At 39.4% G+C, this 144,179-nt stretch overlaps 1 long non-coding RNA gene across 1 annotated transcript; it reads left to right on the forward strand.

The window, feature by feature from the left end:
- Positions 1-26,854: 26,854 nt before the first annotated feature.
- Positions 26,855-87,856, forward strand: LOC122160130. Its single transcript, XR_006168738.1, has 4 exons — positions 26,855-26,919; positions 79,542-79,626; positions 81,390-81,503; positions 87,448-87,856. It is a non-coding gene; the product is annotated as an uncharacterized LOC122160130 (long non-coding RNA).
- The last annotated feature ends 56,323 nt before the right edge of the window (positions 87,857-144,179 follow it).

Here is a 144,179-nt window from a genome sequence, read left to right on the forward strand (position 1 = left end):
TGACTGAATTTTTATAGATTTGGGAAAGGACACAAATGTCATGTTTGGGCAATCAGATCAAGCTGCTGTCAATGGTTTACGGGCTGGTTGGGCCCGGTTCCGTGACGAGTGGGGCGGAGGGATCCGCAGATCCGCGCCTCCGGAAAAAAAGGGAACAGGGGACCCCAAAATAATTAAAACAGTGGCAACGATCTGAGGAGAAACAAACTAATTTACTAAGTATATTATCAGAATGCAAGATAACACTATAATACAATATAATCAGAATTGAAGCTAATAAATATAATGAGAGAGAGAATGTCTAGAAGGTGGATAGGCCTCACCACAACGCTGAGGTGAGATGCGCAGTCCAGTTGAGCAGCAGGGAGACGGGAGCAGCGCCCACGACGAAGGGCAGGCGAAAAAGAGCAATCAGGTGACCTTGCCAGGAGTTAAACCTCTTCTCCCTGACCGCAAGGTCCCCTGGGGAATGCAGTTCTTCTTCTCTTCAGGGCAGGTACCCAGGACTTGAGCATTGACAGTTAAAGTCCCAGTGCCCCACATGATGTTATGATGTGGAGTACCGAAAGCCAAAAATCACAAAACCATGACAGCTGCTTTGTCAGAAAATAGTCTGCAATAATCCATGGTGACTACTGAGTCTGCTGCGTAGTGAGAGCAGTGTCTTTAGAGAATCCTGTGTATTTCTGTAGCCAGAGGCTGATACTACATTAGATATTGTTAGCCAATTTTGTTTGTGAACTGAGTTGGGGTAAAGGGGTCAGAAGGTGAGAAGAGCCTAAGTGACCCTTCTGCATATCACTGTTAAATTGCACTCTTTTATACTGTATAGGATCTAGTAAATAGTGTTTTCTAAATTGTAATTCACAGTTCTGCCAAGGAAGGGTGTAAATATGTGGAGGATCTTCCACCTCTGGGATACTTTGATCACCCTTTGGGCTTTTGCATCTGCGATGTTGGAATTGGGAAGAAGGTGCTGCTTTTGTGCAAAAGGCATAGGAAGGTGATCTTTTAAAATCCCTCAGGATGGATGGGCCTGAGTTTGCTTAAGCACAGAAGTTGTTTTGGCACTTGACTCTTCTGGCATGTGGATATTACCTCTGTTCTTTTGAGTGGGAGGTGGGATGGTGTTCCATGTTCAATGTGAGGCCTTCCCTTTGTGTGGTTGTACCATTTGCTGTGTTCCGCTGCTTAACAGCTGTCCTAAAAGATACTAGAACAAAATAGGGGCTGGAAAAAAATAAAAGTTGCATTTTTTCTTCCAAAGTAGTGTTATATTTATTTGTTGTCGTTGTTGCATTCTTTTCATTTGTGTAGATTTTTTTTTCTTTGGACTGAGGTTGGTGTGGATTTATTTATTAAACTGTTATTACTGCCTACCCGGAGCCATAGAATGCCAGGTGTGGTATGGGCATATGTTAAGAATCAGTCCTTGCTCTAAAGGTTTGCCATCTGGTTAGGCAGGCAAAAGCAAGGTGTGGTGGGTGCTATCACTGCTCTTCAGAGATGAGGAAATTGATTTGACAGATACAGAAGTAACAGAGCCTGACTTAAAAATGGTTAAATGACTGACAAGGCCTCCCAGGAATAAGTCTAGGTTCTAGGTTAGGATCTTAGATGTGAATCTGCTCTTTTGAACAAGAAAATACATGAACTGAAGATGCAAGAGCTGCAGAAACTCATTTTTGAGTAGTGCTACTATCCTTGAAATCTAAAATTTTAAATACAGAGGCAGCTGAAGAAAATTATATAAGCGGCTGAACTATCTCGACAAGTCAAAATTATTGTTCTTATTCTGACTCTGATTTGTATAACATGAAACCAGACTCTATAAGTATACTATTAACATTTCAGTTTATCACAAAGTAGTTTATGCATAACATTTCTGTATGTAGTTACTTAAGAACTTTTCTTTTGTGTTTTGAGCAAGTGATTTCTGATTTTCTTGGGCTTTAGGACAAGATCATCCCCAAGCTTATCAATGTGCACCTCTTAATAATACTACAAGGAGTAGATTTCACTGTATTGAGTCTGTATCCATCAGATAAAATATACTATCTCCAGTATATTAGTCATCCTGGACAATATGGGAAAAGTAACTTTTGCAGAACTATCAGAAGATTAATATTTTTCTCTTGTGAAATTCATCAGATCAGTTTCCCTCATGCTGTATCCTTTTTCCAATTAAGTAGGACAGTAGGGCTCCAGCACATCAGGCCCAGAAGGAGCATTAACTCCAGAGTGAGGTTGTGTGATTAATGGTGTATTCTGAATGACACATAAGAATGTTTGTCTGTTAGCTTCTGAATTGGATGTTTTGTTTATTGAAACAATCCTATTAAGAAATGGTGATGTAGTTAACAGTAATACCTTGGTAACTGAAATTAAACAAAATGTCATCTTAGTTGCTGAATGTAATAATTCCTATAGCTGCAGGAAGGACCTTGCTGTATCTGCAGTGATCTTTAAAACCTAACTGCTAAATTTAAGATACTAGCCTTTGAGGCCAGTTATCTGGATTCTGTAATCAGGATCTAACTGTATTTGTTCTGACTTTTACCTCTGGTTTTAAATACAAGATTGCACTAAGATCTATGTCCAAGGATCTCTATGAACCTCAGGCTGAGTTGCTTTGAAGCCATACTTCAAGCTCCATATTTCTAGCTGATATTTCTAAATAATTGCAGATGGTCAGATGAAATAATCTAAGCTCAAGTTTCTCTCTGTAACCTGTTTTTTTGAGATAGGAGTTAAAAATCTGTATGGACCTAATCCAAACTGGTTGACTCTAGTTTATTTTTGAGCAGCTAGCCACAGCATCTTCCTGAGATATCTGAATGCAACTCATTTCTAATGAATGAGGTAGGTACTTGCTTTGACTACTAGTGCTAGAGATGGGTTTGCCTGAGGCAAACCTACAGGCTACAGATATTTCAGCTGGTAGAGTACAGTTCCAGAGCTGACTTGAAGGCATTCAAGATGATAGATCTTGGTCTCTAAATAGATAGTTGCAAATGCTGCTGAAGTGAGTGTTAAAAATAAAGGAGCCAGACAATGCATTATATTGATAATATAATGGTTAATAGTTGAGAGGGTCACTGAGGGGAGTGGGAAAGGATGTTGTCCACTGTATCTTTTGCATACATAGTCTATATAAGGCGTGATGCTTTTTCAGACTACTTAATTTCAGAGATACTGAGCATACATGAGAAGCAATCTCAGATTACATAGCAAAAGAAATATTACAAGAAAATAGCGCGACAGGAGATGGATCAAATTGTGTGATAATTAGAGTGGATGATGCAGGCTAGATGTGTGTGGATCCTGTTGAAGGCAGTGATTGAGGACTGATAGCAGCAGCTTTTAAACCATGCCCAAAGAAATCAGTGCTGGGCAGGATTCCTGGTGGGATTATTTTCTGGAACTGAAGAGGACTTATGGGCAAGAGATTGGGAAGAGAATAACAAATTATACTATCAAAGCAAATAGGAAAGGGAAAGCAAAAAGAAAAAATTAGCAGCTTATTTTCCCTTCTTGAAATGTGCAGGCAGGATTGACTTTGGCTTTCCTTTGTTCTTGTTTTTCTTTTTCAATACCTGTAATGCCAGTTGGAAGAAGGTGAAAATGCTCTGACCTCGTTTAATAGAGATCTGTCTGATGAAGCTGCAGGAGAAGCTAGAGAGTTCTAATGGACAAAGGCCTGGTTAGAGAAAGCCTAAATCTTATACCTCTCCACTGGGGAAGAATAATGGGATGCCTCTGCAAAATTCCACCCCAGAAATCTTAGTTTTAATTTCTTATTTCATTATTATTTTTAACTGTTTGTTTTATGTTCACAGATACAAACATTGGTACTAGACAATGAGGCTTTGGTCAGTGTTGTCTTGACCTTAGCTGTACTATGTTGACAAGTTGCTGTCTCATGGTGGTTCTTGTCATGGAGATCCTCTGTCTGGTCAACTGAGATAACTGCTCATATAATGTGACATGGTTAAAATCAGTTAATGTAGAAAGAGCATGTAAGCCAGACAGATCACTTTTTTGAAGTGGCTTAGGAAATGATTTCAGAAGCAATTATGCCAGTATATCTGAGAGAAAGTGTCTGTGTGGGTGAGGATATATTGGTGATAGACACCTGGGATGGGCTAAAAGTGGTGACCTCAGAACAGGACTCTTGGAAGGCTTGAGTAGAGGGCGCAATCATAAAAGTGCTTTATGGAAACTGAAAAGTGCTTTATGGAAACTGAAACATAAAGTTTGTAGGGAAGCTTTCTGGAGTGTGAGAAACTATCACACATTTAAAATTCAAGATCCAATCAGTTGCATCTCTGAGCAATATTGATTTTTTTTTTTTTTTCCAAGTGGAATGTGTCTTCCTTTGGGATTTCTTCACCAATTTAGGTTTCAATTGGTGTAATCTCAGAAGAAAAGTCTTGCTTCCCCTTATGAACTGTTCCCACTGAATATCTTATAAATCTTTTCCCTTTATTCTTTTGAAATGACTGGGCTTTGACCTTAGCTTTTTAAATGTTATTTAGCCTGCATGGAATATCTATAAAAATAAGAGCTACAAACTCTATTGAGAAAAGTACGTATGACCTCTGCTTGTAATAACAGAATGCAATTAATGTTGGGCCCTTTTTGATGATAAATTGGGGGTAACAAATAGATTTTTTTCTTTTTCAAACAAACCAATATGAAGGAAGAAAGGAAAATGAGCTTTCAACTACTTATAAAGATTTCAAAATATCTTCTCCACCCCCAATCTGAAAAATAATCAATACAGCTGAGGCTTTTACCAAATTTGCAGATTCTTGAAAAAAAAACAACAACAAACAAACCCTAAGAAAAAGCAAATAACAAAAAACAAACAAAAAAAGCCTTCTACAGACAAATTAAATGCAGGAGTGTAATTGAAGGTAGGGATGTTCCTGTGTTGCAAAAAAAAAAAAAAAAAAAAAAAAAAAAAAAAAAACCAAAAAAAACGGGGGGGAGGGGAGGGGAACAGTACCATGTTTGAAGACCCTTAGTAATTGTTTATAGGAGCTGTCACAGCAGTTGCCAGGGGATGGTTTGAAGGTCTTGTTGGTCTTCAGGGGTGCATAGAAAAGCACTTCTGCTCCTTCAAGCATTTTGCTACTTTAATGTGTATAGCATCTTACACTCACTTGATGCTGTGTAGATGTTATGGCTTGTCTGTGTTTATACGCAAAGGTGCTGGCAGCCACCAGCTGAATAAGTCTTGCTGTAGCTCCAGCTGTAAGATTGTGTTTTTGAAGGCAGTGAAGAGAGCTTTGTTTCAGCTGTGCTATTGCTCAAGGTATCAACTTGTGTTGTTGTTTAATAAAGTGTTTCAGAAAATCTAGGTGACGTAATCTGAAAAGCACAGACCAAGTTTGGTCCATAAGAGATGAAAGGTGTCCAAAGAAAGATGTAGTGCAAGGGACACAGATAAAGGGGTATCAGTTGCCCAGGTAACTGTGACCTCACTTATGTGCCTGCCTTCTAGATTTCTCTACTCCTTATTCTCATGGTTCAGGCCTGTAGGAAAGATTTACTTTTGCAAATCAAATTACGTTGAGTCAGGTGGAGAGCTGTTTGTGGTGGGGTTTGGAGCTAATAGCCAAATATCAATAATTCCCTGCTCAAGTAACCTGTTCTCTCCTCCTTGCCCTGTCTCACTCACAATTAGAAGACTATAATCTGTGGCACTCTGGTGTAAGTCTTAGGACTGGTTTGTACAAGGGCCTTGTATTTTCTCATCCAAAGTGTAGGTGGAGAGGGGCACTGCCATGTGTTTCTAGTGTGTGGGCTGCCTATGGCAGAGCAGTGCTCAGCAACTCTGCATGTGCAAGTGACTGGTGGGAATGGTGCTCATTTCTTGCTTAGGGCAGTGAGTTCCTGAGACTCAGATAAAGAAGTGGGGAGGGCAATCCATTTCTATGTTTGATGTAGTGACATTGAAAATTTCTCTGGTAAAGCAAAGAGGGGAGTTGCAGTGAGAGATGCAGATTGTATTTGAGCATAGAATAATTTTTTAAGTGAGGAGAGACTCCGAGGTGCTGCTGTAGTCAATGAAAGTAGTATGTATCTTGGAGGGAATGCAGAACACTGTTCTAGCCGTCACTGAAATATTTTGTTAGTATGTCAGAGTTAGGTTTTATATTTTGTTTCTTGACAAGAATCCCTGCACGAGGCAGAAATGAGCTCTAAGGATAAAGATTTAGCCTGTAAAATTGTTCATGTGGGAGTTGGCATCAAAGGCCATCTGATGGCATAGCTCAATGTCAGTCTCATGTCTCTTGCCAGAACACTATTCGGCTGAGTATTGTGAGGTGACATTTTTCCGTATTCCTAACTTTGTAGAAGTTTGACAGAGCCATACATTGGGTATAGTGGATGGTGAAGTTATTTCTTTCTCACGGAGACTACAGTTCAGCATAGCTCTATATCTACATCAACCTTACTGACACAGGAAGCTTTGATTTTTCTTGGAACTTGTTTCCGTTCTGTAATGCAACTCAAAATCATAAGGAATAAATCAGTAAGATACAAACTTAATCATTTAAAAGATTGAGAACCTCATGTATTTTGGTATGAGAAGGGGAGGTTTCTCTTTCTGTTGCTAAATGAAGAATTTGAAGGTGTCAATCCTGATGTTTTGGAACATGGAGTTGCATTGTAGACCACTGCTGCCACCAAGTGGAATGGTTTCCTCTCTTTATGGAGTCTTAAAGAAGCTTGCACTTGCCTTCACACCACCTGCTAACTCATGAAATAGCAGTAGCTGTGATTTTTTTTTTTAATTATGAGTAATAAAATGGGCTGTTGACTATACTTCTGAGCTGTTGGCTTAAGATAATGTCATTAATGGCTGGAAGACCCCTGCATAGTGCAAAGTGGATCTGGGGAAGATCTGGGGCAAAAGGAATTTCAGGCAGTCTGTCTGTAGTGACACATGAGCTTCAGGAGAAGCAGAAGCAATTGACTAATTTTAATACAAGAACCTTGAAAATACAAAATAATGTACTTTGGCTTGAGACAGTTGATTCAATTGCTCATAGTGTATTTTTTCAGTTGCTTCTCTTTGACTTGTTATTGTAGGTGATGTTTATCCTTTGCATTTTTGTAAAGACACTTGTGCCAAGAAAGTGGCTGCTTTTCCAGGTCAGTAACACCTGAAGCTTTCTTGTGAAGTTGGGGGCTGCTAAATGAAGGTGTGTATTAATCAAAGGTAGCATCAGCATCCACATAAAGATGTGTGGTGTGGATTTCTTGAGAAATGATTTGTTTATCCCTTGACAGCTTGGTTTGCTATCTGACTGATCATGAATCTAAGGGAGTTTCTTCACTAGACAGTGATGGTCTTACTGTCTCCCACAGCCTATGCCACTGTGTCCCCAGGAAGGTGATTCACAGTCCTGTGGACCAGGGGAAGTATCATCAATGCCATCAATATTCTGTAGCTGACAGCATCGAGATTGAATTTCTATTTTCATAAAATGCACATTAGCTGGCAACTGGACAGTGCATTTTCCTTTCTCAAGAGTTGTCTGCAACTGTATCTGAATATACATTTCGTTAGCAGGAGCCTCTCAGTAAGTTTTGATGAAAGCTTATTTTCACTTGACTTTGAAAATGAGCAAGCCAGAGATATTCAGTCACCTGAAATAGTCATTTATCTGCCTCCTCACAAGAACGTGTTAGTTGAGCTCTCAGTTTCTTGGAGTCTTGGCTTCATAAGGCTATGAAATAAGAGTGAGGTTGAGAATTTTTTTTCCTGGCGATTCCTAACTTCACCATATGCATCTCTACCTCTCATTCAAATGTGTTTTTGAGCTGTGCTTTTGAGCCTTAATGGCAAATTTGTGTTACTGTGTCAAAGGCTGTCTTTGCTGAGGGTTGGAAGTTGTATGCTGGCCACTGACTTTGACAAAAGCATGGTGAAGATCTTTAATTTCCTCAGTTGACAAAATTGTAACTGCTGCTTTGAATGTGTTGGCTCTCGACATGTTTCGTCTGCAAAGGCCATTTCTTCCCTTGTGCTCTTTAAAGCAGAGTTTGCTGTTGGAGAAAGTTGCTGAAGGCAAAAATCCTCTTTAGTCACAGAACACATCCTAAGTGACCCAGATAAATCATAATACTTCAGACTGGAAAGAAGTAGAACGTCACTTCATTTTCAGGTCCCTGATTCAGGAATTTGTGACGAGGGCATTGGGTATGTGGTATGCTTTTTGTCTTTGTTGTGTTGTGGATGCCTGTGTATCAGGAGGTAGCAAGCTAATGCAGTCAGACTGCTCTTTGTGAGTATATGTAGTTGAGAAATGTATTTGCTGTCCTTGTGGGGAAGATGTGATGTTTTGAATTTTATTTCATCTTTCCTCGTTGGTCATGAAATTAAACACAGCATAAAAAGTCAGAAATACTTCATTTTGAAGATGTCAGAATGCTTTTATCTTGGAACATTCCAATATTGCATAACATGATATATGCCGATATTATAATAAAAATGCAATACAAAATTAAAAGTCAGAATGAAATGCAGCCAGAGAGCCAAAACCAAGGATGTTAAATATTCCATTTAAACATTCCATCATTTAATTCAATATTTCAAAAGGTTGCAGTGTTGGCAAAATTATATTTGCCACCTGAAAACATTTTTTTTCTCTTTGGTTGAATTGGGTCTAATTGTGAATTACTGAATTTTTTAGTCAAGAGAGTGAACACGTTTCAAGAAAAGCCACTTGATGAATCTTCATTGGTAATATACTGAACTGGATTTGAAATTCTGATTTGGAAGATTTTTTTTGTACCTTATATCACAGTTCTAACTTAAATCTGCTCTGGCTGAAGTTGTATTCTTCACTAGGACAGGGAAGTATAAATATCTTCAGGCTGTAGTAGAGAATAGAATTGTTTCTATTTTTCTAATTTTGTACAGTTTTGTACACTTGCTAATTAGTGAAAGAAGCAGAGTCTTCAACTTGGAAGACAAGAAACAACAAAACGACAGCCATGAGGCTGAGGTCTGCCACACTGTCTTTGGGCAAGCTTGTCTCTGAGTTGAGCTCTTGTTTGTACTTTGCTCCTTGTGCACAATTGGTAGGGCTCTAAACAAAAATTTTGGTGAAGATCGAGTACTGTTAAGAGCAGACATGGCTGTGTGGTTTGCATAGTGACCAGTTTGTTGTGTTCTGCAACAATCATGTTGCAGATTGCTTCCGTTCAATTTGAGAGTGGCTTCTATTTTAGTCAGCTCAGAAGTTAAATGGCATTGAGAACTTACAAGACCAGAGGAGCAAAGCAGTCATGGAATCTCATACCTGTTCCCCAGCTCCATTTTTGAGAAATTCTTGCCAGTTCTTAAAGGTCCCAAGAGAACAGTGTTAAAGTTTTAAACTCCAAGTCCATGTAAAAGGTGTGTGGAGGGGAGGTAATGTTAAAATAGTACCAGTTTCTGCTAATGGCACTCCAAAATATTTTGATGAACAGAATTACTTGGGAATTTGGCACCTTGGAGAACATCCATTCCCTGTTGACACGTGAAAAAGATCTTGACTTCTTTGTTAGGGTTTAGCTATACTTTACTGAAAGTTGTCAAATCAATGTTACTCTTTTTTTCCCTCTAACTCTGATCATGAGCTCCTGAGTTTCTCTAGCAGTAATGTGTAGTGTGTCATGTTTGGAGTCATTTCCAGTTAATTTCTTTTCTTCAGAGATAGTGTTTCAAAGACAGTAAAGTGGACTGCATATCTGGCTTCCAACTGCCTTTGTACTTTGGAAACCTTCCTTTAATGTTCTTTGAAATTTTCCTTTGTTTTCTCTGCTAGTTCCTTTTACTGTAATATTGTATGTTTCTTCCCGCAGTCTTTACTCAAGCCCATTTTCCACTGGACTCAAATAGACCATTCAGTAGCTGATATTTCATTCCCTGTGTGAGGGTTTTTAATAGCTGTTGCAAAAATAATGGTAGTGACACTTAGCAGAATTTCTTGCTTGCCTATATGTGAGGTGAGGCATGTTACTCTAGGTCACAGAAACCACTATCAGTGTTCCAGTCATTATGGTGTAGCTGATTATTTTGATACTTTTCAGTTCACTGGATAGTGTGAAGCATCTTTCTTTCAACTAGTTTTTGGTTAATTTGGTTGGAACTCCCCATGACTGCATGGCTTTTAACCAAAAGTAATGTTTTTCCTGGGTCTCAGTTCTGAATCCAATTCATTTAGATGACTGGTCTCATTAGAATCTTCCAATGCAAACAGTAGTTTTGGGTTTCATTCAAATAGTAATGTCCTGAAGTTGAATTTATTATAGGACCAGCATTCTGTACAAAGTTGGTCCTGAGAATAAAAATATTTATTCTTGGCAAAATTACCAAAACTTGTTTGCTTTACCTTGTCATGTAGTTTTAGGTCAGTCACCATTTATTTTACAGCATTGCACCAGCATACATTGTTTAATGAAAGGAAAACATTAACCTCTCAGGAACATTCAGCAATACTGGCTTCTTGCCTTAATAGAAAGAATGAGAACCCATTATTAATGAACATTTTACTGAACTGTCTAGTATAATGACACACAACTGTCTGCACATTTGAAATAATACCTTAGATGCTTTTGTAGGACCTACGTTAGCATCTGTGAAAGAACGACTAGTTCTATTGTTAAATTTCCCTATCAGCCCCTGCTGCAGAGAAATTCATAGTCTGTTTGGATGTCAGCTTGTCTGGGATAATTAGGCCTAAGAGTCTGTGCTTAGCTGTATTTCACTTCCAAATATTTTGGGTGAGAACCAGTAATGTTTGTCTGCTGGGAAATATTTATACTCATCATGAGATAAAGCCACCTTTTAGGTTTTTATTTGAAGTTTCTCATTGATGTTTCTAACTGCATCTCTGCTGTCATTCAGGTGGGCACAAATTATACTATATGCCTCATTGCTCAAGCGTTCATGTTTACGTCATGCAAGTAAAGACCTCTTAGTCTTCTGTATGCTTGAGAGTGTTTCAATCCCTCATCACTGCTAGTTGTAATATCATACTACTCAGAAGCTAGGATGCGAATCTAATCAGCTACAAACAAGGTCCACTGTCCAGTCATATACATGAATTGCCATACTGAGGAGAATTATGAAGTCCAAGGCTGGAAGAAAAATTCTAAGTAGCTTTTGATCCATGAAAGTTATTTCTCACTACTGATAAGTTCCATGTTCAATAAGCTATGTACTTTTATATCCCTTTTCTGTACTCTTACCCTTCTGCTGCTATTTATATTGACACCATTTTGCAAATGTAATTAGTTATGTTTTAATGTTAAATCTGAATTGCCAAATTTAAATTTTTTTAAAATTGTCTCTCACACTACAAGAGATTTTTGTTACAGGAAGGTGCAATAGAGCTGTGTCAAACTAAGCTATCACTTACAGTTCTCTCATCTGTAAATTTATTAAAACAGTCTTTTCTACTTGGTTCCAGCACCATGAAGATATACCAGAAATCACATTGAGTAGTCAGTCTGGTTTTCTGCTCAAACTGGCAAGTGGAGCAGTTGTCTGGCAGTGGCATACGTTAAGGGATTTTGAACTATAAACTAATGGGGTATGAGTAGAGATGGTAGCTCAGCTGGGTTGCTTGTGTACACTCAGAACAGGTTAGTGTCCCAGTTGAGGATTTTTTCATCTGTGTCATCCAATGAAGAACAATGAAAATATGGTGGAGCTTTATTGGAGAGACATAGCTCAGTCTGTGAGACCATTCTTAGTGAACAGGAGGACTGGATGAGGGATGGGGAAAAGACTGAGTCAATCTGGGCTAAATTTAGAGAGCTGGTGGCTAGGAAAAATTGTTTTTCTTGTCTTTGTGAAGTCATTACATATAATCTAATGTTAGTGAAAGAAATTACGTATGGAACTTCAGTAACTTTGCAGAGCAGGCCCATGTGGCAAATTGTTAAAAGAAGCAGTGTTGCTCATATCCTATATAGAACTTTAAAAATACACCAGTGGTAATAAGTGGTTTCCTGAAGATAAATATTTTTCTGTTAAGATGGATTTATGGCTGAACAGCCAATATACTGAATGGTGAATTCTAATCTAAGCTTCACTAATGTAAATCCAGAGTAACACTTGAAATTGTGAGATTTCCTTCTGATGGCTCTTACATCTTTATCTGACTTTTAAATCATGTGTTTATGTTGTCTTGGTCATTTTTGAAGGAGAATTTAATGACTTTGCTATTTACCCTGTTTTTACCACATGTATTGAATTGATTAGGACAAGTTTAATTTGTAGTCTTAAATTGCTTGATGGATCAATTTCTTCCTTAGTCATCTTATGCTGTAAGTGGGGTTTTAGGTGGAAGGAAAGTACTTAAGGTTATTATTCATGTTTAAAAAAAAAAAAGAAAAACTTGTTTAAATGTAGCTGCTACTCCCTACTCCTACGTGATATGCTCTACTCTAGTGACCTGGAAGGGCTGCTGAAATGAGGAATAAACAATAAATGATGCATTAAAAATCCCATTAGCATGACATTTTAATTTACTACCCTACTGCAGTCTGTCTTTTTTTTTTTTTTCCTCTATTTCTGTTGTTTGGAACATCTTTCCCATATGTGTATGCTTTGTGATGGTGGTTTTTTCATTTGTTTTTGTTGGTTCCATGTGATAAATTCTTATGAAATCTGTGGATTTCTATGTATTCCAGTAGCATATTTTTCACCTAAAGCTGTTGGCATCTTTATCTGTAATCGTTAAGAAAAAGTTATTTTGGGAGACTTAGTAGAATTCATTTGTTTTTCTAATTTCTTCATGGCTGCTTGCAATGGTTTCACTATTTGTCATGATAAGCTATTTTATGTAAAGCTGATATGCCTTGTATCAGTTTTTTTCCGTTTACAGTTTCTACTTCAGATAGAGTGGATAGCTGGGCAAATGGAGGAGTATGAAATATTAATTGTGCTCATTCACAAATACCTCCTAAGCTCAGGTTATTTTAGAGCCCCTCAGAGACATAGGGACTATTGGGGAACTGAATTTTTCAAGTCAAACTTACCAGTTCATCTCATCAAAACAAGGGAAGAATTGCTATAAATGAGATCAATATCCCTTTGACAGATGTGACTCCTAGGTATATTTGGTTCTCTACATGCTGGAAGTGAGACCCTTCTTTGAACAGCTGATGACACAGCACAGCTTCACAGCTTCACCTTCTGGAAAAATTTTGCTTTTGCTTTAGACAACAGCACAGTATAGTTAAGAATGGTTCTCTTTATTGAAAAGGCAGCTGTATTAATCTACAATTGTTTTTTTTAATATTTACCTTGAATCTTTTTTATGCATTTGTATAACGGATCAAGATTCTTTTTTTTCCTAAATCTTCTAATGGGCAGAAATTCTTTGAGTTTTGAAATTCTGCACTAAATTCCTCTTTTATGCCAAACTGAAAAGAGTCAAATTTTACTGCAGCCTCTTCCTGCACCCTGAATCCTCTTATCATTGTCTGTCTTCTATACTGAATCCTTTGAGTACTTTTTATGAAGTTGCCATCCCCTTTCAAATGTGCTGAGAGCAACAGTGAATGAAATCCAAATCCTTTGAATGAGGTCAATCATTGTGTTCAGCTCTGATGTCCAGAAACTTGATTTGATACAATGTTTACATTTAGCCATCTTACTCATCATCTAATGCTTTCTTGGGAAATAGGAAAATCAATTGACTTTACTGGGATCATTCATCTAGGGTTATGTCAACTTGAAAGCAGCTTGCTACTTATTTCTCTTTGCTACAGTAAAAATCCAAGAGGTTTCTGACAGGATTAAGGATGACAACACTACTAAATATAATGCAATTTGAATACTCAAAGCTTCAGAAAATATTACACAATTCTTACTTTGATAGCAAATAATGGTTCTGAGGTGCTCAAAGGGAACAGTTGAACTGTCCAATAGATACCCCAGATAGCAACACTGATGCTCGGGAGAGCCTATGTAGTGATAATGATGTCTTTCCTTGACAGTTTCTCTCAGGCTGGGAGAGATGAATCCCTATTTCTCTTGATGTTGCAAAACCTGACTCTTAAGGGAAAAACAGTGAACATGATCCTCTGTAAGAGGAACTCTAATATAGTCAGAGATGTTTTCTAGGACCTGATTTTCTGTTAATATTTTCTTCCCTCTAGGTTTCTCATTTGTCTATTTTATATTTTATATACCATCCTATGAGTGAAGACTTTCCCCCCAACATCTAATCTAAATCTCCCCTCTTTTGGTTTGAAACAGTTCCTCCTTGTCCAGTAATGATCAGAGCATGTAAAAAGTTGATCTCCTGTTTATACGCTCCTTTCAAGTATTGGAAGGCTGCAGTGAGGTCTTCCCAGAGCCTTCCCTTCTCCATGCTGAGTAAGGACAACTCACTAAGCCATTTTTTGTAGGTGAGATGCCCTCTGAGCATCTCTGTGGCCCTCTTCTGTGGACCTGCTCCAACATGGCTGTACTAATTCCAGGAGCCAATTTAAACTGAAAACTACATAGAGAATTTGTGCTGTTTTGCAATACAAACATGACCTATTTGCTGATGGAAAAGCTAAATATCTGTGCTGATGGAGACCATAGGTGTATATGTGGTATTGGTGCTTTGACATGTATCAAGAGGAAGAAACCTGAATGGATGATGTCCTGAAAAAACTGAGCCCTGAAAAGTAAAGTTGTTGCAAAGTAGGCACTTAAGATTTTCAGAAATCATGCATTAATTCGAACTACTAGAATTTGTGTTGGCAAACAAATTTTATTAATGAGAAAGTGATAATGTGAATTTATTTGTATTAAGGCGTGCACATGTATTTATCAGAAGAATGGTTAGTTCACCAGTATACAATCTTTACAGCTGCTTGTCATTTTTTTTCTAGCATTGATTATTCTCAGCTCATCAGTTACTCTTTACCTTTTATATTACTTGTCATAAATTGAGAATGGAGACATATTTCAGTGAAAGAAGAGGAGATTATTACAAACGGATTGTGAGATTTACTGATCTACAATGTGAAAAACTGCTCCAGTCTGATCCTTCAATAAATCTGACCAGATTTATATGTATGTCTATGTATGTGCATATAATGTTTAACAGCTAAATTATGTGTTTTTAATAATTTTCTAAGAAACTTAAACTATTTAAGGTCACTTTCAATACTTGTTGCTTTTTAATTTTTTTCTGTGATTCACCTACTTCTGTCACTTCCTTATAGCCTGATATTTTTTTCTTCCACTCCGATCTTCATTTTTCTTTATCAGGCTTTTGTGGTTATCTAGTATGAATATTTTTATTTTTGTTAATCTTTGTTTCTTGCTTCTCAGGATCATTGCAGGAAAAAGTTATGAGTGAATTTAGCTACTAGTAACTAGTAGCTGGAGTTCAGGCTAATTTTTACACTGTTTCATACTACTGCTAAAGCTTTTTTTGAAAGCCTTCTTGCTGTGGTTGGACTTGGTAGGATTCCCCACAGGGCTCAGGCACTCAGTGCACAGTGGATGGCAGTTTGGATGATGACCCCTAGTCAGTGCCTTTAATATTCTCTATCTGCCTGCTGTTAATCCTATGCAACTGGGAAGTTGCAAGCCATTTTCTGTAGTGAACTCTGAAGTCAGTTGGGTGCTAGTGTAAGAAAATCAATTCACGGAACAAAGGAATATGATGGTACTCAGGACAGAGAGAGTGTGGTGGGGTTGTGGGCTTTTCGTAGCAGGACTGCTATATGCCTCTCTAGTTGCACTGAGTCATGTGTCTTTGGAGTCCGTATCAGCGTGCTGTGAGTCCTGTCACAGAGGATTAGGAAAAAACCTTTCCAGGAGGGATTACAAGAATTCCTGAGCCACTGCACAGAGGAGTTAATTAGAGATTGGGGGAGAGAGGCGGGAATGAGACAAAGGCTGTATTAGCCATCTAATTTGGAAGAAAACTGTTCTATCAAATCATGATTATTGCGATCATTGCACCCTTGATGGACCTTCAGTAAGAGCCAAGTATTCATCGTAGACTGCGTGAATTAGAGAAATGAAAAAAAAATCCTGTGAGGTCATCTAATCTGTCCCCTGGGGCCAGTCCCCTGCAGTACAGTTTCTAATGCTTGTCCAATCTAGTTCTAAACACCTCACATGATAAGGCTTGCTTCTCCTTGGGTAGCTAGCTGCGAATAATGTGGGAGTGACTGGGTGAATAAGGCACTGTAGCGTTGTTATAAAAGTGGCTGTTTGTGCCTGTGTAAAGTGCTTGAGCTTGCCTTTTATAAACCTGAACAGACTGAGGACAGTACTGTACATCCACGTACAGCATGCAGCCTTCTCTGATTCCAGCTTCCTTGTTGCTTTGTGGGTTGCAAAATGTTGCAGCTACTAGTCTTCTGTGTGAGGCTGTACTGCAGCCAGTTTCTGGCTCTGGAAACTTGTCCATGGTGTTTATGTGAAGTGTTCTTGGTTTCTTCTCATCACTTTGTTACACTCAGACTTTCAGGTTTGGGAAATCTCACTCCTTGGCATTTTATTTTTTGCGTTTTTTCTTGATTTAGTGAGTTTACAGCTCCCTTATGTCCTATATTTAATTTAATTTTTTTTTTGCCTGATATATAGTGATCCCTCCCCCTTGATATGTTCTGATTATCTTGAATTATACTGACATAGCCAAATCTTCTCTTTTAATTAACTACATACATGGCACTGTATCCATAAAATCTCTCATTTGTCTATTTGCTGTTCGAGAGCGCTATGTTTCAAAAGACATTTAAGATTCTAAAAGCGTTGAAGATGTGAATTTCAGTTCTGTACAAAGAAAATCTTGTTCCTGTTTTATTACTGCTGAAGGCTAAATATTCTGTCAGCTGTTCTTGAAACACAGGTGAATTTCACATGAGTAGGAGTGTTTTGATGGCTATAATTTTGCTCTTAGCTTTAATAGTAAAGTTGAGACAATCTTAATGTTTTGGCTTGCTTGAAAAAGCAGGCTCATCAATGCGAGAAGACTGAGAAACTTTGCTTGTCTTCCTCGTTTCTACCTCTTTGTATTTTAAATCATTTAAATTCATTCCTTTGAATGCTACGTTGCCCTTTAGGAAATATGCATGTTGTGGCTGGAACGCTGAATCACTGTGCTGTGTCACGTGAAACCAATGTGACTTCTGCTGCTGCTCTAGCAGGTATACCATCAGGTGATGCTGCACAGAAATGATGGGCAGCTGATCCAGGGCTGCGGAGTTGAAACCTTTTCTAACAATTGGAGCCAAAAGAGTAAGGCTATGAAACATGTAAAGGATTATTATTATTTTTGTCAGACATGACGTGAATGCCTAAATAATGAAAGGCAGAGAGTTTGCTGTTTCTGAGCATAAAATAATTAAATGATACAAATGCTTTAAATACACATCTTCACAGCCAAACCACAATCACCTATGGAGAAGACTAGGGCTGAGAGTTTTCTCACTGCCCATGTGATTGTCAGTTCTTTGCAGTGAGGAATTCTTTATCACTGGCAATTCTATCCTTGCAGTACTATTGCAGAGATTGTTGTAACTCAGCAACTTCCTTGTAGGGTGTTTCACATGAAGCTTAAGAAGTGGTGGGGCTGGAGAACAGCAGCCAAGGTGTCCAGAGGATCTGTCAACATTTCAGACTCTGAAGTCTTACTGGCAACTAAGAAAAGACTCAAAGGACAAGAAATCATTCATAAGTTTTCTGTTAAATCGTCAGGTCTTCTGGCTCACACAACCAAATCTTTTTCATAAATGATACTTACACTGCTCTTTTTTTATACCAAAAGCCATTCAGCATAAGGTCCTGTGTTACATTTTTGGCTTTCTTTCCCTGTGCCATCTGTTATTATGGTGTATTGTTGAAAGGTTGGTGTTGCTATTGCACATGTGAGAGTAAAACAGAACAGGGCATACCGTGTCAATTCATGGTGCCAAAACATGGGCTGCATTTTAAATTAATTTTCAGGAGGTTGGAGCTAATGGTCTTTATAAGGTTTCCAGATTTGAGCAGGCTGACAATATGACATGTAATGACTGCCTTGCTGAGCAGAGTTGGCTTCTGAATGTCATTCAGGAATTGGAGCAGCCTCTCACTATTTGTTCCTTTTCCTTCCATCCTCAGCTCCATCTTGCATTTCTGAGGAGGTTGAAATTGCCTATCTCATGTTTTCATTGTGTCTTCTCACCCAGCCCTTGCCCTATTTTTTTCTCTATGCTCGTGTAGTTTTGAGGTTCCTTAGTTCTGGATGTCCAACATTGGCCCATAGAACATAAGCACTGCAGGAGGTTCAGGCTTGTATAGTGTACTGCTGTATAGCATAATGTAGTTGACCTTTCTTTGTAATTCATGACTTGGGTTTCTTTAAGTTGTTTTTAATTCTGTTTCTTTCTATCCAAGTAGTTTTGGCTGCTCTTCACTTTTTCTCTTAAACCACCTAATGAAGTTTTACTTAAAACCTGCTTAGTTTTTGTTCTTGCCTGTTCAATTTGCCTGCAGAAAGAATTAATGATGTCATATGGGATGAGTGAGGCTATACATAATAGAAGTGTACACATTTGTTATATAAAAACTAATACATATATAGGAGGTGCTACATAAATGTAGAGGTATGCTGAGAATTGCTTGCTGTTTTGATGCAGTAGGATGCCTGTCTAGAATATGTTGTGCAATTTTACAATTTCCAGATACCTGAATGTCGATGGAAAGATGGAATTTAATCCATATTGCTAATGGACTAGATGCTGAAGTATAGACCATAATACTCCAAAAGATGCTGAGGAAGGATAGTTTGTTGTCTGCATTTGAAACTGGGAGCAGAGAATTGATGTATTGGAGGTATAATTTTTGAAGAGAAGCTGAGGTTTGTCTTAAAGGTTCTAGCTATCTTTTTTTTTTTCTCCTCCATGTTCTCCCCTTCTCTTCCCCTTCCTTCCCAGCACACATGTATTGTTGTTCAATTCACCTTCATCTTTTCTCTTGATTGCTGATTATGCCATTTTTCTCCATAAATTCCAAAATTCTTTTCAGAGTCAACCCACATAACTGCTACTGCTAACCTATTCTCACCAATGTAAGAGAAAAAGCAGTCCTCTTTGGCAATCTAGAGGCCAAGTCCTTTTCCTGCAGAAATTGGTGGTTTCAGTGAATCCAGCAGAGGAACACGTGCATTCCTTCCTGCTGTCTTTTTTATTGGGGTATCAGGTATGTGTGGCTGGACAGGCTGAACTCTGGGGGGAATGGCCTCTGGCCTCAAGGCAAATTACTGCTGCTTCACTGGGCTTCTTGGCTGTCTCTGCTCCTATGCAAAGAATGTGTCCTGCATATACAACATCTGAAGTGTCTTTAAACTCTATCTTAGAATAAAATAGGTTTTCAGGAAGATGGGGGAAACACCTGAGGCTATAATTCAGAGGAATCTTCATTCTGATTTCATTGCCTAGCTCTGTCACTGGCTCTGCATGAGATGGGACACTTGCTTTAGTGATATACAGGCAAAAGGAGAATGAAATATGAGATTGGAGTACTCACGTTGAATCCTAATTTGGAGTAACTTCAGTTAGTTATAAATATGGTAAGTCAACAGACTTTACTGCAAGGATCTTCTGTTATCTTTTTGCTGTCCTTTGTCTTTCTTTTTGCCAGTATGTGGTAAAGACTTCAGAACAGAGATTAGGATTCATGGCCAGGAACTGCATTGGATATCATTGTGCAAATAGTAATCCTCTTGATATATGTATGTGTGTGCATGTGTGTATATATATCTTGTATAGTGGTATATATCATATATACTGAGACTTATTCAGAGAAATACAAAACAATTGAGATTGGAAGGGATCTCTCTGCTCAGACCTGGGACTGCTAAGGCAGATTTAATCATCTTCCTCTATATGCTCATTATTGTTTTCTGAATGCAGCCCAGGGTGCTCCTGACCTTACTTGCTGCAAACATACGTTTCTGGTTCATGGTTGGTTTGCTAGCTGGACAATCTAGGGGTTGTCCTCTGGAAAGCTGCTCTTCATCCAGCTTGACTCCCAGGCTATGCTGGTGCGTGGAGTTATTCTTTCTGAGATTCAGAATTCCCTATTTCCCTTTGCTGAACATGGTGGAATTCCCACTGACCCATTTTTTTCAGCCTGTAAATGTCCCCCTGAATGGGACACAGTGAGCTCATGTGTCAACTACTCTTTTCATTCTGTTAACATCTACAAGAAATGCTAAGGATACATTCTGTGTTGTCATCAGACCATTAATGAGGATATTACAGTCTGGCATAAGTACTAACCTCTAGGGTAAACCAGTGGTGACTCGTTGCCAGCTGGGTTTCATATGCTGATCACAACTCTTTGAACCTACCAATTCAGCCTGATTTCAGTTTACCTCACTGTCCATTGGTTACAACGTCAAAAGTCTGGTGAAAGTCAAGAAACAACATCCAATGACCTTTCCTCATCCACCAAGCCAATCATCTCCTTGTGAAAAGCTACTAGGCTGGTCAAGCATTTCAATACCTTTTTATCTAATCAACTTCTCATATTATCTTGATAAATACATTTTCTTATACTTTATTTTAGCATCTTATTGTGAAAATACGCATTATTTTTAAAGACTGTTGTAAACAAAATATCTAACACCAGGAATGTTTTACAACTGGAAGACTGGTTGTCCAGACTCTAATCTCATGGCTGTTTTTCTGATGTAACAGATGGCTCAGGGTACCATCTGCGTGTGTGTGTGTATATGTGTATGTTCATAGTAAATCTTATGAACATAGCAACTTTTAAACACTTTGTTTTATTTTCAGCCGAAGAAAATGCAAGCTAAGTACAAAGTATTTTCTCTCCTTACAGGTTTTTCTTGTTAAAGCACAGGAACTACAAGAGAAGACATTGTATGTTTAATGTCCATTGTGAGCTGTAGATACTTGCTGTCTGTCTCTTTATTATTGCTAATCAGAGCCGCATGGTTAATTTCCTCAAGTCACAATGAATATTTACCCTGGAATGTGTCATTGTCCTAAGTGAATTTAAGGCTGCTGTCTCTTGCCAACAGGACATGTTTCAAGAGCCATCTGTTTATCCTCAGAGTCTGGACAGTGGAAAAGAGAGTCCAAAGAAACTGTCCTGTGCTTATCCATTCTCATGCTGTATGCAAGCCTTATTAAGTTTTTACTACAGCCAGTTGCACTTTTTGTTTTTTGCTACAACCTGGTTCTTCAGGTTTTATTTTCTTTAAGGCTAGGTATCTCGGCTGTGTAAGTGCCAGTGGCCTGACTTCTAGTGCTACCGTTAATAGAGCTGCACAGTGTGAGGTAGTGATCAAAACTGTCAGAGTGTACTATGGACAAAGTTTCTCTGTCTTGTCAGAGCTGGACAAATATGTGGCAGCATTCTTATCTTTCTGATCTTAATTTTTTAAATTTATTTTTATTGTGGGTCATATTCACGGTAATTCTGTGCATACTTTGTATTCAAACAGCAAAACAGTATTTGGAAGCATTTAAATTCTGACAGAATTGAGGATTTAATGTCATTTCAATTCTTATGCTTATCTATTTATGATTGAAAAGTAAATTGAATGATTGGCACAATTTATTTTGCTCTGAACTCTCAGCGCTTGTGATGCACTTGCAATGATGATCATCTACAAATAATTTTGAGTCATTAACACTTACAGAAATACTTGTAACACTTTATGAACAGAGTAGTCGCATTTAATTTAAGCCAGTTTTCCTGGCTCTACTTTCACCTCTTGCTTGATGAGGCTGCAGTTAGGATGTGACAGTGTGAATTAATTCTCCCTGACTCTCTGCTTCAGTGTGCAGTGTCTCCCATGAGGTGGCATAATGGTGGTATAAGTGAGTACCACACTACTCAGGAAACTACACCTGCCTGAATTCTGCCTCAAATTTCTGTTGTGCAGTGCTCTTCTCTTGTTGGTCAGAATTGTTGGAGACTAGCATCTTGTAATGAGAAATGGGTGCTGCATTCAACTATTTTAATGAGTATATTATCGTTACATCTGGCTTTCAGACTCAGGAAACTGCACCTTGGGACCCCTTCAGATGAGAGGAATTCCATATGGACAATTATGATGACAGAATATGGCTATCTCACACTGAAACTACTAAAGTGTTTGGCTTTTAAAGATCAAGAAACAGTAGTCAGGACAGATCTACTCAGTGTGGAGATGTAGGGAGAGATTCTTGCTACAGTAATACTGATGATAGTTGATGACCTCGGCAGTTAAACTTGTGCCCTCCATTGTCCTCTGGATATAAATATGCTTTTTGCATGCATATGAGTGATACATTCATAGAAAATGGGTGTTAGATAAACTAACTGCATAAGGCAGAGTTCTGCTATCATAGTAATTGAAAAGAAAACTGATGCCTCAAAAGCGATGAATGCTTTTTGCAGGAAGTTTTTTCTGTCCTTCCCAGCTTGGAATATTTTTCCTAAATGGAGCAACTATTTCTTTTAATCTGCAAAGCCTGTCTTACAGTATTAGGTCTTGCCTAGTTGCTCCCTCTCTCTTTCTTTCATCTACCCTCACATCAACATGTTATTTAACTGTTTGAAGGATCCGTGAAAAGGATACATCCATGCCTATTTATCCTGCCTTGCAGGAAAAAGCAATGAATGCATAAATGATGTTACTCTATCTGCAAGTGCCATAAAGAATTGAAAAACCACTTTTCAAGTTGAATGCACTGAAATTTGATTTAAAAATCTGTAAAAATAGAATTAACCAAAGGTCTAATTCAAACCTGAGCTTAGTCTTTTTAATGATCATCTGATCATCAGAGTGGCCATGATTTCATCCACATGTTGGAAAGTTTTGAGCTAGTAGGCCTTAATTGTATTGCTGTTGCTTTCAAGTCTCTTTAAAGACTTCTCATAAAGTGTGAGAATTCAGTAATAATTTAAAAACTACCACACATCATGTGATAGAGGAATGTAGAAGTGGTCTCTCAGAGGTTTTTTTACACAAAGGATAAAAAGTATTTAGACAAGTAGGAAAAAGGGAACAGGTTACTATTTTTTTTCATTCACTTTGAAGGTTTCTCTAGTTACATCCAGTGGTAATTCAAGAAAATTATGTAATTTAAGTAAAATTAGAGAGTAAAGCTGAGCAAATGAGAGGGAGAGATTTATCTTAAAAAAAAAAAAAAAAAAAAAAAAAAAAAAGTGGTGTCAAAATAATTTCTGTGTATCACTACAAACTCTGAGGATGAACACTCATTCTAGGTAATAGGTAGCCAGAAAATATCCCATTCCTGGGTTTTCAATTCACATGTAGCAATCTGTATTGTGCTTTTTAAGATGGCCACCAGGAAGAGTGGGGAAACGTTCACCACAAGAAGAATAATTCTGAGGGATGTTATGGATATTGAAAGTGTAAAACAAGAACTTGTGGAATTCTTAGGGCTTTACTGCATACAAAACTTGGAAGCTGTAAGACAACATTGGCAGATCACTTGAAATAATAATAATAAAAGAAAATAACAAAAGTGAATTTCTGTGAACATGGACAGGCAACACAGTTTCAAAGCCTAATGATATATCCTGAAGAGTAGACTGTCATTTCAGGCAGCCTTGTACAAGCTTGTTTGGGGGCCTTGTATTTTGTCTTAATCCTAGCATGTGAAGTCTTTTTCTTAAACAGTATCTGGGATGTGAACTTTGAACATGTTTTTCTTGATTACTGTAGGACAGGTGTACAGATAAGGTTGAATAAATGCCGTGAAAATGTTGTAGTCACAAAACGGCTATAGATGTCCTAATTCCAGACACTCAGCATTATATATTAGACAGCAGCTCTGCTCAAACAGTAAAAGAACACGTCACTATATATCCCCGTCAGATTAAAAAACTAATTTGAAAAGATTAATGTATTCCATTCCTGTTAGCCTGAATCAGATACCGCTGTGCCTACAGCAGCACTGCCTCCTGATTATTGAATTTTTATGGCCTTGTAATTAATTGCAGATTCCCTGTTTTGTTCTATTTCTTTTTCTCTGACATTTTAATTTCAACAAAAAGCAGCGGTCTCCATGCAGCCTCTCTCAGGAGATCCTAATGGCCTATAAAACAAAATGACTTATAGATATGGCACCCACTTCAGTTGGCTAGCGATTGTTCGAAACCTTGCTGATCATGCGGAATTTAATTTTTTCCCTTCCTCTACTGTACTTATTTCTTGTCTATTAAATTGCAGCTCCAGTGTCCTGACTAACAAATGGATGTAACAGAGTGCCACCCTTCCATAATACATTACTGTTGCCACATGCAAATTTTTTCTTAAAAAATTGCAGTTCATTTTATCTAATTATAAATGAATAAATGACTCCTGCATATGAATAGAATATTGTCCTTGACTCTGCATGTGAGAATTTTACGTTCTGGTAAATCACTTGGATTTATTATAAATTTAAAGAATCAAATGTGTTTTAGATTCATTTTGCATTTCCTCCCTCCTTTTCCATCTCCCAAAAATACTGGAATGTGCAAAAGTGATTTATTTCTGTGCTGTGGAAAGGCATGCTAGCATGACTCACCATCTCCCAGTGAAACTCCTGGAGCTACTGAAGGCAAGTAGTAGTGAATTATTATTATTTATATTACAGCAGTGTCTTGAGATCAGAACCCCATTTTTCTAGGCACTGTACCAACACATAATAAAAGATCATCTTTGCCTGAAAGAGTTTATAATCAGATGAAAGCATCATCAAAGAGAGGGCAGAGTGTGGACTGTATCTGGAAGGGTGGAAAGGATGGTGAAGAGCAGCAGTGTTGGGGTGTAAGAAGACCATGGACGAGGCTGAGGCTGGGCTGGGGTTGCTCTGGCCTTGGGGAAGGGCAGGGATGGCAGGAACCCATGATTGCCAGACTGCATTCCACAAATAGTGCCACAGGCTGCTGCAAGCATTTTCTGTAGTCTGTTCTGTCTGCATCTTGCCTGCGTGGAGCTGGGTCAGTAGGTCTTAGTCTTCTACCTTCTGGGTTATCATAGCTGTCCAGGAACACACCAATGAGAAGACAACATCCTCTCTGCAGAGAAGTGGCTGTCAAAATGAGGGGGAGGGAGGGAAGGTGAGATGGCTGCTGCAGTGGGAGGGCTGAGAGCTATTGATGAAGAGATAGTATTTCAGCCAGCAAATGCAACTGGTAGTTGAACCGCAGCAACTCCAACCTTGACACTGGATGTGAAACCAGCATGCAAATCACACTGCAGTAGCCATGCACTGCTAAAAGCAAGTTTGATTTTAGATTAGTTTAACTCTCTTTCTGCAGACACACCTGCCTTGTGACTACACCCAAGCATTGCAGTGGGGCAGCAACCTCTGAGATTGCTGCTTGGGGTAAAGGGCTGATGTATCCAGGCAGGTGTATAGCACCTTCCTAGGCTTGGAAGCCAAAGGCAAGACCATGGAGGGCAACAAGCAGAGTGATGAGGAGTGACTGATACAATTCACTGTGCATTGTCTTGCATGCTTATCTAAATGGTAGCTCTTTAGATGTTGGATGATGCTGGCTGTGCGCTCCTGGTTCCTTTCCCACACTAGAAATACCTACAGGATGCAATAATAAAAATGAATAGGTTTGGAGTCCTATTTGCTCTTTCTTTGAGCTTCCTAACTGTAAAATGCAGGCAGTAATCCTCTCATAGCTATTGTAAAACTATGAAGAGCATTATTGGCAAGGCTGGAAGCTTTATGTATTTCTAAGAGCAACTAGGTGTTCTCAGCCATGTTTTCTTTCTTACAGTGTGAGAATAAACAAAATCCCCAACCAAGAAGTCCCCAACTTCTAAAATGGACAATCAAGACAAATCAGTCTTTGCAAACAGTACAATAATCTTTGCACTACTGCTGTGATTGCTTTTCACAATTGGCACGAAATACCTGAGTTGCAGGTACCATTCATCTTGTCAAGAAGAAATGCCTGTTGCATCCTCCTCTTACCCTGACCACACCTGCTTGTCCTGGTGTCCTTTATCAGGTGTGTCTCACCTGGGTTGCATAGATGCTGAGCAGTGTCAGGAGCTTTGCTGTTTGAGATGTCCCCCACTGGGGTGTGATATTAATGTGCATGAGAAAAATATATTCAAGAGATTGCCTGATCTGTCTCAGCAAGAACCCAAAGAAGCTGTTCTGTTTTGAATTTCGTTGTAACCTAGGGTAATATCTTGTCCAAATAAATGTTTTCTTACTTGAGGGCTAGGGAGATGGAAGCTACTTTCATGGTATGCTTAAATGGATTCTAACAAGGGAACTAGAAAATGTGCTTGTACCAGCTGGAATATCCTTACTGTGTGCTGGCAGTCACTTGCCAGTGGGGACAGCACTTGTGGAGGGGGAGTCAGGCAGCTTTTGTTTTCAGGCTGGTATAGTGAAAAGTTGAAATCTGCTCCAGTGATGTCAGTGGGGGTAGTTTTTCAGTGCAAGTTTTGTCCTTTTCTCTTTATGACTGATTAATTACAGGAGGTTTTAGTGTCTGAAACTCCGGGTAGAACTTCATAGCGTGGTGTGGCCTCTAAGTAGCCTGGACTGTAGGGGACATCCTGGCAGTCTTTTTCTGTCTTGTACTGAGGGAGGAACAGTGTTCGAGAAGACTTCTACTCTGTTACTCATATCCTGTTTAGCTTTGTGTTTCATTTTATCAACCTCTGTGGTATTGTAGTTCTTGTCTGTGTCATGTCATCTTCACCTTTCTTTTTCTAGGCCCCAAACTTCTGATTTCCTGTGGTTAGTCAGCTGAGCCTTTAGGGCTGAGTGAAGGCATCACCAGTGTCTGTGTGCATGCAACTCTGTGCATTTACCCACTGAAGTTGCTTACAGAGCTGGATCTGGAGCAGTTATGTTAAGAGGCACCCAGTCTATGAGGAGAGGCAGCGCTACATGGTATGAGTCACCAGACAAATGCATGGCATCTGAGCCTTGATATTTTCTACTTATTTTTTTTAGCGCAAAGGATACACATAAAGTACTTGTTTTGAGTTTGTAGAGGTTCTTTCTGTACTGAAAAGATTACCCTTAGAAGACAGTTTGCTTGGGCTTGGATACCAAGCTCAACTGAATAGTTTAAATGAGATACTTCTCTATTTATGTATTGCCTCACAGCCAGAGGCATAGAAATACTGTAGTTATGTTTGCTTCTGGCTGTTTGGATTTTAAGAAATGCTTTATCTTCTGTTGTCATTTTATCAGGCTTTGGTTTTGCTGTTTGGTACTAAGCGTGTGCAGAATAGATTATAGCATCTGCAGAAAAGGAAAAATACAAAGGCAGGCTGGTGGATTGGGAGCTCCCTGGCTGTGGCCGCGTGAGATGTTGCCAGAAGGCCTAAAGTAGGAATGTGCTGCAGAACTGAGCAGATGAAAAATGTTTCTGGATCTATAAAGCTTTCATCCCAGGGTGCACTTAAACATCAGTTATTTATCTGTGCGGTTCACAGTAGAAGTTTTAGCATACCGAGCTGTTTTAACCAGACCAGAACAGATATCTAAAGGATTGCATTGCATGGAAGACAACATAACCACTGGTTATACTTGTGACTAGTAAAATCTAGGTTTTAGTGTTGACTACTTCATATTTTTTTCTATTGAAGATAGGAATTTTTTTCAGTTGTTTTGATATTTCCTTCTCACGCTCTTTGCTTTTCAATCAAGTTCAACAACCATCATAATCATCACAGTTAGGAAGTACTTTGGTGTCTGCTGATTTGTCTCATTTTACCAAGAGTAATTGCTCCTCCTTTACTTTTCTCTTTAAAAATAAATATGTTTTAAATCCATCATTTTAGTTCAAGATTTGGTATATTTTTAATCAGTTTTAAGTAACTCAGCTAACCTTTGCTTATGAAAGCAAGAAATCCCAGTGCAGTTTCTGCAGTAAAGGTAATGGTGCGATTAAGTTCAGGAGAAAAGTGAGGCTAAAAAGTGTAAAAAAGAGCAATTTGGGGAAAATGAGGCATAACTTCGCTTAGCTGTTAATATCTGGACCAAATGCTTGGTGGCTCTGGATTTAGGTATTCTGAGAACACATGCATTTTGTTTTGTTTTGTTTTGTCATGGTATCCTACAGGATGTGCAGAATGCTTTCGTTTACCGAAAAACTGACATGTGGAAGCCTTTAGAAGATGTTTCAATGTAGACTTACTGAGAGCAGAGTATTTCAAACACAGGAGACAGGCTGAAAGGAAGTGAAGTAGCAGTAGGACAGGTTTTCGTGTGGGTTCTCAGCTGGTCTAAGAGCTGTAGCCCTACCTGAGTTGTTAAAGTTGTGGATCTGCTCTGTAAATATGAAGGAGAGAACACAATATGTGACACATGATAAAAGATTGGACTGTGTAAGAAAGAACAGGGTGATGGCTAAGGGAAGAACACAGGAATCAAAACTTCAGCCTTCAGATTTATTGCCTAAATGAAAAATTGAAATATATCTAAATTAAGGGTGAGAAAGCTTATGAAGTGTTTCCTCCTAAATGCTGTAACTGAAAAGTGTACGGTTCTAAGTAGTTGACTTTGTATTTACTGGTAACGAACAAGTGTGTTGTGTAAGTTCCTTCCAAGAGGACACATACTGGAGATGAGCTACAGAATTAGAAACAGTTATTACAGTGAGTATGTCCTAAAGTTCACAGATTCCTAATGCCTGAGCAGGTGTTTCCTTTCTGCAGCATGTTATGCTGTTGTTTAGATTCATGCAGATCTAGAACAGTAATTTCCAGGTCACGGCTGTTAACCTGGTATAAGCAAAAGCAGACTGGGTGCTCCCTGTGAGAGTAGTTCTTAGTTTTCAAGCTAACCAGACTTGCCTTTGCATTGTTTTCTAAATGTGGAGAGTTTAAACTTGGGAAGTTGTTTCTAGCTTATGGTGCGGGTTAATGATGCTGAAAAAGACTGACCTTGTTTAATTTGAGTATGTTACCTTAACACTTCATATACAGCCTTTCATCTGACTGATTTTATTTCTGTATAAATTCTGGATGGTGCTATTTTTCCTAGTGTAAAGGGTATGCAAGTAAATTTCAAAAGATAAATGAGCCTTTGTACTCCAATATAATTTCTCTACAATCCTATGTCTTATTTATAAGTCTGGAAAATAGACAAAATGGTGATGTTTTGGCTCGCAGAGACTTCAGAGTGTATAAATAACATATATTATTGCATATAAATTATTTTGGAGTGCAGATGCTCATTCATCTTTTGAAATTTATCTGCATAGTTTAGCGTTTTCATCCACAAATGCCTGAAACCAATCTGGCACCCAGAAGAAATGCCATGTCTCTGTGCCATGCAAATGGCTCTAAAGGAAATGCCCCTTTGGGAGTTGACTAGAACATACGCTGCTTGCCACCACACCCACAAATGTGAATTTTTTCTGTCGAGAGACTGAGTGTAGGTTCTCTTGATATTTATTAATCTCCGCATTACCTACCTACTTTCCATTCATCAGAATCCCTTCAGGCAGAAGACGCAAGCATCCTTTGTGCTCCCTGGTGGCTGAAAGGTGCAAGTTTGTGAACAACCCCTGTGGTATTTTCTGCTATTACTTTGCTGCTTGGGTTTGTTGGTTCGCTCTCCAGATAAGAGCTGGAGACTTGCTAAAAGAAGATTGAAGTCTTATAGTAGCTTTGCTGTGCCAAAATGTAGAAAGTGTGTTTGTGAATGCTTTGCACAGGGGTGGCACTGGGAGGTCCAGTAGGAAAAATGAGGATGGATGCAAGAAGCATAGACAGTGAGTGGTACCCTCCCTTCTGTTGATGGTTAGGAGCCCCTGGTATGCATTAACTGCTGTAAAGACCAGTTCTGGCCTTATCGATACAGGTGGAGCATAAATATTGGGAAATCCCTCTAGGTAACAGGAATAGGACCAAAGTAATGTCTCATGTGGAAGATGAGAAAAATGTAGAGTTGATGAGAGCAGTGGGTTCCCAAATCCTACTCTCCACCTAGATATGCCCATCCCTGCTGACCCTACACAAGTTGCCTAAGAATCATGTTCTGCCCTCTCTCATGGAGTTTGAGGGTGAGGCTCTTTCAGGAATCCCAAGGTACTGTCTTTAGGCCCTTCACTTTTCTTAGAAGTCTGGCTTGAAGTGACTTTCCAAGATCACGTAGCTTATAAATAATGAGGATGGAACTTGAGGTCTTCACTTTCAGCCTTAGTGTTTTCCAGCACAGAAAACACTGCCTTATGATTTCTGCTGTTTTTGCTAGTGCAGTCCATCAATACTAGTGATCCAAAACCCCCACACGAGGCAGAACAATGTAATTGCTCAGGAAATGCATCTCCCCAAGTAAACCCTGTGGACTATGTATGCTCTATCTTGTTCTTGAATACTATAAGTGCAGATGTGAGAGAGTTTTATTGATTCTTATGCACTCCCCAGTACACAGCTCTATTAATAACAAATGCAACAGTATGTTATAAATACTCAGAACACCAATGCGTTAGCATAAAAACAGCAATAAATTCTCATCCTTCGTAAAAATGAAAAATCCCTAATAGCACGTTCTGCAATTTGCCCACACAGAGAGCAATCAAGAACCATACCTAATATAAAGGTGCTACTGCGAGTAGCCAGAACATACAGGATAATTTCAATTTGCTTTTTGAGGAGCTGATCTTTGAAGAGGTCCCTAATGAGACTCTGCTTGGCTCAGAAAAACCTAAAAAATTGCAACCGCTTGGCACTGCACTTCACCTGTACTGTTAGCGTACCAAGTAGGAACCAGTGGTTAGGGCTATCTTAATAGGCTTATTCTGTTCTCCTTTCATGTTAAGATCTGGAAGTTTTCTTGTAGCCACATAATGAGATGTCCGTTAAAAAAGATAGACATTTGCCTGAACGTGAAATGTGCAGTTTAACACTAATTTCTGTAAGAGACTGGTTTTGGACAGGGGACATGAAATATACTTTAATGTAATGACCAAGTGACAAACAGGTTGGGAGGTTTTGCACACTTTTGTCTGTATATCTGTTTCATCATGTGCTCAATGTTTTCCAGTCTGAAGTGCCAAGCTTTTCCTGTGTCTCTGTGTGTCTGAGCATGACGCTGCTCTCACTCAGGTCTGAAGTACAGCATTTTGGCTTTGATATGTACAGTAGATTCATCCAGGCAGAGCAGTCTAAGAGCTGAACCAAGCACATCTGCTGTGTGTCTCAGGATAATGTTCCCTGGGATGCTTGCTGGCAGAGTGGACACCGTACAGTGACAATGGTACCTGACTGATTCTCCTGGTGTTTCTGGAGTACTGCTTTCCGTACCTGTTCTTCTGAAGATGTGAAATGTGTTAACTTTGGTCATTGGGTGCTATCTGGTTTTCTTTGTGTATCCCGGCCTGCGACTGAGACCTTGGGGGATGGCCATTACACAATTAAAAAACAGTTACATGTAGTTATTTGGGCTCAGACTTACTTAGTTCCTTTGAAATTGATGACATGGAGATGACAGCAGTGCTAGGGATACTGGTCTGATGTGTATTTATTTTCTGTGTACTCTGAATTTAGCTTTCTCGGTGCCATACACATACATTCTCCATCAAGATGTGTCCTCACCAAGGAGAGATTTTGGGATCTTTGGTATTCTTTATTGATTTATTAAACCCTTTTTCTATTTGTTAGATTAACTTATTTACAAGGAAAAAAAATCTGTTTATTAGAAGCTGTGTAAATGGATGATAACATTATACCTTCACACTATGTCATGCCACTGTACCTAAAAACGCTGGAGATGCACAGCCAATTTCTGCAATTACATGTCAAGGTGCAAGTACTAATGGAGCAGTTTTAATAAAAAAAACTGGGAACAGACCCTGTCTGAGGTCCTCTGAATAAGCATTTAGATCAAAGAAGCAGGGAGGCAATTTTCTCCATTTTCTGGGTTTACTAAACAAGTGGAACAGATAGACTCATGAGCTGTTCTTTAACCAATGAGAAGTTGCACCAAATGAGTCAAGGAAGGGCTTTATTACTACTTTGCTGGCAATAGCACTCTATGTACTTAAAGTTATGTGAGTGGAAACCTAATTCCCACAGGGAAGTAATGTACTCTAAACTATAGTGTGTACTTGAATTGCTGTTGTATAAAAATGTTGCGCTAGGATTACAGGAGCTAAGGATCCCTTGTGCCATGAATGAAACCCAAGAGGAAATACGTAAATACAAATAATTCCAGCTGCAAGCATACTATTTAAATGGAAATCTGGGTTTAGTTTTATTTTGCGTCTTACTGACCACAATTACTACTACAGTAGTTTCTACAGCTCAAACAGTTGCATTTCTGGTACAACACGCATTAGTCCTTAGTATGAAGTTCTTTAAAGGGGAGTAATAATTTCTTTTTTAATAAGTATTTTAATGTAGAAATAGAATGATCAATATTTGTGTCAAGCCAATTTCTTTAGCACAGGTGTTAGCTTAAATCAGCATTTGACTTACACTATATCTGATGGCATTCTGTGACAGAAAAAGCACTCTGCTCAGGTTGAAACTATTACTTGGTAGTTTTTGAGAGATACCATGGCGGACGTTGTAGATGCAAACAGGCAGTGTTGTGGAGGCATTCCTGGACATGCTTAATGTACACCAGCAGTGTTTAGTATGGTACCATGCAGAATTGTCCATGGATACTTCAGTTTCAAGAGTTAATGTCCTGCTTACTATAAGTCCACATTCCAAATTAATCAAAGTTTTCAAAAAGGACTTATAAATAAAGGGTGTTAGAACTCAGCTAAGGATATTGTAAAGCACAATCCTTTATTGTGTGTGATAAAACACTTTTAAAAACAGCTCACAATTCACTGTTGTATTTCTAAGAAATTTTGCATGTTTCAAAAACCAGAATATGTGAGACTAAAATTCACCAGTGACACAAATTGTGGGATTTTTCTGGATGTGTTACCAACCATGTAATACGGATGATAGCTAGGGGCAAGTCTCACATCCGTATTTCTATGTATCAGTTGCATTTGTAAGTTTGACAGTGGATAGAAAGGGGAAACCAGGTGTGAAATGACTAAAGGCATTGATTCCTATTTGTAAAATATTGGCTACCCGTAAGTAATTTCTGTATTTGTGAATGCAAAATAAAAGATTTTGCAGAAGAGGTAAAAAGGTTTTTGTCTGTAGCTAAAAAAATCTTTGCCTTTCCCTTTGTCTTCTCAGACCTTCCTGAGATTTTCATAGAGACTTTTACCACCCACTATCCAGCCTTTTATCAAGCTGACTTCAACAGTCGTGTGGGTGCCTAACTTGCTGCATTATGTTGATAGTGCTTTGCTGTCTTGCTACAGTTAGGTGAACGTTTTCTGTGGACCTACTTGAATGTGTTAGAGATAGCAATCTTAAGTACAGCAGTTCATCTGCATGCGCTGTGCTGCCCTATAAAGCAGGCTTTATACATGGCTTTATCAAGAGAAGACTGCACGCAGACTGATCCAGCTGGCCCAGTGTACTCAAATGGGGTGGGAGGAAAAGTTGGTCTGTACTTTTATTTATTTTTCAGCCTGTGTGTTCTGGAAGTTGTTGCCTAGTAGGGCTTTACTGAAAAAAAGTCATCGTGTAATTAATAACATGTGAGAGAAGGTTGGATCACTTGGGTGTCTCTGGAGATAGGGGAAATTATTCTGAGCTGGATCTCCACATGCCATTCATGGGGTTGTACTGCACTGCTGTCACTAGTAAGTTTGTCATCTTTGTTTTTTCTCTTTACCTCCCAGTTTCTGTCATCTTTATTTGATAACATGAGTCTTTTATACATCCTGATAGAGGAAATATTTCTTTGTATTTCCAACAGTAGAAGAGAAAGTGGCTTGCTGGCACATTGACTGTGCAGTCTCTCACATCCTGGTTTATAACGTACCTTTTGTCAGTTTGCTAGTCTTTGATTCTGCATCTGGGCAGAATCAGCATTCATTTTGCACTTCTGAATGAGGTGAGATAGTCTTTTTGGGTATGGCAGTGCTGTCAAAGGATCTGCAGCAAAGGGCCTTGGATTATCAGTCTTTAATTTGTTCTTATCAACCTGTTAGAGTGTCTTGGTGATAGTTATCGATGATTTTGACAAGCTAGCATCCATGACTCTTCAGGCTGCTTTTTGGGCACTGTAGAAAAGCAATGAAATGTATATTTTTACCTTCCCTAGTCTAATTCAAATATCACTGCAAAATGTATATCGCAGTAAACTTTAGCCTATCAGACAGTCATTGCAGTGTTAAAGCCCTCTGGGTGAGTAAAAGAAATTGCAACAAAAGAGATTGAAACTCAGCAATAATATGTGACAATGGTTATGATGACTTTGCAATACAAATACTTTCCTCTTTTAAGGAGCTATAAACTGTATCAATATAATGACTGTGTTGTCTCCCTACTCGTCTTCTTGCACAGCTCAGATTAAAGGCCACACAAAAAAGCAGCACAGGATTAAAGCCAAAATACTGTTTATAAAAAATAATCCTTCTCAAGTTTGCCTGAGTCCATGTTCTATTAATTTAACAGTCCTAAAATGTTTTGTGGTATGCACCATGCTTCTAAACCGTGTAAAGGGAGATGCTCCCTCAGGCTTTCATGGAAATTATGTTTATAGTACATGCTCCTGTTTTCTTCTCATTCCCTTAAGCAGAAAGGTCCGCACTGGTACATTTTCACTGGCAAAAACGTATACATCATTTAAGTCATTACAGGTCGACTGCTCATTTGTTACAATAAACTATATCATCCTCACTAGGAGGCCAAAGAGAGCCTGTAGCCATGAATATACATCTTCCGAGGGTAACTCAATTCAAAGCAGCAGCGTGCCATGGTAAAGTATTACTTAATTTATACTGCTAATGTTTAACATTGATTCTGTGTGGGAAAATAAAGCCCAACGCATTTTGAGAACCTACATCATTAAGGTTTAATAATTTAGACCTAGTTCGTGTGATAATGAATTTACTGACAACTAAAGTGCAGTTTCAGTACTTACATTTCTAGAAATACTGACTCCAAGACTAGGTTCTCTAGGCAGGAATTGTATATTATAGAATTGTTTGTATAATTTACCAGTCCTCACTCTCTTAAACCACCATGAAAAATATATCCTTAAATATGTTTACTAACTGGCACAATGTGATGCTGCTTTTACTCCATACATCTGGTAAGCTATATGCTTCTAATAAGATCTGATAGGGTATTTGTATTTCAAAAAGCTTATTAATTGATGGAAGCTGCTTAGCATTTTTAAATTGCAGCGAAAAGCAAGACCTTGTTGTGGTCCCAAGCACTGTACTCGGCTGCCATGAGCTAAGCAGCAGTGTATTGGGAGGAGCCAGCTGTTAAGCATCTGCTCCCTATCCTGCTCAGGGCTGCTATACAACTATTGTGTCTGCTGGTATCACTGCAGAAACTATTTGACAAATGGCATGCAGGTCATTTCCGAAGCTCTAGGAGGGGGAGGGGTTATTTATTTTTTAAATCTGACATAGCAGGCAGTCCCTCTGCCTCCCTCTGACCTTCCTGTGTCACTGCTCAGGCTGCAGCCATCTTCTACTGCCCCTGTGGGTGCCTTATATCAATCAGGCTTCCTTTCAAATGGCTAAAATAATGGGTGTCCTCCACGCGTCCGAATGTGTCAAGGCTTCTGCAGTATAACTTGAGGCAGGAGTCAGGGGCATGCTGCACCTTGTGGGAGGTACTTACTCAGCAGCTTGCTGGATTTGGCCTCATTGCAGGATGTCTCTGAATACCCTTTGTGTATTCTCCTTAATTGCTTTGTATGGTGCTGTTGTTTGAGAAATGAAGGGGGCCTGGCCATTCTGTAGCAGAGCTTTCCTAAACTTCCCTCTATTCTGGGTGTACATGTCTGGGGGTGTGCGAGGGGATTGCTGCTGTTTCAAGCTTCAGTAAGGCTTGGATCTGTGGTAGTCCATCACCTCCTTGGAAGTTTATAGCTCAAAACCCATTATAGCCTGCAACCGTGAACTGGCGGCTATTGCCTGACAGTGTTTTGAATCAGATTGGAGAGAGAGTGCTGACACTGGGTTCCACAGAGGGGTAGTTATAATCTTCCATGCTATTCAGAGAATTCAGTGTCTAATGCCTAAGAATTTCCAGATGCTTAAAAAAGTTAGCATTCTTGTTTTCTGAGTTAACAAAGTACCTGACTGTTCCGGTGCTGTCCAGGAGAGGGCAGTTTGCAATTATACAGAATGGACAATTATTCTCAGTTCCTTTAGTTATCTCTATTAATATTAGCTAGCTGATCCATATTAGGAAAAATTCAAGTAATTTCATTGCGCAGTTCTGCATTTCTTCAAAGATATTCCTGACTTCTGCTTAGGAATAGTAGAAGGTAGGGCAGGTATGTAGGTTTGTAGGCTGTACAATTGTTTCTCTGCTTCTTCCTTTTATCTGGGCCCAGTGCAAGTTAATTCATCTCCTAACACATAAATTTCATCACAGTTTTCTTTTTATTTCTTGTGTAATTGCAGTATTAGAGTTTTCAGCTCTTGGCTAGAACACCGTCCCAGCATGTGTTTAGCTTGATGGGATTTGAGCCGTGGTTCTAACAGCAATGTAAATTATTAAAATAGGAGTTTAAAAGAACATCTCACAGTCTTGGAAAAAAAAAAAAAAAAAAAAAAAAAAAGAAGCCTGTTCACAGGAATCTTCTGTTCTTCATTTGTGGGTCGATCAATTCTTGATTCAATTCTTGATTCTTGATCACTCAAAGAATCTTGAGACAAATGTTACCAAAGGTGAAATGCTGCCCTCCGTGGCTTGCATGCCATTCATGCTAAAATGCCAGCTAATTGTATTCTAGCATTACTGTCCCATTAGAAATTAGAAAAAATGGGCATTACTTTGCCCGTTAGAAAATGAGATGCTGTTACAGGAAACATATTTTTAATGCTAATAGATGCCCACAGATGAATTACTATATCTGTTGTTGTTTACTGAGTTCTGGTTCTTTAGCAGACAGTACAGTCATTGCTGTTTAAGGTGAAGCAGTAGTGTTCCGGTAGCCTGGAAAAAAGACATTTTCCAAACCAAACACCGTATGCTTTTCTCTGCTCTCCATGTGATGCAAGGTGTCAGTTATACACTGTTGTCCTGATCATTCAGGTTCTCTCTCTCTTTCTAAAAACAGGTTTTGTGCAACATCTTTCACCTTGTAGAATTTTCTTTCCTTTTAAATTTTGTTGAAATTCCCTTCCTCACTCCCACACTATTACAATTTGTATTTTCTACTTAAATCTAAACTCTCTTAGAGCTTTTGTTTCATTCTCCTGACTCGCCTGTTCCCATTCCCTTTGTAATGCAGTTTCTTAAGTCTAATATATGCCTAGCATCAATGTAATGAAGGGTAGGTACCCTTGTGACTTTAACTGCCTGCAGTACCATGGCTGTACTTTCACTGCTAGGAGCTAGTGATTCAGGTAAGCCTTTTGTCCATATTAGCTTGCACAACAGTCATATGTACTTTCTGCCTTCCACCACTAATTATTGTTAGGTAAGTGATTAATATCTACTTTGCTTCATTTCCTAACACAAACTTGGCAATTCTAGTGTATCAGCTGTCTAGAAGAAGTGTATTTCTTTCTGTGAGCCCAAAAGACAAAATGACGTTGGAGCTGACTAGAAGCTGTGGTTGGATGAATGTTGCTGAATTTCCTTGGAATGCTTGAAAAGATTACTCTTTCCGCAGTACATAAGCCCTTAAATGCAATGGGGATTTCCAAGTGTCTGGGCCTCAGCTGCTGTCACTTATGGTTTGGTCCTTGTTGTAGAACATCAGGCTATCAGCACTGTTGGGTGAAAAAGTAACAATGCATTTGCTTCTCCCATTTGGACTGTTCTGGGTAGGGTGGTGCTCCTTGCTGGTACTTAGATCACTAATGTGCTTAGTCTGCTGCTGAAGGCACAGACCGTATTAATGTCTCATTTTTAGTATGTACTGGAAGCTGGTCCTCTGAATGTTAAGATAATTCATCTTTGGAGAAAGGTAGTGTGGGAGATGTGAGCTGTTAGGTTTCTCACTGAGTACCAGTGATTGTAACAGATGTTGCTGATGTGGGGATAAATGTTTTACCTTTCTTGCAGCATTTGCTTCCTGATACTACTGGCAGCTGCTTTGTGACTAGTTAACAAGTGAGCCCTAGACATCTTGTTAGAACTGATCAAGTATCATTACTAAGTACAGGATTTCAAAAGAGAAAAATCATACATTTATTTCAGCTAATCTTATACATGAAATGAATGTGCTTTCATAATGTTACACAATGTAACCATAATAACACAGCCAAGATGGTAAATTCATTTTAATTCCACAAAATTCATAATTGGTGACATTGCCAGTGGGAGCAATTGATCTCTGCTTTGCATTTGTTCTTGACTGTTTCCACTTCAGTGAATTAAAAGAATTGGGCTGTTGGGACCCCACCCTCTTCATGTTCATACAGCATATTATGCAAGAGCATCGCCTTCAGAAAATTGCTTGTAATAGACAATGCCTGCATTAAATAAAAAAGGCAATAGTCCCTGGCCTGACTTGGTATTTTAATCCTTTTCATGTTTTTATTATACCTTATGCCTTTCTGTTATGTGTTAGAACTAAGGAACAGGTGTAATTCAGTGCAGCTAAATTACATTATTTGAAATTAATGAGTTCTGTGTTTATTCTTGTAAATTAATACAGTTCCTAATAAATCAAAAGTGAATGTGCACGTCTGTGTGTTTGCCTGCGTATTGCCTCTGTGGGGATAATTAACATCTTGTGACAGTGAAGTCATATGTCAGATCTGAGATCTCATTGCCAGCCTAGCGCAAATGATGTTGCTAGTGACCTATATCATGACTTTATTGATGCAGTACAAGTTCACTCGTTCAAGATATTCAAATCACAGTCTCGACACTTTACTAAAGAAACCTCAGAGGTAGTTAATAGCTTAGGATGTAACATAATATGTTTTGGAGTATGTATGGCTACTGTCTAACTTATTTTTCTTAATGTTGTGATTTTTCGTTAAAAACAAATGAGTACCCAAACATTTCCTTTTTCTCATCTTCACTTTGATGCTTGGACTTTCTGTTCATGTTGAATGTGGACTTCTGTGCACTACTGAAGTTTTCTTGATTAGGAATACTTCATATGGCATACATGAAATCCATTCCTCTGGCTCTATATTTCTGCTTCCAAAAATTGTCACTTAAATCTTCAAATATAATTTTATGCAGCTTAATGGTAGCAGGCCAGATTCTGGTCTCAGGTCAGATGAAATCAAGAGCAGTTTTGAAACCTGTGAAGTTGAGCTTCCTCTTCAGTTGTTCAACTGAATCTGAATGCTTTTAATGTAATACAGTTATTTGTATCATAGCGATTTCTTGGGCATCTGCAGTCAGTCTCTCCCATTTGTGGAAGGATGGAAACTGTATTTTCGTTTTAAATTAGCTCATTCATTTTCTTCTTTCCCTTTCTAGAGTCTTTTTAAGAGTGGTGTTACTGCACTCATTACTGTGGACATCCATTGACTTCTCTGCTTCTAAAGGCTTAATTTGTTTCTCCATGTAAAATGAATAAAGTCTGTTGGGTATCATCAGCTGTGCCCTACATGCACCAGGCTACAATTAGATCATGATCAAATATCCTAAAGCAGGTGGATTGTGGCCTGGATCCTTAGAAGTGGAAGTCTGCCAGCTTTCATCTTTCAGGTCTCTTTCCAGCTATTTGGGGGATGCAGAAATAATTGGTAATGCTCTTTGCTAGCCCTTTCCTTTTTAGAGAACTTTCGTCTTTAGAGAAAAGATACCCCCACAAATATCTTTTGACAAAACCTAAGTTCTACAGTAAGTCTTTGAATGATGTCCTGGCACGCAGACAGTGTTGCCTTTGTAGTTCTAGTGCCAGAACAAAGTGCCGTTCTTTACTGGGAAAGTGTATAGCAGCATGAAGTTGGTTTCCTTTGGAAATCAGAAATAGGGATTCCTGCTGTTGGACTTGAGTAGTTTTATCTGGAAATAGCGTATTTTTTTGTTGTATCTCCATATGGTGTATGTGAACCATTAGATTTGTGGTAGTTTCTTGGACTGTGAAATCTGGCACTCAGATGATTGAGGCTCCCATGTGGAAGTCCTGCTGATGTGAAGCATGTCCTTCAGTGGCCTCATAGGGGTTTTCTCTCCTGAATCAGGACCTCAGTATTTTATTCAAAGCCAGAGACCATCATTGTTCAAGTATAAGACAGAGCCCAAGTGCTGTGGCTCCTAATTGTCCTCTGTTTTTTAAGAACAGCAAAACTGTTAGGTGTAATTTCTCTCTGCTTCATAATGATTAATCTCTTCTAGGTTTCTAGTTTCACTCTACGGAAAATAATGTGTCGGGAGAAATCCCTACTTTTTCTTTTTCTTCCCTCTCCCTGTGGACTCTGCAGCATTTTCTCCTCTCCAACCCATGAAAATGAAGTGCCTGATGATTTCACATGAGGCTTTTTTGATTGTTATTCCTTCTAGGCCTTCCAGCTAGTATACTCTTTGCAAATGCTGCCTGCTTCCAGGCTGTATCAGTTTAAGAATGAAGAATTAGCACTTCCTAGCTGAAAAAGACAACTTTTGTAGTTTCAATTAAAGGAATTACTGGGATTAGGAAGACAAAGGCCCACTTTTGAAATCAGCTTTAGCAGCATTTATGAGGATCAAGTGATCACTTCAAGTTTCTCATTTTCTTCTAGCTGGCTGCCTCTCATGCTCTGAAAATGTGCTGTTTGTACTGAGACTGGAAAGTTGCATTCAGGCTATAGATGGTTGGTGAAATGAATCTGATCATATAGTTTGGGAAATGTATATGTGCCTGTTATCCTTTGCAGCTGCCTCCAATAGTGTTCTCAGAGTTTTGTTTGAATTTTAAATGAACTATTATTACTTTTAAATGAAATGTAGTGTGAGCGAATGATTTTGTAGAGCCAAGGTAACTCTTCCAGTGCCTGCATCCTTTGCTATAACAGCTCTCTTTACTCAGATTAGCAGTGTCAGCATCCGGTAGATGCTAAGTTAAAGAAAACAGTCTGGTTAGTGCATGGAACTGGGAAAATCCATTTCTCAGGCTAAAAGCTGATTCCTGTAAGATGGGCACATACCCTTCACATGTTAGGAAGCTCCAGTGCAGACCTGCATCTTGCATGTGCTTGTCTCTTCTGCACCATTTTATCTAATCCTCCAAGAAGCAGGCTAAGTGGATGTGATTTAAGAATAGCACAGGGTAGGTCTGTTCAGGCTTGCAACCCTGAAGAGGCTGATCTTGCATTTAAAAGGATAGCAGAATCAACAAACACCCTCCCCCTCCCTGCCAAGCTTCCTTCAGCCTGCTATTGATCACAGCTGGAAGACCCAATGTCAAGAAAGCAGTGTGACAGGCTGGTTTCTGGCTCTTCTTTGCTACAGTTTAAGCCTGATACTACCTCTGCCTACATGAGGGCTCATGGGCCCCCACAGCAGTTTTGGCAGGCTGTCATGTCTACTTGTGCTAGTGGTTCAATTTCACAGACAGTATCACTAAACTCAAACACTGCAGTGTGATTTGGCCTGAGAGAACGGAAGGTAATGGGATGGGTGAGATGTGGACATGCTCTCCTCTGCTGACTTTTCCTCAGTGTCATAAAGCCTGGGCAGCTGCTTGTGAACCTCGAAAAGTTAGCACTGGGAGCAGTGGCTGGAGTCAGGTGTGACTGTATAGCCCTAACCTGGAATAAGGCAGTGGCATATCCTTGATGTGCCCATTCCTCTAGACCTGCTCAGGGGACACGTAAGTCATCCTCAGATGATCAGAGTGAATACACTAATGTGGTGCACAGTTACTAGTGCTTTACTTCATTTGTGCAGGTTGCTTAGCACTTTGCTGTCTTAATAAGGATCAGATTATATACAGCGCGTGCTGCTGCTGCTTTCCTTCCAGAGGAAGAGTGTGTGTGTTTTCCATATACTTATTTTGAAAATTGTTCTCTTTCCTGACAGAAAATGGTGAATGCAGAATCTTTGCTGTTTTCTTTTAAGTTTTTTTCCTCTCTCACAGTTTCTCCCATAACGCATAACCATGACCAACACTACTGCAAACAGAATTCCTGACTGTCCCGATAAGCTGGCATTAAGTTATTAAGACTCATTGCTCGCATGAACAATCTAAGGTACGTCTTAATGAAGCATTTTTAAAAGGAGGGAAAGACGGGAATCATTAGTAACCAGGAAATGGTAAAGCTTTCAAAAAAGAGCATGTGTGTGTGCTCCTGTGCACGTATTTAATATTTTGCAAACTGGAGGTGTCCTCATTTTTATATTAATATTTCTACATGCCATTACAGAAAGAAAGTGCAAGGGTAAAATATCTCTGTTTTTCAAAATGATTTGCAACCTCAGGACCTCTTAAGCTGCAGGCTGATGGATCTTAACTTTGTGACACTTAACATGGCACTCCCAGGGAAACGTGTTGTGTAATGCTTTAATCATTAATTACCATCATTCATCATGCAGCCCTCCTTTTAATGTCCATTAGCATCATGTGCCACTCATGAATGCCTGTAAATGTATAAATGTGCTGGTAATCCCACTGAGTAGGTTTACATTAACTGTAAATTATCTTCTTGACCAGTTGGTTGGCCTTCCTGGCTGATGGAGTTGTCTTATTTTGTAACATTAGCAATGAGTTTGGGAAATGAGATATGTACAAAATATGTGCAGGTCTGTCTTAAAAGCTAGGATGAGCTGGTGCTGGGGATACGTTGTGAAGTGTTAGCTCAGTTGTGCCAGCAGGCATCAATGTCTTTTTGAGACAAAAACCTACAGTCTGTGATCCACATGGCAGCGATCTTGTAGAGATCGCCTAACACTTACCAGCTCCGCATACTTCAAGTCCATTTAACATCCCACAACTGTTTAAAAAAAAATCCAAACAAATCTAGACAAGCTGCTAGAAGGGAGGAAAAAAAAAAAAGGAAAACAAATGAAAATAGTTAAATGCAAACAAGTAAAAGGGACCTTTGACCACAGCAGCTTTTAAATGCAAAGAGTATGCATGTGCCCGTTCTTTAGCTGTGTGCTTCTTCTAGAGTGAGCATAATGTGGGCGCACTCAATTTCTAGGAACTTAAAGTGGTTTTGGTGGGAACAACATTATGTTCTGTATTGTTGCATTAATGATTCATGTGAAACATGAAAATCAAAATATAACACTTGACTACATTCCATTAGGGAGCAGTTAAAGAAGTTGGGGCAGAAACAAATACAGAAGCATCAGTTTATGTTGCATAGAAAACATTTAATGTGAAACATTGGTCACTTCATACCAACAATCATTTTCTTGCATTAGTGCCAATGAGTTCGTCTGCTATACAGTTCAAAACTGAACAGTCTTAAAGTTCATCTCCCAGCACATACAGAAGTACTTTCATGTAGGGGAGGTCATGCAAGATGCATTTTGCTGGTTGAAACTGGATTTGACAGCTCACCAAGCAGCGAAATGTTTTTAGTGCAGTTTTTGCTGGCTGTCTTTGCTGGTTAGATGGAATTTGGCCTTTTCAGGATGCACTGTGGTCACAAAAGTATAGATTTTGATTTCTCATACAAACGTGAAAGGAATTTACAGGGCATTTTAAATTATTTTATTAACCGTGTTTTCACGAGTGATGTTTCTGTGTTCTCTTTGTTTTCATCGGGAGTACTTGGTTTTGTTGATGGCCTGTAGGTGTGAGGCTGGTCTACTGTGCAGCAGCAATTTTATGTTGATATAGTTCCATTTTGTTTGTTTGGGTTTTTTTTGCTTGTTCAGCATGGGGTTTCACATGGAGCTCCACTAATAGGCTGTCTCTTGGCAATCATCAAATCTGTCCGTGCTGAAGATGTTCATGAGACCTCTGATCAGCGAGAGGAACCGGGTAAGAGTTCTACTGAATTAGATATGGGTTTACTTGAAAAACATTTGTTGCATTGGTTAGGTCTTCTATTCTTAGTAAGATTCTTGCTAGTGGAGCCAGTTTTTCTACATGGATAGCATGAGCAGGTTTCTTCATATGCAGCTTGGGGCACCAGTACCATAGAAGGAATCTGTTTGCTTAGATGAACTCCTAGGAGATTTGAAGTCCAAGCTCCACCATTATTTCTGTGCTTTTTGACAATCCCATTAGTGTGGCTGAGTGCTGGGGAAAGGAGAGAATTACTCTTTCATCAGGTACGGAAGGAAAGTTGTGCAAAATGACCTCTGCAAGAGCAGAAAGCTTAAATCTCCTACACTTGATGTGGCAACTGTTACTATTGTTAAATTCACTCACAGGAGGGGAATGCACAGTTTTTATCTGGGCTGCAGGACAGCAACTGCTCTATTCGCAGAAGGCAGAATTTCCCTTTGAGGTAGAACTGCTGAATTTGTTGTTTTTCAGCACATGTGGGACACAGATCATTCACAGATCACTCTTCCCTATCAGCTTTAGGATGTAGTTAATGCTGAGATTTTTGTCACCTGTTGTGGTACATCCCTGCAGATGCATCCCCTCCAAAACACAGAATCTGGAGCAGTAGCTGGAAGTGGCCATGGCAAAACTGATGCTTGCTTATTTTTTTTCTCTGTAAGAACTGTGCAGTCTGGTGAACTAACGATCTTCCCACCCACAACATATGGTACAAATCCACTGTCTAGTGGGCATGCTACAAGGGAATCACTTTCCTTGGGTACAGATTAGAGACTTCAGTTCAAACCTGCACTGCCAAGAAGTGCAAACAATTTCCCAAGTGTTATGTTAGTCATCTAACCTAGGGATAGAAAGATCCAACAGTGAATTATGATGCTACCCAAATTATAGTTTTTCAGTTGAAAGCATAAGTAGGACCAGGGGATTGGGTCAACAATTACCTTAGGAAAGGAAAAATACCTGGAGTGTTCAACAGATGTCCTGACTATTGCCTTCTGGGAGAGAGCAATCCTTCCGCTTCTCTTTAACAGACTCTTGCTATTTGTTCATGCTTCTCTGGGGGCTTATTTGGTGGTTCTGGAAATATTTTAAAAGACATTTAAAGGGAATTGACAAATGCTTGACCTGTTTGAGTGTCCATGAACTGATTTAAATTATAGTGGTATCCTTTACATGCAACCCGGAGGCCTGCATTTTAAAGCCAGGGAGGACTGTAGGAATGTTAAACCCCTTTGTGTTGGAGTCCAACACATGTTCTGTTTGCATGAAGCATAAGGGTGAGAGAGCAATGGAGTTATGTAGAAGTTTTGGATAGATCCTTCTTGATGGAGAAGCTCAGGAACGAGCAAAGATTTGCAATAAATATAGTGTAGCCTGCCACTGGGTTCCTGCTGTTTGATATGTCACCTTCCCTGCCACCTGAATGTGTCTGCTTGGAGGGGTTGCTGAAGGGAAGAGGGGCACTACCTGTGCATACATAGGAAAAGCAACGTTACTGTGTTCTATACTGCTACTGGTTAGGTTGAGGTATTTGGACTGTGTTTGTCTCCCTGCTCCTAGATCATATTTGGCCCTATATTACACTGGCTTATTCACATTTTTTTAAGCTTTTGTTAAGTATTCACTCTTCTTCCTTTATCTGCAGATATATATCCTTGTGTATCTAAGGTGCTATCAACACCTTAAGACAACACTTTCTTCAGTGTTGTCTGCTCTACTTTTGCCTTCTCTAGCCACGACGCCTCCTGAGCCTCTATTATTTCTTCGCTATTCCCATCCATACCTACTCTTCAGTTTTAAGTGTCTCTGGAGCTTGACAAGGGATGTTATCTTAACTCTTTCTGGGTAGTAGGTCTCATTACATTGGTGGACTTCCATGGGAGAATTATAGCAGTGTTTTCACAGTGATTTCCATTTCCGTCCAGCTTAGCTTCTCTTTTTATTTAGTTCATGGGAAAATCTAACTTATTGTAAAAACTAAACCTGGCGTTGCCTGATAGCAGTCCTTTTCATCTTAGTTGAGCTATTTCTTCTGTGTAAGTTGAAGAACAAACCTTGTGTTCATCAGAGATTGGTGCAGACTGCAGCCACTCCCTTAGAAGCACAAGATAAACTTGTCCAAGTGTGACTACCTGCAGTTAATGTGATAAGTTTAAACTTAAGCATCAAAGTTTCCTGATTTATTTTTTTAAGAATATTTGAGCAATCCAAAGCGAATGGGAACTGTTTATCTCAGGAAATCAGGACACTTTCACTCATTTCTCCAGGTAAGAACTGAGGCATTTGTATTTTACATTTCTATGTTTTGTAAATGCTGACTATTGTGTATAGCGTTCTGTCTCCATTGATAACAACATTAAAAAAAAACCAACAGGATTCCCTCTCACTCCCATCCTCCATTCTCCTGAAAACAAAAGCCTCATGTAACGTTTCCCATGTCTGAACTGACTCTGCATTGCTGAACTTCTTCCCTTCCTGCTAACAATGAGAGCCATGACTCAATGGAGCAAAATGCCACAAGATAAAATTTCTGTGGTAGGCTGCTATAATTGATCAGTCTCTAACGTCCATACTGTTCAAGAGAGTATGATAGGATTATTATCTCAGACTGACCTAAGCTGTAAACTTCTCAGATATGCCCTCAAAATTTAAGTTCCTTTTACTTCTTGAAGCCATTGAGCAGAACCATTTCTGAGATGCTCTTTTCCTCCTTAGTACTTGACCCAAAGCTTTCTAATGTGAAAAATATTTGTCTTTTTTTTTTTCTTTTCTCCGACTTCAGCTGTAACAACACTGGGTGTTTGCTTGGCTTGGGTGGGAAGGTGGAAAATTCTTCCAAAATTTAGAAACAGAGAGCTTTCTGATGTGTGCAGTAATCTTAAGGCAGTAAATTCTTTTTATTTGATTTTAAATGCATAATTTAGTATACAATATAAAAATGTATCCAAGGGGGAAATGAATTTTTTTTAATAACATGCTTCCCAAGGCGAGTGGCAAAACGTGCGTGTTGATGGGAAAGGGAGGGGAAAAATTTATATCCTCAAGGCATGACTTGTGGTTTTGAATAAAATTGAGATTGGTGCTGCTGTTGGCTTAGTTTATGCTAGGCAGAGATGGGTTATACTGTTCACTGGGAATTCAAACACAGGCAAATTAGGTTCACTTATAAGACTTGGATGGTGCATGTGTTTAGCCATCAGCTCACACTGCTGGAGTTACCGACTTCTCTGCAGCCCAGAAAACATCTATGTTTTGATGATAACTTTTTGCTTCTTTTGGAAATTGTGGGGTCCTGATTCTGCCATCCTTCTACGTGTAAACCATCCTTCTAGTTCCAGTGAGGTTCCTTGCGTCATCTGGGTGTAGTATAATAAAGATGATAATTTCTCCGTTTGAAGGTGTTTGCTAGGCTATATTAAAGCTCTCAGACGTAGGTCCAAATGGCAGTGATAAAGAATCACTTGTCTCCAACATCAAACGGATTTATTGAGAAAAAATAAATTATTAGTTTAAACCTCTGCTTGTACATCTTTTTTGAGGAGGAATCAGTTGTTTATGTTCTGTCCTGTTTAGTGTCTGCAAAAGAAAGAGTTTTATTGCACCAAGGTTCAATTCACATGGCTGTTTGCTTTTTTTTAATAGAGGCATTTTTAAACTCATTTAATGCAAACTCAGGTGGTCAGCTTGATTTTAGCTTGAGTTATACTCATTTAATCTGAGTCAGTAAATAGAATACTGTTTTGAAAGAGCGTGTTTGCAAGACATTTGTCCTGTGAAAAGAGTCGCACAAGAGTCTGCATTGTCTGAACTTCAGAGACTTGAAATCTGGATATGTCTAGAACTTGTGCGCTTCCATCAAGCAGCATCCATCTGTTGTCTAATTCTTCTCTAAAAATTGCTGTAGTATATAGACCACAGAATAAAAAGAGTCTTAAACTTCCTGTTCATGGAACCAAAAAGGAGTTCAATTGCATTCTTTCTTGGAAAGTGATGAGTATGAGAATGTTACAGCACCTGATTTCTGCAGTGCAACCTGTCTTAAATCAATAGCATTTTGGAGTTCCATGAAGGCTAGAGACGTGTAGCTCATCTTCTGGTGCCTTCTCCATCATGCACCACAGTTGGGGAAAATTGCAGCCTTTATGAACTTAAGAAGGAATTGTGCTGTGGGATGGTTCTTACCTAAACAAGTTAAAATGCAATAGCCTCTGATGTTATTGATCCTGTGACTGAATGCAGGATTTTAAAATAAAAAGAACAAATGGTGAAAATCAGGGTTCAAGTCAAGGCCTCCCTACAGGGAGGTTTTGGGTCTGAAGAGCCAGTGAAACTGTGCCTGGTGTAAAGGTGATTTCCCCAGAGATTATAGCCCACACATAGATGTGGGAAGAATGAGATGCAAGTGAGTCACACTGCCTTTTTGCTGCTCTTAACTGCGAAATGGTCTCACAGGACATCACAGCAGTTCTTTGCATTGCCTGGAGCTGCTCTGTTTGCTCTGGGGCCTCAGTTGGTGCTGTGCTTGGAGTGAGGGACAGAGTAGGTGGCAGCCACCTCCTCCTGATCCACTGCCTGCAATGGGCCCAGCTCATCCCAGCAGTGAAGACCCTACAGCTAGCCCTGCCCCTCTACCCTATGTCATGGGGTGCAAATGCCTGCTGCTTTTAATAGAAAGCAAATTAGCCCATGGGCAAACATTCTGTAATATTTAGGGTAATACTTATTTGCTTGTGAAATGTGGCTAAGGTAATAGTTTCAGTTTCTTCCCTGTTGTATTATTGGACTTTCTTACAGGTTTTTCTATATTGCTGCAGAGGTATTACAGGCCATATACCAGATGTGTAGCTTCAATCTGCAGTGCTGGGTAGCCGATATTGCGAATACCACCTTCTAGGAATTACTTGAAGTAAGGATTAAATTCTCTGTTGTTTTCATTGGTTTGTGAAATGGCCCTTTTCCAAACAATTCCTCTTTTTAAAATAACTTGCATTTACATGAAGATTTGAAAACAAAAGGCAATTTGGGTTTAATCCTGGCTACATAGGATATTCAGAGCTGCTGCTGTGGTGAGTGAGGGGCATGCAAGACCAGATGCCTGGGTTATTTTATTTACCACATATTGAATGTACATTTGCCATTTTGTTCCATCAGGCCAGTTGATCAGTTAATGCTGAGCTGTAATGAAATCTTGCAGGCTAAATGCTTTAAATTGTACATAAGATGATGTGCTTCAATCAAATAAAGCACTACCAGTCTTGCTCCTGCTCTGGTGCATTGTGGGAATCTCTGAGGATGCTGCCTTGCAAAATTCTTCTCACTGCACCCAGCAGAGGGTGATATTGTACAGTAGGCTGTAAATCTGTGAAGTATTGCACCTCACACAATTATCTGCAGCTATTCCTTAGGTTTTCTCATTTTAATCCATCCTTTAGAGCTATTACTTAAATGACATAGACATGGGTGGTGTAATTAGAATGTGCTGTATCTGCCATTAATTTATAACATACGATAGGCTTATAGATGTCATAAAAACGTATATTGAGAATGCTGTGAACTCTGTTTAACCCTAATGTTTCTGAAAAGTTTGGTTTTTATGGCCAAGCTGTTTCAACATGGCATCAAAGTTTTTTCATCTAGAAAAGATGCTTCAAATGAAAAGAAGCATTTCTTTCTAGTTTAGACATTCACTTACTGCACTGGGATTAGTACATGGGGAAAAAAAAAAAGTCAGGTTGTTTCAGTCCTGGCTTAGAGCTGAATTTCATTAGATCCAGGAACCCCTGCAAATTTAATGCTTGGGATATTCATTTAAAAGATGGAACTCGAATTTGCCTTTTGACTGTTTTCCACAAAGTTTTTCTTCTGGTGAAATCTGAATGCAGTGTGAAATCCTTCGGTGTCTTTGTCTCCCTCTTGTGGCTGAATACATTTTTCAGACCTGGTATTCAGAAACATCTGATCTCACTGTTTAGGCTGAGGCTGTCGAAGCACTTGTTTCTATTCTCAGATGCTTCTTGAGATACTTTTTCTCATGTGCTTTCAGTTGATGTGTGCAGCAGACTGTGAGATCTTAGCATCTGTTTTGCTGTATTCAGCCAAGATCTTGACATTCTCTAAAACAGTAATTGGACATTGCTGTTTCCACAAGAGCTGTGCTTCCTTCTAGAACTTTCCCTTGACTCAGGGATCACTCCCATGTACCCAGTAACTAAGAGTTTTCAATATTATGATTCTGTGTCTACCCTGAAATGACATGTCCAGCATGTGTCTGAAATTTCCCATGGAGCTTTATCTCATGGATAATCTGGTGTGGGAAAAGGAGTGGGTATAGTCTAAGGTCAGTGTTATGTGATCCCCTAAAATGCTGCCTTACTGAAACATGAGAGCTGAAGGTACTACTGTATGTTTTTTGGGAGCAGGGGAATGCTGAGTTTCAGAAATACCAGGAATTTGAGGAGATGCACTGTGGTCCAAGGATGGCTGCAGTAATATGGCATGCTTAAACAACTGGTTGGTGGATAAATTTGAAACAAAACAAAAAACCGCAGTGCATGAATTGGCAATCTGTGAACTAGCGGGATATATGTGTGTGGACTTCCTTCAGAGACTCTAGCCACTGAAAAGCTGCAGTCCCTGTAAAAGATGGAAGAAGTTCTAAATCTTCTGGGTGCCACCTGTGATGACTGGAAGACCTGATGCTAACCCTAAGAGTTCGATGATTCTATACATTAAATAAAGGATTCTTTATGCTGCAGAAGCCATTTCTGGCTTCCACCTTGAAATTAGTATGTTTGTCTTAAAAGAAGTCAAGAAGACTTGATGTGCCCCTGGGACTGTCAGTGCAGTGGTAAGCCCCAGCCTAGACATGTGAGCACACCTTGCTGAGCACACATGCAAGGCGTCCTTACACACCCTCACTCTTGTCAGTTGGCTGTGCTGCCTGTGGTTTCACTGTGTGCACAGTCAGTTATCCACATGCACCGAGGTTAGAGTCAGATCCTCAGCTTTATAGGGAAAATTGGATCTGCTTCAGCTGTAACTGGCTCTTGTGTAAATAAGGAATCATATTGAACCCCAGACAGCCGAATGCCTCTGTGCTTCACACTGGTAAATTCCTGGCAGTGAAGTTCCTATTTCATTCAGTGAAATAGCTCATATCACTGCAGTTACTATGCTCTGCTGCTAATCTACTCTGGTTTTCCCTTCTACTCCACAACTCCTTTTAATCTACCTTATTACTCAAGTCTTACAGCAGGAGACAAGGCATCTAACAGCAGATCTGTTTTTATTTGTCCTCCTCTATAATCCCCCTAAATCAGAGTGTGATCAGACGTGGAGTGGAAGTATCCCAACCTTTTACAGCACTCGCCCTGTGAGATAGGGAGGAGGTGAGCTCTGGCTCTAAATCTTCCTGGTGCCACCCTTAATGACAGGGAGAGCAGGGTGCCAAAGTCTATTATGTGCTGAAAGGCCCCTAAGTGTTATTGTAAAGGGCTTCTGCAGACCCACCATACATTTTCATCTGAAGGTTTTTAGGCTTCCACTGCATGGGAAGAAGCTGGTGGAGTATTTGTGGTGTGTACCTGCCATATTTTATAGTAAAGAGCCCTTTCTGAACAGCTCTCCTTTTTAATTATACCTTAAAATGGTATTAAATGTTGGCTCTGTTCATGCCAATTGCTGTTTGGTTGTAATCACTGCAAGAGCTCTTGCTCGTTGGGACATCAATTTTCTTTTCATCGATGCTTTGCTTTTATGTTTGGAAGGGAATTTGAAAGCACATAGGCTGAAGAAGGAAATATTGCTGAGGCGCACAGAATGATAAATTTCCCTTCTGATACAGGAGAGTTAAGGAGGAATATACGTTTTGTTCCTTTTTAAAAGTTTTCCTTGCTTAGATGATGCTTTGAGGAAGGTAGGGGGAGGACAAATTTGTACTTTATGAGGCAGGGGAGGGTGTGTGTGTGGGTTTGTTTTTTCTACCTCTTAAAGTCTACCTTAAAGTGGATATTTTATTGCCTGCTTCTTCTGACTTACGTATATTGGTAATTGAAGGAGAGTGCTGAACTGCTGGCCTAGTGCATTATTTGTGTTTTCTGAGGCTCCAGGATCTTGAAGGAGGTGATTATCCCGACAGCTGCCTCTTGGGAAATGCGAGGGGAGAGGGGAAATTGCCTAGTTGGGTAGATGGGCTCACCTCTGAAAGGTCACGAGGAGAACAAAATGCTGATGTATTGATACCTTGTGCACCCTCTCTTTCCAGCTTGACACAAAAGGTAGCTTTAAATCCAGAGAAGGCTGTGCCGTTGCGGGAAATAGTTCACATGTATTTCTGCTCTTCTCCCCAGCCAACCAGCGTTCTCCTCCATAAATCACCTCCTCCCTTTTCTGGTGTGGTTTTTCATCTTCTCCTACCATTGTTCAAGAGGAAAAGCCATTTACAGTAATCAGCTTATCGTGCTTAGCCTTTAAGAGTGTTAATTTTGCAATATTACATCTGAATATTTTACAAGAACTCTTGCTGGTGACCTTTCGCCTTCTTGACTAACAAAGGCACTACAGAAGCTGCAGCCCTGTAGCACAGGGACACTGGCTTCCCATGGGGATTATGCACAAACTAATGCACTTCTTGAGGTTTCTGGGGAAGGATCCTTCACAACACGTGATTTGCTGCCTAGTCTTATTTTCTGTTTTTCTGTTTTCTTGAATTATGCACTCATATTTTCCATGATACAGAGGCCTCAGATCCTTAAAAAAAAAAAGCAAAAAAAAAAAAAAGCATATTCATGTTAATCTTTTCTTTTTTTCAGGTTTAGGCAGTCATGTATGTACTGAATTTTGGCAGACTTGGTAGATGCTTTGTAACAAATTGTCCATCAGGATTTAGGTCTTTTATTTATGAGATTTCAGTCTTTTATTTGCAGGGGTCTGATAGTATTAGATATGAAGCTTGATGACCCTGCCTGCGGCAGTGGGGTTGGAGCTTGATGATCCTTGGGGTCCCTTTCAACCCAAGCCATTTTGTGATTCTATGATTATAATTTCAGTCAGTTCTGAAACTTAGTTGTGCTTCACCCTCTCCTCTCACACTTGAGTGTGTGACCTGGATGCTGGCCTACAACACTGTAACCTGCCTTAGTGTTTTTGCCATCTCCTGTGTGCTAGGCTGTATAGCAGCCCAGTGTCCGTAGGAGGCATAGACCTACTTAGGGCACTTCAGCAGCCTGGTGAGCAGAGCAGTCTCCCAGGGGTGTGATGTGTTCAAATTGTGGTTGCTAATTTCCTCAGTGAGGCGTTAGCTGCCAGGATATTCTATACATACTGTTATGTGAGATTTTCCTGCGTTTTCAAATTGTGTCTCTGACCTTTGCTGAACTGATTGAGAAAACAGTGTGGGTCTTACATGAGCAAGGTCCGCATTCTTGCTACAAAATGGGTGAAGCTTCTATTCAGGTAATTGGCCCTGCACTCCTGGCTGGAGTTCAGATACAGCCCTGTGTGCTCAGTGCTTTGTCTTCGGCCTGGGTGGAAGAAAAGCAGTGCCTAAGAGCTTTAGAGATGGGAAGATTTCTGTTATCCCTGAATCCCCACTTCCCTTAAAGCTTGTTTCTGGACTGCAAACTCCAGTGCAGTGCAGCTGCTGATATCTTAATTCAGTATGTATGTGAGTGTTTTGTGTTGTGGTTTCCTCCTTGAGGTTTTGTTCCTCGAAGTCAGATGACAGTTTGCCTTCACAAAACCAAAGGCTAAAATAACTGAGTAAAAATGGCTGGGGAGGGTGGGGGGGGGTTGGGGGGGGTGGGGGGGGGGAAAGAGGGGGACAGAGGGAGCAGAGAGAAGTCCTTTAAAAAACCATGATATTCCTCTTTAATCAGGCAGAGGCAGGAGACATGTAGGCAAGCTGTAGAGAACATGATCTCTGTTAAATTAGCACGGCCAGGGGCGGTCTCTAAAACTGTGTGTTCAGGAATAATTACAAAGTTCAATGTCAGCTGGAGGGAAAAATTGTTTTGACAAGCTGTGCATTCAAACCAATATAGTCAAACTTTTTTTTTCCCCCCTCATGTATATTCTATTAGCAAAGAAATTTTAGAAAAGGGGAGCAAGGATTTGTGAAGTATGGTGAACCATAAAGTATCCTGGGATTCCAGTAATTTATGATGAAAACAGATGCGATGGATGGAGCTATGTGTCAACTGTAAGCAAGACCCTAAAGCCCCTACTGTAATTTGCTTGGAGACAGCCAGCTACAATGCACCTTGATCACATCTTGATAGCATGTGACCAAGAGTGAAGAAAACAGAAGGCTTCTTTTCTTCTTTTAAACAGCTCCCATTTACTCACAAATTTGTGCCTGAAACTCCTTTCATGTAAATCATTTCACTATTTATTTCTGTTCAGGTTGGTTAATAAGTTTACCTTTTACTGATTCAAAGAGCACAACTGACATTTTTAGCTGCAAAAATATGAGAAGCATGTTAAGTGCTGGTTGCTTGTTTCCATTAGCCCTCAGGAATGATATAGGGACCCTGATGGTTTTAGTGAGGTCAGTGTTTAGAGTGGACCACTTCCAGGAGATTAAATGCTGAGAAACTCCATAGGACAAGTTATTCTGCTGATGTATACCCATTTAATTCTAATAAAACCAGTGGAGGTCTATAGATTTCAGGTCGTTGAGGATTTGTCTGACATGCTACCAGCGGTCATGTCTACCCATCTGCCAGAAAAACAGATTAAACACTTCCTAGGGTCCAGTAGATTTCTGTCAAGCAGTGGAGTGGCAAAGATGCTTCAAGGAAAAAGGAATCCACTTTTCTCCTTTCAGCACCTCCAAATCAAATGAATAAATTTTCCTTCTCCATAAATGAAAATGAATACTCTTGACTGTTACTACTTCAGCTGAAGCAGGTTGGAGTTTGTGGTATAACTTAGAACTTTCCAGTTCTCCTCTCCAGTTTCTGATGCACCGAGCTTAATGTCACCAAGAATTAGTGTTACTTACATAGTGCCATTTGTGTTGTCATATAATTTTGTGAATAGATTTTAGTATGAGTGGTAATAAATTTAAGGAAACGCTGTGAGAACTGAGAATCTTCAAAAGTCTCCTGGATGTGTGAGACTTTAAGGTATCTTTTACATATCAATTTTTGCAGCCAACAGTTGAAATCTGTGGGGAACGAAATTAATGAGGTAGAGAAGTGCTTTCCCCACTCTCTCATCCATTTGAATAATTTGCAAATTGTCATCCCCTGTCTCCTAGCAGTAAACCTCAGGTGGATACTAGGTGAGAGCTGTGGGGCACTTGCACTTGGCCATTGAGGAGCCCTGCGCAGCAACAGGAGCTGCATGGGGACAGAGCTTTCTTTATCTTAATCCTCGCCTTTTGTATTTTAAGGTATTATAATGTCCTTAAAATTTCCAGACATTTTATTTTTTCCCCAATAAGACCTTCATGTGTATAATGTGTAGAGGTCAGCACAGGAGATTTCAATTTGCTGAAGTAACTGTGGAAGTGGTATCTCCTTGCCTCCAAGAGCTGATGTAGAAACTTAGGTAATGATTTCACATTCTTTACTCCGGGTTTTGTTTTTATTTTAATATTGTATAAAGGGTTCGGTTATAGAGAAGTACTACGCTGATTTACATTGAAAACTGAAGTCCCAGGGCAAACCAGAGAGTAAATAGGCTATCGGCACCTCCCAGCAAATTCTGACAAGTGTGATAAGCAGTTTCCAAGGTGCAAGCATTGCAGCTTTTCCACTATACGCTCCAAATTAGAATATACACAGGAGAGAGTATTCATTTCACTCTAAAATAATTTACTAAATAGTTGAGGGTCTTTTCATTGACGTACAGCTCATAGAGAAATTGATTGTGAGTGCTTCAGGGTAAGGCTGCAAATACACAGAGAGCCTTATAATTGTTCTCTCTTCATTACTTGCCTTGCTCCATTTAAAGTTCTCTCCTTGTGTGGGTTTGGGATTCCAGTTTTTCTGAGATGGTGTTGAACTTACTCTGAGACTTTGCATATGGTATCGGGTTTGGATTTGACAAAGGGTAAATTAAAGGCTTAACAAATTTGAGGGTGAGATGAGAGGCTGAGAAACCAGACAGACTTGCCTTAGATCGGATGCTTAGACTGGCTTTTCTGTGTGCAATATGACAAACTGTGAGATGAAACATTTTCTGCAGGTGTGCAATGGCTTTGACATAAAATGTGGCAAGCTGAAGTATCATTATCTAATGCTAGGTTTTTACATACACATTTATTTGCTGCACTGTCTAGATTTTATTCTTTCTGAAATTACAAAGTTGGTGTTGACTTTCTTAGTCTTACTTTGTGGCTTCATATGCTTTCGTTTTTATTTGTTGGTTTTTTTTATTTAAAAAATTTGCAATGATTTTTACTCATCATAAGTAATAGATAACATCCCTATTCTCCTTCCATCCAGAAGTACTCTTCTCTAGAAAGCATTTACTAGAAAGATGCTATGCAAACCAAGAAAGATTGATTATGATGATGGTTGAGAATAACCGCCAGAGGCTCTGGGTCTGATGATTTCAAACTGATGTTTAGGGAATACCAGCAGACCAGCAGATGTGGATCTAAATAAGTGACTTGGAGCATAAGGCAGCATGATATCAGAGAAATATGGAGGGCCATGACTATTAATAGGTTCTCAATTTATGGGTATTTCAGACAAACCTTTTGTTATTATTATGTGCTTACTTGGATTTAGCTGGTTACAGTCTTAGGTTATTAGGGCAAGGTCACACCTTTTGAAGATGAAACTTCAGATATTTGTCTTTTAGTCTAATGAACAGCAAAATTCTGCCTGGGCTGTGGCTCTGAAACCTGAGTGCACAGCTGTGGGGTGCTGAGCCCCCCTTCAGCAAGCCAGGACAGGCCTTCCTCAGCAAACAAGGCAGCTGTTTGAGGAGTGGCATTAAGGACCAGCTTTATGAACTGCTTCTTGGCAGTCCCCTCACTTAGAAGACTGTCCAGCCTTGCTATTGCAAGCCCATGATGCTGGCTCGCCTGAAAAAAGGGATGGGGGTCTTTCCATGGCCACCCATCAGCAGTAGGAGGCTAAAGAGCTCTTTGTTTCTGCCTTTCTGCCCAGTGTTATGCAGCTCATTCTCCTGCTATCCACAAAGTGTTTAGGTGGAAATTGTAGCTTTGTGGTAAAATACAAACAGTCTTTCATAGAGTTCAATCACTTAATTAGGGATGCTCTCATAGATAATCAGACTGGCAGGGTGCAGACCTGGTTTTAGAAGTAGATTTTGAAAGCCAGATGATCTGGGCTTCAAAATTTGCAGCTCATTTGTGTGAAAAATAGCTATGCGGAGTAGAAAACATGTCTAGATTGTATAATGCAGTAAATAATGGCCATACTGAAGACTCAAATAAATAAACTAGAGTGGGACAAAGTCAAAAATGGTCACACTTGGATAGTGTATGCATTTTAAATTAGGAAAAGCATCAAAGTTTCTGTTCTGCTTCTATGACGACAGGTCTATATTTCTGTCACTACCAGCCATAAATCAGTCTCTTTTCTGTGGAGGGAGCTTGCCCTTAGACATCTCACGTTTAAAGGCACACTAACAATTCTGTATGGGCTTCTATCAGTTTAGCTATGGCACCATGTCTTTCCTGACCACAGCTGGCGGGCTGTGTCCTCTCTACCTGGTTATCATCTGAATTTCCTAAATCTATACAGAAGTAAAAACACTGAAGTTCATGTCCCTGGGGTGTAGTGGGCCTTGCTGCAATAGGAATAGCTTTCTTTTTCTATGTTTCACATCTGTGCCTGTATCTAGTCACAACATTGTATGCTTTATAGCGTTATTTATTCACGTATTGTGTTTTCAATATAAATATTTCTGCATTTCCTATTCAACTCTACTGTTGTTTGTGGTTTACTGTCCTTTGTGATGCCACTCAGCCAAAAAAGTTTTGTTCACTATATGACTTAATGTGGAACAGATCAATGGACCACATCCAGGACAAGTCAGCTGGTGTCTTTGTGGGATCTCTAATGTAAAGAAAGGGATTATGCAATAACTGGAAGTAGAAGAAACTGCAATAAGGTTGTCTCCAGCATGGATGGTATTTAGCTGCTAAGTTAATAATCTGTCTGTGTACGGGACTTCAGCCATTTCTTTTTGCCCCATTGTTTTATTCCTTCTGTGTCATTTATCTTCCTCTCAAGTCACTGAGTTAAATTAAGGATTGGCTACCAAAGCCATTCATATTTCGCTTCCAGAGTCCTTTCTGTTAGCATGTCCTATGCCCTACAAATATAATCTAATGCTTCTTGGTGTGTACTTGCATACACACTCTACAACTTCAATCATTTGTCCTTTCTGTGTCTACAACAGTTGCTTTATCATAGATATCTGTCCTCAGCATGCTCCTTTGCCTCTTCCAAGGAAGAGGTATAGAGGCAATGCTTATGGGCCCTTGATGGTAATACGCTCATAGCATTGACCTCATCTGTCTTTTTAAATTCTTCCTTGTGGAGTTTTGTGAGCGCCAAATATGGATATTATTTTGGCAGCATTTGGCACTCTTTCTAGTGTGTCTCTTATGGATTCCTTTTTTTCCTCAAGTTTAATTCTGATCCTGTGCAATTACAGTAGGTAAATACTACATCTGTGGCATTTGGCTTTCCCTGTGCTATTCTTTACTTTGCTCCCTCTTGGTTTCACTCTGCATCGCTCTCCTGACTCTTACTCATCTCTCTATCCCTCTGGCTTTCATTTGTATTCCAGAGTTACCAAAGACAGGAGAAAACTATTTAGAGAGCTTAATGGAGCTATAAAAGGAAGGAGATCCTGTTGCATGGAAGGAAAGAAAGGGATTAAAACTGCCCTCCTGTAGGAAAGGCAGCTGGTGTAAGATGATGCACGTTGTATTTCTTGTAAGTCCTCTGAGATTCTGTAGACTTCAGCTTGTATTTGAGCCCAGCTCTGCACCTTTCCTTTTCAAGCATCTTACTGTCATTGTCTGAATAAACTGCAAAGACCAAACAGTAGGTATCAGCCCTGCAGCCTCCTAAAACCCTGTTCAGTTTTTCATACACAGCATCTCCATAAGATTTCTGGGATTTTGGCATTGAATCGATGTTTCATGAGTCCTTTCGTTCCAGATGGATCTGCTGAAGGAAACTGCTTCTCATGACTAAAGATTATTGTTCTTGAATATCAGGTGCTGCTTGAATCTGCACAAAAAGGATTGTTCTTTTTTTTTTTCTTCTCATTTACGCATACTTCATTCTGGGCTAGGTTACTTTATGCCACATTAAAACTACTCAGTGTAAGAGATGTGCAGATTTCAACCATCTGTGTCTCTGACAGCAGCACACTGGTATATCTTCCACTGGATTGACGGTGTCCTGAGGGCAGGAGAAATGAATGTTTATGATATAAGATAAACGGTAGCCTTTGAAGTGATGTTTCAGAATGCGCTGCAGGAAAAAGAAGGTGGAAAGGGGAAGAGAACCCATATATAATACATAAAAAGAATTTGGGACTTTCAGAAAGTCCAGTTGCTTCCCTGCCCTTCTTGTTCACTAACAATTAAAGTGTTTTGTCAGGTAGCTTCCTCTAAATGCTTTCAAATTTGAGCCTAACGAAATCTCTATCTCTGATCTTCACCTGTAGTACTCATTTTGGAGGACACACAAATCATAAAACAAACTTGAGAAAGAGAATTGTGAAGGGATTGGCATCAAGCACTAGCTACTCCCGATGGCTCGATCCTTTTTAAGGGAAAGCTCAAGTATTTTTTGTCCTTATGTATTGCTAGGTGAGCTTAATAAGCAACATATTGTTTATTAGTTCTGGTTGGATGCTGTACATGGAACATAAGGAGTTTGCACCAGGCCATGTATGTACAGCAAGTACCAACACTATCCCACTGGAAAATGTGGAATTGTATGTGTGTGCAGCAATCTCTAAGGAAAGTGTTTTCAGCTTCCAACAGAGTCATCGTAGCTGCATGCTGCCTTATCAATGGACAAGAAAAGATAAAGTGGATTTGGTTGATACTTGGATAAGGTTTTTTCTTTTGAATATGATGTCTCTTCTCTCCCCAGTTCCTTTTTTCTTTCAGGAAAACAAAGTCCATCAGAGCAGTTCCTCTATTACAGAATTGCTCAGGTTGGGAAAGACCTTAAAGAACATCAAGTCCAACCGCAACCTAGCCATACTACCCTAACTCTAACAACCCTCTGCTAAATCATGTCCCTGAGCACCACATCCGAATGGATTTTAAACGCATTTGGAGATGGTGACTCAACCACCTCCCTGGGGAGCCTATTCCAGTGCTTAACAACCCTTTCTGTAAAGAAGCTTTTCCTGATATCCAACCTAAACCTCCCTGGCACAACTTGAGGCTATTTCACCTTGCCCTGCCACCAATGAGAAGAGACCAACCCCACTCTTTCTGTAATCACCTTTCAGGTATTGGAAGAGAGCAATAAGGTCTCCCCTCAGCTTCCTCTTCCCCAGACTAAACAGCCCCAGTTCCTTCAGTTGCTTATGAATTTTTAAAGGTCTGTATGCCTTAGTATGTCTATATCTGTTGCTCTTTCATTCTGAGAGAGACTTGTTCCGTTTGGAAACTAGAACTTGTCACTTGCTTTCTACTTTTATTCCACCATACTGTTACTGTTCTCTCTTTGAATGAATGCTTTCATTTAGCAACTCTTTCCAATAATGGCTTCTTTCTGCTGCCTAATGACATCTCTCACCTTTGTCCGTGCTCTCTAAATCATATTTTACAAGTAGATGAAAAAAAACCCACATTACCAGAAAAGTGCTGTTTAATTGCTTTTTTGCTAGAGATGATGCAGTTCTGCTCTCTTTTCTCTGGGGAATTAAAGCACTTCCCAGCTCCTTACTCTCACCTCAAGAACTATCAGGGACTCCTTTGCAGTCTGGCCTCACTTGCATATCAGATGTGGTTGTGCCTATGAGAGAGAGAGGCTGAGCCATTTTCATCACCTTTGGATTGGTCTAAGATGAAAATCTGATCTCCATAAGAAAGCAAAAATACTATTTTCTTCACTCAGTATATAGTTTTTCCTGTTTTTTGTTTTTTTGTTTTTTTGGTTTTTTTTTTGTTTTTTAGCTTTGTTTCTTTGAAGTTCCCTGCCAGGTTCTGTAAAAAAAAAAAAAAAAAAAAAAGGCAGTTGCCCTCTAGAATACATATTACTCCTATTTATGAGCTTAATTAAATTTCCTGGTGGTAGGGAAAATGATCAGAGGTTTACAGCCTTTGCGTACCTGTGTATATTCTCTTTTTGCAACATGGACAACAAAATGTCCCAGGGAATAAATTCCTATTGGTAAAGGAGCAGTACAAGACTGCAGATGAAACACACACTTGTCCTTGCTCTTTGACTGCCTTCTGTAACAGTGAACAAGTCAGGTCAATTGTATGTTAAGAGTGTAAGTAATTTTTTTTACATACAAACACACTTTGTATGTAAGTGAGAAATTCTGAGACTAAATACCGATCTTGTATACCAATTTCTTAGCAAGTCCTGGTCTGGAATTCAAACGCATGAAAGTTTTGAAATACTTTATAAGAAATTACACAAAAATGTGATGTTCTTGTGGTGGAGGATGGTGTCACCTGATATTGCCTTGCAATGGACTGCTCTACCTGTTAGGTATGCTGTTAACCTTTTTTTTTTTTTCTTCAGAATATATGTGTTTCTCCATATGGTGAAACTTACTGCCCCAAAGATCAGAGCTAAATGTGCTAGGGCTGTGCCTTACGTGCGCGCTGCTTTAGGCCTTGAGGTAGCAGCACAACGCATCTCCCTCCTCTGATTTTAGTTGATGTTTCTTCTTAAGACAAAAGACGCATTTTCCGTCAATATTTGATTTCTCACCGTGGTGTCACCATAATTTTCCTCAACAACAGTGTATGGATGCAGATTTATGTCTTGATTTGTTGCTGTATGTGTGGAGATGCTTCCCACTGTTATCCCATCTTTAATCCCCCAATCCTGACAAGAAAACATCACATTAATTTTATCTGTCAGAAATTTTCTACTCCAAAAATCTCCTGGGTTTCAATTTTAGAAGTAAAGGTATGAAGCAAAACCAAAGTGGGATAGTAATCCAAACCCTTTCTGGCTAGAGATTATCAGCTACCCAGTCAAGCCTTTGATAAGGTGATGTGTCTGTCATTGGTGGGATGGCTTTGCCAAAGCCTTCGATGCCAGAACAATTTATTCAGGTGTCAGAAGGATGAAACAATTCCCCCCTCCCAAAATAAATAAATAAATAAATAAAATGATGCTCTGCTTCTGGTTATTCTGGCCTCTGATTTGCATTTCAGATGTATTGTTGTGCTCTTGCAGCCAGTTGACGGCATGCAAGCATTCCTCAGGAATGGTGCACACTTGATTCGTAAGTGAATGCACTCCAGCACTTTCAGGAGTATTTGTAAACACCTGAAAATGTGAACAGCTTAATTTTATTCCTTTGACACTGTTGGAATGGTAAACATTAAAACAAATGGTACCATTGAGTATTATTTTCTGCCAAACTGATAGAATATCGTAATAGTCTGTGGATAGTAATACCAAGCAATTTCTAAATACCTTCACTAGGATTCTTCTTTTTCATCTTGGAAAGATAGTATCAGCAACTAGATCCTGGAATCACTTCAGCTGATTGTTACAGTTGTTGGGTGAGATGCCTGCTCTTAAGGTGATGTACCTCTCTTAGCCAGCAAAGCTTCCCCTCTAACTCCACCCTTTTAAACACTAGTGTTGTATTTTGTTTTGCTCAAGTTTGGTGGAAATTCTTCTGGAAGAGGGAGATTGAACAAGTCAGATTTGTACTTAGTTTCTCATGCTTTGCACTTTTAGCCTTCTGATCTGCTTGCCATATGGAATTAAGTATTTTGCTCAACTAATCGCCAGTGCTCTCATAAGTAATCCTTAGGGCTAAATGATTCTCTAGAGACACTGGGGATTGCATGTTTATAATTAGAAGCAGAATCAGATAATTGACTTCTTACAAGCAGTTGTAGTGGCTGCGTCGGTAGTATAGTCTTCCCATAGTGATCCAGGAAAGGAACCTTTGTATAATCCTGCAAGTATAAGTCAAATTTGATGTAGTCTTGTAGAGTTATGTGAATGAAAAACAAAAATGTGGCTTATATTCTAGAGGGCAACAGTTGGTGATCTATTTTGAATCTGTGTGATCCTGCCTCATTTGTGACTGCTGGGATGAGAATGCTCTGTTCAGGACAAGCCCATAGCTCAGGACCACTGCTCGTGCCATTGGGTTAGGTGCTGCTGGGTGCTGAGCTCTTCCTCCAGAAAGCTGAGCATCCTTTGCTCTTACCAGCGCCTGCAGAACCTGACATCACTCAGTTCATCTCTGGCCTTGCGCATCACTGTGGTATTGGGAAGTGCCAGAAGACTAGAAGTTTCGTATGGTAAATATGTACCTCATCTTCAAACTCCTCTCTTGTTTCCCAGTCTCATTTCTTTAAAATTAATTTCTTTTTCTAAATGAGGAAATGAGAAATAAAAGAAGCAGCAGCAATTTTCTCTGTTGTAGCCTCCATCCCCAGCACTCAGCCTGGGCTTATAAATTTGGAAGAATAAATAGCTTTGGTGTTGAAGCAGGCTTGGAAGAATTTAGGCACATGCTTTTATGAATATGACTATCCTGTATTGAATTCTCGTTGTTCTTCTTTGGAATTGCATCCCACTCCCAACTGCTAAGGAGTTTTGGATCCAAATACATGTTTAAAACAGCTGATGTGGAAATTATTGTGCAGAGCAACAGAAATCTGACATTTATTGTCCTGTGACTAGATGATATTTTTCAGGATCTTGGTCCTGTTTTCTTTCAAGATGTCATCTGGGGAACAAATTCTGCACCACATATACAGTAACAAAGTAATAAATGTACCTTCTTATGATGATTAAAATTGAGTATGCTGTTTTACAGTAAAGAGCTTAACTTTGTTTAAACTGTGAATGTTTTCATATGTGAGAATAAATTGAGTTTAGTTCATATTCAGTCATAACTTGATCTTCTTTCTGGTACTGAATTTTATTTATTTATTTTCTTTTGTAGTTCCCAGGTTGGTGTATCCCTAGCCCCTCAGACTTTCATTATACCTGTTGAGCACTGTGGTTTTTTTTTTTTTTTTTTTTTTGCAAGGTATATGTTCTTGAACCTGTCTGGAAATTCGTATCGGAGATACACTAGCTTTGCTTTGCTTGCTACTCAGTAATTGTTAATTTTAAATCATTCTGAAGCCTTTACGCACTAATAAACTAAGCCTCATGACACGTGATATAAATCAGAGTTTATAAAGTCATTCTGCAGAAATGGCTCTTGTACATTCTTGAGGTATTTTCTCCCATAGAAATTCCACTTCATTCTTTGCTACAGAATCTCTCTGATATCACTTGATTTGACTCCAAATAGCACTTTGTGATTGTAAAGTTTAACCAGGTCCTTTCACAACAGCTCCCTCACTGAAAATTGTTAGGAATCCTATTCTACTGTCTGAAAACATAAAGAAAAATCCAAAAGCTAGTAGCAGTGAATCAAGTCGTATCAATAATGGCAAAAATTCAGTGCCATTATAGATGCTACTATCTGTGATTCTGGGTATTTTCTGGAACCTCAAGATCCTCTCACAGATGCTTTTGGGAGCATTCCTTTCACAATAAAACTTTCTACAGTTTTGCACTTAAAAAGCATTTGGCTGAATATATAATGATGCTTAATAATTGTACAATTAATCCTCTTCTGTACATTGGGATGACACCTCTATATAGCAGAGAATGTTGAAAAGTATAGTGATCATTCTTTTTAGTCAATTTCCTTTATCTTCAGTGTCATTTTCTTGGGACTCCAGAAATGGTACTGTGTAGTCGAAACCCTACTCAGAATACATAATTATGCTTGCAGAGACCTATTCAGAATGGATGTCTTTACATGACTGAGTCTGCACCAAAGCAGGAATGCATCTGCACATAATTGTTCAGTTAAACAATAGCAAAGTAATACCGGGGAGTATTTAAATCAAATGTAGCAATCTTTATAGTGCATCAAAGCTTGATTTAGAGTAAAAGTTATTGTTGAAGCCCTTTGAAAGTAGTTAATACAAATTTACTTAGGTTTCAGTATCAATTCCAGGACCTGTCTTTGTGGGAAAAGGCAATGGGAGTCATCCAGGGATAATCAGAGCTAGCTAAAATTTCAAGTATTTACAGTATTCCATCTTCCTTATTCCTCTGCAAGTACAAGAGAAAATAGCAGTACAACAATAACATGTTGAAATAACAATAACATTAGAATCCTGGGAGTTACATTTCCAGCTGGGAACAGTACCATGAATCCCACTGCAAGAGCACAGAAAGGAGGAAGAAAGAAAGAACAAGGAGAACAGTGCCTGCTGGCTCCCAGTTTTCAGGGCAGTATGTAGAGCCCACAGTGCTCGGGCTTTCCCAGAAGAGCCGGGTCTGCCTGACTGCAGAAACCTCTGCAGACAGGCAAGCTTTCCCTCCTGAAGGATTCCTTTCTAAAGATTAGATGAAATAAGCCTATGTGAAAAAATCTGGGTTAATATGTTAATTGGTTCAGGGTACCCCAATAACTGGCTGTAAGGACTGCTTGTCTGTATCAGTTTGTTGCTGTCCTCTGAGTTGATCTCCTCTCTGGTTTGTCAGTTCTGTTGGATTTTGATGAACAAAGGCAAATGAGTGAAATCAGCTGAGCCCAGAGCCTGAGTGTGATAAATGCAGAGGTATCTTTCCTTGTACTGAAATTATTTGAAATATTCTTGCACATAATTAGTGGCTTCCTTACAGCTTTTTGCTTAAATCAGGCATGTGCTGTTATACCTAATAACAGTTTATCATCTGCTTTGGCCCTTAGGTGATAACTGTTCTGGTACCTGGTGGCTATCAGGAGTCCTGATGCTGACTGTGTCCAGATAATTGTATTATCACAAATCTAACAAGTTATTGTTTAAATCTTGCATTCTGAGTGAAGCAACCAAGTGCAAGCTTAGAAACTCACAACTGTTTATATTTTTGACTGGACACACAGAAGCAGAACCATACATAAGGCCAGGATTATGAATCTAGTTTCTGAATTAAAACACAATGAGCGTTGCATTGCCTTGGATGGCTGTTTTGGTTGATGCCCCTCTGCCTGATCCAGATGGTTACTGAGAACCATCTGTATGGAGTTTGTGGTAGGAGAGTGGAATCAGGACACTTAATGTTCAGGACTCTTTGAGCATCTCCCTGGTTAGTAAAAGAATAGTAATATTGTTGGATCTACATTAAGAACTATTTCACAAAGTAGATTTTCTACATTTAAAGATTCGAAGTCTTCCCTAGCAAACACTCTTTGCTAAGACCTGTGAAAACTGAAAAAAAAATCAATCTGCAGAAGTCCTGCAGCAGGATTTGGACTGTGTAGGGGATTTTGAGCCATTCCATTTCTGCTCACGACCTATTTGTGCTGATTGCTGACAGCTGTAATGCATTTCAGAAAGAGTAGCGGAAGAGCTGAAAATTGCTGAAAAAGTGGTTGAGTTTGTTGAGTTTACATTCACTCTGGGAATGAGATGAAAGTAACTTGAACTCTGAACTCAAGAGTAAAATGTTTTGAAGGCAGAAAAATTAGCAGCAGGTTAAGCGTAAGCAAAAGTGCATCTTATAGACACCTTTGTACTTGGCTCCAATGAGAGAAGTTAATGGGGGTTGAATGTGAAGTTTCTGTTGCTTTTGTGTAGTTTGCTGGGCTGTCTTGAATTGTGATTGCTTGTTGGTGGAATCATAGATTTCTGATAACTGGCTGTGAAAGAAATGGTGTGGTGAGCTGATGTGGAGACAACTGGAAATTAATTGAAAAGAGCACAGTGGTGACTGCCGTGCCTGTGGCTGAGGGGAGTGGACAGGGCTATTTAGGCAGAACTGAGGTGAAAATGTACTTCTGATGCCATCTCTGATGTCTGCAAAACTGCACTCAGCATATCCCAGCTCCTAGCTTCTTCCTTTCACCCCTGCTCCTACCATTACCCTGTATAACCCAGCATTTCCTTAACAGTTAAGGAAAAGCTACCTTTGACTTAGGAAGCTCTTCATACATCAGAACTGGTTGGCATTGCTCAATTTTTGTTGTTTCTACGATGTTCTAGAGACCAGAGGTCACTCCAGTGCAAGTCTGGTGTCTTGGACAGTTATTCAGATGTCCCATAACAATACCCTCCATGTGATCCCTTGGCTTCTCCTACTTATGTCTGAGAAGTTTCTTTGATCATCCAAGGCACAAGTTCTTAGTGGATGGAAGCTTTTCAGCTCTTGCTGTTTGGGAGCTTTACAAGGTAAAACATCAGTTTTCCCAAGGCAGAATAGAAAGCTTATTACACTTCCAGCATTTGACAGTGTATAATTCTATTCTTAGGCATTCAACCCCTTTCTAAACTTGTGCTACCAAATCAGCAGTGTCAGTGAATGTAGTTTTTCCAAATTCAGCAGACATGTAGCACGTGTTTGGGCAACCAGTGGCTCCTCAGGGTGGTCCCATTTCTGATTACCACCATCTTTGCTGTCTCTCCTCTTGCCCACATGCCCATTCATACCACCTAGCATTCAGTTGTCATTTCTGATCGTGTACCTCCCTGGGGTTCTCTGACCCTTCTGTCAGCGTCTTCATCCTCCATTTAAAACATGTTTTATTACTGGCACAAGAAGACTGAATAAATTTTAAGGATTACGTGATGTGCAGCCATGCTTCTGTGAAACTCCTGTGGTGTTTGCTACTAATAACCAGTCATGTCCATTTGACAGTCACATCAGCTTCTGTGGAGCAATTTCAGTGGAAAGTTGGCACTGTACTGACTGGTGTGGGTGCCTCATCTGTTTAGGAAAATGAGCATTTTCTCTCCATAGGACCTTGTGAGACCAGCAGTCAAGTATGTGTAGGGCTTGGAATAAACAGTTTGTCTTTGGTTGACCTGCCATGCAGGGTCTTGTCAGAGAACAACTCAGCACAGAGCAGGTCTTCTAGCATCAGAAAATGTTATGACCAACTGAAAGAAAGATGTTCATAAAAAATAACAGGATTATTCCTTGTAAAGAAACTTAGCCTACGTTTTTATGATTAGAAGTAGCTTCTTATTTCTGCAGTAGTTAAAACAAAATATTGCTTAAATTGATGGGTGTTTCTTCTCTGACATTCACCTTGTCGATTAATGGCTATTTTTCCCTATACTAGATATGTTCTTAATTACAGGAATAAGCAGTAACAAATGTCAAAGAGAAAGTGAAAGCTAACCAACTAACAAAGGCCCTTGTCTTTTTTTGCATACAGGCTTCTCTGTTTCGATGAAGTGTGGCCTTGTTGGCATCATATTTGCAAAACCAAATTTCCAAAAGAACACCACTGTATTTACAAATAAATTATGCTACCCATACACCCTAAATTGCAGACTAAACACCCCCCAAATAAACATGCTGGTTGCATATGTGTGTCAGATTTTGGTCAATACTGAACTCTGCGGTGATGCATCATCATCTTTATCTCAAACTTTTCCACACTGTTGCCATTTTCTGATAGAAATTTCCCTTACATCTTGGCCAGCTGAAGATGGTTAGTAACATCTGTGCTATTACAAGGCAAAGGCTTTTTTAATCAACTTAAAGGAAGACTATAGAACCTAGATAATTTAATGCTTTAATTTGATAAAATACAGTAACTTACTTTTTCTTTGTTTACATCTTTTAATAACAGCATCCTTTAACTGTTGTAATTATTGTGTGAGAAAATCTTCATGTATGAGAAACTGTGGGTTTTTGTTGTACCTATTCTCGCCAGGCACAAATGGGTATATTTTAATAGGAAATCTCAAGACAATTTTTCTAGTGTATGTTTTTCTGCACTTGAGGCATTTCACCTGTGCTGCACGCACTGCTGACTCACTTGAAGGTAGAACAAACAAGATTACATATTTTTAAGTTGGCAAAAACATTTAATCTTCTTCAGCAATCTCTGAATTTCAGAGATTGTGCTGCTTTGAGGTAATGCATGCAAAGAATGCAGGGCAATTTCTAAAATTTAGAAATTATATCCTAGTTCAGGGTGCTGAATGAGCAGCAGAGGTGAAATACAACTAGAAAAGGGAGCTCTGTTGGTGTGTGTTAAGTGGGTGCAGGTGTATGTGTGTTCAGATCTATTGTGTGGGCTGCCCTGGGGCGTTGTTACCCATGAGCAGTGCCACTCAGCTGAGCAGTGCTGTGCTGTGTTCTGGTCAGGGCTGCCCCAGCTCCTGTTCTGCTTTCCTTTCCTGTCTCCGTTTAAACTGGGGCTGCATCTGTTTCAGAAGTGACTAGAATAGGTCAGCAACCTTTTCTTTTCAAAACTCTGTAGATCTGAATCAATTGTTGTCTAATTAAAGATTCAGCAAATGAGAGCTGAAGCCCAGGGATGGAAACGTGTACACTGCTAACTGCGGTGTATCTTCCCTGTACTGCTGTCATTGTTGTACAGAACAAATTGCAATAGAGGTAGGCTGAGTGTTGTGCTTGGTCATGGGAGCACAGGCTGGGAGCTGTGGACATGGGCAGTAGCAGACCCCCTTTCCCTGTCCTTGGGTACATTCTGTAGTTGCAATGCTCCAACTTGGAGAAATTCCCACTTGACATGCATGGCTGATTCGTGTGTGACTGAGATTTAAATCTATTTCTCTCATTCTTTTTCACAAGCAAATGTTATAGATATTTAAGCTTGGGTGGAAGGCCTGCATCCTCACTGTTGAAATCATTTGATGAGACGGAAATGATGTCAGTGTCAGGAAGAGGCCCCTTGACATTTGCCAGAAGCTAAGGTAGGCTGACAAACATCCCCCTGCCATGAGGTTGCTGAGTGATGGCTAGAAGCATTTTGCTGCACCCACTGATGGTCAGGCCAACTCTGGTGGCTGAGAACACACTGAGCTTTTTCATCATTGTCTCAGTTGTGCCTGTCCCTCACATCTTCCACATCTCACCCGCTCGTATCTCCTGCTCTGTCCTTCTACCTTTCCATTTATTTCCTCTCAGTTAGCCTTCCCTCTTCCAAACTGCATGTCCACATAAGGGAAGATAATCGTAAAGCTATTTTGAAATTTGAGGGCAGTTTAGTGCTTGATGTCACAGAAACTTCCTAAAGAGCTTCCTCCTGTCTCCTTTTTTTATCCATATGGTAAGTAGCTGGTGGAACGTACTGCAAGGGTAGTAAGAAATATCTTCCATCAACCATTCTTCAAAGCAAATGATTAGACTTTTGGCCTGTGAATAACAAAGTTGCATCAATTATTTCGAGATATATTCTGAAAGTGAGTTTTAATGAATTAGCATGTTGCAATAGTTTTATTTGGAAAAATTACATGTATTTCAGAACAGTCACCTTTGTTTTCCTGATGTGTTCTCTGGAAAACAATTTTTTAAGCACCAGGTTTAGCTGTTCCGTAATATAACCTTATATGTAAGCTGAAATCAGACTGAAATTCAAATTTGAGACGTGCTTGTTATCCAAAACTGCATGGTACTTTGTTTGTTACCCGGAGTCAGTTCTTCAAGAAATTCTTCATCTTCTGTAACTGGATTCCAGTTCCAGTCTTTCACTGAGAATGTGTACAAAAGCATATGTTGGCCTGTTTGTAAATGGAGAGTTAAGACGCAGAATTGTAAACTGGAAGAATGCTACATATCTGCAAAGGTCTGCTTAATGTTTCGTTATTTTTTCAGTTTTTGAAATCTTATGGTTCCATTCCAAAAAGCTTTTTTCTCTTCTACTCTGTGTGTATATGTAACACATAACATTGCAACCCCAAGTTTAGCTGCTTTGTTTCTTTTTACTTCATAACCTTTTATAAGGCTTTGCAAATTAAATTCGGTAATTGAAACAGACAAGTTTCTTTAACACAAATTATAGCCTATCTTAGAATGCATGATCTGTTTCATAGCCATTACTGTGACTAAGTGGGTTGTGTGGCAGGAGACTCAAGACTCTAGCTTAATAAATCATTGCCCGCTTGGTCAGTTTTCAGCATGAAAGAACAAAAGCATAATATAATTTCTGGTTCAAGTAGGGGATTATCAAGAAAGATTTGTGAGTTGTGTGCAACCCCCTAACCTTCTGGGAAAGAAGGCATTCTAAGACTCACTTATCTTTCCATGAATAAATAATACAGTCTTGCCAATTAAAAAAAAATCCTTTATTGATGACATGCAGATTTATTTTGTGCCATACCTAGAATGCGGGTATCACAAGACAAAGTTTAATTCAATTGTGTAGATATCCCTGTGGGAAGGAAAAACCATGTAAAAGAGCCCCTGCTTGCCTTGAGAATGTGGGACAGAAGGAGCTGCACACAATTTCAGGCTAACTATACTACAGACTACAAAACCATCTCGTGGAGAAAACAAATGCCCAACTTACACAAATTACAATAGAAGTCCAGCTTAGTGATTTAGAGTTTCAGAAATACAAAAGGTATGGTAATATCAAATGGGAAGCTCTTCAGAGCTTAGTGTCTTGAATGCATGCAGATGAATGAGGATGTTTTAATTGTAGATCGAATGAAGTTTAACTTATTCAAATGGTCCTCTATGTCTTCACTTCAAATTGTACCATATGGCATCACCTAATAAGAGCCAAGTGCAGATGCCAGCTATATCACAGTATGATATATTATAAAGCAATCAAATTTGAAGTGAAGATTTATGATGGAACTCTTCTTTGTTAAAATCAAGCAAACAAAAAAGCCATCTAATCTATTACAGGCACTGAACAGAGCACTATTTAAAGCTCCTGTTCCAAGAACTTGTCCTTCAGCAAATGTCCTGCATCCCTGGAAGTCTCAAAGGGGGTTAGGAGCTGAGAGAAGGATGCTAGAGGTGAGACTTACCTTTATTTTGTTGCCAGCACACTTGGCTCAGTAAGGGCGAAGTGGCTGAGGGGCTACTCCCTGCTGGTGTACAGCTGATGGAGCTGGAGCCTGTTTCCTCTTGTACACCTTAAGTGCATTTGCGAATCCCATTTTGGGTGGGTCTCCAATTCTTTCTCTTTTCCCCTGACAGCTGTAGCTACACACTAAAGAGGTGGAAGAGAACATTAGTTTTTATCCCTAAATAACCCATGCTACATCATTCTGTTGGTGTTGCTGGCACTAGGCTTGATTACATGTGACTGGGAATAGCTTTAAGGAGACAATCCCAAAGACTCGAAGTGCTGGAGGATCCTCTGCATTCTTTCATTTTCCTATGGGTAGAAGCAAATGGTTCTGGGAAACTAGAATAACTTGAACATTAAATTGGGTGCCAGTAAGATTCTGTATGTTTATATCATCATTAAAAATGAATAAATCAATCAATAAGGCAGTATATTTTCTACATTGCCTTCTCATTATTTGCATCCAGAATTCACAGCAACTTCTCAGGAGCTGCAAAACTGTCATTCATTTCCATGCTTTGTTACAGGGTAGTGAAATTCAGGTTGTTTATTTTTGCTTTTTATGGAGCAAAAAAATCAGCATATCTGTCTGTTTACTTCTTTTTTTACAGCTCTCCAAATGATTTCTGAAACATTTAGAAATACCACAAATAACAGTGAGGAGTTTGCTGTTGTTCCAGTGGTTAGAGAGGAAGGCACTGTAATTAATGCTTATTTAAGTTTGCCTAAAATTTAAAGTAGCTTGATAGCAGTTTTGAATTAAGGAAAACTACTTGGAAATATTTGATTTTTTTCCAGTGAGTAAGTTGGAGTTTGAGTAACCTATTCTGAATCTATAAGAACACCTCTTTAGAAAAGTTACTCTTATGCTATTAGAAACAAATTCTAACTTAATGTTGAAGCAAAAAGCAGAGGCTGAGCTATATCCCCCTGGGACACCAGGAGGACATCAGCATCCATCTGCAAACAGAAGGATTCAAACAGTGATTTCTGCCATTGCCAGTTAAAGAAGTTTTAGAAAAACAGTCACCAGGAATAATCTGCAGGTGAAGAAATTGCAACACATGTGCATTCTGACTGTCATTTGACCTATGTACAAGCATGTAAATCTCCCATTATTCCCAAACTGAGTAATCCGTAGATAAAACCGAAGCCATCAAGCGGAAATAATAGTCAGAACTATGTAGCACTGACAGTACACAGAACTCGCTGCTCTCTTCTGGCCTTTGTTGCACTGCTTGCTGAGCGAGGGCTGAAATAAAACAGTTGCGCGAGAGTGTGTGAATCTTCAAGTACAACAGAATGATCTGTCCAGACTAAAAATACAAGAAAAGATGAAACAGGAGGAAGATTAAGGTTGATGTACAGGGCCTGAGACAAAGCAGTGACAACATGGAGATCTCCTCCTGCTGAAGAGGAGGTATGGGTTTGATCAGATGGGTCAAGCTCTGAGCTGAAGGAATCCTAGTTCTTCCTTGCATCTGCGTTCTGAGACTAGCATATTCGCAGAGCTATTTTGTTACAAAAGTGAAGAAGTGCCCTGGCAAACTTATGCCATACGTGACAAGAAGCAGATCCTCCCAAGTGGAGCAGAGCATGCATTTTCCTTTCAGATTTACCCAAAAAGAATTTTCATTGTTCTTAATAATTTAATCCAGGTTTCTGCCTCTTTGTATATGTTATGTACCGAGAAGTTCAATGTATAAACTCATTTGTCTACTTTTCTTTGCTGTTAAAGAGTTTTAGGGAAATAGCTGAAGATGGTTAACCATAGTTAATGCTTTTTGGTCTGCCTTCTGCAACTGACCTCTTGAGGCAAATTGTCATGATGATAACTCTGACACTTCAAAAGATTCCCTCTGGAGGAGAGTGTCTACTGTGGCGCTTCAGTTGCCTGATCTCTCCAGGCTTCTTACACAGTCAGTGAAGAGAAAGATGTTTTTCCTGAGAGTCTAAGCAATTCAGAGCATCTAAATGAGCCTCTCTTCTCAATCAACCTCTCAGGCGATTGGTCTCTTTCAATGACTATAGGCAGCATATTCAACTTGTAATGAGAATAAAAACAAAACAAAGCGTAAACCCAGCGCTGCTTCCCCCATGAAATTTTTGCAGATTCAATGCAGCTTTTAGATTTGTTCCTATGTAAGTTGATTTAGCTGCATCTTTCTAGCTCTAGATAGGGAATATCTCTGGAAAGAAGAGTAAGTAGTCCCAAAAACACCCCGGGAAGTTCTGGTTGAAGGACAGTTGCATCAGACCTGAGCTGTATCTTAAAGTCCTGTTGAAGGCGCTAGTTCACCAAGAGTAAAAGCTTCAAGATGTGTCCTTAAGTAAGTGGAGAGCACTATTAGTTTTGTTATTTTTAACAGGAAAGGAGCTGCCAGATTCATGTTAGCAGATTCTGGTTAAATATCTCAGAGCTGATTTTCGAGGCAACTGGAGCAGACGTCCAAGTGTCACTGCAATCATGCAGCCTCCCAGACTATAAGCAGTGCACAGTAGGCTGAGCTGTGGTTTGTGGTTCTTTCACCAGACTCCTGGATGTGCAGCTGGAGGGGGTTCAGGCAACTTGTGGCTATTGTGGGACTCTGGCTCCCCATGCAGCCTCCTATACTGCACATGTTTCAGCTGTCTGAATGTTGAATCCAGCCAGGAAAACAGTCCCCATGTCTGCAAAACCTGTCTAACGAGCATTGTTCTGACAGACTTTCTTCTCCTTTCCAGTTGATTTCCAACATCTCTGGTAAAGTCATTTTCTTCTCATCACCCTCATGCTGTCGCTTACACCCACAACCTAATTGGAGCAGCTTCCTATCATCCACCACATCATCCTTAGCACCGGAGTGATCTTCCATCTCTGCTCTCAGCCCTTTCCAGCCAGACTTTTCCCCATGCTTTGCTCTCGCGCTAAACCTCCTTGTCTGCATTCTTAGCTTAAAAATTTCTGCTCTTCTGCCACGGAACTTGAAACAGCCTAGTGCAACTCTTTAAGATCCACTCAATAAATTCTGAAAGAGGAGAGGCTATTCAGACTTTGTAGCGAAGAAAATGCAAGATATGATCTCTCTGTTTTGGGTAAGTTTGGGAAGTTTTTACTGACAACGCTGAATGTTTCAGCTGACACTCATTCATGAACATCTCATTGTACTCAAAACTCAAGTTTTTGCCTATGCCTCCTATTTTGCTGCCATTTACAACCAGCAGGCAAGCTCTGAAATCAACAGCACTTGATTTTGTGGAGGAAAGTTTGTATCCAAATTTAAAGTGGCATTTTATACAAATTTTGTTCTCACACTAAGAGAACAGGGCAATGGCATTTAAAAAGTACCTTTCCTCCTAATAGATCTGCAGTCGGATTTTTGCTTGAATACTTCCCATTTCTCTTCAAATGCCTTTGCTTTCACACTTGCTCACCAATCCTCCCTATACATACCACAGAACTAGAATGTGTAAATTAACTGTGGCATTCTCACTGGTGAAACAGAAAAGGTGATGAGATCTGTGCCTTTGAATTAATGTAAATTGTTTGGGAACTCTTCATGAGATTTTTTTTATTATTATTATTATTTATTTTTTTTAAGGAAACTTTCCCACTCTCTGGTCAGTATTTTAGTCATGGGTAAGTTTGTTTTATTTTCTTTAAACAGATGTTTTATCTGTCACATGTAATGCCAATCAGATTAGGTAATTCCAAGTGATCTTGTCAGTTTGTTCTGTGTAAGTCTTTACAGGACAGGCAACCCTTACTGAAACGGTTCAGGAAATTCATTTGTCTTCTGTTCGTTGTCATACTTTGCTGCCACAGAAAATCATTTCTCACAATACCATATGTGCTAGAAACTTTATTCTGCTCTATACTATATCGCATTTATTTTATGGTGACTGATGCTTGGTTTTCATGTTTTAGATCAAGAGGAGCACTTCTGTAATGGGTTCTGACAGTGTTTATCAAATCCACAGCTCTTGCCTTGCTACATCCCACAGAAATGAAGGTAAATGCTGTCAGTGTGTAGGCTGAGGCCAGGCATTACCGTTTCATACAGGTCTTGCAACAGTAGTTTGTTCATTTTTAGAAAAAAAAAAGAATGTAAAGTGTGAAAGAAGTTGATCATCTGTATCTGTTATGCAGGATAAGTTAAATTCTTTGAAATGTCTGTTAAGAGAGAGATCGCCTGCAGTTTTCATTGACTTGAATTGCACATAGATGTCTAAGGACAGGACTTGACACACTTCCTATAGAAATGACAGGAAGATTCTTAGTATTACCTTTCATAGTGCATCAAATGCAAGTTTTTAAGTCCTAGAAAGTGGCATTCAGCCAGTGCAGTCTCTTACGCAGGCTTTAATCTGATGGGGTGACTTCTATGTGAATAGTGCTTACTGATTACATGATTCAGTGTTAAAAGCTGCAGAAACCAGAGCCTAAGGAGAGAAATGTTTTCAGCTGATACTTCAAATAGCATAGTGGTCTTTATATCTTGTGTCAGTTCATCACTGAGGCATTTCATCACCTTCAAATCAAACTTTTAAGAAAACCTTGATTCCTGAGAACTGCTCAGGGCACAGGTGGACATGGATAATAGCTGAGGTCACTACTTCAATTTTGCTATTGTAGCAATAATTAAAAATAGTTACTATGGGAAAAAAAAGTCTTAGTTTTAGCGTAGTTTCTATTCTTGATTTTTAATGCTTGCACTGGATGAGCTCTGTGCATTTGAGAGGAGCTTGTTTTGCTTTGGTGTGGTCCTGTGGCAGCATCTGAGCAGGACAGCAGGGTCAGCACCATTGTGCCTCCTGCTACATCTGCTTTCCACAAGCTTTCGTGTCCTTTCATCCCATTCTGTCCTTCGGGTCCCTTTGCACCCTCATCTGCCAGGTGCCACAGGAACAGCTGATTTATAAACGCCCTGCGGGAATGAACTCCTGCAGAGTAGCAGTCAGGCAGATGGGTTTTGATGATTTTGCAGCCCCTGTACAAGGCAGCAGCCTGCCATTCCTCCTCATCGCTTCTCAGGCTGTCACTTCCTGTGGCGTCTGCCCCTACGTGGCTCAAAGAGAAATTCATGTGAAGTGACCTGCAGATATGTGCTAGAGCAAGCTAAGTGTGCTAAGCACTCTTGTGACTTAAGAAATCCTTTGAAATGTAGTGTACTGGAAGTTGGGTGAATATACAATGGCTTACAGATTTATGTCTGTGTGTGTGTACCTGCGTGCCCACGCTTCTCTGGTTGTTCTACTCTTCCACAGCCATAAGCAGTTGTCTCTTGTCAAAGAACTGCCTTGTGAGCTCGGCTGGGCCCTGGCTTGATGGTGCAGCTGTTCTCCTGTCTTCATGTCTTATAGTAAGGGCTGTGATCAGGCCATGCTCTGGGCATTTCTCAGAGAAGGAACAAAGAGAAAGGGATCAAGTTCTATGGCAAAACCTATTGAGGCCCTGGTGTTTTAACAGAACTGTTTCTGGGTTGGTTTTTGTTTTGTTTTGTTTTACTGGCTCAATGTCCTGTCAGCGTGTAAGCTTGCGGAGGTAATCTGGGTATTCTTGAGTGGCTCAGGAAGCCATATTTCTTGCTCTTTTCCCCAGACATGACCCATTTCTGTCTAGGATGATCATTCAATTCTGCATCTGAGCATAGGCTTTTGGCTGAGGTATATGTCAAACAGAACTGACTCCTTAAAGCCAAGAATAAATCCAAGAATTTATACATATGCGAGGAGCCTTTCTGCCTTGTCTGCTCAGCCCTAGCAATTTGATTACCTTTTCAAGCCTCTCTTTGCAAGAAGAAAGATTGTTTTTTCTTTTCCACTCCTCCTTCAAAAGTAATATTCTTTATAGCATGAAAAGCTGTCATGTATAACGAAGGGCCCGTGTACATGCCATCAATACTGGGTGGACTTCTGCCAGGGAGAAGATGATGTTAAGACCTGTTGCAGACAGAGGACCTGAACTTTTTTTTTTCTTTTAAGAGGAAGGATTCAAACAATTTACATTTAAAGATCTGATCTTACCATCCATATTGGTGAACAGAAATTTTATTCCTCAGCATGGGAGCACAAGTATCATGTTAGCAAACTGACCACATCTCTAGTAAAATAGCAAGTGGTACAGATTACAGGAGATCTTGTGACTGGGTATTGCTTGGCAACGATACATGTTTAGGTCACAGACTTGGTAACATAACTCATGCTAGGTCACAGACTAGGTGACATGATTCCTGCTGGGATGAATAGGTAACATCTGACTGGGTAACACACAGTGTTCAAATCAACTCACTGCACTCTGGCAACACCTGTTGTAAAGAGAGGAACACAGAACATTAAAGCAATATTAAAGGTGAGAAATCTAACTTTTTGGAATTTGGTGAATGGTAAATATTGTTCTACTAAAACTTCTCCAGATGGAATTTCTGCTCTTGTTTATTTGGCTAAAAATACTTGCCTCATTTTCTTCGCATCCTAAATATATATATGTCTCAGTAAAGAGTTAGCATTGTGTCAAAACATTGACTTTTTCCTAATTTTTTTTTGTTTTGTTTGTGATTTAATGTTGCATTTTGCCTTACAATATATAAATGTGGATGTTTTGATGTTATAGAAAGAAAGACAGATTTTTGTGTGGTGACCTTACTGCTGCTGGCACTTTGAGTTCCTTTTCAGGCTAATAGGCCAGGCCTGCTCATGTTGCCCTTATATCACAATATCATACCTTTGCAACAGAAAGACATGTTTGTGGCAGATGTTTTCATACAGTGCTTTTTTTTTGCTTTGGTCTGAAAATTGTTCTTCAGAATGTGCCGGTTTTCCAACTTCAAATAAGCATGTATTACATTACTTTATTATGCAGAAATCCTATGGAAGTTAACAAAGAACGTGCTGAGTGCATCTTTGGACACTAATATAAGGATCTAATCACATGCCAAGAAAGGCAAGTTGTGCAAGTCTGCAGTGAGTTCTGGATGAGAATGCGGTCAAAGCGCTGTTTGAGTCAGCTTCTGACATAGGGCAGATGTGTATGTGTTTGTTCTTAAGAAAATAAGCAAGTAATGCAAAATATGCTTGACCCCTGCACTGATTTGGGTTTGCTCTTTTAAAGAAAGAACTCTTGAGGTAGCTCTTGCCAGAGAAGTAACGATATGTTTTTTGAACAAAATTGCACATTTTCTTTCCAGATGAAGTGTGAGGTTACGAGGTTCATCATCTCTTTTAATATTCGTAATGTAAATGTATAGGACATGTGACAGGCATCTTTGGTATCCTCTGCTTTGGAGGGTTTTGCAGGACTGAGGTAATTCTGTGGGATGTTTGGGATTTTCTCATACAGTGGTTTCACTCATAACTTAGGAATAGGCCCGAAATGTCTGTCATGACAGAAAAGAAAATTGTGCGTTGTGGAACAGCTGAGCTTAGCTGGAGACTGAATACTCTTCCTCTTCCCTTTCTTTGCTGGGCAGCTGCTGAAGAATGCTTTTGGTTGACTGAAATGTTATTAAGAAGTTCTCAACTGGTCACAGGGCATAGCCCTCACTTACCTACGAAATTGCAGCCATGATTTTGAAATGGCAAACTGTCCATTTCTTTGCTTCACACAGGTCAAAAACAACCACTGGCAGGTTTCAGGCTTTGTAAATCGGAAGATGGAAATGGCAAACCCAATAATAACATCTATTGTGTATGGTATGTAAAATCACAAAAGTCACACTTCATACCTGAAATTTGTAATTTTATTTGTAACTTCAAACTGCAGTAGCTAAATTTGTCTTTTTAGTTTGTATAGTGCATGCAGTACTAACTGTTCTAGCTGCTCCCATTTGTGTATATGTGAGTGAGCACTGTGGAAAATAAAAGATCTGTGGCCTGTTTGCTGTGTCCCTTAGCTGTGTCCATTGGCGATGGCCAAACTCCAGCTTATCTCAACTCAGATAAATATGTTGATGGCATTGCTAAATCTAATTAACATGGCTGATCTCCGACAAAACAAGCTTAACATATCTTGCTTATGAGAAGACATTGTGTGTGTGAGGGAGAGAGAAACACATCCAAAGTTTGGATTATGTGCAACAGTGGGAAGAGCAATACCTTGCTCTTTGTCCATCGTTTCAGGATGTTAATGTCTTCCCAAGTGGTACAGTCTCAATCATCCTGTGACACCACTGGGGAAATAAAGAGAGAATGAAGGTCATTTATTCTGTGTCCTGTAGGAAATACACAGTAAAACTAGAATTAAAACCTTCCCCTTGCTGAGTCCTGCTCCTTTGTCCTGATCAAAAGCTTGCTCTATCTCTCCACAGGTGTCCAATGCATGTTTCAGCCAACCTTCCCTTTTGTGTGACAGCCTTTGTTTCTGATCTAAATTTAACTCTATTTCACATATATCTTGGCTTTTCTTGCTGCTGTTATTATAAACTACAAATCCCCGAGACTGATTCACCCAGTGGTAAAAACTGTTACTGTTACAGCTTGGGAACATGATTCTGTTTCAGAAACTGTGACTTGGTTTGTTTTACTTCTGGAGAGCCTTAAACATTTTCCTCTGCGATAAATCCCAGCAGCTCTTGACCTGAATGGTTTTGTGTATCTGGATGAGTAACTACTACTAAACTGGCTTGCTGCCTAGAAGTTATGGATTTGGGGTCATTTTAAATGTTATATGCGGATGGATCTCAAGATTTTGTCTCATTAGCATGAAAATATACATATGTACATAATGAACATATAATGTGTATATGTATTTATATCTATGAATATATCTGTATGTATATATATTCATTTCAGGGGCAAGAAAGTAGATTATTTAGGGACAAGAGCAGAAACCCACACCCAACAGTCTAGATGGGGTTTGATGCTGGCCTAGATGCAAACTGAACAAGCAGACAATAGAACTTGTTTTCTGCTAGCCAGCAAGAGAGACTTGGCATCCTCCAAAGTGTTTGTGCGTGCATAGCACTACTGGACATCCACAGAAATAGCTTTGTCAGAAGAGGGAGAAACCATCCTTGGAATGGATTTTCAGAAGCAGAGCTCCTATTTGTAACACCCGCTGCAGTTCACAATCAGCAAGTGGCTCCAGGGGCCATGTGGCAGCTCTCAGTCCTGATTCAGTCCCTGATTCCCTTCAGCATGCAAGCTGCACTTAGTTCCAAAATGTGATTGGCTTAAGGGTTGCCATTTACCTGTTGGCCATCAAATCTCAGCTGTAGGAGCTGTTTTTCACTCAAAGGGAGCAAATAACATCAGATCTGCTGTTTGTCCTTTTTTCCATCATGAGGAATCTGTAGCCTTTGGAAGAGAGTCCTCCAGGACTCCACAGGAGGATTTATAGTGCAACCCCTGGAATGGACTCCTACAGTGTTTCTCTTGTTGTGGATGTTCTGGGGAGGAATAAATAGAGGAAATTTTTTCCTTGTCATGTGGGCTTGCTGATGTCTTTCCGCTAGAAGAATGTTGATGCTGCCTGGTAGATCTCCTTGAAAATGTTGGACTGAACACCCGTAGCACCTGGGCCAATTTCAGGATGCAGACCAGACTTCTGTGATGTTCCATCAAGGTGTTTGGTAAGTCTAGAATTTAATCTCTGTTTCCTACTTGGTGTTGATTTCTTTATTTGATCTTGCTTTGTGATATTTCATCGCAGGAAAAAAAACTATTCACGTGACTGAAATAGTATTGTCTCTAAAAGATGCCTATTTTTATTGCTATGTGCAGACATTCCAGGCACAGGTATCATCCCTAATTTAGAATGCTAGCAGAAAACTTCAAATAGTCCAGTGTTTGGATTGGTAAGAAATGGAGGGGGTTATTTTGTGACTTGATGTAAAACAAAGCATCATTGGAAAGTTAACAGAAAGGATTGTGCTGGAGACTGATATCTTGCCCTCTCAGCCTCTTGGCTGATGACTATATGTCCCCAGTTTAGAGGTCTATTCTCTAGATATCTTCCATCTTCTCATGCTAGTAGCAATACACGTAAATTTAACTTAATCCTTTCCAGAAAACCGTGAAAAGCCCGTTCACCTCTAGAAAGGGAATCAGCTAGAGACATCTTTGAAATTAAGCATTTGATCTGAACTCCACCTAATGGAAAGGTCAGACGCACACTGTATCTGGCTGCTGTCTTTTGAATCCTACTCAAAATCTCCTATTGTAACCCTGATCTGTCCTCATGTACTCTTGCAGGAGAAATACCAAGTTAGGTTCAGGTATGAAATTGTCATCCAAACCTTTTAACACTGAGAAAGTTTGAATCCCATTTTATTGTTTCACTTAATTTCTGAAATCTTATTAGTTGCTCTGAGGCTGACAGCAGTGAAGAGTGGCATTTCCAGGGACAGCCCTTGTAGCACAAGAGAACATTTTCACATTTCTCCAACGTTCATCTTCAAAAGGACATCAAGGTCTTTTCCCAGCATCTTAATTGGTGCCCACAAGTTTGGGATAGCTTGCTGTGTGACTTAAAAATCCAAAATCTGATGAAGCAGTCAGTGTGACTTATCAGGAAGCACACTCTTCTAACTGCACCTCATTTGCGTCAACAATGGTAGAAAATGGAAGGAAGTGAAAGAAAGGTTCATTCCAGCTTGTCCAGCTGTTGTATCAGAAATCAGTTTCAATTAAATTTAATCATTGGTGGATGGACACATTGCCCTGTGAATTCAAAGTTTATTAGCAGTGGGGAAGCTGACTGCTTCCCATGCAGTGATGGTTCAGGTAGTGAGTGGTGTGACAAGGAGCAGGAAAAACAAAAAGGATGAATCTGTGTGAGGGGAATCTGTGCACCTTCTATTAAGGAGAATGTGAAGCATGTAGCTGATACTGATGCCAATTGAGCTCAGAGCTTCAAAATACCTACAGTGCAGTAAGCCAAAAATGAGTGCATGAAAAAGCAATGGAAGCATGGACAGGATGGTAGTATCTGAAGCTCATTGGAGAAGATTAAATTAAATAACAAAGAATTGCAGTAAGTGGTTTCAGTGACAAAAAATTCAGATTCTCAAAAAAAAAAAAAAAAAACAAACAAAATTTGTCTGCATTCCAGCCTTGACAACACATACAATTTATTTATATTAATGTTTTCAAAACTGAAAGTACCAAAAGTGCTGCTTGGGACTTAAATTATCGACCAGTTCTAGGCTTGCTTGTATCTAAACTCACCCAGACTCGCAGGTTACGTGTTCATGTACCTATTCACTGTATTAACACTAATAGGCGTTCTCAGAACACAGATTCAAGATGGGACCTAAAACCTAGACTGTTGGGTTAGGAGGGAAAAGAATATGTAGTTTTTCTAGAATGCATTGGAAAAATTTGCAGCTCTTCTTTGTTTCTGAAAATGGGATTCTAAGTCCAATTTTCATGTTCAAGGCTGTGAGATTCAAACAGAAACTAATGAACCCAAGGTCTGGGAAGATAGCTTTTCTAAATTGTAGAGAAGAGTTGGAAGGCAGAAGACAGTCTTCTCTTCAGGGTGCTGATTGTAAGCACCTATTTTTTTTTTGCCTGGGTTTCTACCATCAGATGAATACAGAGATAAACATGTAGTTACTGTTTTAATTATTCACATTCTGGGAGCTTTGCCTATTGTGTTCCCAAGATGAGAAGTGCACAAGATGCAGCGCTCTAAAGAAATTCCATCAAGTAAACTCTTACCAAAAGCATGGTTGAGGGAAAATTGTAATTTTCTTACTCGAATCACATGTCAGGACTTTGCCAGTTACATTCCTGAATGCTCTTCAGGTCTTTTTTGCCTACCTAACCCTATGCATAAACCCACCTACGGGGTGGCTCACAGCATTAGTCCGTGTCAAACCTTTTTCTGAAAAGGCTGTGCTGGAGTCATTTGATGATGTTTGCTAGTGCTCTGAAAGCCTGCAGGCAATCCTCAAGTCAGCTGGGTTTGTGCTGCCAAGGATAAGTGAGCTGGCACTTGAGCTACATGCCAGTAAAATTGTGACTTCAGTCATAAAGTCATATCCCAGTTTCTAAGGAAATTATACTTTGCTCACCAAATTTACAAAGCAGATCATATTGTGTCAGAATATTGCAGGTATCCCATGGCCAAATTTTGTTGTGCCTAGTTCAGAACTTCCCTTTCACTTTGGTTCATCCTTGTTGGGATATTTACAAAAAGTAGTAAGTAGTAGTTTGTATTCATTTGGCAGTTAGCTTTGTTACAAATAGGCATAAATACTAATTATTTCCGGGACAAGTCATCACTTAAGGGAAGAACGCTCATCTGTTTTCCTTTTTTTTCCTCCTTATCCTCTGTAGCCTCAACCTCTGGATTTCTACCTTGCGCAGGAAAGTTCCTCAAAGAGATAAGGAAGTAGAAAAAACTAAGAGGTTCAGGGAAGAAGCAGTTTCTGGACAGTGCATCCAGAGATGTTGGTTCTCAAAACATTCATGTTTGCGCTAAAGCCGGAACTTTGCAGACTGAGATTTTTTCCTTATTCACCTAGCTTATACAGCTCCCATTCTGCTGTTGTGGATCATTGCTTCAAAGAAGCTCTTAAGACCAGAATCCAACTTTGAAGATAAGAGTTGATTCCCGATGAGAATGTTAAAAGAAGTACAGAGAGATCTGAACAAGTTTATTTGTGTAGGTTCTTTTAATCTCAGCTAGCTCTGAAGGGATTAGTATGGCTTCTGTTTTCTGAGAAAGCTGTAGTTGGCCATCCACACTCCAAAGGACTGTAGGATAGGTCTCAACAGTAGGAAACAGAATAAAATATTCCCGGGGAGCATGCTTGGCCATTCTCGCTGTGATGGACAGTGAAATTATTACTATCTAGATTAATTCTGTCCTACTTATGGATGCTAAGCATTCTCTGATAATTTTATGAAACTGAAGGTTTAAAAAATTAATACTTACATGGATTCTGGCTAAAGGACATATGTAAACTATGATTCATCATCTCTCTTTTTGTTTTAACCATAAAAACCTTGATATTCACTTTTTTTTTTTTCCAGTGTTGGAAGTTTTATTAGAGAATTAGGACAGACGCTTTCAGAGATGCTATTTAGGAGTGCATTTGAAGGGAGATGAGACTTCTAGAACCCATAAATTTGAGCTCTGCAAGTGGCTTTTACTTAAGAAAGATTAAAATCTTCTCTGTGAAGGAGAAAAAGGAAAATATTTAACCTTTTTTTTTTCTTTTTTTTTTTTTTCTCCCAGTTCCTGTTTACAATTGAGGGAGAGTAAAGACTGATCTCTAGAATATATTCATATATATTCAGAACTGGAAACAATTTAATAACTGGTCTCTATTGCCTGGTGGTCACACCTACACCCATAGAGGCCTTTGGCATTTATATTTTAGTGCCATTTAATTTGTGCAAACCAGTCATCTTATATGGATATTAGGCTTCAATGTCTGCTCTTTATGCTTTTCAGAAGAAAAGAAAAATATTGTAGGAATGGAAGAGGAGCTGACAGCAAGAGCTCACCTTCCAGTCAGGAATCTACTCAGAATTGGAGTGAAATGGAACTGGGGGACATGGGAGGACACTGAAGGACATAGGAATACTAGGAAGAAGGTAAAATTCCAACTGACATTGCTCAGCTGGAATAGCTACCACCTGCTTGAAAGCCTGGTCATTATTCTGAAGCCATGTTAGGTCACTGCATGTAATGTCAGTACGGGCAGTACAATCGAGTCAGTTAAATCTTCCATCAGATTAGGTTTCTATACATTTTCCTTGGTGCCAATGAAAGAATCCAAAGAGAAAGCTGACAGACCTATTACTGTACTGGCACAAGATATGGCTATAATCTTTCAGTGCTTCCAAAGTAAGCCTCATCTCTGAAAATGAGTTGCTGCATATATTCATGACAAAAGGGCACATCTGTGAGCACCCAAAGTCCTGTACAAGATGTATAGAATAAAAAAGCCATCAGAAGTCTCCCTTTTTCAGCTAGGGAGACTTAGTTCCTTTGGGAACCAGAACCCTATAACCCGTATAGGAAGAGAAGTCCCAGTTACTGAAGTTATTTTGAAAATGGTACAGTTACTAAGGCAGGCTTTGAGAGTGCCTGTGTCAAGTACATAAGGTCCTTGGGGTACATTTGGATCTCATATATTATGAGACATTTTGCTTTTTGACTGTTTTTCTTATGCTCTTTAAAATGAGGCTGTTTCTGAAGTCATCAAAATTGGAAATCAGGATTTCCCAATAAAATATCTGTTTTATAAGCACAGACACAATTCATATGTGTCAGTGTCCTTGTGTCCGTTCACAGACGCATTTTGCACCTTGTATTTTCCTGTTTAAAAATATGTAAGTGCAAGCCATCAATGGTGCACAAGGAAGCTCTGCTATGCAGCTAACCAGCTAGCTTGATGCAGCATTAAGGTGCAGGAAAGAAGCGAATGTGGCTCGTAGCGACTGATTGAAAGGGGCAAGGAAGGAGCATGGGGAACAATGAGTGCATGTTGTGTGCAATGTGCTTACTCCTGAGAAGTAAGAGAGTGAAATGCTGCTGAAATATTGATAGGGAGGATAGGCTCTGGAATGATTGATGACATGTGTGTGTGTCTTGGCAAGTTTAATTGGATTTATTGGGGTAGAGGGTGGAAGAATGTGGTGCATTTCCTTTTATGGGTTTCTTTCTTTCAGACTTTTCTTTCCTGCAGAATTGTCATTTGATGCGTATCCTTTTCACTGTCTAAAGAGAAAACCTGGTGTCTGTTCCTCTCAATTTTAAGGTTAAGGAAGCTGTATAAAGAATGAAAAGAGATGTAAAACGAGTTTCATTACATTTTATTTACTACTTGTCTTCACTTTCACTAGGTGTAAATACTCACTGAAGAGTGGTAAACTGAAGAGTGGAGGGGAAAAAGAATATGTAATTGAATAGTGGCTAAGTGAATCTCAGTGTTATGATGCCAATCATAGCGGGAAATCCGCCTTGAAAACTTATTGTCTGTATGCTCTTCTCTAGCATTGATATGCTTCTCTTTTTGACTTATCCTTAGTAACCAGATTCCTTTCATAAAACTGTTACAGTTTGCCAAAGTGGTGAAGTTCAGATCCTCCAAAACGCCAACAAACTCAACACCTGTTAAGTTTCCTAACATTGAAAGAAATGGATTTCTATGTGGAACTTTCTCAGTGCCTGCACCTGAATTCCTAGCCATGGTGTGCATGTGCTGTTTTTCAGTGACAGTATTTTAGTCTTCCCCTTTCCCTTCTGCCTGTCGCTAGTGTGAGCACCCTGTGTTTTTAAGCAGAAGCATTGACTTCTCTATTCTGACCCCAGTACTGGTTTCTGCTCATTCTGGTATAAATTAGGAGTACCCTTATATCAGGGCCAGTAAGCAACTTTTTGTTTTTATTTGTTTTTGATAAAGCAAACTAGTTTCATCAGCTGTTTGTTTGATGCTTGCATTGAATTTGCTGTTAATGAAAAGTCCAGTTTAGAGACTACATGGACAGCATCTGTAAAGGCTTTACTTGCTCTGCTGAAGCTAAGTGGTGGACCTTTTTTTGGTTTCTGTTCAGGTTTCATCATCCAAGAGCTGACTGTGAGGATGACAGCTTCCAAGATGTCTCAAAAAGAGAACACCAAACTCTGTTCTTGGGCCTATTGGGAGAGAATTCTGACCTCTGCAGAGGTGAGTAAAGAAACAGAGAATTGGGGAGAACTTTCTGTGGAGAAGATTGTGAACTGCTGATACAGGACACTGTGCTTCATCTAGTGTAAAAATTTTCATTTTTTCCTGCTCTGAGTTCAGCAGGAATCACTAGCCAAAGACCTGGTAATCCTTCTCAAACATGCAAGCTTTCCAGGCCCTCAGACACATAAATTAGAGCTGTCGGTGTTTCATCTCTTGCCTCTTCCCTTCTTTTCATTGCCCTACAATCAAACTTAAGTCGGTGAAAACCAATGGGAAGGTAGGTATAGAGACAGAGAGCTTTAATTAGATGTTCAGTCATCTCCACAGACATGAAGCCAAACATGTCTCTGGTAGCAGAATATTTCTGAAACAGTTTGTTTTCAAATAACAAGCTTAATGTAATAATGTTTTTATGCAACACTAAACTTAAGGATGTGTTTTCACTGAAACACAATGGAATCTAAGCTAGCAGTAAGATACTTCAATTTCATTTAAGTAACAGCCAGTTTCATTGGCAGAAGTATTTCTGAATTTGCTGCTCTTTCTTAATTTAGGTTGGTTTTGGCATGAGACAAATGTATCTTCTCAAGACTGATTAAAAGAATTCTGGGGTTAAAAAAAAGACAGTGTAGGAGAGCATTAGTTGTTGTCTTATTTGTTTGATATAGTTTGTTTTTAGAAGTATCTGTGCTCAATCTAATTTTTGAGAAAATGTTATTGATGCAAGAAACCAAGGGTCATTTTTTCTGCTGTGGTGTTGTGCCTCCTTTCTTATGAAAAGCCTGAATTGAAGAAAAAAAGCAACATACGCAGCATTAAGGAAGAATCAAATGATGCACTTACAGTGCGACTAATGAACCAACTTCCATTTACTACTTGCTGTGAATCTGCTCCCTTTGCCCCAGATCTTAACTCTATGGTCAGTTCTCTTTAATCTTAGCACCCTCTGCTGTGGACATCTATAATAACATCTTATTTAATTAATCTCTATTTACAAGTTGTGTATCCCTATTCGTACTAAAGGATCTACAAATGTAACACAGCTTGTGCCAATGGAGCTGCATCTTGTCTGAAAAATGTGTTATATTCCCTTTCTCATTCCTGAAGATAGACTTTTCCAAGTGCTTACTAAAGAAAAAATGTGCAGAATACGGATAAAGATGTTTTAAAATATGCTGTGTAAGAAAGAGGCCTAAATCAAAATCTAGTCTTTGCAGAAGAGGACTGTAAGTATGCAAATGTGCTTGAGTCCAGGGATAATTTTGAGTTTTGCACCAGGTAATAAATTTATTTTTTTTTAAAGTTTTTATTTGCCATGTTTAATTCCTCTGGAACATGTACTGATCAAACTACTGCTATCTCTGGTGTCAGATTTTCAATGTGAATAGCAATATGTGTCTTAAAGTCAATTTTGTTAGCTCACCTTTATCCTGAGTGTTTTTCTTGCAAGCACAGTCCATAGCTAGTTTTTCAGGTCAAGTCCTCATTTGTGCCGGTAGGTCAGGGCCAGCACATCTCAGTACTTGAATAAAAACATATATGTTAAAAGCATACCACTTTGAAAATGTCTGTGAACACATCTGTCAATAAAGAATATTCTGCAGAAATTGTTCTTTAAAGTCAAACTTTATCACATCTTTCCAGTAGCCAGTTCCATTATTTAGTCCCTCAGAGACAGGAGAGAATTTGCATTTCATTAGAGATACAGCCTATAAAACAAAAGAAGAAACCATTCTCACTTGGTGAGCTATGGTCAATTCCTCCACGCTTGCTTACTAACAGAAATATCTCCTTTCTCTTCTTAGTGAAGGTACTGAGGTTCTTACCAGTGGTCCAGATGGGAACTCCATTTCCAATGATCCTTTCTTTTCTAACAAATTTTCATCTCACATTTGGACTCTTTCCCCAATGCCTGTCAGACTTGAAGTCTAATACAAGTGGCTGCACTTCCACAGAAAGTTCAGAGACAACATGTTCACTGTGCTTTCAGTATTTTCCTTTAAATGCTTAAGTAATTGTTATTAACCTTCTCTTCATGTTTTTTGTTTTGTCTTTGAGGCAGCAGAATGTGTAATAGCAATAACCATATGAATCAGTCATTTTTCTTTTCACTCCTCCAACTCCATCTGCTGATCGCTCATATGAGAGCTCTAACAGCAAAGCTGCTTCTGAGGATCACTGAAGATGTGGAACAGTGAGCCGCCTTGTCAAGCATCCAAGAGCAAATAGCAGCAGCGATGAGATTTTGAATACATTAGTAATAAGACTGTATTGATCTCAAAACACTTTACAAACATTAACTAATTAAGCTTCAAAACAGTGAAGTAAGTTTGCGATGATACAGCTGATTTAGCAGATGAAGAAGTGGAGGTAAATGAAGGGCAAGCAAAGTGATCAGAGTGAAGTGGTAAGCGAAGATCAGAGGAAGATGTTCTGATTTCTAATTGTTCTGATGTTCATGTGATCTCACTGAGGAAATTTTTGCAGGGAAACTTGCAGCCATTTCAAATTAATTATGCTGGAGCATTTTCTAACTAATCTGAGCACTTCTTACAAGAAACAAGATTGTACAGAATCTCACAAAACTTACAAATTCTTTTAGCCTTTCAGATCCAGCTTTGATTGACAGGCACTATTTTGGAAAGCAGAGGAGACAGCTATTGCCATGTTCTGAGTCTTTGTGTTCCCACTGTGCTTCTCTGATGGTACTACTTGATTAGAAAATTGCCTTGACCTGCAAAATGAGAATTCACGTGGCCTTGACACTGATGTCATGCATCTATCCCACCCTTCCAATGGAAAAATAAAGCCTTCTCAAGGGATTGGTCTGGTCCAGCAGTCCTAGCCAGTCTGTGGAGTCTGAGAGGCTGCTATAGAGTGGAATGGTTTTAAGTCAGTAGAACAGCCCTGGCTTAAAACCAGCATAACAAGGTGGAGCATCAGGCACACAGTAAGTGAATCATGCAGAGCAGTGTTGACCCAAACAGAGGATGACAGCTTAGAACAGGTTCCTCAGAGACATTAAGTTATCCTTGGAAAGACAGGTCTCAAAGCCAAGGTTTATACTTTCTTAATGGGTTTCATTAGGAAGAAAGGAAAGGAACTGGAAAAAAACGTGTAGCTTAAAAGGGAACGACTTCACTGCAGTCAAAAATTTGTTCCATTTTTCATTAGAAGAAGCCAATCCTGCCTTGAAATTCATGTCCCTTCAAAGTTCAAGGAGGCCTATATTGTTGGCCTGCTCAGTCAGAACGCTCCAGCCACTTATTGTATGTGGATTGCACTCCAGGGACTGCCTGAAAAAATATGATTTAGTGAAAGCTTGTACCCAAAACACATCATTGGCCTCTGATCTCTGAACATTTAAATATTTCAAGCTTACAAGCGGACGCTGTCACGAGGACAGACCCTGATCCCTAGCTGATTCTAGAACATCTGTTGAGGCATTTACCATGTTAATAGATTAGCTATGAGAATCAGGCAGGTGTTTTTCACCAAAGCCAGAAAACATCAAAATCAGATTGCCCTCCAAGTCTTTCAGCACAGGCAATCGAGTTAGAATGACTCATAGAGTCTAACAGATAATAAAACACACATAACATTTGCTTTAAGGTACAGGTGGGGATATTTTGTACTGTGCTTAGGAGAAAGAAAAACTAACTCTATTTGGGAATAGAGTAATTGAATACAGATGGGAGGAGGCAAATGAAAGAATTTAGCAAATATCTCAGTGGAATAGCTAATGGGAACGAGACAGAATAGGAAATTAAAAATTATTCGAAGCAGATGGACCATTCTTTGAGTTTTTTAAAATTTATTAGGGCTGCGAAAAAAATGTGTCTGTTTATTTTCCACGGCCATGAAATTAATGACTTGGTGAGTTGTGCTTGTGCAATTTTATGACTGCCATGTCATTTGTCATAATTTGGGTGCTGTTTGATATGGATTTATGAATATTTCCTCCCCCCAACATGATTTATGGGTGTTGGTCATACGTGAATTAGACTGTCACCTTTAGTATGAAAAAGTACAAATGACAGATTATATATGTGTGTGTGTGTGTGTGTGTGTGTATATATAAAGCAACAACAGTGCTCAAGTCTGTAGTGTAGGAAAGCAGAGTTCACAATCCTCTCCTCTGTTTCTTCATTGGAAGCCTTTGTTTAGAGTTGACAATTAAATGTTTGAACTTGAGTCAAGCATATGGGAATACTGAGAGGGCTTGAATGTATCTGAATTCATCTGAATTTCACCTGTGAAACTCAGTTTGAGTCATCCTTTCCTTGTGCTGTGCATTGAAAAATCAGTATATGCACTATTTGCCAAAGGACCGACTGATTTACTGTATAGGAGCAAACTGGCCTAGCAGATTTGCTATCTTGCTTCCAGTAGTGGCTAACTCTGAGAGAAGCTTCCATGGAAAGTGAAAATAATTTCACATGACCTGTTCTGTTGTGTAGCATTGTATAGCTATAGGAGTGAAGTTGAAAGACTCAGCAAACCATCTAGATTTCTGCAACAATAATAGTATCCCAGCTTTAGATCCAACATACTAACTTTTATACTGTTATCACTTTCACCAAAACATAAGTATATGCCATTTGTTTTATAAGATGCAGCTATGGGATGAAACAGTTTAGGTTCACAACAGTTGCTCCTGGATTCCAGCAATCTGACTGTAAGCACATTACTGAGGCACCTGATACCCAATTGCCCAAGGCTCTGCTGCTGATGCTGGAAAGTGATACGCACCTCCAACATGCAGGTCAGCTTGTGTGTCCCTGTCTGTTGGCTGATTGCCCTTCCTCAGCTCCCCACCTTGCATGGCACCAAAGCATTGCTGGTCATCTTTCATGCTTGCTAGCAAATGTTTCCTTTACAGGGGATATGATTAGCTCAATCTACAGTTTGTAGGCAACCATGTATGGTAGCTCAATTGCTGGGGTCCAGACAACAGTAGTGGGAGGCTGATAGTTCTTAGCAAATATCTCTGCACTTGTGAGGAAAGGATGGATTGCTTTCAATCACAGTGAACTGTCAGTGCAGTCTTTGCTGTTCTGGGTAGCACCTATTACTGCCAAGGATAATCGATCTCTTCTCATCTATAGGTGGTCAAGCCAGAACCTGAGTTAGCAAACGAGAGCCAAATCTGCTTTGTGATGGCAGCTAATTCTTTGTGGTGGTGATTTGTGGCTTCACAGAACTGAAATTTCTCGCAAAAATAAGCCAGGATGGCCTATACTTAATTCAGGAGTGAGGGCCAGTGATCTCAGCTGAATCATCAAGAAACTTTTACAGCTACTGGAGAAAATACCACTCGTCAACTGTGGTATGTTGATATATCTCAAATATTTCTTGGGGCAATGAGACTTTCTTCGAAATCTGGTAGCATGTCTAAGCAATCGATTCCCAGGCTCCTGAGTCACTTCTGTTATGCAAAAGTGGATGATTGTTATCTGTCAGTTCTAACAATAAATATGTATGTATAACAATAATTTTGGGTTGATCTGCAGTTGACCTGAATTAATTTTTTTCAGAATTCAGAAAATGGAACAAAATTCTGTTTCAGTTAAATAAAACTCATTTCTTTAATGAAAACATAATGATCTTCCTGTAATGTGCGTAAAGATGTATTTCTTACTTGAAAAATATTTCCAAACAAGCTTCTTTTGAATTTTTTAGAAGTCTTTTTTTTTTTTTTTTAATTACCAAATATGAATTGTTTCAGTCATTTTCCAAACATCTTAGATTTTTTTCCTTTAGGGAAATAAATGATTAAAAAAGAAATGAATTTTTGTTTCACCTTTTTGTTTTACTAGATCTGCATTTGTCCCTGTAATCTTCTTGGTCGAAATATTGAGCACAGATTAGGTCTCCTAGTTCTCCCAGTTTTTCACATACTGGATGGACTGACTTGCAAGTCTTGCTTTGTGTTTTTTCAAATTTTTTAATTGGTTAATCAAATGTGAGAGCCTTTTCTGTAAAAACAATTATACTAGGCTTAGGGGTGGAGAAAGGGAAAAATATCTGCTGTTGGATAAGAATTGTGTTCTCACTGAGCTGACATCAAAGCTGTTTGACTGTATATGGCATTTAAAAGGCCAGCCTGCTCATACCGTTACCATAAAGAAATTTGCCAGGAAGGCAGGTGTCTAACTATACAGGCAATCAGATTACAGAGCAAAGTAATCATGATTTCCAATTGTGAGCGTAGTTTGCCACATTAGCAAGTGTACTTTGGAAGAGAAGGACAAGTAATCAGAGAAAGATAAGGACAAGGGTGGGGATCATTTGAGACTGTACCATTCCAACAAGCTAGTAAATTTTACGTGGATTTTATTAAAGGATTTCATTTCCTTTACATTAAAAAAAAAAAAAAAAAAAAAAAAAAAAAAGTAAAAGACATCTGAAAATGAGAAAATCCTTGAATTTGCTTTCATTTGTTTTTAAGAGTTACTGAAACATAACAATTTGTTTCTTGGGAGTCACCGTTTGCACATACGTGTCTACAGCTCTGAGCAAGTCACAGCTGCAGAGTTTCTTTAAGGCATGCATGCTTGGCTTTGACATGCTGAGATTTATGGTGAGATTTAACTTCTTGTACCAATGGTGATGTTTCCTGAATGGTTTTCATCCAGATGGTCTCTGAGAGGATAAGGTTTAACAAGATTTATTCACTGAGAATGGGCAATGTGAATTAAAATTACAAGGAGTACTGTATATATACCACTTCTTTCCCATTCACTGCCTCACGAAATGTAGGAAATACTCCCTCTGCATTCCCTCAAAAAATGTTAAATGCAGTTTCTTCTTTCAGTGTATAGTTCCACTCTGAACAACATCAGGACCCTGGAAAACAAATGCTATTGGTCTTTGTTGAGTTGGAGGAAAGAGTACCCTCCATCCATGCCACTTTACCAGAGGTTTCCACCTTATTAGCAGAGGCAGGATGTGCGGACAAGTGCCAGTTTATCAACTGTCACAGTTTGTTGGCTGTTTTCAGTTAAATTAATGTACTGGCTGTGAGCTGTATTGATGAGGGTTGGGCCATATTGTTTTCCAGTGGCTCTGTTTCAGCTGGTGAGGGACAGCTGCAGACAGCTGGGAAAGGTAACTCCTTAAACCGGTTCCACTAAATCCAGCATGACCTTTTTGATTCAGCTCCAAGTCATCAGTCTTTGAAAGTTTAGGACTAACAGCAATGTTTAGGGTCCCAAGGCTGTGACTTCAATGAGTTGTGGGCTCTGTTACAGTCAGTCGAGGACCAGTGGTTTCTGCAAGCTGAGAATCTAAGCTTCATAATCCTTGTTGTGATTGTTGAACTTAGATTTTCTGGAAAATGAGAGTTGTTATCCAAATGAAAAGACTGATGTATAAGTTACCTTGTAGGTTTTTTATAAGGTTGTTCATACTTGGTGAAACCATTAAGTTTATGCAGGACTGCTACAAGTGAGTATCATCAAAGAAAACTTTAAGGCATTGCTCCCATGCTTGAAGTTAAATGCTTTGTAAGCATTTTGACGGTCTGAGTCAGAAGATTTGTCATTTTCAGGAGTGGTCTTCTAAAACTATGATTAATTAAGTCACTATGCCATTTCTGTCACTACAGACTTTTTCAAGTGCTGCTTGCAAAATAAGTTAGTTGGTTTTACCATTTAAATTTACCCAAAATTTACCCATTTGTTGTCTACCTCACTTGCAGGCTGGGTATTTTTTTGTTGTTGGTTTTTTTTTCCAGATCTCTGAAGAATCAAATGTGTCTCAGCTATTAATAACTTGGTTACTTCAGCAGCATCAACACATTTTGATGTGAATGGCTTTGAATCAGACTAAAACTCCAGTGAAAGAAGGCAAAAAGTTTGCCCTAGAGGACCATCTAAAAAATACACAGCCACAAGCATATTGCTTTTAGGAATTCGAGCAATGTTCAAAATGTTTTTTGGTTTTTGCTCTATCTCATACTATTCAGAGAAATAGCTCTCATGCATTGGCTCCTGCCAGTTGAACTCTAACACAAGATTTTAATAATCAGTGACTAGTTTTGGGTCTTTCTGTTCTTGAATTGCTAACTTATAATCTTTTTTATTTTCAAAATGTGACTACTCAGCATTTCATAATATCATCTGCACTTTATATTGTCAAAGTTTAATTAACCTTAAGCATAGGTACTGAAAATCACCAATTGCTTTTGAAAACAGGCTGTGTGATCAATGCCTTCTTAGGACAATGAAAACTAACAAGTGAAAAGACTTTCTGATTGTTCTTCATGGTTAAGAATGGACAGTCTGAATAAGATGTACAAGGGTTAATCATAGTAATGAAATAGGCCTCGTTGTGTTGTTGCAAGTTAAAAATATGTCTCTTACTGCAGGGCTTGCATTAATAATGTTTGAGAGGAGTAGCATCAACGTACTGTAATAGACTTTTATTAATAGACTAGCACAGTCATCAGTCTCTGGGTCTGTGTGATGACTGAGTACAGTGAATATGAGCATCTTGACAAGCAAGTAACAAAATCTATCAATTTCAGCATGAAAATGCTGTGATAATTATGTTTACAGTGGTAATAAAATATGGGTAAATAAAGTGTTGAAATCCATGGAAATTTTAGGGTCCACAGTGAATATCCTAGGAAAAATTTAATGAGGATCACCATGAATTTATCTAGCTGCATGGACTGAAATAATTATTTTCTCAAACCATCTTGCTATTTTTAGAAAAAAAAAAAAATAAATGTGTTTTTAATCTAGTATTTTTCAGTGGTTAAGTCACTTCAAGGCTAAGGGCCTAGGCTGCACTCCTTGCTTGCTGTCACCATTTATATATGGATATTTGGTACCCTTCCTTTGATAGTGCTGATCGTCTCAGAACAGCAGCACAGTGGCATTTTACAATTTCAGTGCTAACAGTACCAGTCACATTTTCATTCCAGTACTGGCCTTACAAAGAATAGGGCATGTCCTGCTCCCTTTTAAGCTTTTCTGTGTGGGTGGTTGACTCCATTTATTTCAGTGGAATTACTCTAAGCTTATGGTAAAAGGAAAAACAAACTTCCTGGTCTAGTGGCTTGTGGTGTCAATGAGTCAAAGTATCCTAGCCTGAGAAACGATCTGTCATGTGATTGCTGGAAAGAAAAAAGCTCTGATTTTTTTCTGTCCTAGGGCCATGCCCTTGGCAGGACAAAGAAGCCTTATGTAGTGGGAATATATTGCATTTACATCAAGTTTCAATCTCTTTACAATGGCAGGTTAATCTACACTTTCATGTAAGGAAGAATAGTCTGTTCTGAATCACCAATCTATATCACACTAAGAAACATCTAAATTATTATTATTTTTTTTTCCCCCAGAAAATTAGTAACTTAACTTCCTGAAAAAGGTGTTAGTTTGACAGTCCATGATACTGATGTCTTTGTGCTAATCCATGGCACAACCCAGTTTAGGCAGCAGCAGAGAAGGCCTCTCCTGCCAACATGCCTCCACCCTGGCCGGTAGTGGAGGAGAGGTAACTCTGCTTCCCATGCTTCATTTAATCTTGGCTCTGTCTGCTGAGAATGGCAACGGAGTTGCCAGTTGTGGCATGCACATTTATTGCTGGGAACTGAGCCAGAACCACCAATCCATTTTGCATAGACACTGAGCAGCAATGGTAAATACTTCTTGTTCATTACTAACCCAAGCCGGATTTGAACTGAAGGCTTGGAGGTGAAAGAGTCTGTCTCCCATTCCTTAATCCCCTTAACATTTCAGTCTGCCTCATAAAATATTTTAAAAACAAATGTAAACCTTGTATATAAAATGAAAACTGGGAGAGAAAAGAAAATCTAGAGTGAAGTCTGTTTTCTTCTTCAGCAATCCTCTTTGTAGTAGTGGCCCTGGAAAATTGTTCTCTGATTATTCTCTTGAGAGATTACTCTAATTTTTTTACTGCTGTAGATGACTATATGATCAATTGTCATCAGTCAGTGCTTGATGATGGGTCATTACTTACTAGTGCATACTTAGGGGAAAAACACATGCGACTTCCATTAGGAGGCAGAGTGCACCTACATCAAATATGAAGTGTTCAGTAAGTTCTCATTAATAACATTTCAGGACTGCCCTCCTAAAGTTCCTAGCACAGAAGCTGCCTTTACAGTGGAAGAATTGAAACTAAGAAAGATTTGCTGCGTAGAGTCAGGAAAATGAGTTTCACCACAAGTAAAATTTCAATTTTTACCAGTGCATTTCAGGAACCGAAATTATATTCAGAAAGAAAGCTCATTCTGTTCTGTCCCTTGCTTCAGCACCCCCTAGCTTCAGATAGCTTTTGCATTTTAATTCATTTAATTAAGTTTATTTTCAGCCAGAATAATTGTTCCCTTGTTGGTCCATTTCAAAGTTAAAAATGAATGTATAGCACCATAGAAAATGGTGCTTATCATGGACAATGTAGTGATCAGGAAGTCTGGATGTCTTCAAAAATGCAGAGGATGATGTTAGTGAAATTTTTAATTTTATTTTTTAAACATCTTAGCAGAAATTCAAATCAAACAGATGTTCAACTGAATAAACTATTGAGAATTGAAGAATGTAAAACAAGCACAGCCCTATGCTGAATGGCTTCCTGAATAAATTCTTCTAGGATAGCCTCTTCCCAATAAAGGTGAAGATCATTTTTGTCTAAATTGCATGGATTTATGTTTGAGCTTTCAAAATGATATCTGAAAGACCAAAAGGAGTAAGGTTAGAAAGAGGTGAAACTGGACAATGCAATCCCTCTCACTGTAAGTGAAGATCAGGTTCGCAACCATTTGAAGAATATGAACATCCAGAATTCTATGGGACCTGATGAGATGCATCCCAGAGTCTACAGGGCATTGGCTGATGTAGTCACCAAGCCACTCTGGATGAAATTTGAAAAGTCTCAGCAGACAGCTGAAGTCCCTGTGGACTGGAAAAAAGGCAATGTTGCACCCATTTTTAAGAAGACTGAATAAAATGATCTAGGGACCTGTTAGCCTCATCTCAGTACAGGGAAGATCATGGAGCAGATCCTCCTGGAAGCTATGGTAAGTCATGTGGAAGAGAAGGAGGTGGTATGAGACAACCAGCATGGCTTCACTAATGGCAAGTCCTGCCTGATTTAGTCCATGCCTAGTCCAACCTGGTGGACTTCTATGATGGTATAACTGCATCAAAGGAACAAAGGAAGAGCCACTGATGTCATCTGTCTGGACTTCGGTAAGGCCTTTGACAGAGTCCCCTACAACATCCTCCTTAAATTTGAAAGGTATGGATTTGGTGGGTGGACTGTTCAATGGACAAGGAACTATCTGCAAGATGGTGCCCAGAGAACGGCAGTCAATGGGTCAGTGTCTGGGCAGAGACCAGTGACAAGTAGTGTCCCTCAGGGGTCATTAATAGGACTGATGCTCTTTAACATCTTCATCGACATTGGGATTGAGTGCCCTCCTCAGCAAATTTGCAGATGACACCAAACTTGCAGCTGACACATCTGAGGAATGGGATGCCATCCTGAGAGACCTAGACAAGCTTGAGAACTTCATAAGGTTCAATAAAGGCAAGTACAAGGTCTTGCACCTGGGTCATAGCAACCCCCACTATCAATACAGGATGAGAGATGAAGGGATAGAACATATCCTGCCAAAAAGGACTTGGGAGTACTGATGGACGGCAAGCTGCATGTGAGTTTAGCAATGTACCCTTATAGCTGAGAAAGCAAACCATATTCTGGGTCAGATCAAAAGAAGCATGGCTTGCAGGGTAAGAGAGGTGATCCTGCCCCTATACTCTGCAATGGTGAGACCTCACGTGGAGTACTGTGTCCAGATGTGGTGTCCTCAGTACAGAAGTGACATAGACCTGGGGGAGTGCATCCAGAGGAGGGCCACAAAAATAATCCAAGGGATGGAACGCCTCTCCTACAGAACAGGCTGAGAGAGCTGGGGCTGAGAGCTGAAAGCCTGGAAGAGGCTCTGGGGAGACCTGATAGCTGCCTTTCAGTATCTAAAGAGGGCCTATAAGAAAGGAGAGGACAGACTCTTTAGCGGGATGTGTTGTGATAGGACAAGGAGAAATGTTTTCAAACTAAAAGAAGGGAGATTTAGATTGGATAGAAGAAAAATGTTTTTTATTATAAGGGTGGTGAGGCGCTGGAACAAGTTGCCCAGACTGGCGGTGGTGTGTGGTATTGAAGTAGTTATAGCAGGGAGCGATTAGCTGAGCCCTTCAGTTGTCCTCATGTATGCAGACAGGATCAAGCTTCTTTGCAGAGAAGGCTGCTGTTCACAAGCTTTAATCTATCTATCCTTGTTGACATGTTGTTAAGTTGTGACATTCTAAGTCCTCACCCAAAATTCTGTAGGCAGTAGTGCTCTCAGCATGTGAGCTAGCTCATCTAAACTGCATGGAGTATGTTTCCACCTCTAGATTACAGTGGAAGTTATTGCAGTGAATCACAACTCCAAACAGTTTGCTTGGAGCACTTATCAGCTAAGCCTTGGCCTGCTTCCTGATCACAAATTGACCTTGGATGGTTACTCATAATAAACTACAAGACCGGAATGTACTCTCTGGACATGTTTTGGGAAAGGATCTCTTTGGGACAGATCATGGTCTCTACACCTTCCAGCTTAACATACTATGCTCACTCATCTATTTTTCTTAAGCTGTATGGTTATAGGAGAATTTTGTAGAGGATGATTGAGCCACAATCTAATTGAAATGCTTGAAGAGCTCAGTACCTTTATGTTTATTATAAAATGGTAGGTAAAAGCCCTTTGCAAGTTGTTCAGTTTGAAGTTGTTTAAGGCTACGTGGATGACAAATGGGGTTAGCAAGGATTCCTAAGATGGTTGGAGAGCTGACTTTCACTGAAAGTCAATAGGATTGACACTCTTTTCTGTTCTAGTCACTACATTGATTCTTTAAACAGTGAAGTGTGTTCGTAAATTTCACTCTTAGTATTCATGAAAATCTTTAGCTGGTCTGCCTCCACTATTTACTAACATAACCCCCCATTGCCCAGTTATGACAAAAGCAACACTGAAGTGTTACCTATGTGTATGGAGTCACCATCTAGTGGTTGCACCATCTAGTGACTCCAGAACTCCAGTATCAAACCATTGCTCTATTCCCATTGGAAAACAAGATGTTTTCCTTCGGCAATAGCTTAAAATTCAGTTCAGTGCAGATGTTGCTCTCATGAAATGAACTCACCTTAGAGCAATGGTTGCAAAGGCTTTTAGGAGAAAGCTTTGTAATATGGCTCTTGTACTAACAGTTTAGATTTGTAATTCAAGGTGCAAAACTGCCAAAGCACATAAAAAATAATGTGAAGATCTTGTTATAGATATTTTGTTACAGTAAGGATCAAGCCTAGTTATGTGTGTCTGTGTCTGTTTTAAGACTGTCAGAGTCTTTGAGCATCTTTTCTAGTCCTAATAAAATAGCTGAGAATGAAATGAGCATACTTAAATTATAGAATGATTCAGGGCATCATGTTGTTAATAATGTAGAGACATGAGATATAAAAGCTTTTACTCAAGCATACCCTAAAGCAAATTTAAGTAGAGCACACAGCTATGATGCTGATTGTTTTCACAGGTGTTGGCACCATATGAATTAAATGAAGAAAAAAAATGGTGAAACATTTATGACTCATTAGAATTATGTGGTTTTCTATCCTGTCCTAACAACTGAAAAAAGGTGTAATTTACATTTGCAGCCAAATGGCGTGAAGTAACATTATACTTTACCGACATGAAAAGAAGAGACTTCCAGATGACTACTATTCTGAACTTCTTTAGTTTTTAAATCCTGGATTTTCAGTTTTTCATGTGGACTTTTGAGAGCTAAAATTATTGCCTCATATAAAAAAAGAAAAAAAAAAACCACAATAAAAAAAAGGAATATGGTAACTTTGAATCTATCGAACATGTGGTTTCAAGGAGCTAAGTACTGTTCACTACATATAGCACCTTTACAATCGGAGTATTTCTCTTTTTCAACAAAGAATACACTTAATAGATCCAAAGAGAGCCACATCTGTGTTTTTTTAATAAAAAAACTCTGCATCCTCCTTTTCTTCTCTCCTTTTCAGAGTTTTTTTGTTTTGTTTTGTTTTTTTCCTATCCGAATTGTTTTGTTGTAGATTTTAAATATTTACATAAAGGAGGTATCCTGACAGGCTGATCTATAGCAGGAAAGCAACAAATAAACAAACCATGTCTACAGTATTTTAGATTCTGGTTTCCTGAGCTGCTAAGTGTTTATTTTTCCTATTGTTAAAACCTGCATTGAAATACATTCAAAATGGAGTTCACATGGCAGCTTTCATGCGTCTAATGTTTTAGCAAAGCCATAATGCAAGCCTCAGCTTCCCATACGCTGCATACTTGGCTACGAAAGAAAGCAGTTATTTATCAGAGTCTCTGTGCTGTAGATGAGTCTTCAGAAAAAGAACATGTCATACTTTGCAACTGAGACTTCTTTGCAAACACCTAATAAACCAGGAAAAGAAAGTTTTACTGGGCTTCGTGAGCACATTTTTCTCCTCTCACTAGAGCACCAAACCCAGTTTGTAATCCTACATTCATTTATTTCATCCTCCCCTGAAATTTCTCATAGCACAAACTCAGTCAGTTCTGGCTGGCTCATTTGCATCTCATGGCCTGCAGTATCTCTTTAGGAGGTGAACTATTAAAAATACATTAGCCTGGTGTGGATGGTAATGGGCCAAATGCTGCTGGTTTTGAAGGCAATCTGGGAAGCCTCATGCTCTCTCTGTCTTGATAGCTGAGCAAGTAAGTTGTTTGTTTTCACTGCCCTTGGACTTTAAAAGTTTTAGCAGCAGATGTAGGTGAGATGATAGTTCTTCCTAAAATCTGGATTGAGAAAAGCACTTTTCTTCCTTTCCAAGCTTGCACTAATCTTTAATGTTACCCTTATTTCTGTTTTGCCAGAACTATGTCCTGCTAGCATCCAAAAATGTTACATATAACTTTGGCTTGCTTACAGAAGATGATCCAACCACTAACATTTGCCTTCTGTAGCTGAATGCTGAAAGAAAAAATAATCCACATTTGAAATGTGAGACTTTGCTGCTGTCAGTTTCTGGAGCTGATTATTAGGGCTGTGATTTTTATCTACTCACTTGTACAGTAATTAAAAGCAATTCCCTCATCAGTTATCATTCTACGAAGCCAGCTTTTAAGTAATGCTTGATGTATGGTTTATTAACCTAAGCCCACGTTGAGGGAAAGGTGACATAGTTTAAAAAGTAAGAATGAATACATCTGCTCGGAATCAAAGAACTGAATGCAAAATAGATACTTACTGTTAAACCAGCAAAATGACAATGTGAATTTAATTGGCAGAGTTGGAGTAATCGCCTGGCTTGGGCTGGGTATGTACCTTCATTCTGTCTGCTCCCTTTTGTGTCTTTTGTACACGGATTATTTTCTGTGGATTTATCCCATCATGATGGGTAGTTGATTAAAGACTTAAGCAGGAAATCAGGGAATCGATTACTGTAGCATGCGGAAGAGGAAGAGCTGTTCAGCTGCCTGACAATATCGGCTCTGAAACTGGGATGTTAAATGTTACCTGAGGACTGGGCCTGTAGCCACTAATGCTGAAACTGGGGACATCTATAGTGTGGGAAAGAGATGTCGAATAATAGGTAATTAAAGGACATGATGTTTATCTGTGATGATTCTTCTAGGCAGATGCTGGAGTTTTACCATTAGGCTGAAAGTCAGCCAAACTATGAATCTGTCACACTGGACATTTCTTGACCACTGAGAACAGTGTGGAAATGCCCCAGAGCCAAGGTATGGTTAGGATGTTCAGCACTTTTTAATACATTGCATGTGTACAGAACTGGCAAAGTCCTCTAAGGAAATACTGCTGAGAGCGTGATCTTGTGAAAATGCTCAAAGTTGAGAAAAACGGACGTTTTGAGAAGGTGGTGGTGTGTGGAGCAGGCATTACAAGTCTGCAGAGAATCTGAAGCTGATGGTGCTGGAGGAAGGGGACAAACATCCCTGGTGTGAATATGCAGACTGGAGGATTCACTGATGTATGAAGAACAGGGAGATGAGGCTGAAAGTTACCACCAACTTTTCTCTTTCAGATAGAGCAATTTAAAGATGTCCAACAGAACAGCGTGGTGTGTGACAGACAGTAAAGCAATTTGCAACTGATGGCCCTTCAGAGAGTGAGGAGCAAGCACCACAAAAGCTTGTGCCTTCTCCCAGCCCCTCTAGGAAGTGAGTGAAGAACTGCATGGATTTTGTTTTAAGTGGAACTAAATGATAATCCCAGGAGATTTAAGAGCTGAGATCATGCAGTGGATACATATTTCACACCTGGGGATAGAGACATGCCTGAGATGAGCCAGGAAATGTATCTGCAGGCCAGGCAAGAACACCCAGTTGCAGTCATACACGGAACAGTGCAAGCTGTGAAAAGAATATAGTGATTGACAAGAAATGCCTCATGAAATTCCAGTCCAGCTCTGTGAAAAGGTCAGAACAGAGTGGTTCGTTTCTAATGAAAGAAACTTTATGGCCACAGTAGATTACTAATCCAGTTTCTGGAAGATGCACAGGCAAGAACAGTGATCAGAAAACTGAAGGCACAGGCTTTGAGTTATAACATGCTTTACTCCCTGGGACCAAGTGAGAAGGTCCTCATACCCCTTGTTTAGGAATTTGAGTATTTTAGGGCAATTTAAAACTCAAGTCCAAGATTTACGTCCCTGAAAATACGGAGCATAGACAGATGGCATTGGTATTAGAGTCAGCTGAAAAAACTGTGATAGTGTTAGACAGATAAGAAGGGGAGTTGGCTTGGTTATTTTGAACCTCATAAATGCTAAATACTCCCGTGCTTCAGACAGTGACATGTGCTTGGATACAGGTCTTGGAGTCTAGGGACAGCATGTCTGCTGATGTCTGGAGCAAACATTATTGATATCTTTTTTTTTTTTTACAGCTATTAGGAAATGAAGCAACCACCGACAGCCTGAGCCTCACAGGCTACTGTAGATACCATAATAACCCTAAAGTTATTAGGAGAGGTAACAGCACAGAAGTCATTGAGTGCAGGACATGAGATGGGTAGAACAAGCAGGAACAGTGAAACTTAAGGCACTGTGCAGTGACTGGAATCAAATGTAGCAGCAGGCAATTAAAGTCTGTTAGACTAATGCAGCCAAGATAACAAGGATGTGAAGTGTGTGATCAACACAGAAGATCAACACAAGTGATCCTCTGAAAGGCCCTCAATAATAAAGGAAATCAGGGAAATTAAACAGTGTGGGGAGAACTTGTTTGCTTCAGCACTGGTATCCAAAGTTGTTTTTTCCTAGTACAGCGAAGCCTGCCTGGCATCTGTTTGCCACCCTGGTGGAGTGTCAGTCTGCCTTAGGTCCTGCGTCATACCTGCTATTTCCATGCAGATGTCTTGGATACCTTAGGGCCTCTCAAATGGCACTGGGCATCGAGCGTGGGCAGAGGAATCCTATCCTTTGCTTCTGTAACATTGCTCTTGAAGGGCCGCAACAGCTTGGTAATGGCTGCAGCCAAGAGCGGCAGCAGTGAGCAAGTTGGAGAAATACTGAAATGGGTAAGTCTGTGTAATAATTATCTTCAGCTTGGGCTTTTTAAGGCCAGCTGTGGGCCCAGCCCTGCAGCTTCCTGCTTTGGCCAAGAATGAATTGCTTGTGGGGAGCTGTAATTCCCAGAGCAGATGGGAGCTGTCAGGTTCACAGTCGGAGATGATGGAAAGGGATACAATGTGTAACAGCTCCCTCTGGGCAGGAGAGATTGGGGGGAGACAGGTGGGTCTCTCCAGCCCAGGAGAGGATATCACAGATAAAGATGCTTTAGGAAGATGCTTTAACAGGCAATCAGGTGTCTATGTAAAATACCCAGAGGAGAAAGTAATTAAAAGAACTGTATTTGATTCAAAAAAAAAAAAAAAAAAAAAAAAAAAAGACTTGAAGAAGACTGAGTCTGAGAATGAACTTAATCACCAGGGTGCCCTTGAAGTTTATCAGACCACCTAGAGGTGCAATATCCTAGACAAGTAAGAAGTTCTGAGAAATACCCTTCATCTAATCTTTTTTTTATTATTTTTCCCTACATTAGAAAGATTGAAGTGTTTTGGTTTGGTTGGAAAACTGAACTAGTTTGCCAGAGGGAAAGTGGAGGAAACTAGAACATTTTCCCAAAGAGAAGGTAAGGCCCCACCACACCTTGCAACATCAAATCTTTAATCATGTACCTGCCTGTATAACAGCAGCAGTATTCAGTGTTTCTGTAACATTATTCATGCAAGAATTTCATGCACTTCATAAGCACTAATTAATCAAACCTCACAAACACTCAGCAAGCAGCAACTTTGCCCACCAATGAAGTGTAATCACTTCTAAAATGGAACACGATGGCAGTTTGATATCACATAACATGATGCAACAGGTCAAGGCAAGTAGAGCAGGAGCAACTGAGGGCACCTGGGAAGTACCCATTCTTAAAAAGTTTTGCAGATACAGTGCCTCTGTTACCTTAGATATACTTTGTTGGAGCTATTAGGTAGAACTTTTCTTGTGAAAAAGCACTTTTCGTGTTACACCCACAAGAACAATTTGAAATATTTTTTTTAAAAATTCTTAGTGGAGTTCCTAATGCTAAAGGCAAATATCTGCACTTTGCAGGGACAATCCATCAGAATGTTTTCACTGTAGGTCATTGTAGGCCCTGGTGTTTCCACCTCACTAGTCAGTGGCACCTGCAGTACTAGACATCATGAAATAAAATATTCTTGTGTGGCTCTTGACCTCCAAGCTCTCCCAGCTGAGGTTCCTTGGACAAAGATGAAAGCTTTGTCAGCTGTTGCAGGCACTAGCTTCAGTTCTGCTAAATTTTGAGAGACCTACTGGCCCTGTTGCTTTTAGTACTTTATCTCCTGAATGTGTTTCATAATACTGTGATCCCCAGCCACAAACCCTGGTCCACTGCAGATGTCATAAGGTCTAAATTAAGGACTTCTTTAGGCTCAGTTAAAGCCATCAAGCATTCCAGTTGACTCCAATGAGAGAAAGACTAGGCCAACCTACTTTCTTTATAATTCCACCAATCTAATCTTGAGGGGTGGATTCAGATGTGTATCTGTTGCTAACACGCTGAGCACATATATTCCCAATTAAACATATTCTGATCAGCCTTGAGCTTTCCCTGTCTATAGGTAAAATACCCCTGTAATTCAGGTCTCCTGTCCCATCACTCAGTATCTCCTTCGGAAGTAAATGGGACATGATTTTATTTGTTGACGTCTCACAATAAAACTTTACTCTCCTTGTGTAAAACAATGTGCAAACCATTAAGTAGAATAATGAAATGCTGGAAGTTAAAACAATAAGCTTGGATGATTTAAACCTTGCTACATTTTAAAAGTGCAATATGTTTGCAAGAATGAATTGGTCTTTGGGGCTGAATAAATAGTACAGTTATCCAACCCCCTTTGGAAAGAGCTAGTAATACCTAGGAACATAATTTAAACCAGTGTTTTAATTAGTTGGTCATTTCACATTACTAGAGTTTTGGTCTTGTTTTTTGACTTTATAAATGATCCATATAGTCATCTTCTAATTATACATGATATGTTTAAAAAAAAAATGCAAGAAACTGGATGAGAATCTTTCTTTTTTTGCAGAACAGTTAAGAGTAAATTATTTAGATGGATTATGTGGTACATTGTCCATTAATAAGTTTTTGCAAACTTATTTAAAACCTAAGAAGTTCCTTAAACCACATCTTCAGGATATCATAATTCTCCCTGACTTCACTCCCTGGACAGGAAAGAAACGCTGTATTTTAAGTTCAAAATTCATTTCACTGTACATCTAATTGATAAATATTGGGCATTACTGTGAAAGCAAAAAGGTGCTTTGTTCCTGCTTATGGTAGAAACTGTAGAAGTAAAAACTCTATAATAGCAATTCAAATTCTTGCAAGACTCAGAAGCTAGGAGGACTAGAGCTTTCCTTGGGAATTTTCTTGTCTGTAGCTTAGGGTTTGAAAATTGTCCTGACTTTCACGCTGGGCTAACCTCATAACAGGCCAATATTGAGACGGAAATCTGAGCTGTCTTAAGGCTGCTCTTAGTTGTCACTACCTTCATAAAGTCCCCAAAAAATCATTTCCATTTCTGGGGATCTGGGCGAATTGTTCCCAACATCAGTTTTCTTAGAAGTTTGTGGGTAGTGGTTTAGTAAGCAATATGTTGTAAAGGAAGACATTCTGAAGTTGCAACATACTTTTTGTTTTTTGGTTTGTTTTTGCTATTTTTTTTCCAAATCCAGCATTCTCCTCACAGAGCATGAAGGTACAGTTACTAGGTTAAAATGACTTTTTGCCCATTTCATTCTAGCTGATTACAGTAAAGTAGTCACAGTAGGAGGCCAGTATCTGGACCTGAATTTGAGCTGCATGCAATAGAGAGGATTCCTTAGTTTGATATTAATTAATATCATAATTAGTATCAGCATATCTTCAAATACAACTGCTGAGTGAAATTCTAGAAATTCACTTCTAGGAATGTTCTAGACTGAATTATGATAGCATATTGTGAAATTTTGGCTAAAGTTGCTGTTGTGTGAGAGGCTTTCTGAATGCATAGATTTTGGCTCTCTAATGAGCCTCTTTTCACCAACCTAAAAATTAAGAAAGTACTTTTTCATATACGGAATTATTCTTTATTCTCCTAGCTCCACAACTTCAATCAAAATCAACACTAATCATAGATTTGCTGTAATGATAATAATAAAAGCTACAAACCTATTGTCTTTATTCACACACATACACTAAACATTAGAAGTTGGGGGTGAAGATTGAAAAATACAATCTTACATGTTGAGGAAGTGTCAGACCTGCTGTCTCCCCTTGAAGTCACCTATGTGAGGCTTTTTGACAAAATGGAAGCATCAATGAACTACTCTTGATTAAATGCTTGGCAGGTTGACACTATCCTCATGAACAGGAAGACTGGGGTTGAAAGAAAATTTTAATACAAACAGAATTTCATTAATACCACAGTTTGCTGCAATGGCGGTCTTTTTTTCCCCCACTGTTATTTTTGCTTAGATGGTGTCATTACCTTTTAAAGGGGAAAGACGCTATGGTTAAGCTTTGTCTCAGAAAAAAATGTCATACTAACAGGGGGGGAGCTTTCAAGTAAAATCGAAAAACAAGCATGGAACTGTTCTGATTCTTCAAGCACAAACTAAACTAGTTTTAATAGGATGGTTCCTTTAAATGCAGACTCTATTTATTGAGCCAATATTTATTTTGCAGAGAGAGTACTGAAATTCATTAAACAGTATAAAATAATCAATATAAACAGTATTGGAATGGTCTTACATCTCCCCAGATCCAAAAATACAGCCTCACTTCACTTTATGTACCTTCTGAGAGCTCTTTTTTCTAATGTGGTAACTGTTAGACTCTATCTGCTCTGCTCAATGTTAGGGCTGTCATGATGAAAGCGCATAAACAATATAAATAATAGTTGTTGGCACATGAAAGGAACTTGGAGTGGATTGTTCTTTTGGAATCTAACTGTCAGGGCTTTTGTTTGACTTTCTGGGATTTTTTTTTTCTATTTTTCATGTTCAGTCCAAAAATTCTTATAATCTTAAATTGATTATTTGAAAAGCCATCATCTTTTAATATTTACATTGGAATTGAATATTTATAGCCTGATGCCAGGCAATTCTTATACAATTTAGTAAATATTTATTAAATCAGACTTGTTTTTTAAGACTTACAGTTTTGTAACTACTCTCTAGTGCTAATACTCTTTGAAGCAGGATGTCAGCCTGCACAAGTCAGTTTCTATGTTGTCTTTCCATTCCTCGTTTGCAGTGATCCTTTTGGACTTCTTTTCACTGATAAATAGTTAAATAGTCTCATTCAGATCCTTGAAATTATCAGATTATATAACCTCCCATTCCATTCCTCCTACCCATCACCTCTGAAATGTAATATTTGCTTGTGGATTTTTAGCTTCTCATTTGCGATTTGCCTTTAAAACGTTAGTTGAACCCACAGCATCTCTCCTTGTGATGCATTTTTAACTCTTCATTTGCAAGCAAGTAAATTGACTCACTGTGAGTTTATAGTAAATATTTTCCTGATACCATTTAATTGTGAATGTTTAATGCACAGCTTGAGATGTTTACCACCTTATTGCAGACTCATTCTAACTCTTTTTTGAAGAGAATAAGTGCTGAAGTACTGACTCATGTACATCTTCTCAGTTTGGAAATCTAAAACTGAGCCATCTAAATCAATGAACATGATACAATGCTATAAACAGCTTACCCAGTCACCAGCAGAGTCAGTAATAGAGCTTGGGCATCTGCTTCACATTTTCTTGTTCTCCTGTTATGCCATTCCTCCCTCCTTAAAGCACCAGTGACAAATAAAGTACAAGTAGATATTTGAGGGGCATGGGGAAGAGAATGTAGAAAACAAGGCAATTCAGAGGGTTTTATCCTTTCTATCCAAGTCAATGGCAGGTGTTCTACAACCTATTACAGCCCTGATAGTGCATTATGTTGCCTCATTCCAGCTCACTTGCTTTCAGACTGGATGACTAAATGTCAGTTCACATAGCAGATATCCAGTCCAAACGATCTGCAGTTGGATGGCAGCAGGTGAACAGAGGAGTGACCTGTACAGGAGCTTACCCTACCACTCCATATATCGAGGGCTGCAGATATTCCAGATCTTGGTAATGGAAAGAAGCAGATGTAAGCTACGAAATATTTTCCTGTGATTTTACAGCTCTTTCATGATTGATTATGAGTCCATACATGATGGAGAAGAAAGCTTTTCAGAATAAATAAGAACAGTTCTGATTATCCATCTTCCCACTTATTGACACAAATGGGCAATAGACAACGTGCTATAAGCAAAAAACGTTTCACTGCATTAGGAGCCATTTCTTTGCTAAAACACCCATGAAATCAGTCTCTTGACATATTCCCCAGCAAGTTAATCTGATTGTGATTGGCTCTGAGTGAAATGGAAATGAGAAAATTCCAATAAGCATGTGAACATACAAACTGATTTTCAACCCATTTTAAACACAGGTTGGCTGAAGACATTACTTGTATAGACGAGTAAGTGAAAGGATGAAGTGCATCTGAATGTAAAAGCCAAAATCAATTTGATTTTAAATGATTTTCAACTGATTTTAAAAAGCAATGGTGTGGAACTTATGTGTAAGGTTAACAGGCTTCAATTTTATTCCCTTCAGACTAAAGCAAGCTTATTTTTTCTCCTTTATTCAATTTGTTATTTTTTTATTCCACCACTGTTTTCAAGAGCCTGTATAGCACTTTACCAGTTTTAGTCAAAATTATTGGACCAACAATGTGAAGTATTTTTATACACAGAACTGAACACCAGATGGGACTCCATGAATATTATATTATTCATGGCCACTGAGTTAGAGACGCCCTAAAACCAAAATATCTAGTTTGCTGTGGTAGTGCCTCAGTGACAACCTTTTTTCTAGCTGCAGGTTTCCTTTGAAAAACCCAGTAGACTGATCAAAATCTGTGAAAATAGCAGGAGTTCTTCCTGCTGATCTCCAAAGCCTGCTGGCCAGGTTGTGGTTGCTATTTACTGAGCAAAATCATTTTGTGATACAGGTTCCATAATGAGTCTGAAGAAATCTGGATTCACTTTTTGTCCTTATTTTCCCTAGTCTTGGCAATCTTGGGTAAAACACTTATTTCCTAAATTACAAAGTGAGATACGTAGATAGATAAATACTTTTGTTGGTGTTTTTTTTTTTACCTGTCAACTCATACATTACTGTTTTTGGCTAGATTTCTTTTTATTACATGTGGATGCAGCAGCAGCCTCTGCTGTCCTATTTGAGAAGCAAGTTGTGCTTTCTACAGGACATGGAATATTGTAGTGCTAACTAACCTGGAATTCCAGAAATATTTTAATCAGTGATGATGGAATGCAAGATGTTACATTTCTTCAGACTGGATGGACAGGCACTGACCAGTAAATTCAAATTGTTCTATGGTGTGCTGGAAGGTGTTTCTCAATGTGGGTATGATAATGACCCTGAATTGCAGTCAGACAGGCTTGAATTCTGTGGAAGTTTAAATTCCACAACAGAGCTGCCCAGGATTTAAAGGAAATTTAAATTAGAGCAGCACAGAGCTTGCTGAAATCTTTGCACAAATATCTGTGATTAAGGATGGTGACAAATGTGTCTCTGCTATTAATTTTAGAATCCCAAATCATAAAGGATTCAAAAACCATAATCCATTTGTCTGGCAGTATTTTAAATGAGGGGTAAACAAGCTAATTTCTGAGCTCCTTTACATCACTGTAAATTGAAGTAAATTTTCTGTAGAAATTAGACTGTATAAATGCCATTTGTATCCTCACTCTGCATTCCAGTCCTTATGGCTTCCCACCACGATTGTATTTATAAAATGGGTTTGTTGCTGATGTTTTCACACTGTGTAATTAAATAGCAGCTTCCTTACTTAATGTAAGAACTCTGAGTCAATTCCCAATATTTGATACAACCCTCATAAAGCATAATTATAAGCCAAATACATAAAAAGAGTTTAAGGATAAGGCCTTCAAAAAGAAGACACATTTAAATGTTGTGCTTATTTCCACATTTATGTGTTATTTTAGTGGAAGTGCTGAAGTTCTCAGTACTTTGAACTGGCCTAGGTACTTGAGGGTCTAAAATCTCAGTTGATGCATTTATCCCTTCACTTCCATTTAAACTTTTTTTTTTTTTTTTTTTTTTTTTTTTTTTTTTTTGTGCCATCTGCAAATTTACTTTCCGTGTCTCTATTAGTGTTGCTTTGAACTACTCATTATTTTTCAAAGCTTCTGTCTGTGCAACAGTAAAAACTTACTGATACAAATAGGCAACATGAACTGTGGAACTCATTGCCACAGGATGCCACAAAAGCCAAGATATAATTAGATTTTAAAAGCAATTATCAAGACTTTTGAAGGGTAAGCGTGTCCTTGTAACTGCAAAACAGAAACCTTACAATTCAAAACAAAGGTCTTGATACAGCCTCAGCTCAGGAAGTCTCAAATATCCGAGTTATAGGAAACAAAGCAAAGAAAGGAGCCCTCTGTTTTATATAATATTGAAGCATTGCTTTTGCAGAAGTTTTGGGGTTTGTGTTTTGTATTTCACAGTGAAATTTTGTGGAATGTAGAAAAATCTACAGCAGTGTAATGCTATCACAGTTGTTTTACTAATTTAAACCTACCACATAGACACACTGCGCCATCAAATACAGCTTCTTTCATTTCCAGGAATGTTGATAATATACTCTCTCTGGTATACAAAAGCATTTTGTTTTTTGTTCACATTTTGTACACCAGAGAGTACCCTGCATATCCTGTAAAATAACTGTGGATAGTATAACACATACTAAAAGAAATGGATCTGTTCACTGGGGCAAATGAGGAAGATTTTGAACTTGACTCCCAGTAGTACATGCATGCACCTACATGCAAATGTGAAATAAAGCAAGAATCCCTAACCTGAGGCCTCCAGACTGACTCCCAAAATACCAGAGTTCAGCCCTGGTCAGTATTCATCTTAATAAGGGATTGAAATCCATGGGAAGACCTAACATCCCAGAATTCTACTCATCCATCTTAAGTTGAGAAGCGTGTTGGGACCAGCGATGATTTTTTTCCCCAAGAGCTAATCTTGTTTATAAAGGATGAGAACATTAAACATTTGCTGCTTTTTATTGCAAAGTAGTAACTTTTTCAGCAGGACAGGAGTTGAGTCACTTTCAGAAGGATTGTGCTACCAACATATTTTGCGTGTTGCTATGTGGTATTGTTTCAAGAAAGCAGAGACTACTGTTATCCATTACTTTCTCTTCTCATGGAGATGGTCTGGATGAGCCCAGCAAGTGACCAGCCTCTTAGCATTGTGCACACTACCAGCAGAAATTGTCCTTGCCAACAACTCACCTTGACAGACACAGCTGCGTATTTTTTTTGCGAAGTAGTGCTCATGTTAGAAAGAGTTTAACTCTTCATTCTTTGAAAGCATTGACTGAGACCATGGTTAGATGGTTTTGCAGCATGTTGCATGTTATTTCGAGAAAGGTGGAGAACTCGGTTTATTTTATTAATATCTATGCAAAATTTGTATTATCAGAACCAGTACGTGCTTCATGAACCAAAGACTTCCATTGTTCCAGGTAGCTGTGAGAGGAACTGCTGCATGACAGAGAATGTGAATGATGCGATTAAATTGGTAATTTCTCATACTGGATCTTTGAAAGTAAAAATATCCTCAGCCTTTTCAGGCTGACTGCCCCTTGTCCAAGCCGGGGAACACAACCACTGCAGTTAACTCTACCACTCTACTGATAGAGTGCTTTCTACTAGCAATAGCAGCAATAATACATGAGCTGTCTTTGAGCTCACATAATTTCATGGAGAGGATTGCTTGCACTGTAGGAGGTGAGCACGAGGCTGCCTTCTTGCTTCACCTCTGAGTGCCACTTTCCAGTAGGCGAGCACCTGTGGAGGCCAACATCAGCTGCAAGTTCCTGGGCAGCCAGCAGCGGTGAGTTCAGGGGCTCTGAGAGGTGGGGGGCAGGGAAAGTTTGGGTGCATAAATAAGCTGAAAAAATCCTCACTGTCAAATGAAATGTTCCTCTGCTTTATCACCATTATTTTTAGTGAGATTTTGCATTATGGTACCTTGAGTTTTAAATTAAATGTCAAATATAATTTGGCACTACAAAGAATGAATTATGTGACTGCCCTCAGAGAAAATCAGAAGGCTTAGCTCTGTGAGTTAAATTGGTATCTGCCTTATACTGAGCTGATGTGGGCTAATTGATTGGGATCTGACAGGGTACCATATTGCGAATTCAGCACAATCTCTCCCATTAAAAAAGAATAGATCTAAGGTACCGTTAGGGAAAAGCAAAAAATCTTCTGAGAAACAGAACGAGAGAGGAAAAGAGTATCTTCAAGGACTGTCTTTTGCACTGATGGTTTAGATTCCCCGGAAGCCCACATTTCTTAAGGGCACAGTACAGACGATAATGTGCCCCAGGTCACTTTGAAAACAGATTTGCATTCAGGTTTCAGATTCTCCTGGCCTACTTTTAAAGAAGAGCAAAATATTTTCTCAGATAGCTGACTAAATCTGTCTCCATGAGAACTCAAATGACAAAGTGCCACTTTAGATCATTAAAGGAGGGTAATATATTTTAATCAGCAATTATATGAGGAAGGACAAACCGAATGCTATAGCAAGCGGGTCATTTTATAAATTCAGTACTTGTGGCCCTCTCCCTTTCAGAACACATGATGCTATTTCTTGGAAACATTAGTCTTAAAAAACTATTGTCAAGTAAATAAGCCTTGTGTTTCTCACAGCCTTCATGTCTGTGTAGTCTGGGTTTAATTTTCTGTTAAGTACAGGCAGTGTTGGGGGGGAGGATTAAGTTTGAAGTTCTAATGTAGTCAGGCTGGAATCTGTCACTCAGCTTATTGCATGTTGATGACTCAGTGCAGTTTCAGCTGTAAGCAGACCATGATTTATGGACACCAAGTGAACTCCTGCGGCAAAAACCAGCCATGAGATCAGAGCAGCAATAGGGCCCTTTTTTGGCAGGAGACAGCGCCTGCATTTTTCTCATTCATGCCAAACTGCTTTGCACGGCAATTAGCTCTGTCCTCATTTAGTCTCCAGTCCCAAAGGGTAATGAAAGTCATATATCATCTTCAAGGCTGCTAATTATCCAGCTCAGTTACAGGTAGGCTTTGTAACTGTGAGAAGGGCCTGTCTGCTTGATATTTATTGCTCTTCCAATAAGCAAGCAAAGAAGAAGGGGGGAAAAACTTTCTTGAAAGCTTGCCCATACCCCTTGCCTCAGATCCTTGACATACCTTTTGCAAGTGTGCTAGTCAAAGGGGAAATGTCTTCATCCCACATATCCATTTTTCATGCTGTAACTAAACATTCAGCAAGAACAGAGAGCAAGTGCTTGAAACATGAGAGAACATATATTTGGGGTGAGCTTGTTTCCAGTTGTTTGCTTGTGGAAAGGCAATCCACTGAATACGCCGTCATGAAAACAGGAAGAGCCATAAGAAAGAATGAAAAAATCTGTTCTTGTCTTTTTCTTCTCAGCCCTTCAGTGCACACCAGAGCTACGTGTTTAGAAAGCAGTAGGGTTAAAGATCTGTGATAGTTCTCCTGAAGATGTTTTAGCAGAAGCCTAGAACTCCTGGTCTGAACCCTCTCACTGTTAGTCCTGACATAAAATTGATCTCTCTAGGCAGAATTTGAGACCTGCCTAACCTTCTGTAACAGACAGGCAATTTGAGCAATCTTTTCCTGTTATTAATATAGTGGCTAAACTAATTGTCCAGGTACCTGAGACCCTGTATTGTTGAGAAATGAGCTTCTTCCCAAATTTGGATGTTGTGTACAAAGGCAGCCACCAGCGTAAGCATGTGGAAAGGGGGAGCCGGGGCAGAAGCACTCAGCAAAGCTCAGCAAACAGAGCTTCAGCTGGCACCTGTACCTGGAGGTACTGTGGGCAGGAGGCACGGAGCTGCTACTTGTGTGTGTGCAACAGGAGCAGTATGCGACTGTGCTGGTAGAAGACACGCAGACATGCTGAGCAGAGAGAATGCTGCCGGGCGCACAGCTTTCAGGTTGGGAGCTGCAGTGCAGCGTGGTGGGAGTTCTTCCATCCTCACAGCTTTGAACTGCAGTGTGGCATTGGGAGGGGCTCGGTGCAGCTCTAGTGCCTCTAGGCATCTGCTGGGTGCATCCAGGCCTCATCTTCACTTCTATCAGCACTCAGAGGGCGGGGGTGGGAAAGAAGGGGAAGAAGTTCCTTATTCTTACGATTTCTTTTCCTGTGTGAAAATGGAGGATCGGTTTTTGTGATCAGATGGGATTTTATTTTTCTTCATGCTGAGAATGGCTGAGTGCCTTGCAGGAACTGCTTTCACAATCTCCTTGGCCTGGAGGAAGCACTAGAAAGCTGGTGGAGATCCAGGTAGTTCAGATACCAAGATTCGGAGTATTGCAAACAAGAAGGAGCTTATCTGTTTTGTATTGGCAAGATCCCTTAGCTGAGTGCAGATTCACACAGGTCCTGGAACTGCCATGTAAACCTTGGGTTATTTGCAACGTCTTTCCTAAATTTCCAAACTTGCTAACTTAAACTTCCTGTAACTACATTTCAAGAGCTCTCACCTCACCCTTCTTGGAAATACATATCCATGCAGCTCCTTACAGTGGTAGGAACTGCCTCTGTATATCCTATTGCAGAGCAGCGCTGGTGCCTGCCTCCCTCTTTTCTGCAGGATCAAGAGTTCCTTGCTGGAGCTCTGATGGGTAGGGCAGTGAGTTAGATAGAAGTCGCCATCCTGGACCAGAGTGGTGATCTATCTCATCTGATATCTTGGCACTTATAATGAATAGTGCTAACTGCTATAGAGGAAGCTGTCCCTTTTCCTCCTATAATTTAATTCTTTCTTGAAAAAGGGTTTTAATTAGTCTTTTCCCTCAATAATAAGTATTTCGGCTTCTAAAAAAAGTTAGTTTAACACTCTCAATTCTGCAGTTCCATAGATTTTTCTTTTTACATTTCTTAGTGTTTGTCTGCAGTCTTCCCTCTGGAATTAGCAGAATGAGAGATGCAAAGCAGGAACAAACAAATGTTAAAGACTTAATCCAAATCCTGCTGAAGCCACAAGTGTATTGCCTGTTTCAGCATTTGGTTTAGATCTGTCTCCTAAGCCAGCTTTTCATGTAATACTAATTAGCATTACACCAAAATTAAATATTGTTTTGGAAGTAGTATTCTCTGAGAAGATGAGAAAGTAATGAAAAATGAATGTTCAAGCCTTACAGTTCTCTGTCTGCAAAACCTGCTCTTCAAATTTATTTCATTTAATTTTCCCACTTATTGTCCCATTTCTTGAAAAAAAAAACATTTGTCTGACTTATCTGTTGCCTTTTGTACTAACAAGGACTTTATCACTAAGGTAGGTATACCTCAAATACTTACCCATTATCAGTAATGTTATTTGTTGTTGTGCAGCAAATAACATGGAAACAAATTGGCTTTTTGCTTCTTTTTATGGCCAAAAATGGGTGATACCTGAGGGACAGTTTTGTACCAGCCAGTGACTATTTTTCTACACCAGTGAAAGGTGCTGAAAGGGTAAGTGTCTGTACCCTGTCCTTACCCTATCTCAGCAGCAGCTGCACCGTCCAGCTGTGCAAGCAGCTGCACAGGGAGAGGATGTGGCACACAGCTGAAGTGTGGAGCCATGCATGTTGCCACAAAGTGAGGAGGAGAGGCAGGGGAGATGGAGGAAGGGTCGAAAAGATAGGAATCTGTCCATTCCAGTAGCTTTTCACAGTTCATCTAGATGAAGCTGACCATCAAAGAACATCCTTACTGTACATCTGTATTCTTTTGTATAGGCCCCAGTTTGTTAGGTGGCTTCTTCAGCAGTTGAAATTATGTATATAGAAATGCATGCAAGCAATTAGCATTAAAAAAGGCACCTTTTTTTTTTTTTTTTTTTAATCCCATCCAATTGAACAGTTACGTCTTCTGTGCAAACACTGGTGCTGTTTTATGTTCCCAATGAGCCTGACTGATGCAGCTGCAAACAGAAACTGAGTCTATCATTGGCACTGTGTGCTTTTGATCCAGCATACATAGGGATGTTATGAAAAAGTATGCTGAAGGAGTATTTCTAAACAGGTTTCATTAGGAAATAGGTGTGGCTGAGAGGCAACGTCAGCAGAGTCTGAGAAAGATATGAATATCAAAGTCTTAAGTCAAGTTCTACCTCAAAGCCCTCACCTTTGTTGCATGGACGCTATACACGATTCAGCTGTTACCTAATTAATGCAAAAAAAACCCCAACCCAACTCACCAGAAAATACTAAATGTTTTAAAAATCTCTAAATGCCGTCACTCATGAGATAGTTTTACTCTTCCCTTTCAAATAAAGCTGAAAAAGAAGAATATAGGGAAAATTCCATTTGTTGCTGTTGAATTAGGGATCTTCAAAACAATTCAAGGACATGAGTAGGTTAAAGTGTCTCAGGAACGTTGTTCTGCTCGTTCTCTGTGGGAAGCAAGCCTATGTGAGCCACAGCTCATGTTTCCTCCTTGCTCTAAGCCTCTCGGTTCAACAGGTGGACTGCAGGGCTAACCCAAAGAGCTCCCAGAAAATTACTTGATGTTGTGTGAAAATTTGCTCAGGTCTTAAAAGCATTTGAAGTAAAAATTCTGTGTATAAAATGTTCAGGAAGGATACATGTGATAAGGAAAAATCAAGACAGTAAGGGTCTTTTGTGTGAAGTACAAGAAGGGGGAGGACATGATGGAATCGCTTCCTTCTTCTGACCAAGATGATTTTTTTCTTTTTGAACTTATATTTCTGGGCTCCCACTAAGCATATTGTTTCTCTTCCCTTTTGTAACAGAGAATCATTATGAATTTGGCCAGCCTCATCAGGAAAGGCATCAAACGGATCTTGTCTGGTAAGTGTTATTATCATTGTCAGGAATCACCAAACCTTTGGCATACCTATGTGGGGAAGGGGTGAGGAGGAATATTTTATTCAGTTTCTTCTTATATATATTCTGCTCTGTATATTTCTTACAGCGGTCATTTTTCTAATTAATCATCTGCATGTCATTCTGTTTTATGCCAGAGCAAGCAAGGTCAAGGAGATTCACTATGTGCATAGAGCAAAAGCTGCTAAGGTTTGCAGTGTTACTTAGCTCTTTAGGTTGTTTGTTCTTCATTTCATAATGAAGTCTTTAACAGCATCTTGTGCAGATAAACTGTAGCCTCATGAAAGGCAGCGTTGGAACAGAGGGCTGTAGCTAATGATTTGTATTTTCATCTTCCCTCTATATATGTAAGAGGACTTGAAAAAGAAAAAACATAGAACTCAAGCTAAAATTTTTTCAAAAAGTCATTGTAGGTAGCACAAAGGTAGATTGCTGACAGTGCTGCTGACGAAACAGTCATGCCCTTTTGTGGGAAAAGCTAGCTGCTTTGTGAACTTCCATGAGACTCCAAGGAGCAATACACAGTAGCTGGCTAGAATCAGTGAATTAAACAGTGGTTTCTTTCATGCTGATTCCACATTAGTGAGTCTTTAAGTCAGTAATGGAAGGCTTCTCCTCAAAATAATATTGTGCATCTCAGCCAGGCTATGGTATCTGTTGTTTTGATTCTCTTTGTCCAAAAGAAATCAGAGTTACCATCCCTGGGCTCCTCAACTAGAACATACAGAACGTGCTGGTGCCTCTGTGTCTTTCCTGCTTTGGGAATGCTGACAGACTCACGATGGTCAGTAAAGGCCAAACGTGTTTGAGCTGTTTGAGAAAGCTTCCTGAGTATGAAAGACGTAGGTGGTTGTTTAACATGATTACTGTTCTGCTCAGAGTTTTTGAGGCTATTCCTGTCAAGAGTCATACTGATTCTGTAGTTAGTAACACCAAGAAAGTAAGTGTGGCCATATGTAATTCTTACCTAATTAGTGTCTGTAGGATATATTTCTACATGATTAATTAACCTGCTTATTGAGCAAGAAGTGTTTCATTTACTAATACAGTAAACAAATTGCTGACTTACCTGTGTTTAATGAAACGTCAGTTATAGTGTTTGTTTTTAGATTCAAAACTTAATTATTACACTGAGCAAGTATATTCTATCTTGCTTCAAATATCTATGCTCATATTTATACGGCTTTCAGTCTCCAAGCCAAGGCAACTATCCAGTTGTTCTCACTTGAACCAAAACACTATTTTATTTTAACAAGTCCATTACAGCATATGCCTAATGTAGACTATTTCAGTATCTTGTTAAGAAACATAAAAGCAGTGGAACACCTCTAGTTAATTCTTCAAGCAGTGCCATAATATTATATCATACTTTGGCCTGTCTATTAGGATCAGATATTGAAGAATTCACTTGTCCCTGTGTATCTGCAGTAGAGAAATTATCACCTGAGTTGGGGTATGGCTTGCAGTAGGTGATTGTCCAAAAAGACTGATAAACTTAGGAGCTCTTTGTTTCACTTGCACGACTTCTTTGGTGCACTCCTACCCCGATGACTTCTTCTTTTTCTTCTCCAGACAATTCATTTGTGTATGTACTGCAATTGAGACTCTTTGGCAGAGGAATGCAATCAGAGCTTGCCTTCAGCTTTCCATGTGCTTCCCAGAGGCCTCTGTGCCTTGCAGGCAAAATACCTTTTGTGCTTATTGCTGATACAGATATTTTCAGCCTATTTATGAATATATTAACACTGTAAGTACTGAGACACCCAGGCTGGCTCAGCATGAATGGTCTGGAACTAGGAATGGTGAGAAAGACAGCAGATTTATCCACGCTCATTTTGCAGAATACTGCTCAGTCTGAGAAACAGCATGGTTGTGCAAGCACAGCAATACGACCTCTGGATGTGAGCTCTTATTTCTGCACATCATCACATGGTCCAATCAACTATTCAGTCTGCAATCTGGAGCCAGATCCTCAAGTGCTCAGTGAGGTAAATTCTCACTGAAGTCTGGCATAAGGAGAGTGTAATTCTGTTCAAAGACTCCAAATATGCAGTAGCAGTTGTGGATTGTCAAATCCAGCATAGGATTATACCCCACATCATATGCTTCAGCACTTTTATACAGACTATGTCTATGTTAATTTTTAATTAGCTCATTATACAGATAGAAGATCTGCTCATCTTAGGTTTCATGACCACAACTTTGCCTACAGGTCTCTTTATCAGACAGTTGGATGATGCCAGGACCAAACTGGAGATGGAAGTGCTCAGACCCTGCAGCAATGAGACTAATATTAAAAGTCCTGATAGTATCAGACACCACCCTCTATTATATCACAATTTCATTTCCATCTTCATGCTCAACTTTGTTATAATAAAGAGCTTGTAGAGGTTCTTGACTGCTGGAAAACCTAGATGCCAAAGAGAGCTGAAGCTATTCAACTATGTATAATGGTACATAATACCCACAACCTCCTCACAGGTTTTGATGATTGAATGCAAGTTCAGCCCACCCAAAGTGATTCTTAATGAACTGTTGGTCAACAGGTTGCTAAACACAGATATTCTCCATCTTCTGGTTGAAGATTTTGTAGACATACATGTATAATGAGACGTGACAGCACTGGTTGCCTGTAATGGCATTATCTGCTTTGGAAATCCTTTCTCTCCTCTGTTAACAACATGTCTGCTGCTGTGAGATGCACTGCCTACATATGTAACTTGAAGCATGAATAGATAGGGCTGAGGAATTACTAGCTTTACAGACCTGGAATTAAGGTATACACAAAGTGATTTCTTTGGGTTTGTGCAGGACATGTGTGGCACAGTTGAGAACAGACTAACTCACCTAAGATCTTAATCAGAGCCCACCCTTACCCACGTACTACCTGTATGTTAGTAGTCTTTGTAAAATCCTTTCAGTCCCATTGAGAAATTCTCCCTGGAGCTTCCAGTCCTCTCTAGTGTGGAAAACTAGTAACAGCTACAATGAGATTAATTTAGAAGCTTTGTTTTTTCCTTTCTGTTTCCTTCCATCTATCTGAAATATCATCAGAAAATTAATTTCCATGAGATCAGAGTAGATCTGGAAGTTTCATATGCGTCAATAGAACTTTTTAAGAATAGCTGCACCACAGTAGGCTACTTGCTTCAGTCTGATCAGATGGAATAACAGGCTGTCAACTTAGCTTGACACAAACTGTAAACTTGACTCAAAAATTCTTGTGAAAAAGAATTGTGGTTTCTTGTTAAAGGTACAGCAAATCTTTTTGAAGAGATACTCAATCCCAGTGTAATTGCCGTTAAATCCTGCTCTTGGCTTGTGTGCAACCATTCCACAGCCTCAGTGACAGGAGGTAATCCAACTGCAAAGACTCCTTAAGTGATTGTCCAGCCGTTCGCACCTCTGGAATTTCATAATAAATTGAATCAACTGAGCATGGTGGGGAGGTGGAGGCTGGACACTGAACAGATCTGAATGAGTGGTGAAACCAATGACTCATCTCAGTGTCTCATTTCATTTCTATTCAGATTGTTTATCTAGGAAGAAAAGGGTAGGGAATGTGTAAGGATATATGTGTTTATTTAAATCTGTAGTTGGGAGCTAATTCCTAGGTTTTGCTGTGAAGCAGTGGAAGAGACTGATTTTCTATAGGAACATTGTTAATTTATTTATTTTAATGATGTTTCTTGGTTTTTGTTTTATGTGTAACAGAGGAAAACAGTGACTTTTTTGAAGTCATCTGTCTGAAATTCTTCATTGCTATTGATTTCCATTCGACCCTTTCCAGCTTCTCTATGTGTTGACGGCATTCAAGGGCCAAAGCTTTGTGATATATTTGCTGTGGTTTAATCAGTGCTTCACCTCTCCTCTAGTTCCCCATTGTGATGAGCCTGAGGATGAAATAAAGCTGCACTGAAGCATTTCAATATCCTACTTTGCTACAGACTCGCATTAAATTTGCTATTCTCTTTGAAATCAGCAGAAAAACCCTGACTGACATCAACTGAGGATCGGGTTCTGTGTTTCTGACAACATTACTCCTTTTCTGGTATACTGGTCCCTGTGGCCGCTGAAAGTGAAGAGAAGCTTTCTCTGAGGCAGTTTCTCTGAGGTCACGAATGCTAAGAGCTCTGATAATTCACCCTCTCACCAGCCTGGTCTCCCCATCCCCTGCTCTTGTTGACTTGTTCTAGCCTGCTAGTGCCAATGCCACCATGTCAGTGCAAAGCTTGTCTGTGCTGAATTGTCAGTAAGCATAAGAGCAGGCAGATGAAAGTAACTGTTGGGTGTGAATGGGGAGTAAGGAAATATTTTGCTTCCTAAGAATGCAAATGTTCTCTGAATGGATCTGGCTATTCCCTGAATATAGATGTTGCGGAAGATTTTCTGTAAGAGACAGGCCTCCGGTTTAGCATCCTGCCTCCAAAAATAACTTGTGCCTGATCTTTCAAAACCCTCTGTAGCCTACCTTGCCAGTTATATGTTGCTGAGTAGGAGGGTTGAGAGGATTATTTCAGCTGTGGCAATCAGTTTACACCTTGAACCACAAGATCGGATTACTTTTGGTATTTAATTTTGAAATATTTCCCCCAGATGCACTGTACCTTTGCATGTTTCCTGGATGAATTTCATTTATTTCCTGCTCTTATTTCTAAGCTTTCCTAGGTCCTCTGTATTATTTCTCTGTCTTCAGGTATGTTTGCAACACATCCTAATTTCATATAGTCTGCAAATTTAATTATTGTCTCAGCTCTTCATATTACCTGATCAGTGGTTTTAAAATATTACTGAAATATAACAAATGCCTGAGTTTCACTCACAAATTTCCCAAGGAACAGTACCCTCAAAGCATATACTATAGGACTGTTGGGGAAGTGTTATATGTTTAGTTTCTGTGACACTATGGATGTGCGTAAGACCACTTGCGAAAAATGGGTGACATCAATTTATGCTTTCTTTGCTATGAAAAGCTTTCTCAGCAGAGCCATGGTTGTACAACTGAACATCTGAGTTTTTGTGGAAAGCCTCTAGCAAACATGAATTCAAAGCTGTCATAAACATACTTCGTGACACAGGTGAAAAATAAAGACTACAGTAGGAAAAGAAAACTCAGTCTAAACAAGCCTGATATTTCTTTTAATGAGTGGGACTTGTGAAAGAAGTAATAAAGAAAGAAGTACAAGGGCAGTGTTTCACAGTGCTGTAAAATGGTGTTTTGAACTTGATTTATAATAACTGGAAATCAAGGCGCTGAGAAGGAAGAGCGTGGAAAGAGAAAAATATTTGAAATGGCCATTGAAACAAAGGGAGTAAGAAAGATGTGAGACAAAAAAAAAGATACGTTGATACAGCTGAGGCAGCAGATGACTAATGTATGAACTCTGAGAAACAGAATAAAGAAAAGGCTGAATTTTTAAAGTTTTTAGACCCAGTTTTCCAGTCGCATCTAAATAAACATAGTTAAATATTTCAGATGACTTTTCATTAAATGATTTACTATCATGTAAATATCGTACATAAATTCAATTTTTATAAATTTATCCTCAGAGATTAGTAAGAAAATGTTTTGTTGTTTTTTTTCCTGGAAGTTCCTTATGCAACCTGTTACTGCTTCTTGTAAGCTCGTGGTTTGTGAAGATTATTTCATTCTCTCGTTGACTTTGGTGGGGACTCCTAACTGGGCTGACATGTCAGTATGATTTTATTGATCTTTCTTACGCCTCTGATTGCCTAGATCCTTATTATGTATGAAAGAACAGAACGATAGATTTTTCTTACTGTTTGTTGGGTTGTTTTTTGTTTCTTTGTTTGTTCTTACACAATACAAGCTATATCTTGCATTCAGAGAGGAATTTTTGTTATGTGGATTTTAGATTGCTTTTTCCAATAATGCAAAAGCTATATCCCCAGGATCATATTTTTCAATTACTTTTGCTTCATATTTTAGGTACTTTATTGGGCCTAATTATGAACCAGGTGCAGAGCGCTGAGCAAGCATGAAGCTGTACTTAGGAATCAGGTTTATTGGAGGGGGAACAGAAGGGAAAGGAGGTCGGCTTACAGTTCACATGGAAAGTGTGTGTGTTGGAGAAGGACAGAACAGGACCCCATCTGTAAATGAATGGCGTGCCCTCACTAGGCTACAGTCCAGTGAAAAAGAAATGGCTCAATGCAGTTGTCTGGGAACTTCACTTATTAGGCAATTTTAATATAGCTGTAACAAGCTCCCTTTAAGCCAGACCTTGGGTAAGGCCTTAGAAATGCTCAGCTGTGCCATGTGGCTTGTAACAAATATCACAAAGTATTGATTTATTCCATAACCACTCCCTGCCATGTGTTATGTAAATAACAGGGTTTGATAGAGTGTGTGGTTCATCGTGCTGTAATGCATAGGTCCTGGGGAGGTCTCCAGCAAAAGATGAAAGGCCAAGTGCCTCCAGTTGTCCTCAGGATGTGTGCATGACACTGCAGCTGCACGCCCGTTCACCAAGCCCTTCCCTTCTGAGTGCATTTTATGATGATGATTTTAATATTTTATCTTGTTCTGATCTGGGCGGGTGTAATCTTCTAATTACATAACTTTCTATTTTCTCAGGTTGAATTCGTGTTTAACAGCGTTAGTAATTCTCCACTGGAAAAACTAAATTCACAGCGCTTTCATTGCATATGCTCATATCTCTGCAGATTTAACCTACAAAAATACACAGTCTGAAAACACAACTAATTGTACTTCAGCTTGTAGGTTACCGAGCAGCCTCGTTCTGTTTTCCCACAGCCAGGAGAAGGCCTCAAGGCCAAAATGTCACCTCAGATTTCTTTTGATCTCAACTTATATTTTATTAACCCTTTTAACTTCACTTAGGGTATGCAAGGAAACATGTATATTTTCTTTCATATAAAACTAGCATTGTCCTTACATCTTGTGTGCAAATGTATGGACGGTTTTTCATACAAAGGATTATTTAGATGTAATCTATATGCTTTGTGAGTTACAGATAAGAAGGGGTAGGCAGCATTTATACTGCAGTGTTTATGATTTATTCCCCTTTTATTTTCTCTCTTTAACTCCATCCAAAATATTTCTGAGTCTTAGTGAAATATAATACTACAAGCCTTTAAGGGCACTTTTTCATCTCACAATTGCAAAGTGCTTTTCAGGGCTTAATTAAATTTTACAGCACACCTCTCAGGTGAGCATAATTTGAATTCATCCATTCCTGTCTGTGAGGAAACTGAGGCAGGGAGTGGTGATTAACTTGGGGCTATACACCAAATAAAATGTCAAAGTGAGAATTATGGGGTCCAGGAGATCTGATTAGTATCATATAAATCCAGTGTAAATTGGCTCTTAAAGATTTTACCAACAGACAATACAAATGATGGCTTCCTGATCTAACAGAGGAGCCAAATACTTTCTCTAGGTTCTTCCTTTCCACAGCTTTTGTGATAACTGACTGGCTTATGCCTCAGTCTGCTTTTAGGGCTGCTCAGATCTTTGGGTATGCCAGTGTTTGTGCAGTCATTCCACACGATCATAAGAGAGCAAGAAGATGGTTGCATTCTAATGCAGTCTTTTTCTCAGTATGGCATAAGCCATCTGCTCTGCCCACTGACAGTCCTGTTGGGACGGGATCTGAATGCATCCATCAACTCCTAAAGCCATAGTATTCCACAACATAAACTCTGTAATAGTAGCTGCAAAAAACAAGGACTCCTTGCCTAGTTAAGGAGGAAAAGGAGAATGTTTTCATCCTTTTCTTCATTAAGAGGTATTGAAAGCAGTCTGTCCTCTTCTGCAGAAATGTGGGAGAAAGCTCCTGGGAAATCTGAAGGCATGTCTACCCAAGATGCTTTATAGATTCAGTCCCCAGCACCCAGTAACCAAACACAGTTACTGGTGATGCTATAGGAGGCCATAAAGCATGATTCTGGAGTAGGGTGGAAAAGTGGTAAGATACTTGCTGAGCCTTCAGTGATCATGGTTGAAAATCATACCCACTTTTATGACAGCCTGACTGTGACAAGACTGTAGCTCTGCAAGTGTCACATGGATTCTAACTCCCTATTTGTGCTCCTATCTGGAGGAGGGACAGCTGGGAGTGCCGTTGCCTTTGTGCTGGCCACTGTGGTGAGAAAAGATCTCTAGATGCAAGATAGACTCACAATAAGCAAAGCAGTATTTTTAATGAGTTGGGGAACGCAACTTAGGGAAATCAGTGGTGTGAATTAACTTAGGATTCTCTCAGCGAAGAAGCCAGAGTTTGAGTGATGTCCCTCTGTTGCAAGAAACCGGCCTCAGCTCACGCCAAGCAAGCATGACTGCCTTTGGGTTTTGCAGAGCCTAGTCACAGTGTCTGACTCCAGTCCCTCCAGGTAGTCTACACAATGTGTTAACACATAATACTATCGGTGTGCTGTAAGGAAGTCAGTCGGTAGCCACTAGGCAAGTATAACAGGGGCAAAGAGAAATTTTCTTTTATGACACTGTCAAACTGGTCTCTTAAAAAGAACTTGTTTGAAAGTGAAATGTCTCCTCACAGTCCTGCAGAGACTGATCTTCTGCTGCTATTTTTATGAAACTGGCACTGCACTGCTTAACTCTTCATCAGAATAACATAATCAGAGTGCAAATGAGGCCATGTAATTGCTGAACAGTGTTTTCTACTTGCTGTTGATCATCTTTCTAATACCTTTCTTTTCTCCTTCACGTTGACCTAACAGTGAATTCAGCAGCTGTGGCCACGTGCACAGGACACAGTTTGACAGCAGCAGGAGTCAGCTGACAGATTCTGGAATGCATTATTCCAGCACTGTTGTTTGGGTCTGTAGCTGGCTCTCCTATCACTGCATTGAAGGACTAGGTTCTGTCAACTTTTCACCGTCTTTTCCCTATGGTAACACTACAGAGGGACCTTAAAGTATGTGTAGGAAAATCAGCCTTGGGAACAGGCTTTACCTCAGGGTTAGAAACCCAGCTTTTTTTAATTTACAAGTGCTTGGTTGTGTGTAAATCTGTTTTGCTGCCCTAACTTCACATCAAAGCATTTGAGCTGTGCTGTGCTTGAGAACAACAGTGCATATTTGTCATTGCATAAGTAAAGCAGATCTACCTTAGGGAATATGGAGACAAAGACCTGAACATGGCACACCTCAGACAATTTGCTACTAATTTCAGTGACAGAAGGTCTTTTCAGATTATTAGCATTCCTCCAGATTAAACCACTGCAATAAACACCATTTGCAACCTCACTTGTGTCTGAGGCTATTTCACAAGGATGCACACGCTCCTTTGAATCTTCTGTGTGGGGCTCCAAGTAATGACCTGGGAGACTCAAACCCAGAGGGAAGAAGAACAGAAAGTGCCCAGGAGCCTAATTCACCTCATAGAAAACAGACCATGCCTATTGACCCAACCCCATAAAGCCCTAAGCCATCAGGAGAGCATGGCAAGGAGTCGTGTACTGGGATAAATTCTTGCCAATTCCAAGCTGAGCAACAAGCAAGGGGAATTGCCCATGAGTGGAGAGAGAGAGCATCCTCAAGATTAGAATGCATCGCCATACTGCTGTGAGAATTATTCCAGAGGAGTGTTTAGTTTTCAGGAGGATTAGCTGTACCTTTCATTTGTCCTTTTAAGATTATTTTTGCCCCGTAAAAGAATTTAAGAAATGGCAAACCAAGGCACAGGAACATACTAAAAGAAGAAAGCACAAGGTTATGGAAAGAAAAGAGATCCTATCTGTTTTATTGAATGATCCTAGAATACTGTAACAAGGGGATGGTCTCATGCTTAATCATCTCACTCTTACAAGTGAAAAAGATCCTTGACAACAGAATGCACTGATATGAATATGAGTTGGGGAAGGAAAAACCTAAGGAACAAAATAAGCATAAAACGTAAACAGAATTCTACTAAGAGTATTTGTAGTGACAGATGCTTTTGTAGATAGGGCAAAAAAATATATTCCTTTCTCCTAAAGGGAAATAGGTGGAAGTCCATCAAATAAACTTTGTCCTGGCATATTTTATTTTTGCATGGAGGAAAAGGAAAAGATCTTTTTTGATGTAGGTGGTTGGTTTTGTTTTTTGTTTTCTTTTCTTCTGTATTTTTGCCTTCCATACACTTTTTTTTTTCCCTTTCTGCCAAACCAGAAAGAAAAACCTGGGAAGAGTAGCCAGGCAAAAGAAGGGGAAAAAAAAAAGAAAAAAAAAAAAGAAGAGGGGGGTGGGAGGGGTGGGGAAGGAAAAAAAAAAAAGGTTACTCTGAGTATCAGAGAGGGGGCTAATTGTCAAGGTTATATCTCCAAAGATGATTGATGTGAGGCTTGGTTTTTCTGTCAGCCTGTCACAAAGCAGGAATGTTTAATGTTCTCATTATTGGTTACGCTGTTGTGTATATTTCTCTGTCAGCACTGCGGACCCATCTGAACTGCCAAGGCACTTCAAAGCCCTGCAGGTCATTTATCATCCTCCTGACGCTGCGAATGTTCAGCCTCAGCTGAGTGCCAGGGATTTGTTATGACTTGAGAGCCAGCTGACAGACAGGTCTGCTGCAAAAAGGATTCCTTTTTGTCACACTGTGAAAACATCAATGTTCCTATAATGGCCTACAACTGTCAAAGGGGACTGCCACCTGACAGTTGTGTGGTCTCACTAATTTGCAGCCCAGTGACTTGTTTCCTTGAGTTTAGATTCAGTTACGGTGTCACATGCAAACAGGTCACCATCTGTCGTCCTGTGCCAGGGGGCACATGGTAGGGGGTGGAGTGAGAGGAGGGAAGGAGAGATGAGGAAAAGATGAAGTGGCAAACTGGGGGGAGGGAGATGCAAGGGAAAAATAAAAATGGCTATGCAAATGAAAGCCACGTCTTTATTTCAGATTCCCGTTTCCTGAACATTTCTAGCCTAACGCAATGTGAATCTCTGAAAGTTGTGATGAAAATCAAGGCAGGGAAAGAAAAGACCTTGCGAACAGCCAGAGCTAGTGAGAGAGAGGGGGAGAGAGAGAAATATCAGGGCTTTGTTTCCTTTCCCAGGCCATGACATGATTAATCGTTTTCTTCTGATCTAATTTTGGAACATGAAAAACAGCACATTTGTCTTGAAGAAAAATGATGTGCCGTACTGCGCAGATGGAAATTTCGAGCAATGAAAAAGATTAAAGTGAAATTCCACTCCTTAGACCTAATCATGAGTTGTAGATTATTCTGTCGTTCTAACCAGATGGTAGGCTTGATTCCACAACCCCCTTCTTATATTAATGAATACTAGACTGTTATATTTGACTTAGGTAAGTGAAATGTCTATCAAGCCTAATGGACTGCCAGCCAGCATAACACATGTTGTACCACTGAGGGTCCTTGCTGCATTTTTCATGTTTTATACTAATGTAGAACATTTTGTTTCCTACTGTTTTCCATCATTGTCACTGTTTGCTAAATATTTTCACATGTAGGGGGAAAAAAGTAAAAAACTTGTGTCCAGAGCTAATTTCCTCACGTTGGTCGCAGCTATAATTCTACAAGTAAAACAGTCACCCGAAGCAATGCATACAAGAACTCAATAGTAACTTGATTAAGTTCCCAGTCAACAAGACTGCACTAGGCTGTATGTTAACAAACCTAATTATAGGCAGCATGGTGATAAATTGTGCAGGGTGCGTGTAGCACATCTCTGAGGTCATGTCTCGAAAAGAAGTTTTGCCCCAGGGGACAGGGATGGGGTGTCATTTCTAAATAAAGTAAACACAGGTTCACTGATGTTTCCCATTGGGTTACCTTCCGCTTTCTGACAAATGTTATTCTCACAGGGGTGTCCCAGGAGATCCTCACAGGAACATAAGAATGAAGGAATAGAGGAGTGAGAGGCTGGGGGATTCTCATTAACCTTTCCAACTGTGCAGTCCTGTGACTGTCATGGCATTTCTACCACGTCTGGGCTTGCCAGAGTCATGGGTGTGGATAATCATACACTAGGATGGATGCCGCCACTTGTGCTCAGAAACCCTGTTATCATTTTAAGCATTTAGCTGAACAAAGTAATACTTGTCATGTGTGCTGAATGTGAGAGCGGTCTGGGATTTCTTCCCTGAACATAAAGTATGAGGTAAAAATCTCCTTCAAAAAAGTGACAGCTGGGAGGTTGTTGCATCCAGCATGTGTGTGAGTGCTTGCAGCCTGTTCCGTCAGGGAGAGCACCAACAGGTAGAGGAAGCGTATGTGCACAGGCCAAATTTTAGACATTGAAAGAATCAACAGGATGTGTGGATCAAGTTACTCTTTGCCTAGGAAAAAATACGTCCAGAAACTTGAGTAAGCAAGGAAGAGTTGTCCAAATCTGGACTTACTAAATGTTGTAAGTGTGTTGTAAGCTAGTTAGGCTGAAGAAATCCCAACAAAGAAAAGTAAAGCACCAAAATGCATCTCTGAATCAAGTAACTAGGATATTTAAGTTTGAAGAGAATTATCTCTTTGATAATTGAATGAATTTAAAGCTTTACATCATTGCTTTAATGACTTTGTTCTCAATTTATTAAAATTGTTTCTTCGGGTTTAAGTCCTGAACTCCCTAAGGCAGTCCCTCCTCAGTAAAACTACAACTGATGTTGCTGCTGAATAAGGACTTCGAGATTGTGTCATAGAATAAACTCCAAACAGCCCTCCAGTATAAGTACCTCGCAGTTTGGATCCTTGCTCTTGACAATTTTTCCTTATTTTTATAAGCATAAACTGTTTTGGAAGGATAAGATGAGGATGTTCTGAACAGAATGCCTGTTTTTCTTGTGTATATTGCCCATGCTGAAAGCAAACAAATTGGAAGGTTCAAATTAAGATGGCTCAATGCATTTTTATTTATAATTAATGTTATTACAAAAAGTATTTTTTGTATTTGTACTGATTGGATCTGACCAAAAATAGAAGCTGAACTACCAAGGCACTTTTACCACATTTCTGTTATGGTTGGATTTAGACTCCGTTTTAAAAATCCTTAAAGCTGCTCCCAAGGGATTCAGATTTTTCATCAGTGAGAGTTCCTATGAAAAAATAGTTGCATGACAAATTTTTCCAGTTCATTTAGGAATAAACTCCCTCTTTCTCTTTATTTACTTCGAGCAGTGTAGAGAACTGTTGCCCTTTTATATCATCTGTGCAGATTACCAGTCTATGTGGTTCATATCCTCTGGGGAAAACTGGCTTCTTGCAGTGTTGCTTCTCCACTATACAGGGTATGTGGAGCTGAGCTGGCATTGAAGGGAAAATAATTTGTTCCTGACAAGAGCCAGTAGCAGACTATTTCTTCACTGGAAGAAAGTGACAATCAAGCAGGAAATTGTGACTGCAGTTCCTTATTTGAACTGATCCTTCTTAGGAGCTGGTAGACATAACTTAGCCGTTAGCTTGTTTTCCTCAGTCTCACAGTTTTGCTTTCTGTGAAAATGTCAAGGACCTTGAATTCCTGCAGTGTTTAAGTTTAGTTTGGCTTATGGAATTCATGGTCTGCTCTCAGAGTGTCACAACTTTACACTTTTATCATGAAAGTAACATGGGAAAGATAGACTTTGCTCTTTCTCTGGTAGGATTTCCTGAGGATGACTGCTGCATTGAGAGAGGACTTTGACCCAGTGGGGAAGAGGGTCAAACATCTGAAAGGGAGAGCAAACTGCCTTTTGTTGTTGAATCTTTACTATTCCAACTTGTTTCCAAACACAGGGATGGATGGATGACTGCTGTAGCTATCCTCAACCCTCGTAAAGCACTTGTCTTCCTGGAAGAGTGTGTTACAGCCTTTCTGTTCCGTGATGGAACAGCTACTCTGCTGTAACTTTGACCGATGGCAAGTGATGTGACTGGGAAATTAAAGCCTGCTGTCTGCACTCAGTAACATTATCCAGGAGGGCAGGACATTGACCACAGGGAACCTCCACTCAGGTTTGGAAAATGGTGACCTACGGCAGATTTAGCAAGATGTTTATCAGTTTGCACACATCAAAGTGCCACATGAGTGCTCAGAACTGGGGTACTTACGCTCATGTTTCAAATCACTATTCCCAGGTTTTGCATCAGCCTGATGTTTACTTTCTGAAAACAAGAATCTGTAGTTTCCAGCATTTTTAATGAGAAGATTGCCTTACCTATGTGTTGAATTCCCTTTAAAGTCCTAGGCCCTCAGTAGAAGGCTCTTGCAAACTAGCTTCATGCACCCTTCTTGGTTGACTACCTCAACTTGGGGCTCTTTTCTTTGGACACAAAAGCCATTCCTACCTGGGCAAAGTAACTGCCCTTGGTGGGGCTGGGAGCAAGAGAGGAAGGAAGGAGCACAACAGAACCACCTCTTAAATAGTTTTCATGAGAGGGATGACAAGTTTCTTTTTTCAAAATGTTTATTTATATTTTACACATACTCCCAACTTCGCATTCTCCATATGCTTTTCTCGCTTTTGTACCTCATAACTTTCATCAGTTTGTGTCTTTCCTCTCAGATGTGCTCAAGGCGCAGCAAGAGTTGATACAATCTAATACAAACTTCCCTGTTTGCTATATCATAAACTGTAGTGCCTGGTGTGTTCATTCCCCTCCTGTCATCAAGTGCCAGCTTCAGCAGTGCTTAATACCTCCAGGTTCTTCCTGCTGTCATTTTCACTTCCCCCCAAGGACTAAACATTTAAAAACCAAGAAATCCTGACTGAGATCCTAAGTAACACTTGAACCACGCTGATCTTAGGTAAACAGTTCCCAGAGTGTTACCATTCCTGATGTTGAAAGAGCAGACCAGTGAAAGAAAAGAATGTGCATACAAATGCTCGGTAATCAGGCAGCCAGCTAATTTCTCAATATTGAAAGATTCCTTTAGGAGCCATTAATTTTGTTTACATTTACACTGACACAAAAGCTGAAAAGCCTACCATTTACTCATGAAAAGCTTTTACCTAATTTTTAATAGAAGCTAACAGTTTAAGCCTTCATTTGGTGCAAGTGACAAAAAAAAAAAAAAAAGTAAAACTTAGATATTTTTTGTTGTTGTTCATTTTGTATCTATATTTACATATTTAAACCTCACTTCCTAAGACTGCTTTATTTTTTTTTCAGTTTAACCAGTAGACAAGTAAGAAGAGAAACTACCCCACACCCCCTGAGCAAAACTACTTTTGCCCCAACATGTGCCTGTGTGGGAAGGGATGCCAGATACTGAAGAATATCTAATCTCCTTTAGGCAGGAAGCTAACCAGTGTGAGAGTGGGTGAATATTTTTATTGAAAGGCAAAACACAGGTCTTCAGTAATCGCCACCATCTCTTGCATAAATAGGGCTTCAGACTCTAATTTTCTTCCAAGGTATGGGTTAAGTTGTGTCAGGACCCTGACTGGCCTAAACGACCCTGAAGAGGCTCACTTGGGACCATCACCTTGCCCGCATGTCCAGGAGTCTCATTTCAGCTAAGTCTCAGGAATCCAGCTGGTCTCTAAACCAAGTTACTGGTGTTCCTGTGCCATCTTCTCGCTGTCCTGTCTTGCTGACTGCTTTTTTGGGTGGATTGCAGATCTCACCTTCAAGATAACTTTGCCTTCTGCCCTGTGTCCTAAATGGACCTTGGGCTTGTGTGACATCTTCTACCCTTTCCTCTGGTTAGGGTTCTTGGGTGTATCCTATGCTTGACTACATGTACCCTTGTCTGAGACTTATCAATGGAACCCTCACAACAACCAGTCCAGATCCATTCAGATGATGTAGGGCTGCACATGGGTTACTCTCATTTCCTGGCTTCTTCTTCCTTTGGAGAAGCCTTGCTCTTGCTGCACCCCTGGCAGGGTCCCTTTTTCAGGATTCAACATCACTGAGCACGCTGTGCAGCTGAAGAGCTTCCAGCCAGCCTTTCTTTTGTCAGAATCTGGCCTCTTGCAGCCCCCTTACAAGTTCCCTGCTCAAGAGAAACGGGATCTGCTTGAACTTCTCACTGTTTGTAGTCAGCACTACCACAAGTGCTATACAACTCTGCTCAGGGCTCTTGCAGCAAAGTTGATAATTTCCTCTCAGGCCTGTGAGCGTGGGCTGGCAAGTGACTGGGGATAAGTCCCATGATGATTCTGTTTGTTTTTTGCACCTGTGTAAGCAGTGGCTGCTTCAACATGGAATCTTTTTTTAAAAAAAAATTTTATTTAGGTACAGAACTCATTTCACCTGCTCTGTGGATCTGTGCAGATCAAAATGGCCTCCCTGTCCCCGTTTGTTAGTGGAAGGGCTAGAGTTTCCCTGGTGCACTGCCAAATTTATACAGAACTTGAAATTTCCTTCAGTATGAGACACTGTGTTCTGTAATTCTCAAGGAAAGCCTAATTACTTTGGGGATATATATAAATACCCTGACATATGAGAAAACAGTACTTCTAAATGAAACAGTTAGACATTTAGCTTGTATCTCAGATTCTGTTGTTGTTATTGATTTTCAGAAGCATATATTCATCGTAAAAATATCCAGAATCTCCTAAAGTTTGACAGATGGAGACTTGAAGAAAGGGTTCAGTACTACTAGTATCTAATATAAGCTGACAATAGGAGATGACAGTGGTGAAATATTGGCATTTCGTTAGTCCTGCCTCTTCCTCTTTCTGGGGTGTTGGGTTTGGGAACACCTAATAGCAAATGATTTTACCATGTTGCTAAATTTAATCTCCATATTGATGTCAAATTAATCACAGAATTCTACTTTTAACAAAAATAATAGCCACCGGAAATAGGGAAACCATATATGCCTCTATCCTGTGACATGAACGTTAATAAAAGACTAACTCAGAATGGTGTCAAGGGCAAGGAAAAATAGGTCAGAGCTGTGATTTATATGATCAGCTATTGGATTTAAACACCAACTTCCTGTTAATCTCAATGACAATTATTTAGCTAAGTCCCCGTATCCTTTCAAAAAAAATGCTAGTGTTTTACTACTAATTTTACTAATTTTTTCATGTTCATTCACTGTAACAGATTTTGTAGAATTTTTTTCATAAATGAACAAAACCCAGTCATGTCATGTTGGTGAATGCCAGCAAAAAGTTAGAAGACAACCTGATTAGAATTCCTGTAGTAGAAGTATATTATCAAGCAAAATATGTTTTTTGAAATGCAACACCCCAAAAGAAATACAGTAGGCAGGAAATTCCCATAATGAGAAATCCATGAGCCTAAATATTTGGTGTTTCTGATTTGCTCACTTCCTCAGGTTAATGTTTCTCCAACATGTTTCCAATTCTGTTTTTCAGTTGAATTGGTAGTTGTACTTTCAAAGGTGATGATTTGCAAATGATGATTTCCAGCCTACTGTATTTTGTGTAAGATAAAATGTCCATCAAGATGCCTGTAGGTGACATTAGTAGTGCAATCATTCAAAATGCAGCCTGACAGCATTTCAATCAATTCACTTTTCAACACTAGACATCAAATATACATTGCAAACCCAGCACCTGCTCTACTTGTAGTGTAACATCAAATAAGTTAGCCCCAGGTCCTAAGACAGAGGCTGTCTCTCTTGCACTGCTGGATTAAGAAGTGACTTTGGCAACCATACTGTTGGAGATTAACACTCTACCAAGCCTGGCTCTGAACCTATAATACAATCTAATCCTTTTACTCCTTATATGTTTCTCTCTCAGCACAAACCACAGGAGCTCTGTGTCTAGTAGAGTCAGCCAAAATCCAGATCTTAGCCTCATACTGCAGATTCACATTTGCAGCAAAGGTGTGAGCAGAACGGCAGATTTACATCTCTAAAAATTTGCCCCCAGTCTGAGCTGCTTGGGAACAGCTTCCTCCCTTTTGTGACAGCTGAATTGCAGAACCTTGAGAAGTACCTTGAGAGGCAGATTTTGCAACTGCTGATGCTGCCTGGGTGAAGGTGCCAAGACCTGCCTTTTTAAAACAGTGGGCAAAGCACTAGGATAGCATCCAGTTCCTGTCACACTTGAGGTGAATAGTTCCAGCTCTTGCCAACTCCCTGTGTCTCCATGCTATCCCACAAGTCAGGGTAGCAGTGCCTGGACTACCATAATACCACTGGACTACTACATACCACACAGCAAGACTGTTCAAGGCTTCTTCACATACATAGGAATGCTGCTGCCACGCAAGGGACACTACAGCCTGCCTGAAAGAAGGATACTTCTCAGTAAGACGACGAAATAAAGAATGAGACTTTCTACTTGGAAAGATCTTTATTGTGGGTTTACCAGCGCCCACGTTCCTCCTGCTTTAAAAAGTGGTAGTTTCAAGGACTAAGAGGAAGCCATGGACACTGCTAAGGGTTCAGGGTTGATTTTTTTTGCTTGGAAACTGCTGAGTTCATGGAATCTAGAGCTTGCAGACATATGGCTGAGAAAGACCTCTGATAGTATTTCTGAGCATAACTTCCCTAGAGCCTAGTCCTACAAGTTAAGATCTTAAAAGCTTGAGGCACACAATAGGCTATAACAGATCATTCAAGGATACAAGGCAGGACTTTGGTCCTCCATTTTAGTTTTTGATTTTTCCTTTTTGGAGGATGATTGTCTTGTGATGTTCTGTCCCAGTGAGACAGCTGTGTTCTAAGATCCAGGCTTTATCTGGAGACAAGCCAAGGAGATCAGAGCAAGAGTGCCAATAGGGCGGTTCTTGACTGCCTAACACCAAACACTGACAAAAGAGTAAAAGTGGTTCTAGAAGTTTTTGTATAAGGCTGTGACTAGATACAGAATCACAGAATCACAGAATCACAGAATCACAGAATCACCCGGGTTGGAAGGGACCTCAAGGATCATGTAGTTCCAACCCCCCTGCCTAGCAGGGCCACCAAACACACACATTCAGATCAGGTTGCCCAGGACCACTACAAACAAAAGATATGGAAGCGCCTGAGAAGGCAGATACTGGGTATACTAGGATTTCATGTTCAGAGGAACAGAAAGAACATATCAGCATTCATAAACCTTAGAAGGACAGTGTGAATCCCCCTCCTGTTTGCTTTAAGGCTTTAGCGATGATGATGTAAGTCAGGAGGATTAGCAGCTGGGAGATGAAACAGGTGAAAGTACCAGCCAGGAAGTGTGAACTGGTCATAATCATGGTGAAACCAAGGCAATCCAGTCCACTGTGCAGTACAGGTGTGGTCTGGGCCTTCTGAGGAGACCATAGGAGCAGTGCTTGGGGTGCAGGTGGAGTGGGTTTATAAGGAGAAAACATCAATATGGTCTGTTTACCACATGCCTCACCATCACCTATGCTAGTTCTGTAAAAGATGTGATTTCCCATGACTACAACACCAAGTTCAATTCTGATTCAGTCCCAAGCACTAGGCGGAATGGTGGTAATAACATTAGCACACCTAACCTACAGCCAGAGGTTGCAAGTTCGTGTTTCTTTTATGGGGCGGTCTTCCACACAACATAGTAAGTGGAGCGGGAAACATCTGTTCTTGTCATTAGCCTTGGGCCAATTGATACCTCACCCTGCAGGGGCTACTTGCCATGGCTTTCCCCTTCTCTGTTGAGGGCACTGCCACAGTTATTGTCTCTACTCTTGCAAAGACTCTCCAAAGCATTACTGGGAGTTACACTTCCTGTGTGGCATGATGGAGGTTAATGTAGGCTTCAAACCTTCATGCAAGAATCAAACAGCTGAGCAGAAAAAGCTGACATAAATATTTGCAGTCCTAGCAGAGTTTGTGTGGGAAGAGGAATGCATAGAAGATGATGCAGTAGAAATAATATATGGACAAAGACTTCAAGAAAGGTAGGAAACCGTATGGGGGTGGAGAAGTTATTCAGAGCTGCTTAACTTGGTATTTCAGGGCTAGGGAGAGGCTCTACTCTCTGAGGAGTGACTGAATCTCTTCCTCATAGACATGTTGGGCTCTGGAGAGAGACAGGCTGAATGCCAGTAAACCCCAATTGGGGGGTAAGGTCCCACTTGCCTGCTCAGTCTGCTCTTTGGGATATTAATCTGGTGAGTGCACTGTCAGCAGGCAGACTCGCAGATGGTAAAAGGACTCACAAGCCAGGCCTGAATGCTTGCTGTGGACACAGATGTTCTGTGAAGATTGCTTTGGTATTTATGTGAAACAACTGCTTTTTATTAAGAAGTGTTGAAACTAATATAAATATTTTTAAATGACTTTAGCATATTAAATTGTTGACATAACACAAATACAAATATTTCATAGAAAAGTGAATAAACATAAAGCTACACTACTTTGTAAATGAATTAATTAGTATTTATTATGGGAAATTACAATTAATTATTAAACATTACGATGACTTGCTTGCAGAATGGTATATTATTTTCACTATAATTAATAAATTCAATTATCAACTTTAAGTACTGGTGATTTCCCCTCACATCCCAGGGCACTAATTTTTATAAAGCATCTAAAATACACTAAATGTTTTTGTTCTGGGCAGCTTTGTAGTACAAAATAAGCAATTGAAGTCAACTTAATTTCCCAATTGCTAAGTGGAAAGAAAAGCTCTGGTTGTCCTTTGATCTGTTATGACCTAGCTTGGGACAGGTGGTTTGTATTGTGTAATAAAAATGTATTTCTACAATGTTTTTCTGCATCACAACCAAAAAGCCAAGAAGGCAGGTTTTACCCTGCTACTGTTGTTTATGTTATTTTTGTCATCAAACAAGAGTTTGTATGCTCTAACCCTCTTTTCCTTTCCTGTCCCCTTACACTTACTGTATTAAATTGGTCTAAAAACCAATATTGCCTCACAGTTGTCTATAGGTTATGATGGTCTCACTGTTGCTAATCTGATGCTAACCTGTTCATCCCTACTACTATCTTGTGGACATCCAGTGATGACAACTACTACACAATACCCAGACAATCTGTTCTTGGGTATTTTCATTTGTCAAACAGGTGCATAACCCAAACGTACCTTTTTGGCCTGTTGCCATACATCTTCAGTTCCCCAAGTCTGTACTCTACTTCCCCTCCTTCATTTGCCTCCTGTAGCACCTTTGAGCCCTGGGATCTCTTGGGTTACTGTTTCTGACATATTAGCACCTGATTGCTGTGCTTAAGACACAGAGTTTCTTGTGCAGAGATAAGCATTTTCACTTTTCCTTTGCCAAAATTAACTTTGCATCCAATACATTAGTAGAAATGGGAGTACTGAACCAAACTGTACCTCTAAGCACTTCTTATCGTCTCCTATGGAACCACAGCTGTCCTTAAAGTACCCTGTAGGTACTTGCTGATGGGAGTAACGACATCTGTAAGCTGTTGCTACCATTCCCATGCCCTAACAATCAGCATCCAGTTCATGGCCAAAATAGATGATGGAGCTAAAGAGAACATCTGCATTCATTTGGTGATGACTGTCAGCTGTCACAGGCAGGCCAGTCACAAACTGTGAATACTATGAAGTGGATTAGCAGAGCATTTTTCTTAACACTGAGAAGCCAAAGACATTGTCTACGGATGGTAGGATTGCTTTATGGTTTCTCAAAAAGTGCTTTGTGCCAGAACAAAGCATAGTTATTCTACTTCTACTAGAAGTGGGATTTAAAAATATATGTAACAAAATTTTACACCTTCTTCTTTGAATTCCTGAATAACCTTTGTACTAATGAATGAGTAGGTTGTGCCTGTTGTGAGTAGGTTTAGCTACTTGGGATGGGAAGAGGAGCATTATTAAGAGTTCTTTTTAGATTTTTTTTTTAACTTTTTCAATTAATTTCCTTATTTTCCTTATGGAAAACAACGAGTATTTTGTTGAAGTTGCTGGATGGATATTCCTTTTATCTTCACAAGTCCTGGAGGAAGGAAAGAATCCCAGCAGTGGATTCCCAGCCTTACTTCATCTCCTAGTCTGGTCTATTATGTCTATCTTATGTATTAGAAGCAGCTCTGTTTTATTGCTACCATCTTTTTATGTTGAAATTCTACATCATGAGGAGTGGTTAGCCATTGAGCAGGTATCTATAGCTGGTTGATAGAGATTTGAGAACACTGATCTGATGTTAACAAGTCATATTACCAATAACTGTGCAACTTTAATAATATTACCTAATTATTTTGCATCGAAATATTTTCAAAGTAGTAACTTAATTTTACTATAGGAGGTTATGTGATGAAAAGCCTTAATTCAGCAGAACAGTTATTTTACATTTTACTATTGTCATGCCTTCAATTTTGATGCAGTTACAGTGATGTTCTCCCTCTAGCAGAAAGTGATTAAGATGGAGTCTTTAGCAATAATTAAATACTTATTTTGATATTTTTTTTCCCACATCTTGAACAGTATCTACTTGCTGCAAAGCACTTGAATATGCTCTGCTCAAATGGAAGACAGAAAAATCCTGCTGTCAGACTGGAGCGAAAACTACGAAAACGTAAGTGGTGAATCAAATTTAGAAATGATTTCACTGAAGCTGGATTTCTGCTGTTGTTGCTCACTGCAGTAGTGTTTGAAAGTCTCACAAGTTGGAAATCTGTCATGCTGTTGAAGTTGTACTGACACTGGACAGAAAGGTAGCTGCTGCATGGAAGTGTGTGTTTAAGCAACCAGGTTGGAGGTTCCATTTGTTTGCTTGCTTTAGTGCTTTCCTTGTTGTTTTTTTTTTTCTTTTCTTCTTTCTTGAGCGGTGATTTAAACTTATGTTGAAAGCACATACTGTATTAATCATCTAGAATACACTAAGATGTTGCTATTTGAGCAACACTGAAGCTATGGAAAACTCTTCCTTTCTGTGCACTATTATGAAGCAAGTTCTCTGTTCTTTGGCCATCTTCCTTCCTGTTCTTAAGCATGTTGAAGAACCATGGTAAATCGAGTGAGGGCTAGCACCATCAACCAACGACTAGAAGAAGTCATATTTAAGAGATGTAGCTTTACCTCCAAAACAGAATGGCAGAATGTGCCTTCTCAAAAGAGCATTAAAAAAAAATAAATTGTGGCTGTTTCACTGCAAAATGCTTAGTTTGTTCATGTAATTGCTCTGTCATATTAGAAGCAAAAATAGAAAACCAGTGTTATTAGTGGTGTTCCAGAAGTGACAGAGCCTGTTGTACTTGTACTGTTCAGCTTCACTAAAATACTTTATTCCCAGGATTCATCTGTTAGACGAGCTCTGAAGGTCATCTGAGTTCTGGGTCCGATAGAAGTTTTTTTATCTGCCTTGAGGCAGAACTGGGTTTTAAACAATCTAAGGCCTTCCTTTCTGCAGTATGGGGCCTTAGTTCCTTGCACAAATACTTGGTGTGGATTATATTTAAGCTCTGTAGCCAGCTAATAAATTATAAAAAGTTTCATTAGTTTTTCATAGCAACATTACTTTAGTCAAGGCCTGTGGGAAAGGGGAATGTGTGAGTGTGTGTCACTACATACATGTATGGTGTGGGAATGTGTACAGATGCTGGTAAAACTTGTGATATGGACTGCTATTGCAATTAATTTTTTATCAATGTATCGATACTAATATAAACAACTCCACAGGATTTTTCCATAATGCATAGAGGAGAGAAAAGCTTGTTTGCAGACATATTTTATGCAGTAAAAAAGTTAAAATTAAACTATTTAGAACTTCAGAAATTGTTTTTTTCTATTTCTTTGACCCTTGCTATTCAGATTCCAAAGGCATTAAAGCTGTGTGCTTTTGTTTATCTCATTACAACTCTAAATACTGTCAAAATAACTGAGCGAATTATTGTATTTAAGTATATACTCAGCACTAATTATTCTGTGCTGTAGTTCAGTGAATTCAGGAAATTATTTTCACTGAACAAATTTCTACTGGTAAAAGGTTTACATTTAATCATGTGATGCTGTATGTCCCAGGGTTAGTTGATGTTTCATTCTCCTAGTAAGTATTTATTTTTTACTGGCTTATCTACTTGTTTCTTCCCCCCTATTAACACAATAAAGATTTTATCTACTCTGTTAGTAACTAGGGTACATCTAGACAGTCGTGAAAGCTTCTGGTCTTTTGTAATTAAAATGGTTTGGGCTTAGTGTCTTGAAAGTAGCTGTAGCAATCCTAAGCATGCGAAGAAGGCATAGAAAATGAAGCACTGGGGTTGTAGGGGGAATTCAATAATCTAATGAATTAAAGAAGAAAGGCAAGGAAAATTAATATTAGTAGTGTCAGTTGTATTACATTACTACATATAGTTCATTTTAGTTGGTAGAACATCTGATACAATCAGGATCACATCTGTGTGTGGAATCACACAGATGTGTGTGATCACAAAACTGCATGTGCTGTGCCCTGAGGAACTTGCACTACAAAGCTGACAGTAAGGAAAGGAAAAGGAGATAATGCTGCTTATGATCTACTCCTCTCTCTTAATTACATATGCATCTGTGAGAGCAGCTTTGAAAAATACTGGAAATTAACAGGGGTTTAAAGGTGCCTACAGACTAGGAAGAAAATGCAACAGCTGTGACTTACACTTGCATAAAAAATTAATACTGTCCTTTATAGAACATTGTATAATACTAAAGGGCCAAACTAAGGCAGAAGGGCAGTTCCATAGCTAGTGTAAGCGAGCACAGCTTGCTGATTTCAGAAAAACTGAGTTGCTTGCTACCAGTTAAGGCCCCACATGCCACTCAAGTATTAGGACAATGTTTTTGATGTGTCCTTTAATTAAGTCTGAGTGCATGAGTTATTATTCAGAGTACAGAAGAAGTTTCAAAAATCGCTTCCCCTGTGAAAGTTCATTGAAACACTTGTCCTAAGAGATCTTAAATTAAGAAACAAGAAGAAGCCACAAAATCGTCCTGAAGAAATTCAGAAGAGGTCAGAGGGAACTGACACACAAGACTGACCATATTCATGACGTTAGAGTCAGTCTCGCTCACTTTTTAGCCCATGCTATGTTTCCACCTGCTGCATTTTATGCCTATAAATTCCTTCAAACCAACTAAGTTTAAACCAAATACAATGGCAAGCAGTATTTCAGCCTT

Source organism: Centrocercus urophasianus, unplaced genomic scaffold (assembly GCF_019232065.1).
Source record: "Centrocercus urophasianus isolate 14NV4802_14NV808 unplaced genomic scaffold, USGS_Curo_1.0 seq_17, whole genome shotgun sequence".
NCBI classification, from domain to species: domain Eukaryota; kingdom Metazoa; phylum Chordata; class Aves; order Galliformes; family Phasianidae; genus Centrocercus; species Centrocercus urophasianus.